Source organism: Phyllopteryx taeniolatus, chromosome 1 (genome assembly GCF_024500385.1).
Source record: "Phyllopteryx taeniolatus isolate TA_2022b chromosome 1, UOR_Ptae_1.2, whole genome shotgun sequence".
Lineage (NCBI taxonomy): Eukaryota > Metazoa > Chordata > Actinopteri > Syngnathiformes > Syngnathidae > Phyllopteryx > Phyllopteryx taeniolatus.
The window spans coordinates 47,321,409-47,450,171 of NC_084502.1; the positions used below are offsets into that span (position 1 = coordinate 47,321,409).

Here is a 128,763-nt window from a genome sequence, read left to right on the forward strand (position 1 = left end):
TTTAGAGCGAAATGTCTTACCCAGTATATGAAAATGTGGTTTGAGGTAAAGATCATGGGTCCTCTAGAAATACAAAGACCCAAAGCACACATCCATCAGCACACAGGAATTATTGAAAAGGGGAAAAAAATGGACTGTTTTAAAATGGCTTGCTATGAGTCCTGATCTCAATCCAATTGAAAATCGTTGGGGGAAGCTGAAAGCTGGAGAAAAGAACCTTGCAAATGTTCAAGAGCTTGATCAAATTGCAAAGGAAGAGTGGGAGAAAATAGCACCTGAGAGGTGCATAAAGCTTAGAGACGGATACAAGAAACATTTGGAGGCTGTCATCGCTCAAAGGGTGTGCAACCAAATATTAGGGAGGGGTGCCAATTTTGCTACACATGCTGTTTTCTTTATTTTTTTTTCTTCATTGAAATTACAAATATCTAAGTTGAAAAAAACCATTTTATTTGTTAAATTACCCCATTCATCATGCTTCTTCAGCTCTTTTGACTCAATCGCGCTCAGTTTCAGTATGAGTTTCAGCTTCAGTACTTCTCTGTAAAAATTCACTACTCGAGAAACCACCACATTTCCAACTTGTGAGGGTGGTGCTTTATAACTCCCCAAAATCTGGTTGCTTTGAAGGTCTCATATAATTGTAACTGCACAACTAAAATCCCTCATGAGTTGTCTTGTTTGTTTGCCATTCTGTTGCACTGGAAGCATGGGAGGAAGAGAAACAACTGACGATCAGAGCGAGCTGACTCACCCAACTGTCCAACGACTTGGCACACAATCACTGTCATCATCATCAACAAGAGGAGGTGGTTTTGCTGGTCTTTTACAAGTTGGCGTGAAAACGCAAACATGCACCAATATTCTAGTTTTACTGTATGCGGCCGTGAGTGGCTTTAATCAGCCACTTCCCTGGGTGGGAGGGTGTGTGCCCTCTCCACCCTACTCCGCGTACAGTTTTTTAGGCCAGTGTTGTTTGCATAAAACATGCACACACATGTTCATCACGAGGGTGCAATGCTTACTTGTGGTTACATGTGTTTGTTACCACATGTGGGGCATTCCAGTCCTCCTTCCTTTGTTGTTTGATACAACTGGAACCATAAGGCCACGTCCAAACCTAATCTAAATATTTTATGCAAAGCCACTGTGTTAAATTACCCTTTAGAGTGCTTTTGAAACCGGAACACACGTTTGATCCTCGTCATTTTGTATGTGGATGATCCAAAGTGAGTGAGGTGTTCAAGAGCGTTTGGGTGTGTCAATGGCCAACATCACACCAGTGAAAAACTGCATGAACCTTTATTACTACAGTCAATGTCTTCTAGAACCGCTTTTCTCAAACGTAAGGGTAATATGAATTAAATGCTAATATGAAGAGAGGTTATTTATTTTCAAGCACTAACAGGTCACCAATTTCTTGTGAAAAGACATTTTGATTATTGTGCTAATATGATGTGTTCATTGTCATTGGTTTATATGGCAATGCGGGGTGTACTAACTTTTAGTAAATATGGGTGGTAGGGAGGAAGGGTTTTTTTCTTAGGTTTTTTTGGGGGGGGTCTTGGGTAATTGAAAATACATTTTCATTAAAGACTCAGAGCAAACCAGTATAATACTGCTTAGTTAAATGCATCATTTTCCAAATTTTACACATTTTCAATCCATTCGTCCCTTTTTTTATATAGTGCTTGTCATCATTATGGTCACAGCCGAACTGGAACCTATCCAGGTTGAGTTTACAGAACACAGTTTTGTAATTTGGTTTATCTTATTGACTCCATAAAGTGAACGCATGACTGCATTTGGGCTTAGAAAGTCAACATCTTCTGTTGTCTTTCCTTGCAGGTGGCACCCAGCGGTGCTGAATCCCGACCTTTGCACCTGTATGAGGAATTGGACTGGCCGCCACCCACACACACTAGGTAAAAGCTCGTATTTTTTCCTCAATACAAGAGGAGAAGACAGGATTACGCCAATCTTTGTGCCCCCCTCCCACACACACACACGGCCCAGGCTAATCCTCTTTGGAGCTCATAATTAAATCTGGAGTGTTTGCCTTGGGAGTGTCTACTCATCCCTGGAATAGGACTGATCAGGTCTCCAGAGACCATGGCACCGGCAGGAAGCTTACGCATAGAACCAACCTGAGGACGCTCAGCTCTTGTCGTGCACGCGCAGCCTCTCATGTGGCTTTACTGCCGCTGTGTTCGCTCCTTGTTTGTTTAGCTGCTCTCCTGTCAAATTAGGAACGTAAATACATGTGGCTCATAAGTTCTCCGGAGAAGATTTCACATTAGTGCCACACGGCAGAGGGACGCAAGGATGCAAGGTGACTGTAGAGGGGATACCAGTAGGGAGATGAGGAGAGAGGGACATGACAAGTCATTTCACGGCTTATTGGGCCGCCTGATATAACCGAAAGCAGGGAGTGAACCGAGAGGGCACATCATGGAGCAGAAAAATGAGTAAGAATTCAAACTGAGACCTGATGGAATTGGATAGTTAAGTCCTAACTATACTTTTTAATCTAACTCTATGGGCTGACATAAAGCTAAAATCTAATCTGTTCTGTGGCACAATTGACAGATTGTTCACATTCAACAAATGTTTTTATTTGGATCACAAAACAAACTATTTGAAGGCACGGCTTTTTGGTTAGGCAGCACGGTAACTTACTGGTTAGCACTTCTGCCTCACTGTTCTGAGGTTCGGGGTTCAAATCTTGCCTCTGTGTGGAGTCAAGTCAAGTTTATTTGTATTTATTATTGTAAGTCTTAAAGGGCTTCGCAGGCCCACAGTTGGCAATGATGGACGACATCCCCTAATCTAAACCCCCCCAATCGGGCAAGGAACAATTCAAAACTTTTTTGGGGGGGGGAATATAAATAAACTTTGAAAAGGGACCGCAGATGGTGGGGATCCCCCTTCAAGGATGACCCGGCTGCAATGGATGTCGAGTGGACAACATTTATCACATAGTCCGGTGCTGTACAATGTTAATTAAGATGGCATAAAGAGTCCATTTAAAGAGAAAAGGTGGCACAGGGTAGACTCTTTCGGTGGCAACGACTCCGCGGGAAGTGGTCCACCTCAGATCTTGTCCCAGTTGGTCAGTGCAGAACCCAAACAGCAACACCCTCAGATTCGGTCAACATCACCTAGCCCTCTCTCTGAGCAGGAGATAGGACGGCATTAAAACAGGCCTTCATTTGCATTAAATAAATGCCAAAGAGTAGAAATACGTCTTAACTTGGGATTTAAACATTTCTACTACATTTCCGTGAGTAGGGCATTCCAGAGTGCTGGAGCGCGAATAGAAAATGCTCAAGAGACTGCAAACTTCTTTCTGGCTCTCCGAGTCATCAAAAGACCAGCGTTTTACGAGCATACGTTTTGGGACAGAACATACGGTACAACTAAGTCAGTGAGCTAAGAGGGTGCTAACCCGTGTAATATTTTGAGTAAGTAACAGTACCTTAAAATCGTATTTCGAGTAGACCGGGAGCCAATGCAAGTTGGCCAAAATGGGGGTAATATGATCAAACTTTCTCGTCCTCGTCAGAAGTCTTGCTGTGCGTTTTGTACTAAATGCCGACTTTTAATACTAGACGTGAAGACCAAAAAGCAGCACGTTACAATAGTCGAGGCGAGACAAAACAAATGCGTGGACTACATTCTCTGCATCACTAGCGGATAGGATGGGCCATATCTTAGATATTGCGAAGAAGAGAAAAAAAACACAGTTTTGGTAATATTCTTATGCTTTTGAAAGGAGAGCGTCCAGTCAAATATAACCAATATTTTTTGCTGACTCACTTTGTTTAATGGTGCTTTTGTCAAAACTCAGAAATGTGTCCTTAAACAAGTGTCTATGTGTAGCAGAGCCATTATTCAACAGCTCAGTTTTCTCAGGGTTGAGGAGCAAAAAGTGGCAGGACATCTACTGTGTAGTTTTAATGGCATGTATAGCTGAGTATCATCATAACAATGAGAGCTACCATAAGGCGCACCATATTAAAAGGCGCAGTCTCAGTTACAGGGTCTATTTCTATATTTAACATATACATAAGGTGCACCGTATTATTGGACGCAGGCATGGTAAAACATACGCTAGCTTAAAACATACGGTAGCATAGATGCACGCTAAAACAATGTTTTTAAAAAGGCAGCGGGAGCAAAACTGAGTTTGGTTGTACTTTATTGAAGTTTTAACAATGTACTCACGTTATTTTTTGATCAATCCGCATCCACAAATCCATCAAAGTCCTCATCTTCTGTATCCGAAATGAACAGCTGGGCAAGTTCTCAATCAAACAGGTTCGAGTCAGTCTCCTTGAGAACAGAACAGAACAAAGTTTCTAGACGTGAGAAAGAAACAAAGACAAAAGACAAAGCACTAATTGTAAACAGGATGAGTGAAGTAAATCATTACATTATCTACAACAATGAAACGTTAACTATGAGTGTTAAAACTGTGTTCGCCATCTGTCATCCACCACTTCCACGCCGCTCGCAACTTCACTTTGAACGCACTGTTTACACGGATGTCCAGCGGTTGGAGTTCCTTAGTCAAGCCTCCCGGAATGATGGCAAGCTTCCTCACTTGCTGCACATGGCAGAGTTATTGCACTCAGTCGAATGGTGACTTGAGATGCTTCTCCCGGCTGTTCTTTGCTCGTTAATCCATTGCTCGAGTTGGTCTTCCAACTCGGGCCACCTCGCCTTGTTTCCGCGTTTTTCTTTTTTTTCCGCGGAAACACAGCTTCGTCTTCTTGACTTGGCGAAGCTCGTTTTCCTGCTTCCTCCACTTGCGAACCATAGATTTCTTGATCTTGAATTCTCTCGCGGCTGCTCGATTCCCATGTTTCTCCGTGTAACTGATAGCTTGCAGTTTAAACTGTGCTTCGTAAGCGTGTCTCTTCGTGGGGGTCCTTAGCCAAACCGATGTTGTTTTGCACAATGCACACCCCGGCGCTATATACCTACTGGGGGCGTGGCTTTAGCGTCACGTCCGCATGCTGTCCTGAGCCACATCCGCTTTCCCTCTGTATAAGCAGTGTGTCGGCAGGAATTCTCCCAGTCAGTCAAGCGGTCAAAAAAAAAAAAAAAAAAAAGTCAAGCGAAGTGCTCATCACACAACATTTATAGATGTTGGAACTCGGTGCACACATAAGGCGCGCTGCATTATAAGACAAAATGTAAGACTTTTAATTGCGCCTTATGGTCGTGAAAATACGGTAATCTTATATTTGCGTGTGATATCGCCAAGCAGAACCATAATAAATACTAAACAAAAGGCCAAGTACCGATCCCCGCGGACTCGACAAGTGACATAATACTCATAGGTCACATTACCATGAATTACATGGTGCGTCCTATCCAAGAGATAAGATCTAAACCAAGAACGTGCCGGGCCTGTAATACCGATACGTGTTTCGAGGCGATCTAGTAGTATATTGTGAACAACAGTATCAAAGGCAGCGCTGAGGTTGAGTAATAATAGTATTCATGAAGTGTCGCAATCCATAGCTAGTAAAAGATCATTCATCACTTTTGCTAGGGCCGTTTTATGAGAGTGGTCTGCCCTGAATCCGGACTGAAGAAATTGAAATAGATTGCTAGAGGCCATCATTAAGATTACAATTTTTTTGTGAATTTCTGAAATAAATGGGAGAGTTGACTCTGGGCTATAATTACAAAGACTCAGGTTCTTGGTTGGGTCTTTTGAGTAAGGGTCAAATAATGGTTGTCTTGAAAGCTGTAGGTACAGCGCCGGAGCAAAGTGATAAATTTATAATATTTAGAATTGGAGGTCCTAAGATTAAAAACAGCTCTTTAACGAGTTTCCCAGGAAGCGGGTCGAGCAAGCATGTTGTTTGTTTTGCCGCACTAACGAGTTTTGTGAGTCTGTAAAGGGATGCTTCCTCAAAATAAGAGAGGATAGCCGGACGGGTATCCGCAATGGTGCCCATATTATTCTCGTTTGTGTTTTAGTAACCAATCCCCTCATGCCTGACGGAAGACCTCAAGTTTAGTCACACACCATTTTTACTCAAGTTTCCGACATGCTTGTTTTAGTTCTCTGGTTTCATTTATGAACCAAGGAGTACATTTCTTAGGACACGTTTTAAGTCTTAATGGTGCAACGGTGTCGAGAGCGTTACACAGAGCCACATTAATATTATTTGTGAAATTATCAAGAGGACCCACATAAGAAGGTAATGAGGTAATTAGTTAGGGTAATAGCTCAGCGAGTGCAGTAGTAATTGAAGAACTAATATTACAGCTGCTATAGCTTTGGTTGCAGTCAGAACAATGGTAATGGACTTCAAATTGTATTAAGTAATGGTCGGACATAGGTGTGGTATAGGGAAGTACCGCTACATTTGAGGTAGCAATGCCCCGGGTTAAAACCAAATCTAAAGTATTACCGTTGTTATGGGTCGGTTCATGTATTAATTGCATGAAACCAAAAGTACTGATTATTGTCTGAAATGCTGGACTAAGTGTTTCTGGCAGGGAATTCATATGACTATTAGTCAACCATGATTAAGATATCTGCGTGGGTCACCAAGTGAGGAATAAATTCTGAGAATTCATCTAAAAAGCCAGAGTAAGGGCCTGGGTAGTTCCTCCCTTATTAATAGGACGTGCAACAAGTGAACTCACAAAGTTTGGGGGAGACACCTCATTAAGTGGTAAAATCTCGCAAAGGCCAATCATGTTAAGATTATGGTCTCTGATAAAATCATTGATGAGCAAAGCTTTTGAGGAAAGTGATCTAATATTCATAAAACTGATTTCCATTAAAGTGGGCTTATTCATAGTATTCATAGTAGTAATATTAAGATTGCATCGTCGAGAACCATTAATATATTTCGAGTTCCTGTGGGCGCGGCGAGAGATTACTACTGCAGGAATCTGGTAGTTATTTCTCGACTTGTCAATGGTAAAACGCACCGGGGAAGAGTGCTTAAACTCGTCACACAGTACTACCACAGTTGAAAGCATAACAGGCTGTCATGCATTAGTGGGTAATGGATCAGAATGTGTAGTAGTCGCGCTCATCTGCATATAGGACTGTGTTGTTAGAGTCCAGCATAGCGCCAGTTAGCCTCTCACCTTCCTGACTCCACACCCGTTCTAACAGGCTCGCTAATCACCTGTGCCCCGGCTTGTTCTAGTGTGAACTGTCATGGAAAGCTCAAACAGTATTCTATGTTTTCTAGAAAGAGTGATGGTGCCTACCCCGTGAGGGTGAAGGCTGTCCCCCCTTATCAAGCCGGGAGTCCTCCAAAATGAAGTCCAATTAGCTACAAAGTCCAGTCCCTGTTCGCTACAGAAGCTAGCCAGCCACCGGTTAAGCGAGAATAATCTGCTAAACCTCGTATCATTCCGTCTCGCAGGCAAGGGGCCAGAAACAATTACTCGATGCTGACACATCTTTCTGGCGAGATATCCTGGCTATGTTCCACTTTGTAATCTCTGATTGCATCATCCTTGTATCATTGGAGTCGCCATATATCACTATATCTGAGTAGCTAGTGTTTTTAGCCCCACGCTGGTGTTTAGGTCCAATGCGAATCAGCTCCCTAAAGGCCTCTTTATACTCCCGTGGTCGCCCGCATGGCATCCCGTGACCGACGAATTGCCCCGCGCAGCACCTCTGCGTAGCTTGCCGCGCACCCAACAAAAATAGTTGCTGTGCGTCGAACGCCGCGGAGATCATCTCTCGTGATTGGTCCGTTTTAGTCACATGCTGTGATGACGTACCAGCGTGCCCCTTGGTTCTACATACCATCGACGTTGCTGCCTTCTCAATCGATTTTGCAGCATAATTAAACGTATCATCTGGTCATGTAGGTCCATTTGTTACGTCACGGTCGCCATTTGTTGTTGCTTGTTACTGAAAGGAAGGTAAAAAGGGCTACCAGAAATGGCAAACAAAATGCAGATGAAACTCCACCCTGTGGTGTCCTATCCAATACCAGCCGTAGCGACACCCCCGACTTGGAGGAGAACTGCAGCACACTTTCAAAACAGCGCGGGTGGGTTGCGCTCGAGTATAAAGGCAAACTACGCGAGGGACAGCCACAATGATGTCAGTGCGGTTGCCATCCACGTGAGTATAAAGAAGCCTTAAGGCTGCCTTCAATGTCGAGTGCTCTGACCCCAGGAATACACATTACAATGGCGGGGTTTTTAAGCTTGATGTTATGAGTGATGTAGTTACCTCTGACTAACGTGCTCCAGCCAGTAGACTGAGTTGGAATGGGACTAGCTAAAGGAGTGAATCTGTTATCCATCTAAACAGGCTTGCCGCGGTTAGCTAGCCACTTGGGTCTTATGCTAACAGGGCCAGTAGATCAGCTACAAGCTACAACATCAGGTGTGCCTGCCACATCTACAGTTACCAAACTATTCTGCTCTAGTTGGCAGACGTGTCCCTACAGCAGGGAAACCATCTCAAGGAGAAGTGTGAAAGTGGGGCACAAGTCCATACTCACATTTATTTGGTCGGAGTTTTGGAGGCGAAGTCTGTGGGATAGCCAAAGAGCCTCATCGGTGTCCGGCACTGGTACGGCTGAAGCTAGTAACCTCGAAAACGGGGCTACTCTGCTCTCAAAAATTCAAAATAGTCTCAAAAGGTAAAACCAAAGGTAAAAGTAAAACATAAAAATGTAAGTAGAAGAGGAAAAAGCATTAATAGTTCGTCTCTCGGAGACACACAGCGTCGTGTGACTGGAGCAGCGTCTGGAGTTTGCGTGTTCTTGTGCTTTTCTACGTTTAGAGATGTCAAAAGTACTGGTATTCAGTACTTAAGTAAATGTACTGATACTTGTGCAAAAACAACTCTGGTAAAAGTAAAATTACTGAAGCCACTCCCTTAAGTAAAAGTACACACTTATAAATGTACTTAAGTAAAAAGTCATTTTGAATTGTTTTAGGCCTTAGACCTGCTTGCATGTCATCAGTGTGATACGCATGTACAGTTTTAATTTGCCTCGAGAAGTGCAACAAAAGGCAAGAGGAGTCAGAACTGTGAAGCATGACAGCAGAAGTGACAGCGAGAGGCGCAACCAACATAAATATATTCTAAAAGTGGTATTTTATTTTGCTTCTTCTTCAAGGTGAGAAAAATCTTAGTCAGAGGAGGAAAGCAAGCAAACACAGCAGTGAACTGAATGTGTCTTTGATAGTGCAAGCTGAACTTAGTGCAAGACCCCCTTGGGGGCCACCATTATTGAAAGCCATTTCTTCTCAAAATGAGTGCGGCTCTGCCATTGGCCTGGCTCTCATTAGCATCATTTGGCCTACCTTTGCTGGCCGGGGCTGCAGCTGGAAGTATGGGAGGAAGAGAGAGTGTCCTGTGTGTACCTGTGTGTGTTTGTATAATTTACAAGCAAAGCATCTCACAGATGGGAAAGCATGGAGAGAGGGTAATCCTTAGAGGATGGGTTGAAATTGAGGTAAAGTACACCGAGTGTCAGTCTATAGGTGCAACTTTATCTCTGCAAATGAAATCAGTTCTAGGTGTGGTGATGCTTCATTTCAAGACCAAAATGTACCAGTTTTGTCTTTTCCCCATCATGTTACTCCATTGTCAGACATCATTGTTATTGTTGCAGTGTTAAATCAAACTCACCTGTTGACGCTTTGGGCTGCAGGCAAAGGAAGTGTGATCTGGGAATGGTGGCATGGCGAACCTCGCCCTAGGGAGGATAGTAGTGTTACTGAGCTTCTTGTCTGCCTCTTTCTTAGCTGAGGGGTGCAACCCAGCCGGACGCACTCAATACTGCGGGCCACATACGCACGCCGACATATGGACCACATTAACATCATTACCAATTCAAAGCAGCAGGTCAGGACGCAGTGACCCAGCCCCAGGTTATCCAATCACAGCCCCTCCCCTGAACCATTCCCTGAAGGGGATTGGATTAGAGCATAGTTGTCAAACTCAAGGCCCGGGGGCCAGATGCGGCCCGCCACATCATTTTATGTGGCCCGCGAAAGCGAATCATGCTTGTCAACTTCCGTGAGTTTTGCTAAAATCTGTACCCAAATTCCAAATTGTCATAATAATAAACAATACTGTTTAGATATTGCATTTTTCTGTTACCAAACCCTTCTTCTACAGTAACTTAAACAATACTTGAACAAACTATTATCCTTGTCTTCTGATTTCAAAACTAGTTATCCCTCAATTTGTTGTGTAATGGTAATATGATTTGGTGATTAAACATTTATATGGTTTCACTGTTCTAACCGCCCTCTGAGGGAAATCATAACTACAATGCGGCCCGAGACAAAAATGAGTTTGACGCCCCTGGATTACGGGGTCTATGATGGTGTATGGTCGCTGCTGGTGAGGCCGATGATTGGCTAATTAATGTGTAGCTAATGAGCAGAGGATGCAGGATTCTTCTGAAGATTAGGCAACGATCGTCAAATCCAGATATTAACAATGTACTGTATGTTATGGATAGCAACTGATGTTTTTGACTTCACAATGGTCACGGCGCACCAAACAATTTTAAAGCGTTCCCCCCCCCCCCATTTTTCATTTAATTGTTTCGTTTCAGTCCCCATGTACGAGTCCCCCTTTTGTTCTTCAATACTTAATTGTTATTACTGTGCTTTTTTCAACCAATTTACTATCTCTGGTATTATGATTCTTGAAAAATTGTCTTTGTGGCGAGGGGTTACATTGGCAAAACATTTTTTAAGAATACTACGTACATGTTTTCCATGTGCACTTGGTCCAATGCTGTAAGTATTCCTGTTAGCTACTCGGTCAAATTCAATATTCACATGAAATGCCAATAACGTGTGACAGTGCCTCCTGGCGCTTCTCAGACAACAAAGAGTAACCTCTTGACTGTCCTCAGTGTTGTGAAACCCCTCCACTTTGTGCCAAGTTTCCCTGAAGTACCCTCAGTGGACTTCTATCCATATTCATTGTCGTTTACACACGCACACACACACACACACACACACAGTATTTCCAGCCACTTGGGTTACTCAGCCATGTTTCAGGATGTGAACCCTTTGGCACTGGTGAAGGCGAAAATGGGAGAATAGAAGAAACTCGTGTATCTCAGCACCTGGTAATGGTGTTGCCTCCCAGTTTCTCCCAATTGTGGTCAATGTGATATTTGCACTGTGCTTGTCATCCATCTTTATAAGCAATTTTTGATTTTACAGCTTGTAAAGTAATCATCAGTTTCAGTTATCCAGCCGTTGAAGGACTCATTTTGAACTCACGCAGCTCAGTGCAACTCATTTAATTATAATAAAAAGTCCTGGAGAGGTCATAATTTTATCTCTTAATCAGCCCTCAACAGCTGCCCTTTCTGCATGCTGTATTTCAGACCGTGCACCCAACTTTAATAGTTAAATAATGAAACAATGTGCTGGGATTATGGAGTTTGAGTTCCCATCCCAGCCGTGTTTGTCCAACTAACCGCATTTGAGCTCACGGAGTCAGGAGTATAGGAAATGAAAGGTCTTTTGCTGGCTTTGTCACATGCATGGCTGAGACGCCTGTGGTTCTACCTGTTTACAATAATGCTGTGATTTTTATAAAGCCTCCCACCCGCATTTGAATTTCTCCTCTGTTTATGTCTGTCTTTCTGCATCCCTTTGCCACAAGTCCTCCCTGAGTTGGGTATGGAAAAATAGAATCATGGCGTTATAAATAAATCAAAAGGTAAACGCTTTGAGCGCTCAGTGTTCCCTGTGAGCTCAAAAAGTAATGCACAGACTGTTATGTACATTGTTCACAAATGTATAAGTATGCACAAGAAGCTCTGTCTGCAAACCCCAAAAGTCATCTTCACCCATAATAGAAGCCAGTAGAATTGTACAGACTGGCGAACTTAATATGAACTGTCAAGGCTCGAGGAAACTCGACACGAGCTGCTACAGCAACTGAGCGTTTCTGCAGTCAGGGACAAAGAAATCCATCTGTTTCCATCATTAACAGTAATGTTACAGATTTTCTTCTTTCGGCATGGCTCTATTCCACAGTCGCTCTCCTTCGTCCAAAGTATGACCTCTGACTACTTTTGCCCGCCCCCCAGATACAGAGACGACTATTGCTGCTAATGTTCCAATGAGCTTTGTGAGGAAGAGCTCACATACAAGTACAACCTGCCAGTGAAGCTATGTACAGTTTATCCGCTGTCATTGCTCGCAGTACTGTAACAGCAGCATACACAAAGGTCATTGTGGAAGGGGGCATGTGTGCCTGGTTTGAATAGGCAGGCTGCCGTGGTCGCTTCTATAGAACTAGGCCTGTTTGGTGTCAGTGGCACTCAGCTAGTGTAATTAAGTTAACTATGTGCTTGCAAGGTTTGATATGTTTGTGGCATCTGGAGAAAAGCATCATACACACTTTGCTCATTTTCTCATCTTAAATCTGTTGAATGCAAATATAAACCAACCTGTTCGCCTAAAAAATAAGCAACCTAAGATACATTTCGGTAATGCCACAGTGGCAACCATATGTGTCTATTTGACATTGAGATGTAACACATATTGCCATTAATGTCTGGCATGCAGGGAGTGTCTGTTCCTTGTCACTTGACTGGACAAGTATGTCGCTGGCAGATGTGCTCACGTATGCATCTGTAATGCATCTGCGTGTTCATCTCTGCAATTAGCACATTAATTAATTAAATATGATGAATATGAGGGGCATGGTGCACAACTGGTTATCAGATCCGCCTCACGGTTCTGAGGACTCGGGTTCAAATCCGGCCTCGCCTGTGTGGAGTTTGCATGTTCTTCCTGTGACTGCGTGGGTTTTCCCCGGGTACTCCGATTTCCTCCCACATCCCAAAAAAAAACATACAGGTAGGTTATTGAAGACTAAATTGCCCGTAGGTGTGAATGGTTGTTTGTTCCTATGTGCCCTGCGATTAGCTACAGAAAATGAATGGATGGACGATAAATATGATGTAGTTGAGTAACATGGATCAGTGGATTGGGAGTATTGTGCGTGCAGCTCCATGTCACGGCCATCTTGATGTCGTCCACATCTTCAAAACGTATCCTCTTGGCAAAGAGGAAAAAAAATCACACGGAGCCAGGTCGGGTGAGTAAGGAGGTTGCCCCAGCACGGCGATGTTCTTTTCGGCCAATAAAAGCCCAGATGCTCAGGGCATTGTGAGCAGGTGCATTGTCAAGATGAAGCAGCCACTAGTTATCCTGCCATAACTCTTAACTCTTCTCTCACCTTGAACGAAGCAAACACCGCAGGATCTCTTTCTAATCATGCTGGTTGATCGGCTGGCCTACATTAAAAGACAAAACGTGTAGTTTGTTGTTCGGGATTGAAATACTGTATATCTGTTGTGACACCAGTCCTAGAACTTCTCTGACACACCTTGTAATTGTCTTTAACTAACAAAGTTAGTTGTTTCTATATTCTTTTATTCAATAGTGAATAGAAAAATTCGGTTTTGGTACTTAGATGCGCCTGTTTGATACGTATATATGAATGCAGATTTGCTTTGTCATCATCTCACAGTTTAAAATTTAAGTTCCCATCCATCCATATTCTATTCAGTTTTTCAAACCGATAGTAGTCGTATGAAATTGTGTCCTTGTCACGAGGCCCCACCGGGCTTCGTCTGCTCTTGTGAATTAAATGTCACTGTCAACCATGGATGCTGACATGTATTCCATCAATGGACGTATATACTTCCCACAGGAATTTGGTTTACAATGGATTTGTCTTTTGTCGTGGTAATCCAATTTCTAAACGTGAAACACAGCCAGATTAAGGTGTTGAATGCATTTAAAATGTTATTTCAATTGATTTAATCTGTTAATTGTTTTTTAGTTGTGAACTGACTATGGTTGTTGGGGTTTCAAAAAGTAGTAAGGCATATATCTGGGTTCCTGCCGCAATTTATGACAATTGAACCAATCTAAATTCTGTTCCAAGATGAATCCAAACTGTACATCCTGGTGGAAACGAGTCTTAACATTCCTTAAATTGAACCACAGCAGTGCATGTGTCGTCCGTAACTCTGCCTCTGCTGACAGACAAAGCATCGCTGTTCCTTCTTGGGACCACCTATGTCCTACTCTGTTTGGGTGGTCAAAACGCACACGCACACACACACACACACACACAGCGGTCCAAATCACCGTAGTCCAGGAATATCCTGATGGGCAGGCTGAACTGCCTAATCTGTGGTGAGTGAGGCATTCTAATTGGCCAGTCAACAGGTGCTGAGCCAGACTTGGGACTGGACAGCGGGGACGCCTTGGCATGATGGCAGAACAAGGGGAGGCTCCAACGGGAGCAATTGTTTGTAGGGGAGTTAGCACTACCCAATCTCCAGCAAGCCTTGTGTGACTCAGCACATTCAGTATTTTCAATTCTACAACAGTGAGCAGCTTACACCCTCCACTTAGCTTCTCTACACCCTTCTTGTGGGGGCTTTTCATTTAGCCCCATAATCTTGTAGAGCTAGTGTGAGGCAACCGGAAACTTCCATCTGACACACACACACACACCAGTTTAAACCAGTCCAGTCCAATGTGGTCACCTCAGCTAATGGCTCTTTCATCTGTCTCTTTCAGGAGGGACCCACATGATTACCCGATCCACTCCAGATTTGGGCAAGGAGAGCCCGTTCACAACCAAGACCACTACCGTGACAAACGTCAGTCCGTCGCTCAGTCGGCAACCTCCAACCTGCATCACTACCGCTCATCTCCTCACGCCGGACAGCAGTACCGTGTGGCCATGGGTCAGGACGGACTTCCCTCCCCCACTACTGGCCGCAAAGAGCGCCACTACTATGAGTCTGTAGGAAGCAGGGGGGCCAGCCCAGGTCGTTACGCCAGCCCGGACCGCTATGGCTATAGAGATGAGAGACAGTCTGATCCAAGACGGAAGAACCCCATGATAGGTGCCGTTTAAATCAAACTCTTTGCAACTTGAACAACAAAGAACGTGAACAGCTGGGATTCTTTTCTAAACCAAGGATGGCCAAAAAGCAGACTGTGCTGTATATTTACAAGGATGTGGATGTATTTAAAATCTTGTAAAATTGTAAAATCTGGGGTATTTAAATGAATTACATATGGCAAAAACTTTGTGCTGCATTTCTGCATAGAATCATGGGTTATTTCCTCACAAACTGGGCTTCACTGGGAAGGATGTTTTTCGAGGACTCCTGACTTTCTGGAGTCAAAGGATGTCAAAATCACAATAAAGAAAAAGGAAATTGTCCTACGCAAGTATAGTTTCGTCAGACATTTACAGCATCATTTACATTTGCAAATGAAATGACTGTATAGTAATAGTTGGTAGTGTTTCTAATAAAATGTAAAAAGTTTGATCAAGTAAAGACTACGAACGACACTGTGCCTCTATCAGTTAATTTATCACCATTTTTATACCAACATTTTGCATGAAATAAATGTGAACAATTATTAAGCTGTGGTTCATTTATTCACACGCATGCATATTTCCCATATTCAGTCTAATACATCATTCGTCATCACTTTATAATCGTTCTAATTTCCCTGCACTTCTCCGATAAATGAGCTCTGTGAGATGACTGATACAAGTAGCCAGTGTGCTGATAAGGACCAAATCATCATCAGCAATTAGATCTCCTCCGGGATGATGGTTATGGCCCAATTTGCTCTGTGAAATAAAGATGGCACTGATTGGCAAAATTAGTCCTGAAAGGGGCATAATTATTGTGGAGAGAGAGGCCCCTTTTTTTTTTAAATCAGTCCTTAATTACCGTCAAAGCCAACAGAGGGCATGCCTCTGCCAGTCAGCCTCTACCTTCCTGTCTGCACATTTTAAACCAGCATCAGCAGCACATAGTCAGTCACCTTGTTCCAATTTAGTATAACTAACACACTCTAGCTAGGGCTTCTGTTGGATAGTAATTGCACTCTGATGTGTTTTGTAAACTAGGTAAAATAGAACACAGAAATCTTGCAAAGTTGAACTATTATTTATAGTGAGGGGAAAAAACATAGTGGCACTATTTGTTTGTTCAACCACATTGTGGCAAGCAGCAATTTATGTAATCGGCATGTGGAAAATTTGATAATTTACATTTAGTAAGTCACAAACTAGTACATAATCAGTTCAAAACCTGTTAATTACAGTCACTAGAAAGTCAATGTATGTATTTATGTATTTACCTGTAGCTGAGCTGATACTGTAGGCCCCTCCATAATGTAGTATAATGTGTGTATTATTTGTTTTATTGTTTTAGTACGTGTGAATATGAGTGTCAATGCTAGTTTGTCTATGTGTCCTGTGATTTATTGGCCACCAGTCTAGGGTGTATTCCCGCTTTTTGCCCCCAAGTCATCTGGGCTCAGCTCCAACTGAGCTGCAAAAAATGGATGGATTGATGGATACATTCTGCTGAGGCTACCAGAGTGGAATTATCATCACTAATACAAATGTTACACCCCTTTTCGGGGTGTAACATTTGCCTTCGGACAAGAATGAGGCAGTCGCTATGGGCTTTATTTGCAATTGTAGGTATGTGTCAAATCTCCCCTTTTAAAAAAAATAAATAAATAAAAATAATCTTGAAAAACAGTTTTATGATCACATCGCTTCTAGCAATCTATCTGAACAGTCCGGATTCAGTGCAGGCCACTCTACTGAAATGGCCCTTGCAAAAGGGACAAATGCTCTTTTACTAGCTATGGACTGTGGACCGGCGGCACGGTGGACGACTGGTTAGAGCGTCTGCCTCACAGTTCTGAGGAGTAGGGTTCAATCCCCGGCCCCGTCCCTGCGTGGGTTTTCTCCCACCTCCCAAAAACATGCGTGGTAGGTTAATTGACAACTCTAAATTGCCCGTAGGTGTGAATGTGAGTGTGAATGGTGGTTTGTTTGTATGTGCCCTGCGATTGGCTGGCAACCAGTTCAGGGTGTACCCCGCCTCCTGCCCGATGATAGCTGGGATAGGCTCCAGCACGCACGGAACCCCTAGTGAGGAGAAGCGGCTGAGAAAATGGATGGATGGATGGAAAGTTGCACTGGTGTTAATTTATAACGCAATTCTAAATATATGGTGGAACCTAGATTTAGCAAACTAATGTTGGAGGGGTCGTCCATTAAATCCGATTGTCTGTTAAATTAAAGCACTTCCTGTGTCTAGTATTAAAAACCTACAGTTAGTACAAAACTGCAGCAAGTCTTATGACAACGACAAGAAACTTTGATCATGTTACTCCCACACTCAGCAACGTAGAAGCGTGGTTCCGGTCCACTTGAGATGTGATTTTAAGGTTTTGTTACTTACTTATAAAATATTACTTGACTTAGCACTCTCCTATCTCGCTGACTTACTCGTACCCTATGTTCCATCCCAAAACCTATGTTCGCAACACGCTGGTCTTTTGGTGATTCCGAGAACCAAAAAGAAGTCCACAGATTCTAGAGCATTTTGTATTCGGGCTCCAGTACTCTGAAGAATCCCCTAACCGTGGATATTAGAGCTGCTACCTCAGTAGAAATGTTTCAATCTCGACTTAAGACTTACTGTATTTTTACACTTTGGCATTTAGTTAAAGTACACACAGGCCTCTTTTACTGCCACTCCTCCTCTCTCCTCCCCCCTCCTCTCCTGCTCTGAGAGGGGGCGATGACCGAATCTGAGGCTGTTTCTGTATGCTTTCTGCACCGACCAACTTGGACAAGATCAGAGGTGGACCAATACGCTGTAGAGGATTCTGCTCCGACCGACAGGGTCAAATCCTGAGGCATAACCCCTTTCCCGAAGGCATCTACCTGCAGTGCCGCATCTCTTTAAATGGACTCTTATGCCGTCTAAATTAACATTGTACAGCACCATACGGTGTCATATATCAGGGGTGTCAAACGTACGGCCCATGGGCCAGAATCGTCCCATCAGCTATCTTTGGGCGAGAGGCAGGGTACAACCTGAACTTGTTGCCAGCCAATCGCAGGGCACATATAAACAAACAACCATTCGCACTCACATTCACACCTACGGACAATTTAGATCTCTTCAATTAACCTACCATGCATGTTTTTGGGATGTGGGAGGAAACCGGAGTGCCCGGAGAAAACCCACGCAGGCACGGGGAGAACATGCAAACTCCACACAGGCAAGGCCGGATTTGAACCCGGGTCCTCAGAACTCTGAGGCAAATGTGCTAACCAGTTGTCCACCGTGTCGCCAGGACCTGAATTATTGCAACAACAACAACAAAATCCACATTGCTTTGTGGGAATTGCGCGACTTATAACGTATGCTTGTTTTTGATAGCATTAGTAGCTAGCTTTGGGAGCAATCAGGCAAATAGTTACACAGCGGGCCGGTCGTGCGCTGTCTGGGGTTCCTGTACATTACAGTCTGGTTTAGTCAGTGTAGTGTTCTCAAGAATAACTCATGTGCTGTATTTATTTTGTTATTCACTTTATTTACCATTCAATCAGCACACAGCTAGCAGCTCTTCAACCTACATTCTTCCTCGTGTCCTTTTCTTTGCCTCTTTTTGATGTCATATTTTTACATGGTGCCCCCTAGTGTTCTGATTGAGATACCACAGTTGGATAAAATTTTACCTTTATAACAAGATGAGAAAGCATCTTTTTTTTTTAATTAATGCCGTCTGTTTTTGATATTCACATGAAATGCCAAGTTTAACCTGAAATCTATTCACAGTATATTTCTGTTTGAAATTGCCTCTCGGGGAATGTTTGTCGACAACAAAATGCAGTTTCCGGCCAGATGCACAATGTCAATTTAAGTAAAATACTGTGGATTATCTAAAAGCGGAAACCAATTGGTCATTTTCTCTTGTGTATTCATAAATGCTCTAGAACCAAGCAAAAACATACGAGTTTATACTACATAGTATATCGTTATACTTGATTATTCCGCTAGAATTGTCAGTAGAATACTGGATTACTAATTGCAGCACTACTGGATGTAAATTCCTATTTGTGACAGGTCTGTTTAATGTCTCTTCAGAAATAAAGTAAGAAAAAGCAAGTCATAGCATAGCATTTTGGATAGGATGACTGAAAACCTACTATCAATTGGTTTTGAAAGAGCAACAAACTAAGCCCTCCCCCTTGATGATCGGCTTTGAAGGTGCAAAGGTTTTGATCAGCCCCCCTAGTTTTCTTTTGAGATGCAATGCACTTTTTAACCAAATTTGTTTTGATAAATAAATATGGATTTTAAAATATATCAAATATAATGTATAAATGCAGTGTATAATAATGCATATTAATTAAATCTAAATATTATATATTAAAATATATTTTTTGTTTGTTGATAAAATGACTGGAAAGGACTTGAAACTCAAAGTGGAGGACTTGAGACTTGACTCAGGACTTGCCTGTCTCGACTTGGGACTTGCAAAGCAATCACTTGGTCCCAATTATTCATTAAATCAAAAATCATGATTGTGGTGTAAATAGGCAGCATGTTAACAGGTAAAACCATTAATTTAAGGCACTTAAATGATCTAACCCAGTCAAGAAGACTCACCAGAACCTAATTTTCCTAAGGAAATTCTGGTGAACTTTTACTGCTGCACCATTGAGAACATGCTGACAAATTGTATCAAAGTTTAGTTTGGGAAATGCTCCGTCTCAGACCAGAAAGCATTGCAGAAGCTGGTAAAAACGGCCGATGCATCATTGGAGCCTCACTTCCTGCTATTGCAGGACATCTGCAGGAAGTGTTGTCTCAGAAGAGTAATCAACATCAGAAAATAATTCTGTTTGCACTCCGGCCCTCTGGGAGGCGCTACAACAGCTTCCGGACTAAAACCGCTTTTGAATTTTGTGCATTTTTTTTCCAACAACTGAATTCTACTCCCTCATACTCCACCCATTTTCACACAAATAAACCACACTCAGATACTCACCAACTCAGGGTTGGGTCGCCCATTCGGCGAGATTGACAAATGCTAAGGGTTCCATGGCCTTTAGGGGGCGCCCAAGCAAATCAGGTAAAAAAAAAAAAAAAAATCACCTTCAATATACAGTTATTATATTAAAATTATATCCGCTTCCGTTTTCAACACCGCCCATCCTGGTTAGGGTCGCGGGTGTATTATTATAATTAACTTTTAATTTGAAGTCAAAATATTTCCGCTTTAAGGAAAGGAAAAGGGGTAAATTGAAATTAATATAATAAAAATCAATAATGAGCCAAGAAGATCCATGATGACTTGTTTGAATTCAGCGTTCCTGTCTAGAGCATAAAAGCAACGCACCCAGCTACAGCTGGCAGCAACTTGGATGTAAACAAAGGCCGGTAGCAGCAAAGAAAGGGGCAAAGAGGCTTCGTGAAGGTACTGTTGTAACGGAACACATTGTGCAGAACTGAATCATCCACACGAGCCCCCGAGGAGGCAGCCGGCAGTAAGACTCTGTTCTAAGATCAGGAGACTCGCTAGCTGTGTTTACTGGCTGTGCTGAGCAGGCGCACTGTGCTTCATGTCCGTTGAATTTAGTCTCGTGTGTTCAGTTTGCTTGCATTGGATTTCTAAATGACAGTTGCACTTAAAATAATATATGATAAAGATAAGCCTGAAATTATTCCACGATTGAAGAATCAATTTGAATGAATCTAATTTTCTAAGATATGCGAATATTTTAATGTTAACTCAACAGCAACGGTTTTATCAATATTCATTGTGGAGAAATGTGAAACATAAGTATCTCTATGGCTGGTGCTTGATGTTATAGTACTGTAATTACAAATATGTGTTTTGTTTCTGTTACGAGCTACAATTATTTACAATAGCATATTTTGCCCAAATGTTGAAACCTGAAACCAATTCAAATGCTAATGCCAATGCATTTAATGCACCTTGGCCAGTGATGAACTGATGGAGTGCAACTATTTGATGAACTGTCAAACTAAACTATCCATCCATTTTCAACACCGCTTATCCTGGTTAGGGTCACGGGGCACTGGAACCTATCCCAGCTGACTTCAGGCTACACCCTGAACTGGTCGCAAACTAAACTACTGAATACCAAAATAAAATTTAAAAAAGCTTTGTTATCCAGTGAAAGAAATTCTGATGAAATCGTTGGTGGATGAATCCATCTTTTTAAAGTGGAGAAGTTCCACATTTACTATAATTGGACAACTAAAATGGAAAAGCTAACATAGTTTCGAAGGTAAAGCCATTCCCAATTAATATCATTACAAATCAAATTACTGGCTGTGCTCGCCCTCCCCCTCCTCCTGCTCCGATCATGATCTGTACCTTCTCTCTCTTTTTGGGAGGATTTTGAATATATTGATGTGAACCCAGAGAACTTTGTAAACATGTCAAAATGACCTAAACTGTCTAGAACACTGAAAAAGAAAAGGTGGCGAAACAGAAGAAAGTAAAGTTGCTGCAACTTTTTTGTTTGTCACATCAGGGGGTCGCCGCAATGAGTCACTCGCATGATCTGTTGGGCAGTACAACTGAAGACAATCGTAAAAAAAAACAACGTGATTCTATTTCTTTTGTCAGCATATGCAATACCCTTAGCACGCTGCATCATGGATTCAAGTACGATATACTGTATTTGTACAACTGTATATATTTACACTTATGTACATGCATGCTAGGTTAATTGAAGACTCTAAATTGCCCGTAGGTGTGAATGTGATTGCGAATGGTTGTTTGTTTGTATGTGCCCTGCGATTGGCTGGCAACCAGTTCAGGGTGTACCCCGCCTCCTGCCCGATGATAGCTGGGATAGGCTCCAGCATTCCCGCGACCCTTGTGAGGAGAAGCGGCTCAGAAGATGGATGGATGGATGGATGGATGGATGGATATTCGCAATTCTAAATATATGGTGGAACCTAGATTTAGCAAACTAATGGAGGATGGGTCGTCCATGAAATCAGATTGTCTGTTAAATTGAAGCACTTTTTTGTGGCCTAAAAACACCAGTACAGTACAGAATTATTGTTTTGTACTTTTTTTGTGGGATAGAAACACTCAGTACAGTAGAAAATTATTGTAAATAAATATTTAAAAGCTTTAAAATATTTAAAAAGATCTAAAGTGTATCTAAATTTACCTCGCTATTGCATGAAAGGGGTGATTTTGAGTTCCAACTGGACACTATTATCTGTATGTTAAATCGGGGTCCGTTAAATCGAGGTTCCACTGTACTGTGGACATGTACAGTATATTCTGTGTAAACAATCTTTTTTTCTACTCTTAGGATAATTTGCACTGTGCATTGCATAGTACACTATACATAAAGTAAGATACAGTCAGTGGTGGGCTGTGCATTTGGCACCTGGGCCTTCAGTGGGGACTTAATCCACCACTTAATACCACCACTATCCTATCATAATTATAGAAACTGTCAAAACTATACAAAAATGCAATATAATAGCATGAAACTGTGCCACAGTCATCATCTGGAGCAGTTCAGTATCAATATACCGTACTAATGTCCGGATTCAAACACTCGGAGGGAGTTGTGCTAAACAGTCGTCCACCGTGCTGCCAATAATAATAATAATAATAATAATAATAATAATAATAATGGATTGGTACATAGAGCTTTTGTAGAGAAACAGATGAACCTTTCAGATGAGCTAATCATTTAGACCAGAAACACAAAGAAACTATTCACAGCTAAAATATTAACCTTTCCATTCATATTGCCCTGATGAGAAAAGACAAATGGAGCTTGAATCGTGATTGTTTGCACCACTTTCTGCTCTATGTCAAAGTCATCTTAGTACAGATTGCTATTGTTTTTGGTTCTGAATGTTGAGATGTGATTCTGCTGCGGCTCAGTATAGTTTAACCAAATTGCTTCGCATACCTTTACCCTCACTGCCGGATTGGGTTTAGGATGTTAAATAAACTGAAGGTGAATAATGTCAAAGTGAGCCTTCGTCGTTTTGTATGTGCCCCTTGTAAGAATAAGTTTGGGCACTCCTGGATTAGGTGGGTGCTACTGGAACATTTGCAGTCTAAGGAAATCAATTCCTCTGTCTTCATTTGGGTGCAGCTTTACCCAAAAACAATAAGCTCAGCGGAGAGCTACAACAGCTTCTCTGTTAAGTGCCTGTGCATTCATTCAATCCCTGTCCCCCACACACTCGCAAGGATAATTGTGTGGTGGCAGAGACGATGTACATCAGCAACTCATCTTCCTACTCGATTAAACATCACACTCAATGTGGGCTAAACGGTGTACAGCCGTCCTGCTTCAACAGTCACGTGACACAAGCTAGTCCGACATTGCCATGTCCCTTGTTAGTTTGTGTGCACGCCTGATGTTAGATTTTATGTTAGAGGTTTTTAGCACAATTTCTTTGTTTGTGAGCAGGATTACACCAAACTACTTAACTGATTTCTCGGAAAAGGGCAGCCTATGGGGAACGTGTTAAATGTTGGTGCATAGCCTATGTTTGTTTCTCACACCTTCCTTTCCTTTTCCTTTTCCTTTTCCTTGATGACTAATGCAGAATTAAATTCTAGTTGTAATCCGAATCGCTTCCTTCTCATGTTGCAGCAGTAGCTGCATGGTTAAATAGCACACCTCAGGATGCCGAAAAAAGATAGACCAAGACGTTGTTTCCCTGGTCGCCTTGCTATGAGTTGTGGAAGAATTCTGTCCAACATGTTGCCTTGTTAGCATGTGTCAATCAAACGACATGCGCGAGGGAGGGCGGTGGAGGGCTGAACCACTTATCTCTCCCTCACACAGTTCCCAAAAAGGCAGAGCGACAGGGTGGAAGAGGGTGTCAGCAGAGTGCACGTTGGGATGACACACCCTCAAAATATACAATACAGTTCCAGGTGAGCACCCACAGTGACCTCGACCTCTTTGCTATCGCCCTTGTTCATTAAAGGGACATTCCCCCGCATCGGCCTGCCGTCCCTCTGTCCTTCACCTGCCACCACTGATTTCAATTCAGCCGTCGATAAAACGTCACAGACCCGCCGTGGCCAAAACGGGCCGAGCGGGTTTTCTCGTTTAATTATACAGTTCATTAAAAAGCCCCCTTCAGGTCCAGATGAGGCCATGGGAATATCTGGCGGCTAACGTGCTTTTTAAAGGGCCCAAATATGGAGATTGGTGCTGTTATGTATTACTCTTGCCAGCTAGCCTGCCCTTCACACACCTCATCCACTTTCATGTCTGCTGTGTTGCCTCACTCGACTTGGAGGGTGCTCCTTCAGCCACCATGTTTGTTTGATATTGTTCACCAGCTGTGAAATTGGATTTCTACAGTTGGCCTGATATTAGAAATGATTTCATATCCTGTGCAATATTCTTGCTTGGTTTCTCACCTCGCGCTTTGTTTAAAGGCTCCATTTTCACATCTTGCCAGGGTTTTTTTGATTTTGATTTTGTAGATTTACCCCTAAAAGCAATGTTGCCGGCTGGCTCTGTGTCGCCCACAAATCATCTTTTACACCATCACCATGGTAACGTGGGCCACCTCACCTGCAGCCCTTTGTGAGCTGATGGCATCGGTGTGGCAACACAAAAAAAGGTTGATTTGTGCATTGCGCTTAGGAAAATTGGTTGCTGGTGTGTGAAAAATGTCCGATTGTCCGTTGTTATGACATTTGGCATCCCTTCTTGATCGCACGTTAGCAGTGCAGTTAGTGCGTGTTGCCACTCGTCAGTGGTTAGAATCGGAGTTTCTTCTCACCAGGATGAGAGCGTGATGTTGTTTACTCCCTCCAAGTTTCATGTGTCCTTTTCTGCCTCTTCCATGCATCCAAAACTTCCAGTCCACTTCCTGTGTCTCTCCTGTAAACCTCGCGGCTTTCTTTTTGCGCCAACAATGAAAAGTGTGCACACTGAGCCTCGTGCCCTGTTCACCAAGTTGTGATGCAGGAACAGCTGAAGTCCGTGACCGCCGACCCCCTGACCTGTTCCATCAAGCTTAGAGCACCTCACACACACAGCTAGAGAAAAGAAGCATGCAACAAGGAAATGGACCAATGACACACACGGCGAAATGTACAGTTCAGCATTATGTAACGTGCAGGTGAAAGGAAATTTCTGGATTTCTGTCTGTCATGCACACACTTGTCACATTCTCTGTTGTCTTATTGAAACACATACTGTATATACACACAGGGTGGATATTTGTGGCAAGTATGTGATCGCTGTGAAATCGGTGCCCTTTTCATGCAGATGTCAGGTGTTTAGCTTGGTGGTCGGGGGGTGGAGTGGATGTCACCAGTGTTGGGTTGCTGTGGGTGTAATGTGTCCCTATTGGCCCACATATAGAGCACTGTAGAGAGGCCCAGGTGGAATTACGTGCTGCTTACTTTCCATGTCTGATATATGGTCTTCACTTTGTGACTGCCTTTGCGTTGTTGACACCACCCTCAACACTGTGCTACTTTGACATCCATCACAAACTTCCACACTCGACCTGAAGTTATCTTTGACCATTTGACTTTCAATCAGGACTCTTCGTGACTCCTAGACTTTCCAGTTTGCGTTGTCATTTATATATATATATATATATATATATATATATGGGCGGCACTGTGGTCGAATGGTCCGCACATCCGCCTCACAGTTCTGAGGACCTGGGTTTAAATCTGGCCTCGCCTGCGTGGAGTTTACATGTTCTCCCCGTGCCTGTGTGGATTTTCTCCTGGTACTTTCCTCCCATATCCCGAAAACATGCATGATAGGTTAATTGAAGACTCTAAATTTCCCGTAGGTGTGAATGTGAGTACAAATGGTTGTTTGTTTATATGTGCCCTGCGATTGGCTGGTGACCAGTTCAGGGTGTACCCCGCATCTCGCTCTGAGTCAGCTGGAATAGGCTCCAGCACGCCCGCGACCCTAGCGAGGATAAGCGGTACAGAAAACCTACCCTTTGGCCTCTCGCCCCAAAACATAGCTTGGATAGGCTCCAGCACGCCCGCGAGTGAGGATAAATGGAAAATGTATATATATATATATATATATATATATATATATATATATATTGCTTTTTGTGGATTGGACAAAATGTAGTTGCTGAAATGTGCATCCATGCAAAAAAGAAAAAGAAAAAAAAGACAGACCAGTCACTGGGATTCAGCCCTCGTGTTCATTTTGCTAAGATAGCTAGATATGGTTGAAGACAAAGTGGGGCCTCATTGGAAAGTCAACGTCGCAGCCAGCAGTGTAATCCATCCACGCATTCCTTCCAGGGTATGCCAAACAGCCTGCTGAATATGAGCCGAGCGCCCATTAGATCTCTGTGTTCTGTCTCTCAAAAGACACACACACACACACACACACACACAGCTGCCAAATTCATTAGTGCAAAATGTCCTACTTGCCATATGAGAAGCTCTCTCCAGTGACGCTGCTTCCACAACCATGCATTTTTATTTCGCACACACACGCTACCTCTATTCAGGAGGTTTTCATCTCAGTTTGCTTGTTAGCTGGATGATATTTAAAAATAACTTAAGCAGGGTACACACATATCAATAATTCCTCCGTTCTGCTCAAAGTCAGAAGGGGCCAGATTTGGGATGTCTCTGACAGATTATCCTGAGCACTGATCCTGTGGGGCGAGATGTGTTAAGGGGGAGTTTTTCTCCCCGTTCTGCTTGGAAAGCGGTTGAGGCCGACAATCGGAAATGTTAAACCTGTTCAATATTTATGATGCCGAATCCTTATGTTTGTGGTCAACACCACGGTCGGCAAATCCACGGACTCCGTGATTGTAAAGTGAAATGCAACAATAGCCAATCTGGAAGCTCTGCTGGACACAAATAGAGGAGCAAGTGGTTGTGTTGAGTGTTTTGGATAACGTGTCTCGCAATTCATTCACCACATTAAAAATGACAAGGACAAGAGTGTGCCACTGCAATGTCATCACCAGAGAAGTTAAGTTAGCCTAGCTTCTTATAGTTCTTCGTTTACTACTGCTTCTTATATTTTTCGGCAGTCTGGATGCCCTTTGGCGCCATACTGGATCTAGTTCAGTTTTGGTACTACTCTAGACAGCTGGTGTAGGGTAAGGGAATCACGTGATTGTCAGCGGATACAGTATATGGATATAGCTACGCGTATAATGTGCTGTGTTGTGTTGTGTTGTGTTGGTCATCTCCAGTATAAGAGCAGTAAGTACACAGATGCAGTTTTTTTCTCACTTCTCACTTCTCACAGTTTAAATACTAAAAATTGGTAGGCTAAGTGTATACCCCGCTGAAACTGATGTTCACAAGTAAAGAACCCATTAAATTGTGTTGTGAATCTGACTATAATCCAGAATTTCTTTTTTAAAGACCCTATAAAGGGAATTCAGAAGTTAGTTCGTTTCAAAATACATTTCATATGTTTAAAGATAATTGTTAAAAAAAAAAAAAACGAGGACAATGTAGTAATGAAATGTTGCGATATTGGACTCTATATTTTCGACAGTCTATATTTATAGACTGCGCAACATGCGCCGGAGTCGAAATGGTGCATAGCTTGGTATTTGTATGGTATTGGTATTTATTTGGTATCTGCGCGTGTTTGCCTATTCTGCACTAAGCTGGGTGTGTCCTTTGACATTTTGGTGACTGAGGACTCTATTGTCAGGGATCCATCTTTATTTTCGTGCAAGCGCAAGACTCGCTGCGTGTTGGCAGAACCATCTGCACCAAGCTGGGTGGCGTCAGGCAGCCGAGGGTGTACCCTTGGAGATGCGCTTCGAGGAGTGAGATCTTGGTGTCATCATTAATATATTTTTTTAAATAAATGTACTGGCTCGCAGACCACTATGGGGGTCAGGGTCAGAGGGGGTGGGCGGTGTAAACGAGCCATCGTTTGGATATAAATCAATGAGGTCCGCAGACACATTTAAGTCGCCAGAGATTTTTCACCAGCTCATTCTGTATTTAATAAGGGTATACGGCTAACGTTCAATGCAGTCAAGCACAGATCGCGGAGGGGACCGTCTAAAACGCTTATCGTAAAAAAGTTTAACATTACATGTTACAGCCAGCCCGTCGCTTAATGTCAGAAAACGATCATCATTCATCACCAAAATTTACTGTATGTGGACATCTTTAATCATGCCCACCCCAACCTCAGAAAATACCAGAACGATTGGCCCATTATTTTAGATTTTATGGACGAATATGACGGCCTCGCCTCGCTGTCCAATTTGCCCCCGCCTCGTTCCATGCGCCGCACGTAGGTCCACACAACAGAGCCATTTCAGGGAAAGTTAACTGCTTATTAAACACAACTATGTTATTATGTTGTTATTCAGCCTGTGGCTCACATTACAGACTTTTGAGCACATCCTGTACGAAGGAATGTACAATATTTTGAGTGAAAGGTGCAGGTCAAGGGGGCATGTTTTCAGCGCTTTCAGCGGACATGCCCACAGCGTCCGATACCTGGTAGGAGGTCTGTGTTTTTCACAATTTTTTTTATTCTTTCATATTTGAGCTCTTTGTCTTATATTTTATTTTATCGACTGTTTCTATTCATTCAGTTGGTGGGCTTGTAAACAACACTCATCTCTGTGGTGTGTCAAATTTATGAGATTTTACTTTCACTTTACTAGGACTTTAACCTTTTTAACACTGCAAGTTGAAGAATTAGGGCCATAGTCTGTGCGTAAGTCAGAAAAGGAGCACGCAGCTACACGATTTGAAATCCACTTAAATCTGTCCTTTACACACCCTGTGTGGGACCCTAAAATTTGGGCGTTCCCTGTCAAATCTGGCCCTGCATGCGTTCTCACATGAACTAGCACTTTTCCTCTTCCTCACTTCAGTGTCTGTAGTAAATCAAAAGCCCAGTGAATGTGAAACATCATGTTGTTTTGATTTAGTTCACTGCCTGCCAACGGCCTGACCGATGACTGGCTGGTGCTGACGGTGCAGGACACCCCTTACCCATAACGCTCACCTGTGCTCAGGGGCTACCCAACGGCCGTAATGTGTCCCCACCCCATTACGCTGACGGCTGAAAGTCAACATATTATATCATATTCATGCAGAATGTTTAAAATATGTAAACAGTATTTACACTTATATTTGAGACAAAGATTACAACAGTACACATATTTACTTACATCTTTAATTATAAAACCTTATACCGTAATTAACATTCATCAACATTGCCTTCTGAGAGAGGCGAAGAGGCTTGCGTTGGTGGCGGAGGAGAGGCTCTCACTTGACTCGTAGAGGCTTTAGGTTCACTTGGAGACTCTTCTGCTGGAGGCGCTGATGGTGTCGCTGGGGTTTTACCTAGAGAAAAACATGGTGATGGGTAGTTGTTGTCTTTGTTTTTTCTTTTGCTTCAAAATTCCCCTTTACAAGGACATAACCCCGTCTCTTATTACGTGGAGTTACCACACGTTTCGCTTCCTTATTGAAGCAGTTTTGCGGATGTTTGCTTCCTCTTTCTTGATGTACCGCACTGTCGATTCATTCACGCCATAATGGTGTGCCACAGATGCATAACTTCTGCCCTCTTTGATCAAAACTAAAAGTTTCACTTTTTCGCTGATGGTCATCATCTTCTTCTTCCTCTTGGGCGCCCCGGAGGAAGCTTTCGCAGGGGCGCAGCGCTTAGGCGGCATTGTAAGGGCTTGCTTAACTAATCAAAAAAATGATCGCTTAAACAAAACAAGTTATTGCGAACACAACAGCGTGGACGAGACTGGCGAGACACAACAAGGGAAGATGCTGGGTGAGGCTGCGATGATGTGCAGCCAATCAGCCCACTTGTGCTCTCATTGGTCGATGTCACGCCAGGAACCAATCACGTGCCTTGTATGAGTGCCCGTACAGTACAGTTTTCATAGTTAAAGTGTACTATATTTTTCAAATGGATTTCTAGGACGGCGGCACGGTGACCGACTGGTTAGAGCATCAGCCTCACAGTTCTGAGGACCCGGGTTCAATCCCCGGCCCCGCCTGTGTGGAGTTTGCATGTTCTCCCCGTGCCTGCGTGGGTTTTCTCCGGGCACTCCGGTTTCCTCCCACATCCCAAAAAAAACATGCATGAATTGGAGACTCTAAATTGCCCGTAGGCATGACTGTGAGTGCGAATGGTTGTTTGTTCCTATGTGCCCTGCGATTGGCTGGCAACCAGTTCAGGGTGTACCCCGCCTCCTGCCCGATGACAGCTGGGATAGGCTCCAGCACGCCCGCGACCCTAGTGAGGAGAAGCGGCTCAGAAAATGGATGGATGGATGGATGGATGGATTTCTAGGACATTCAAGTCAAGTCTCAGGGAAAATGCCACGTTCCATGATTTACAACCAGCCTCAGATTTTCGTGAGTCAAGTCCCTTGGGTGGTTGCACACAAATTCCCGGTTTACGCATGGTGTGTGTGTCAGAAGTCTGGACAGGAGAATTTGCAGAGCTCGAACATGCAAGCCAGGCAATGTAAAAAAAAGGCTTAAGCACGAACAGGAGAATATGGCCCTAAGTGAACAATGCATTCATCGAAATAACAGAACTCGGGCATATGCAGGTTAAATTAGTTCTTGATCCAAATTGGGATTGCTTGGCCTTCACGAGCAATAAGACTGGCAGTCACTTTTCATTTCCTTTTCATCCCGCCTGTTTTTCTGGACAAAACAGTCCAACAGTCCTTTGCACACACACGCACACACAAATTTCCTGTATTTCGAGAGGAAATACTGTGATGAGTCCTTAGGTCCCTCCAAAGCTGCTATAAACAATTAAGTTGATATTATTATTATTACTATTATTGGTGGAGGACAAAAAACAAAGCAGGAAAAAGTGTGTGTGCATGTGGCTGCCTTCTCACATCTTTTCCGCTCTGTGCTACCTCCCATCCATTACCCCCTGACGCCTTTTTCCATCGCCTCATTCACATTCACTGTCCCAATTCAGCAGTGCACAGATGAGCACTGATAGGTAGGAAATGAGAGCCTCTCTCTCTCTCTCTCTCTCTCTCTCTCTCTCTCACACACACACACACACACACACACACACACTCACACACACACACACACAAACACACAGCAGTCATAAGGAATGTAATATATTTACGTAGAAATGTGGGAGCTGCAACTATTCCTGACTCTGTCAACGTACTGACCTCTTCCTTTTATTAAAATTCACATTCCCTGGCAGTCACAGTGTGCAGTCACCTTGGGAGTCGCACAGCCTTTCCCTGCAGATACAAATGATGACTCATCTCTCTTCCACACACACACACACACACACACACACAGGTTGTGCTGTCTTCTTGCCCACTCACGCTGTGGACTTCCCCTGTAAACAGCAGCACTGGTGACCTGCTCACCTGACCTCCCGCTGAGCCCGTACGTTTGTGTAACTGTCCCATTTCAATCTGCACACATACACACACACACACGCACACACAATCACATATGCATCAATTTGCATGTATAACAGCATAACAGTGCTGCCGGTGTGGAATCAAGTTGTGTATGGAAGTCACATGAACTTTGTGCATTATATAACATTACGCAAGAATGGGTTTCATGGGAGAACAACAAGGAGGAAGCCCTTGTTGTCTAAAAAAAAACCATGGCTGCACATTTAAAGTTTGCTAAACAGCACTTGGATGTTCCACAGCACTACTGGCAAAATGTTCTGTTGACAGATGAAACCAAAGTTGAAATGTTTGGAAGGAACACACAATGCCATGTGTGGAGGGTAAATGGCAAAGCACACTAACATCAAAACATTATCTCAACTGTGAAGCATGGTGGAGGGATCATGGCATGGGCCTGCTTTTCTTCCTCAGGGCCTCGAGAGCTTGTTATCATCAATGGAAAATGAATTCACAAGTTCATCAAGATATTTTGCAGACACACTTGAGGCCATCTTTCCAACAGTTGAAGCTCAAAAGAGGATGGGTGTTGCAACAGGACAAGGATCCAAAACACAGAAACAAATCAACAATAGAATGGTTTCAGCGGAAGAAAATATGTGTTCTGGAGTGGCCCAGTAAAAATCCTGACCTCAACCCAATTGAGATGCTGTGGCATGACCTCAAGAGAGCTATTCAAACCAGACATCCAAGAGATCTTGCGGAACTATAGCAGTTTTGATCCAAAATTCTTCTTGATTGTTGTGCATGTCTGATCTGCAGCTACAGGAAACGTTTGGTTGAGGTTATTGCTGCCAAATGAGGGTCAAACACTTATTAAGTCCAAGGGTTCATTTACTTTTTCCTTCTTGTATTGTGTTATTTTCAATAAAAAAAATGGGAAAACATATATAGGTCATTGTTTGCGTCATGATCCATGCCCTGCAGTTCCTCTTATGGAGCTTGGGTGGCGCCGTGTGCCTTGTCTCTCCCTCTCCCCCTCTGTCTCCCCAGCAATCAGCAGCACCTGTGCAGCGCACCTGTCTTCAAGCAGCACTGATTACTACCTGCATTTAAAGCCCGTCAAGTTCTACAGCGTTCGCCTAAGTATTGACGCTTGTTTCTGACTCACCGGCCGACTCTCGTACTCCCAGGTTTTGGTGATACGGTAGGATTATCCTACAACCCGCATCTGTACTCACCCGATTGTGTTCGTCCCCATCTCCAGTGTTCCTTCCGCGCCTTCCCCGTCTCGCTGACCGCTCCAGACACACCGCCAACCCACACCACCTGCTCACATTCCCGCTTACTGTTCGCTCCTTCTTCCTGACGACCCACACCTAACCTTGGATAGCCTTACCCTGTGACAACCTACAATAAACCATTCTTAATCTTCTCCCTCCGCCTCAGTCTGCTCTTGGGTCCAATTCACATCCTACTATGCTCCGTGACAGATTGTGTGGTATTAGTTTAAGCAGAATTGGGTTTTTTTTTTTGTTCTTGTGATTTAGAATGAAGTGGTTCCAATGGTTTCACATACTTTTTCCTCACAGAGTAACACAACACAATTTGGATCAGCACCAAATGTATACACTGACAGAGATACTCAGTGATTTTTTTTTTATTGGGGCAAGTGCCCTACACTGAAAAAACCTTTAGTGAGCTAAATGAACTCAGCTGGATGAGACAGTGCCCCAAGTTGGAGATCTGCCTGGAGGCACATATTGTTGCACAGCAATTCTGCCTAGCAACAAGTGGCTGCGCAAATGTGTGTCGTGATGAGGAAAAGCAATGCAAGCAGTTCTGTTGAGCTATGTTACTACGCAAGTTTTAAAATGATTCACACTGACTGATTTTGTATGGGAAGTTCAGTACATGTGTCGTCAAGCCTCCTTAATGCATTCAAAGATCATTCATGGAAACTACATTCAGTCGTTGGCATTGTGGCTCCTTTTCCTCTTTTGCCCCACAAAGTTCCAAAAACAAACTCGTACTCTGCTATCTTTCTTTCAAAAGGTACAAATATTTATTCGATAGATGCACTTGTCGCGCATTCAGCAACGCTCTCAGCATTTCTGCTGTACATATTTTCACACAATAGTCACATTCACAACACTTTTCACTCACAGTTGATCTCTGCTGAGCGATGTGTTGCTCACAAACGCGTCACTATGTTAGCGGCTAGTGAGATAAGCTAAGCTAGCGAGCTTGAAAGACTTCAACATGCACCATGGCGAGTGCCGCGAGTCACACACGCATTCTTATTAAAAATTACACACTCGCCGCTTTTCATCTGCCATCCACCAGAAAGGCCAGCGTCTTTATCAGTAAAGACATGCTTAAGAAACACACACACATATTGTGGTGTCTCGATATAACTACTTGGGGCACTACGGAGACCAATGTCTTGATGGGATACAAGAAAGAAAAGCGACGAAGAAGAAGGTAAAGTTGTGCTAACGGCTGTGTGCTAACTGCAAAATAAAGGTAAGTAAAAGAAATTACAAGCGTGTTTCTTGGAAATACAACACATACACACCTCCATATAAAGTCTGCCGTACATATATCCAATGCATTATTTCCTAGTATCGATACAATCGATTGATTACCTTTTAAAAGGATTTAAATCAATATATTTGCATCAAGAAGGCTAACTTGCCAAGCACATATCGATCCAATTGGATTGTAGGTAAATAAATCGATACATCGATGTAATGAATGACCCGTTACACCCCTATCATTTATAGTCAAGTTTAATGACAAATTATTTCTTAAATAATTCTGCTAACAAACTAACTAACAAACAGAGATCATAATGTAACCGCCATGGTGAAAAGAACTTTTGGGAATGGTCTGCCTACCAACACGAATTTGAATGTATGTGATGCTCGAAACTTCCCATCATGCTTGTGCTCTCATCCCCCAGCAGTCCCGCCTCCACACCCTTCTCTTTTCCTCTCTGGCCGCGGCATATTGATGTGGTGCGCGGAGGTTAAGCTGCCGGTTTAGTGTCCAGGCGGCCGTGACATTCCGCCTCGCCGGGCCGTAATTGACTCGTCAGCGTGAGTATCAGTTAAACCTCAGCTCACCTGCTCCACACGTGTCCACTGGGCTTGTGATTGACAAGTTGCTCTTATAGCCCAGCTCTAGAATTTGGGCTGGCATTTCTTCCTCTCTTTTTCTTTCCATTTGGAGGATATACGTTTCTCTTCCCCTGAGCTCCTTCTCGCCATCATTTTCTCTGTTCTCATCAACCTCAGATACGATCTGGGCCTACGTCTTCTCTGTTTTGGAATGTCGCTTCATGTTAGTGGCATAAACGTTACACAACTCTGTGGAGAGCAGCTGGAGTTCTCAGTTACTCTGGAAAGTTTGCTGCTCATGCTGCAGGCATGTTGGCTTGAATTCAGACGTCTACTCCTGCACATGCATGCAGACACACACGCACACCTTCAAATTTTCCAACCCTTGTAGTGACTGGACCCTAGTAGAGAAGCATTATCCATCTAAGTCGGCTGAGAGCTTGCTCACAACACCCACAACAACACTCAAATATGAAATTTTCATCAGCTCTTTACAAGTTTCGCGTGTGTTTTCCAAGGCATCATCTACATTAGCTGGAAAAGCTGACGCCTGCTCATATAAACTAACTTCTGTCAAGAATGTGTAAAGCAGATTTAAATGTGTTATTTGTCATTTGAGACATTTTAACAGCTTCAATTTGAAAGAAAGCAGCGACGGATAAGGGCAGTCTGCACTCCTAAGTTCTGCTTCGACAGTGTTTATGACTAAATATGGAGCAAGCATGCAAGCTTGCCATTGATTTGTTGTCTCCACAATGTCTAATGTTGTCACACACTTTGGTATAATGATGTTGGGTCATTTGCTATTCTGGGCTCATGTTTTGTGTTTGTTCCTATCATGGAAGCGGCACTGTGGAATGGGAATAATGAGGCAGGCCTGTAAATAATGAATCAAACGATGCAGTGCTTCAATTAAGAGCCATTTACAGCATGGTCTTCATCTCATCTGTGCATGCGTGCGTGCGTGCGTGCGTTCGTGCGTGCCTGCATGTGTGTTATTTCGCGTGGGCTTGCCTCATATCCTTTTGAATGCACAATCAATCATGGCACCATAACATCACCTCTGATATAAGAATGAGCTGACTACAAACCACATGTCACACTAATTGCTCTTTGACAGCTACACTCACACACACACACACACACGCTCACACACACATAACATCTTGCCTCCAAAATGACTGTCAAGATGTTGTTGCAAAGATAATAGCATGGGACAGTCACACTAATATCATCTCTATTTTTAGCCACATAGCATGAAAGCAACTGGTGCGCACTGCCATAGAGTTATGTAGCTGGATACAGGTCATTAAAAGAAGGAAATCAGCTTTATTGGCCAAGTATGTTACCAGACACAAGGAATTTGTCTCCGGTAGTTGGAGCCACTCTCGTATGACAACAAAAAGCCGCTGTGACGAAATATACATCTACAACATAAAAACACGAGTGGAGGTCTTTGGAGCACAGCAAAGCAAAGTATTGCTAATGTGACTTCTTCAATCACTTGTCAATCTACAATATACAAGAATATTTATTTGTAGCTGGAGTAGAATTGAGCAATCACATTCACACTCATGTTAAATGGAAGTCGCTACACAACTGCCCCCATTTAAACTGCCTCTGATTAACCCCCGATAAATCTTAGCTGTTCTAATTGGCTTTTCCTGACATTTTTGTTGTCACATCTTACAAAACAAGCCATGGTCCAAAGAGAGCTTCTGCAGCATCAAAGGTGTCTCATTGTTCAAAGGTACTAGTCAGAACTACGGTATGAAAAAATTCCAAAGCATCAACAGCATATATCGGATCATATGTATACTTTTCCCGAGGACTCAAATAACCTGTCAGATATTAAAACACTTTGAGTGGAACTAATGACAGAATTGTATTTTATTTTTTATGTTGTTTTTTTTTAAATATTGATGAATGAAGAAAAAAAATGAGCTGCAGCAAAAAGGTCACTTTTTCAGCCAGTGCAAAAAGGACCATGTGCTTGAGCACCACTTGGGCTCTGCCCGAAAGCAACAAAATGAATGGTTTATGTATGGGCTAACAGGAGGATTCGAGGTGACATGACAACAGACACCAGCAGATTGCTACATTTACAGAAAGTGTGTGTCAGTGTGACACTGCAGCACAAACAACACAGGGACACTTGCATGTGTGATGACTGGAAAGTTGTTGTCACGAGGCAGCAATGCAACCTCATTGTTGACATTACAGCACTGCATGACTAACTGGACTCTAGCTATATTTATTCATTAAAGTCCTATAAAAAGAACTTTGAACTGCTTTCGTACGTGTGTGTGTGTGTGTGTGTGTTTGTGCGTATGTGTGCGAGTGTGCGTCTGTGTGTGTGTGTTTTCGTTATGCATGTGTCTGTCATAAAGGAGACCAGCCACTAGGAAAACTGGTGGACAATAGCAGCAATGCTGGCGTGAGCAGCAACAACATATAAAGAGTACACTTTCAGCACAATTGCTGTGGTTATGTGCAGCTTCTGACAGCATGACTTCTGTAACATCTGCGCTTCTGATAGTTTAGCCGCTAAGACTGGAAGCCTACTGACCCGAAGCTGGGCCCCACAGGGTCGGGGTTTCTAACCATTTGGCCATTATTGATAATGAGCACAACATGCGGACATCTCGTTTAGCAAAACAGGCTGGTGACCCACCCCACCAAACAATTAGAAGGTATCACCGTGACCTTTGGATGCTGGCTGCTCTGGCACCAGGACTTGGAACTAATGAGTACGGCTGCAGCCACAACATAAAATACACAATCTAGGTGCAACCCAGCGCGATCCAATACGATACAAGAGCTGTTATCGGCCTTCACAAAGTTAATGATGCTCCGCTTGTGGATGGAGAATGATGGATGATTTTCCTAATTTATTCTAAGAAACATTTGAATATTCCTTGTTAATAAACTCCACAGCAATAATTTGTGTAGCCGTCCTTAATTTTGATGGCAAGTGAGGCAGTGATAAACATGCAGTAGATTACTGGTTCCGCTTGGGAGGCGAGTCTCTTCACATAAAGACTACACCCATCTCACTTTCCTGTGCAGTTCCATTCTTCTATTATTATTCTTGCTGTATCATTCCCATATCGACTTGTATTTACCGTTTAACCATTATTTCTTTTTCTTTTTTTTTCCTTTTTTTTTTTACCTGGAATCCTCTTTTCTAAAGCAATGTCCTTAAAAACTGTTGATGTCGTGAAGCTCTGCTTTGCCCAAATCGTTCCTGTGTTCCACACTTGTCTTGTGACAGCGCAATGTTCCATTTAAATCTTCTGCAACACACCTACTAACATTTCGAAAAATAACAACTCAGAAGCGCAATTGCAGTACTGTATTTGGACACAAATAAAATAGTGCACTCTGTGCCAGGCATTGCTATGGAAACTACAATCAGTCATCCCAAAGCACCAATGATATGACAGTTCACGTTGTTTGTTTGTCTGTCATCCCTTCCTTCTCGTTACTATCTTCTTTAGCCACCTCTTTTTGTTTCCCAGCTTTGCACGCCATTGCCAGGAATGTTTGATATTGTTCTTGTTTGTTGTCCTGTCTGCCTCAGTCAGCCGCCCTCACACGTCCACATCAAAATAAAGAACACTTTTCAGTCTACTTTTCAGGCTAAACATTAGTCTGGATTTGTCTTGGGCCAGTTTTACGGTTTGTCCTTGATTTCCTATTCTATTTTGATCCCACATGGTTGCCCGCCTCCTCCATCTGTCCTTTAGAGACTTTTTTTACATGGCCATGGCGTTTTAAAGTCTTAGAATGCAAATATTTGAACAATAAAATTTAAACAATAAAGTTTATCAGTTTGAACATCAAATAGCTTGGTCTTTGTAGTGTATTCAATTAAATATAGGTTGAACATGATTTGCAAATCATTGTATTCTGTTTTTATTTACGTTTAACACAACGTCCCAACTTCATTGGAATTGGGGTTGGAATCACAGAGCTCTTCTTGTGCTGTGGAACTCCCCCACTTACTAAAGTTGCATATTCAGAAATAGAAGGCAATAATAATAAATTAAAGTGATGGATTAATTTCATTCAGCTCACTCATCTGTTGTTGCAAGCGGCTTTGCCTCCTCTTCAAGCCCAAAACACGTTTTCGGCAACTAGTCGACGTCATGCTCTAAATGTCATTGTGGAGTAGTAAAGTTAAATTCAGTAGCGCCCCATCCCCACTACAGACAGGGTTGATGGTACACAGCAAAATTTGTTTGGGTCTGTCAGACTGGCATCCTACCCCCACCATCGCATCAATTCCATCCAGCCAGGTGGTGATCAGTTGATGACCGGAAACTTAGCTCCTAGGATCATTAGGGCACACAAACACCTCCACCACAAGAAGGCGACAACTCAAGAAGGGGGGCATTAAACATTTTTGGCAAACCTGGGAGTCCACACAGTTGGTACTTTACAAAATGACATCACCAACTACTGGCCTGGCATGCATATGACCATGCTTTCTGTCACTGTGTTTGTGTGAATGGCAATCATTTGGACACTGGCGTCTGTATGTGAAACTTTCCAAAATTACAACTTTCCTGTTTTTACAAGGCAATTGTCATGTCGACCCTGAATCAACTTTTATAATTATATTATCTTGTGACGGACCTCCATTGGTGGAGGGTGTGAATACGTACATGCTTCCCCTCCCCCAGACTTCTGTGGCTAATTTTGTTAAGGACAATTTAAGGTCCATTCACATTAAAGAACCCCTTCGGACTGCCATTGTTGTTTCTGTTGAAAAGATACAAAGGTGAGGGGTGGTGACTGAGAGAAGGTAAAGTTCTGTTAGTCACTCACTTTCTTTTTCTCACACAATACATCCTATTGTAAACCGGCTCATCACATCATCAGTACACACACAGAAGCACACGGACGCACATTGGTCGAGATTTCATCTCACACGAAGCAAAGAGGAGTTGTGATGAATAATTTGCATCTTTTCACTACGAGTGTGATAATGGGCAACTGTGTGAATATGTGAGTGTGTGGATGTATTGTGTTATGTGTGTGTCGGCACAATCCTCTGCCACTAGGCACATCTGCAGGCATTTCTTTATTCAAATGTACCAATTCCATTTTTACTTCAATTATTCAAAAACTAAATTTAGGAGCCAAACTCATAAGCAGTGTTAGTAGGGAATCAAATTTCTCATTCTGGTATGATGACTGTCTGATTATTAGGTCAGCCAACCAATGCCCAGGGAGAAGCAGTAATTTGCTACTTAATTGATAATTTTTTTTAAAAAGATGTATACAATTATTTGTCTAGACTTTTGACCTAAGGGAAGAATCCCAATGTGTCAAGTTAGAGTTTATTAATCAAATTTATTTCTAACCTCATTTAGCTCTGCTGGTAGAAAATGAATGTGGAAATGTGCGCAGCCAGTGTGGTGCAAATTCTGTATTTAAATAATAATCAAAAATACTTCTTGAATTGTTACTGATGATGGTTGATACATAATTCAGAGGAAGAATTACAGAGATATCTTGGAGTTGTTTGGATATTAAAAGGGTCACATTGTGCTCATCCGGCAACAAAAGAAATTCATGGCATCAATACTTTAGAAAAACATTTACTTGTAAAAGACGCAGGTCACTTTGTTGCCTTTTAGGTTAAATTTGTAGTTCTTGAGTGATCGTATTGTCTTGAAACATGCAATGCTTGAGAGGGAAAATGAAAACACCACATCTGTCACGTGTGGGGAGTAGCTGGACCCAAGAGCAGGCGGAGGCAGATGTAAAATGATGAACAGTTTATTGAGGAAAGGTTATGGAGGTGGTCCTGGATGTGTTGGCAGGTGGCAGCGTGGACAGGTGGCAGGCAGTGGACAGAACAGGCGGCTGGCTTGGTGGCAGGAATGACGTGGGTCAGGAACAGGGGAGCACTGGGAACGAGGAGACACAAGTTAACAAGGGAGGCGAGGAACAGTATAGCTTACTTGACATAAGGTGGGCCGTGGTACCGCTAGGAGAGGCAGCAATACTTAGGAGAGGATTACCGGGAACAGGCAGGCTTACATACACCGGTGGTGATGAGGCTGATTGAAGACAGGTGCTGAAAACAGAGAGGGAAGGGGGGAGAGCGAGGACACAAAACGCCCTCCCGGCTCCAATAATGGAACTGCAGGGCGTATATTACAGTAACCCCCTCTCAACGGATGCCTCCCGGCATCCTGCCAGGCTTCCCCGGGTGAGCCACATAGAAGTCGTCCAAAAGAGTAGGATCGAGGATGAGCTTCCGTGAAATCCAAGAACGCTCCTGCAGCCCGTACCCTTCCCAGTCGACAAGGTACTGGAACCCCCTCCCACTAGGCCTCACATTGAGGATGCGTGACACCGTGAAGGCCGGATGGTTGTCAATAACCCGGGTGGGGGTAGGTTTCAGCCGGAGGGCTTAGGGTGCAGGTGGAGACAGGATCCAGCAAAGAGACATGGAATGTGGGATGAATTTTCAGAGACTGTGGAAGCTTCAATTGGACGGAAGTGGGATTGATGATCTTGGTAATGGGGAAGGGACCAATGAAACGCAGAGTGAGTCTCCGAGACTCTGTCTGAAGCGGGAGGTCATGAGAAGAAAGCCAGACAGATTGGCCCACCTTGTATTCGGGCGTCGGGGAGCGATGACGGTCCCCGAGCTGTTTATTGCATGTGGCGGACCGGGTCAACGCCGCTCGGACGTCTTTCCACACTGCCTGGATTCTCCGGAGATGATCCTTGACGGCGGGGACTGCCACTGCCTCCTCCTGTTCTTTGAATAATGGGGGTCGGTAACCATAGCAAGCCATGAATGGGGACATACCGGTAGCGGAACTGGTGAGGGAGTTGTGGGCGTACTCAATCCATGGGAGGAATGAGCTACAGGAGGGGTTGCGTGTGGCAACACAACGGAGGGCAGATTCAAGGGATTGGTTTGCCCGCTCTGTCTGGCCATTGGTCTGCGGATGATATCCTGACGACAAGCTGGATGCTGCACCCGCATACCAGGGATGAGAACTGAGGATCTCGGTCAGAGACAACATTGATGGGAATACCGTGGAGTCTAAAGACATGCTGGACAAGGAGGTTAGCAGTATCGAAGGCAGATGGTAGTTTGGGGAGGGGTACGTAATGGAAGGATTTGGAAACGCGATCGACAATAGTGAGAATGATAGAGTTACCTTCAGAAGGAGGTAGACCGGTAACAAAGTCCAGAGCGATATGGGACCAAGGGCGGCTAGGGATAGGCAATGGACGCAGCATCCCAGCTGGGGGCAGGTGTGAAGACTTCCGTCGGGCACAGGGGCTTGGACGAACTCCCCTGTGTCTTGAACAAGGCTGAGTCACCACAAATGCTGCCGGATGAACTGAATGGTGCGGGTGATGCCAGGATGACAGGTGAGTTTGGAGTTGTGACCCCACTGAAGAACGTCAGAGCGTGCGGAATTGGGTACGAACAGGCGGTTTGGAGGCCCGGTCTTGGGATCCGGGTGAGTCTTTTGGGCCTCCTGAACCACCTGTTCGATCTGCCAAGTGGCTGTGGCATGAGGAAGGAAGGATGGGTTCTGGTTCGTCAGGGCTGGAGGGGGGTGACTAAAGTCGAGACAGGGCATCTGGTTTGCTGTTTTTGGAGCCAGGATGGAACAAGAGACTGAAATTAAACCTGCTCAAGAAGAGAGCCCAGCGACCTTGTCGAGGGTTAAGGCATTTGGCGGAACGGAGGTAAGAGATTCTTGTGGTCAGTCCAAATGATGAATGGTAGTTCAGTCCCCTCCAGCCAGTTCCTCTATTCTTTCAAGGCCCATACAATGGCCAGTAGCTCTCGGTTGCCGACATCGTAGTTCCTCTCGGCAGGGGACAGACGACGGGAAAAAAAAGGCACAGGGGTGAAGTTTCTGGGTCGTGGGGTCCCGCTGCGAGAGGACAGCCCCTGCCCCCGTGTCCAAGGCGTCAACCTTGACCGCGAACTGGAGGGAGGCTGCAATACTTAAGTGAGGATTTCCGGGAACAGGCAGGCTTATATACACCGGTGGTGATGAGGCTAATTGAAGACAGGTGCTGAAAACAGAGAGGGGAGGGGGGGAGAGAGAGGACACAAAGCGCCCTCCTGGCTCCAATAATGGAACTGCAGGGAAGTATATGACAACAACAATCAAGTTGATAAACACCTAACAGTTTTGCCTGAAAGGAGGAAAACCCAGAACCATATTAACACATATTAACACTCATATTTAATGGCTTGACACTGATTGTGTGGGTCAGAACAACAGCACAGCTTGTTCATTTCAGATGAGGAACAGGTTTTTTCCTAAAACAAGATGTTTTTGTCTAAATTGGTGTGTATGCATTTTTGGACTTTATGTACTGTACTGCTAATAATTATTGGCATTGGGACCACTTATATCACTGCATGGAAAGTCAACCAATGATGGCTGAATCTTGACAGAGAGCTTACATGGAAGAGGACGCGTTGGGAAGCAGGACGTACGGTCAGCCTTTAACACTGGTCAACAACAAATTTATTGTCGAAGGTTTTTTTAGCTGATTCAGGACAATTTTGATATGCTGAAACAAAATCACATTGGTTTTGCTCAGTCAGGTCAACTTTTTTTGGAACTTTGGCCAGATGTTTTTGCTTACATGTACAGGTATTTTCGCATTAAAGGTTCAAAGAAAGGGGGGTTCATGCCCTGAATTTTGAACAATGGTGAGGTAACATTCAATTTACAGGTTCTTACTTTTATCGTTTACTATTCAATGTACAGTAAGCTAAGTTTGTAACATTTGATTAATAAACTGTTAATAACTTTAAAAAGCTGCCCTAATCAAGAGAAACAGATGTCATTTTCTGATTCAGCAATGCAAAATTGTCCTAAATCAGATGAAAAAAACAAAACAAAACAAAATTTGGAACCCACTGTAATCTATTGCTGACAATAAAGTTTTGCCCTAATAGAGAAGTGCACACGCACATTACTGCTTCAGTGGACCGGAGCTCATTAGGTCGGGTAGTGCAGGTTTTTCGAGGTGATTTTAATTAAGCAGTTAATTAGCTTTGCATTGACTCTGCTGCTGTATTTACAAGATGTGGATAGGCTCCAGGAGCCCGTGACCCTCGTGAGGATAAGCGGTAAAGAAAATGGATGGATGGATGGATGGATGGATGGACCTGCATGCAACCACTAATGTGAGTACGTGAAGCTAACTAGGTATGTGTTTTTCTATCTGGTGTGCTGTTTGCTAATGAATGCAGTTTGAACAGTGTTTGGAAGCACGTAGCAAGGTAGATACGCTGCAGTGTCAAATCATTACTGCACCGGGGTGTGGATGGTTGCACAATATGTGGCATGAAGGTGTGAGATGACCTCAACTGCTCTTCCCTGATAAACTTGTTTGTTGTGTTTGCCTTGTCACCCGTTAATCTTCATCCATCTTCATTTTGGTTACGCTCGGCTTCACCTGAGGTCACGGCAGGTTTGATAACAGGCCTCGCACAGATCTCTTTATTCCATTCCAAGTGAACCTCGTATGCATATCTAAGATAGCATGCCATTCTTCCCCAAGCCGTTGGTAGGAGCATAGCCTCGTGGAAACTGTGACAGTTTACCCACACGGAGGCTTATTGTTTGTTATTTGTTTTTCTGCCGCCATTGATTTACCATGAGGAAACTCGGGAGACTTTATTGGATTACAATTCAGCAGGATGGAGTGTCATTCTCCATCAGATTCCATGTGTCTGACATCTCTCTCTCTCTCATCAGAATATATTAGGCGCCTGGACACCATTTGATATTCTATATCCATGGCTAAATAATGATGGATCTGTGGCCCGTCTCGTTCACCTGTCTCCTTTTAGTCACGCGTCTTCAACCTCGGTGACCTCACAGTCTTGTGCCTAGATTTGTGCCACCATGTAAGGCAGACAGCATCTTTGTTTCCCCATCCTGCCTCAAGGAGACAAAGATGCACTCCATTTTCCATCCAGTGGTGCATATCAAGGTCAATCATTGGCAAAGGAGGCACACAATGAGCATGTGTGTGGGTCTGTGTGCGTGTGTGTGTGCACGAGTGCATGTGTGCCGGCAACGCACATCTAGTCACTTACTTGGCTGACACAGATGTTACCTTTGTGGTCAATAGGCTGGAAGTCGATTTGGTTCCACTAATGGAGCTAAGCGCTTAGCCGTCTCATATTGATAAGATTACCATGGTAATGTGAACACTGCCGGGTTAAACCACATTAAACCTCCTTTCTCCAAGATTCTTCTTTTTTTTTTTTTAATTGTCGTTCTAAGTGGCATCGTCTGGCGCTGGTGCGCTTCTTCCCATCTATTTTAATAGGACCTTTCTTCTTGTATGCCCTTCGCCTCGCCCTCATCTTCCTCCAAAGCAAATCTCCTCCGCTTTTTTTTTATCTTCACATCGTCCTTATCTCCCTTCTTTTAATTGGGTGATTTGAGTTTGAATAATTCCGTTGTCAGAAATCCTGCACTTTCCACATTTCACTTTGTCTCTAGTTTCTCTTTATGATGTTTCTCTTGTGCTGTAATGTAATGCACAGTCATTTTACTTTAAAGTTTTATAGGATACTCATTGAAATAGTTTTAACCCAACTTTAAACCCTGGACCACTATTACAGTACTGTATAAGTTGGTTCCTTAAAAGATGCAATTACCACTCTATGTAATTACAATGTTTTATAATTACATTTTATTGTATGTTTTTCATAAACGTAATTTTTGTCTCATTGGAGAATTCACAAGGCTCTACATCCACTTAAATGGTAAACTCTTGGGTCTGAAAGAGTTCTTGGAAAAAAATAGCCATACGATTACAATCATACATCACACAGTATATTTTACTATTTTGTACATTTTAACAAAATTTCTTCGAAAGAGGATCATAACGGTTTCTGGGAAAGTCTGTGACTAAACCATTAAAACTGATAAATGTTGAGCCACATCAAAAGAGGAAGGGGTTGAATTTCTAAAACAAACTGATTGTAAGCCTACCAATTTCTGTGGGACGAAAACTCATTTTGATACAGACACATACACATTAATAGTTGTTTTCTGGACTTAACCAGACCCCCATAGTGAGTACTAAAAATAACACGATTGGACCTTGGACGTATTTTGGGGACTTTTATATGAAAAGCAATGCACAACATGTTCAAACCCCAATTCCAATGAAGTTGGAAGGTTATATAAAATGTCAATAAAACAGAATACAATGATTTACAAATCCTTTAAAACCTATATTCTACAAATACAACCCCTATTCCAATCAAGTTGGGACGTTGTGTTAAACATAAATAAAAACAGAATAAAAATCATTTACAAATCATGTTTGACCTTATTTAATTGAATACACTACAAAGACAAAATAAACGTTTTTGTTGTTTTTTGCAAATATTCACTCATTTTCTAGGTGATACCTGCTATATGCCCCCAAAAAGCTGGAGCAGGGGTATGTACAAAAAAAATACTTTTGGGAATACTTCTCTTGCTTTTAATAATCCTCTCTCGCTCCTCCTTCTCTCTGCATCCCAATACAAGTCATAATGTTAATAACAACAGTGAGCTTCTCTCATTCCAATTCAAACAGAGGTCAGTGGTGCTGACTGAAACATTTCCCAGCCAGAAAAGACGAGTTAACGTCTACCTAACAATATAAACAGATATAGTAATATAAACAGTTAGCGATGATTAAATGCAGCAATGCACAATGTTGGTAATGACAATCGTGTGTTGGTGTTGAATTTGAGAAATATGCCACATATCCCACTTTAAAGCTTTACCGCTTGCTATCTTACTGACTTAGCGGTACCTTATGTTCCATCCCAAGCCTTACGCTCACAACATGCTGGTCTTCTGGTGACACCAAGAGCTACAAAGAAGTGAACAGGTTTTAGAGCATTCTCTGTTCGGGCTGCCTCTGTCGCAATGTTCAACTCTTTCCACGCTTTCGCATTTGGTTAAACCACACCTAGTCCACAAGTAGTCTCTCGGCCTGCCTCACCCTCAGACATCTTCTGGCCTGTCACTCATTGATTCTAGGAGGCTAAAGTGAGGCTGTTGCTGTGATTCTGCTGTGATGCTTCAAGCCACAGAGACAGGACCTGAAAAGGACCACTTCCGCGGAGGTGTCTACCTGTGATGCTGCATTTTATCAAATAGTCTCTCAATGTTTTGAAACTTAACGTGACATGTATTTATCATGTAATTAATGTTGCCAACTCGGCATCCATTACAGCCTGGACGTTCTGGAAGTGGGATCCCTCCATCTGTGATCCATTCTCAAGGTTTCTTCCTTTTTTTCCCAATTGGGTTATTTAGGAGTTTGTCCATGATGAGGTGTTTAAATCAGCGGATGTCAGACTTTCTTTTTTTTTGAATTAGGGAAAAAAAACTTGACTTGACCGTTGTGATTTCACTGTTACTATACCCCCCCCCCCCCCCCCCCCGAACGAAGCCATAACAGTGATGTGGCCAATGATGAAAGTTTGTCATCCCTAACTTAACTCTTCACAACACTTAGCAACCATTGTGCCTTGCATCGTCCCTCCCCCTCGATAAAACAATACAACTCTCTCTTTCACATTAGCATACACTTGTTCTCGAGTGCTCTGCTCTGTGCTTGAGCTCGCAGCGTGATTAAAAAAAAAAAAAAAAAGCCCCTCACAGCAAACAAGGCGTGAAGAATTGTATCTTTTCTCTTTACAGCTCACTCCAATGACAATCATGAGCAGGCCCGACAGGGACACTTTGAAATGTTGCTAACTTAAGGCTATCCTTTCCAAAAGCAAACATCTTTTTTGTGGAGGTTTAATTTGAAAACCACTCCTGTAAATTATTGGATTGCCATCTGGAAAGTATGCATCGTAAGCTCCCTCCCTTGAGTTTTCCTGCTTGCTAGAGTGAATGGATGGGGGAGTGTGTGGAGGGGTGGGTTTTGGAGGGAAACTGGTGTTGAAGGTCACTTTGATGTGCCAATAAAGACACACAGCGGGCCAGTGGAAGGAGATGAAAAGCGGTTGAGCAGACGTAAAATGGATCCTGGTGGAGAGGGTGAGGAAGAGGAGCTGCGTCCTCTCATCTCTCCCACAGCACACAGTGGTTAATGATGCTGCATCATAAACGAAAGGTGGCTGGGGAATAAAGTAGGCACCTTGCAGTTAAAGCTGGCAAACAGCAGTCTCTGACAGCAGAACAAAGCCACATCCTACCAGAGCACCAGAATCAAGCAAAATCAACAACATTGCAAATGCTGATCATCCATGTGACAGAAATGTTTCTGCAATTAAACAAAACGGAACAAAATGACAATTTGTCTCTGTTCTGCTAATGTGATGCAAATTCTCATTTTTGACTGCTATTTTGTAATTTTTTTTTCTATCTTTTGCCCAAATAAAAGTCTTCAGTCTACATTCACACCAATGGAGCGCCTGCTGCATCCTCGTGCAGTTGCCTGCCCCCGTTAGGCCCACTGGTGCATTGCAAATGAAGCAGCACGATTAGATAGACAGATAGATAGATAGATAGATAGATAGATAGATAGATAGATAGATAGATAGATAGATAGATAGATAGATAGATAGATAGATAGATAGATAGATAGATAGATAGATAGATAGATAGATAGATAGATAGATAGATAGATAGATAGATAGATAGATGGACTGATGGATAATTGATATATTTCCACCATGTCTGCTGTGCGTGTTGCTTCTCACTGCAGCATGTAGCCTTGGCGATTCAGCTGTTTGACTTTTTTTTTTTTTTTTTTTTTTTTACTGCAACCAGCATGTTCAGAGGAATGGAGGAGGCGCTGCATGACATCCAGATGTTTCCATCCAAGCTGGCCAGCCTCAGACCACAGCACATGCTGGACCAGTGTATGGTATGATAGGCGTGTGTGTGTGTGTGTGTGTGTGTGTGTGTGTTGCCTTGTGTAATTATTACCTGGGATTGACTGTTTAGTGAGAAATAGCAGGAGTTGTAAGAAGGTCCTGTCATTTTGGAGAAAATGAGTTTTTTAAGTCTATGGCTGTGCATTCACCTGCTGTTGGGCCTTTGAGATCGAGCTCAGATTACATTTTTATGATCCCATAGGGAATCTGGGTCACCGTAGGCGCCAAGCACCAAGGGAAGATTTTGCTGAATATTGCAGACTCTTCCTTCTTCATCTCATGGTGCAGTCGTATACCATAAATAAAAAGGGTTGGAAAGTTTTTCACTGTGGTCCAACAACAATGCAAAACTCCTTCTTGACCCTCCACTCTTGTTGTGCTTAGTCTTCTTAGTCCCATCCTCTGTCTCCTAAAACGCTGAGAGATTCATATCGATTTTAAGGTTCTTTTACGAGTTTTTAAATGTCTTAACGGTCTTGGGCCATCAAAACTATCTGATATGCTTTTATCATAACAGCTCTTTCCAAAAACTAGAACAAAAACCTATAGAGAGGCTGCATTCAGCCATTATGGCCCTCCCCTTAAAAACAGCCTGCCAGAGGGCATCAAGAACACAGAGATTGTTAATGCTTTTAAAAGGAGTCTCACAACTCACCTGTTTGGCTTCGCTTTTCACTGATTTTTTTTTTTATTATTATTTATTTAGCTTTTAACTGAATTACTTTATCATTTACTCATTTGCTTATTCAATTATAAATTTATTGTGTATTTATTTATTTATTATCCTATTTTATTGTTACCTCCTATTATCCTTCCATTTTTTATCCTGTCTTATTGTCTCTTATTCTTTTAAAATTTTACTCCGATGTCTCCTCAATGCTTGGGTTTTCTCCGGGCACTCCGGTTTCCTCCTACATCCCAAAAATATGCATGGTAGGTTAATTGAAGACTCTAAATTGCCCGTAAGTGTGAATGGGAGTGCAAATGGTTGTTTGTTTCTATGTGCTTTGCGAATGGCTGGTGACCAGTTCAGGTTGTACCCCGCATCTCGCTCTGAGTCAGCAGGAATAGGCTCCAGCATGCCCGCGACCCTAGCGAGGATAAGCGGTACAGAAAATGAATGAATTTTTTTTACGTATGAAAAATGCTATATAAATAAACTGTGATTGATTGAAATCAGTACTATTTGCTCAAATGTTGAATATCTGTTAATTCTCCGATGAAGAAGTATTGAGAATCACTCAAAAACACTTGAACCTTGGGTATGCTGACTGGCAAAAAGCTCTGTTGATTGTTATGGTGGGGGGGGGGGGGTAGTAGCTGAGCGAGTGAAATGTAGAGGTGGGGGTTTTATCATTCATGCTGTCAGTCTTCAAGCCATCTTTATGATAAGAGAGCCAGCATGGCAGCTTGTGTTCTCCTCTACCTCCCATGAACAAGTGCAGGTCTGCTGAGGTGTGCAGTTGCCCTGGGACAGCCATGTGAGCTCTGGCAGTTGCACTTTCACTACCCAGACAATACACTATGTATTTTTCCTCACAGGTTTCATCAAAGTAGATGGTCACTTGTCCTAATACTTTTGTCTGTAGTATTTCACTCAGCCTTTACTTACGATTTCTTCCCCTTGTGAAAGCTCTCTGAATTTAAATAAATAAATAAATAAATAAATCGTGGTCATCTCTGTTAGAGTATCAGCATTCCCTGATGGGACACACACCAACAGTAGTCCCCCTAAAAATTTGTTTGAATTCCTCCAGTGGACTGTTGCCCTCCATTAGCCAGGCATTGACCTAATGTTAGGCGGAGAGAGTATGGTGGGGGCAGAGATGTTGACAAATGGGCGAGAGGGGTATCACATGACCCCTGAGGAATGAGAACGGGGGGTAGTTGTGGTAGAACAGTGTTGCGTGGAGGTTTTATGCTGTCTTAAGGCTTCCTTATACTCACGCGGGCGGTGACCGCACTGACGTCACTGCAGCTATCCCGCGCGCAGTTTGCCTATATACTCGAGCGCAACCCACGCGCGCGGTTTTGCAAATGTACTGCAGTTCACCTCCAAGTCGGGGGTGTCGCTACGGCTGGTATTGGCTAGGATGCCACAGGGTGGAATTTCCTCTGAAATTTTTGGCCATTTCTGGTAGGCGTTTTTAATTTCCTTTCCGGAACAAGGAACAAAGCAACATCAATGGCGACCGTAGAACAGTGTCAATGGACCGGGATGACCAGATGATACGTTTAATTATACCGCAAAATCGATCAAGAAGGCGGCGGCGTAGGTGCTATGTGGAACTGAGGGGAAAGCTGAGTACCTCATCACAGCATGTGACTAAAACAGACCAATCATGAGAGATGATCTCCACGGCGTTCTATGCGCGGCAACAATTTTTGTCATGTGCGCCTCAAGTGACGCATAGGGGCCAATGCGTCGGTCACGTGATACAATGCGGGCGCTGTTGGCCGCAGTCTTCATCGCTCTATCAGTGAGAGGGGGTCACTGGTGAGGTTAAATGGAGGTCTCCCTACCCATGAACAACCACATTTTAGTTTGCATGCATGAAGCATAAGTAACAACATCAGTACAAATGATTAATTGCTTTATGCCCCCCATACACCACCGGAAAGCCCAGATTAGGCAATCAGAGTGACATTTGACAGCTCCCTTGGGCGAGAGGTGGTCTTAAAATTGAGTGACATGCTGCAAGTTAATGGCATCTAGTCACCTTAGGGTTTAGTGGGTGGTGGGGGTTAATACACACACACACACACACACACGCACACACTCATGCACAAGCAGACACAATTGTCATGCAACCTTCAGTCAAGGGCATTGGATTATTTTTATTCCTGTATGGAAGTTCTTACTTTTTATAAAGTGGGGTTCTGGAAATGTTTTCTTCAAATAAGTACAGTGGAACTTCAGAATGTCAAACTTCTGGTTCAAACACAATCCTTTCTTGGATGGATGACGTAGTCACATTTTAAAATTTGCAGCACAGTAAAGTAGTGGTTAGCACATCTGTTGGCAGCCGTACTGCTCATTTGTGAAATGTTTTCTGTTAACGCTTATACTGTGTACCAGTGGCGGGCGGTGTATTTCAGACGTGGGCCTTCGCTCTGCTCTCTGACCTATCCTCACAATGTCCAGTTTTTCTTGAAAGGTCTAACTTGAAAATTTATTTTTAATCATGTCTGCCATTCGTCCTCTCCTGCTGAGTCGCCGGCTTCACGTAATGAGTGAATACCACTCAAGTAGCTCTGATGAGGACGGAAAATGCAAGAGTTCACGCTGAGCCTTTACGAAGGCAGAGAGTGGTGAATCTGATATCTGACTGGTTCAGATTAGTTAAAAAAAGAACCAGCCATTACTACTGTGTGTATTTAACATGGGCCAGCAACTGGAATTGAAGGTCCTGGGCAGATTAAATTGATATGGCAACACATAGAAGCTAAAATCTGATTGGACAAAAAATAAATAAACAAATAAATAACCCACAAATGACAGCCAAGACACAACCTCTGAAATGAAGCCAAAAGACTGCGTAAAATAAAATAATACAGTTTCATGTACCGCATTTTCACGACCATAAGGCGCGCCGCATTAAAAGGCGCAGTCTCAGTTACAGGTTCTTTTTCTGTATTTAACACACACATAAGGCGCACCGCATTATTGGGCGCAAGCAGGGTAAAACATACGCTAGCTTAAAACATACGGTAGCATGCATGCACGCTCAAACATACGCTAGCATGCATGCTAGCATATGTTTTTAAAAAGGCAGCGGGAGCAAAACTGAGTTCAGTTGTACTGAAGTATTTAACAATGTTATTGAAGTTATTGAAGTATTTAACAATGTACTCACGTTATTTTTGATCAATCCTCATCCACAAATCCATCAAAGTCCTCATCTTCTGTATCCGAAATGAACAGCTGGGCAATTTCGCCATCAAACATTCCCTCTCGTCATTGTCGGACGGGGGCATGCCTTTAGCGTCCTTCCCCCTTTAACTTCCGCATGCTGTCCTCAATCACGTCCGCCTTTCCTCTATATAAGCACTGTGTCTGCAGGAAATGCTCCCAGTCAGTCAAGTGGAGCGCTCATCGAAGTCACACAACAACATTTACAGATTTTGGAACACATAAGGTGCGCCGCATTATAAGGCGCCCCGTCCATTTTGGAGAAAATTTAAGAGTTTTAAGTGCGCCTTATGGTCGTGAAAATACGGTAAGATGTAAGTCGGTCAATGCTTTTGGTAGTGTTTAGGCCAGCAGAGAAGGCTTTGAAGGCCCTGAGTGTGTGCAACAGGTACATACTGGTGAAGCAGTATTAAGCCTGGTTATTTGAAATGATTACTTCCCCTGTGTATCATTTACAGTACGGTAGCCAATGGATGGTTCACTGATTGACGACCAACTATCAGGTCTCTTCAAATAGGTGTATACTATGGAAGCAGAAAGTGTTTGCTTTGGACAATAAATGGGGTGATCAATATACTTTTCCAACTGCACCACATTACTCGCATATTGTAGTTTATCCAATAATTGAATTCTGCAATTATGAATGCTGCTCGGAATTCGTTTAAGATTACAATAAACAGCATTGGATTATTTTCTTAGACATCCATATGTTAGGTTCTTTGAGGTCTCGAAATTGTCTATTGGTGTGAATCTCAGTTGTTTGTCTATAAATGCCCTGCGATTGACTGGCCACCAGACCAGGTTGTACCCTGCTTCTGGCTTGAAGTCATCTGGAATGGGCTCCAGCTCACCCACAACCCTAATGAAGACAAGCGCGACGGAAAATGGATGGAAGGATTTTAACATTTTTAACTGTCATACTGGTGTGACTTAAAATAATTGTTGGACGGCGACGATTGCTTTCAACACAATTGAGTGGGAGAAGTGAGTCCCTGGGATTAAATCATACCCCTGTCCCGACTTTCCGTCATTTCCTTTCACGCCGTCGTTGTCCCAGTGTTACACCTGCGTTACTCCCTCAGAAGCTGGCAAATTTGCAGGTCGACTTGGACCCTGCATTCCAGAGCAGCACAAAGACAAAGACGAAATATTCACATTTTTCATAAGCAGTATGAAAGGGGGTTACAGTTGTAGGTGTACACAGTTGTCATATGCGTGAAAAAGAAGTCAACCGCAGCAAAACCTGAAAAGAAATGTAAAAAATAACTAGCTTAACTTTCACAGCAAGTGACGAGTTTACTCCTTTGCATTTGAGTCCGTTCACTTGACAGAACTGTATATTTATTCTTCTCCTCACTTTTGTCTTTGTTAGCACCCCTTGTCGAGGGTGGTAGTTCTATGGTAATGTCGCAAAATGTGCACAGAAAGCTACTAAAAAAGGGCAGCATATACAGCAAGTTAATATTTCAATGCTGGACTGAAGTCTTGTAAATGACAACAATTTGTGTGACATTATGCATGACAGTTTTCTGGGATGTCGATATTTTGGTTGCATTATGAATCATCATTGGTGTCGGACTTTCATGTTATGCCTTGGAGCTTTCGGCATCCACAATGGTTCACCTCTTCCCAAAGCTTCCTGTGGGTCCGGACCTTTTGAGAATGCACGTAGCCAGTTCAAATAAAGATGCCAAGGAGTCTTCGTTATTGCACCCGGTCCTTAAGTCGATCCCTTCTATTACATGGTAACCCAAGCCACGGGCAGGGCACATGGGCAGGACTTTCTCAGCAGATTATTTTGGGCTCGCTACCGTGTCATTAGACCGCCGCGCCTCTGAATTTAGTCCCGCTGATTGCAGGGCGAAGACTGGGCCGGGCTGAGGTGGGCTCCGCTTCCCCAATGACTCAAGGGCTACGACAATGATGAAGTTGTTTCATGTGTTCTGTGGTGAAAGACCACCGTGTGCCATTTGTTGTGCACCCCTCCCCTTTTATTCCTGGCTCTGTGACTGTTGTGCTCCTCCTCCCACTCTTGGGAGGTGTTTGCTTTATGGGACGCTGTGTCTTACTTATCAAGACCTTATCTGTGTGCAGGGCTTCCTATCTGTCCTCTGATCGTCTGACGTATTGTTTTTTGTGTGAGGGGAGTGGGGGCGCGTGCACGTGCAACCCCAGGCCTCTTATAGCCCGCCTTCCCTCTCTCTTTCTCTCGCCCCTAAATTCAGCAATCGCCTCGAGGGGGGCGGGACCAAGGCGCAGAAGTCCTCTCGCTCTGTCTCCCTCTCCCACATTCGCACACGCAACTGTTACGCACACGAGACGCACGCTGTGGACAGAGCAGATTCCAGATTCAGCTGCTCGTGGGGACGCACACATATTCTCCTCCGTGTGCTTCTGCCGCAGACCTTCCCACTTCACGACAGGCGACCTCCGTGTGCGTGCGCAAATAACGCGCGGACCAGAGAGGCGATCCCGGCAGCCGGACTGCACCCTCCGGGGATCCTCTTGACTCCCACGCGCCGGGAGTCAGACAGCCCTCCTCTTACCGAATTGAACATTTTTTTGCGGTTGAATGTGCTGCCGGGTCACCGACTTTGGCATGAGACAAATCAAAGACATTTTTATTTGTTTTGTGACATGTAGTTGTCACGTTGCCCAACCGACGGTGACTGAATACATGCCGTGGGATTATTGAACTCATTCCCGTTTAATCCCAAAGGGATGTGAAGCACATTTGAGTTTCTACGAGTGGAAAGATTGAAAAACTGACACCGGGTTATTGCCTCGTCCAAGATGGATTTTGTGTGCTCGCTGCTCGGATGGTTATTGGCACTGTGTCATGTGGTGCTACATGTAAGCGGAGAAGACGGTGAGTTTTACTTACTTAGCATTTTACACTCCTACTAGTCTGAGTGTATCATCAAGTATTTGGAGTGCTTGAATTTTCAAAAACTTCATTTGTTTTTTTTATTATTTGATTTTATTTAAGAAAATGAAACAACTAAACTCTGAATGAGAAAACGGTCTTTGGTGTCCCCAAAAAAAGAAAAGAGAGAGAGAAAAAGTGTGCGTAACAGCTGATCTGGTACTTGTTTTTAGGAAGGTTAACTGGCACCACTACAATCTTCATCTGGGACTAAAAGTCCGCATCCTTCATTATCGCCTCCTGTTCCTCACATGTCAGCGCGCCGACAGCTCCGTGCCCAACGCAAGCATAAACCCACCGGGACGCGGGGGGGGGGGGGGGGGGGGGACGACACTGCGAAGCAGTTGCTATAAAAGAATATTAAATTCCTCTTTTTAATTATATAAAACCGTAGGTGTTAAGTATGAAACATTGCTATTGTGAACCCTTCGGACCGTGGAATTAATAGTGACTGAAGTACTCTCGACTCTCATTAAGCAGCCAATGTAATCCCTCCAGTGGACTGTTGCCCTCCATTAGCCAGGCATTGACCTAATGTTAGGGGGAGAGAGTATGGTGGCGGCAGAGATGTTGACGTTAATGTAATTCGTCGTTATCGGAATCTGTGCTTAGATTTCCCATGATAAATGATGACAATTTCATTAATCATTAATTTCATTAATGCGTGGGGCATGTAAACTTTGTTGTAAATGTGATCATTTAACTAATCATGATCAAAATGGTAAACTTGGTAGATTTTCTGAGATCAAGTGAAGAAAGGACGCGCAAACTGTTTTAGTAAAGTGTTCTTCTAGTTGCGTCACTTATACATAATCATACAGTGTATAGGCTACGTTTAGTTTTCTTGCGGTTAGTCACCAGGAGAAGTGGTAAGTATATGATCTCATTGATGGTGGCTATTGCCTTTATAGCCTCTTCCTCTTTTTGGCTACCTGTTCCATCAGCAGTTTCTGTGGCTGTTTGTCAACGAGTGTGTGCGTGTGTGTTTTTTACCGGCTGCCTATGCGCCGCTGATGCTAGACAGATGTGGACCTCTTGGCAGTAAACGCGCCCAAGAAGCTCCATCCCCTCCCTCTGTGTCTCCCTGCCAAGAGGCTGCCTCAAGAGCCACATTACAGTCGGCGGCAGAGGAGGGAGAGGCAGGAAGGGAGCAGCCCGGAGGCCGAGCAGGCGGCCTCAGGGAGCCGTACGAGCAGGAGGGACAGAGTTTTGTGTGGAGATGTGCTGCTGCATCCGCCAAACCATAACGTGAAGGAGGCAGACTTGACGGCGAGACGCAGGGGGGTGGGCTGTTCGTGCCAGAGGGCAACATCAAAGCATGCTGGGTCACCCGCTTAAAATGGAGAGAGACAGAGCAGATCAGGGTTCAAGAAGTAAGAGTGAAGTCACAGAAAGAGGCTCTCTTGTGGTTTGATACTCCCACGCATATGAGGGCCTCTTTAAAGAGATATTTTAGAACTAATATGAGGAAAAGCCTCCAGCAACAAGCTGGTGGACACTATAGCTTGACTTTCTGACTTTCTATCGTGACCAGGGCTGGATGACCCTTGCAGGGCAGAAATGTGCTTAGATGTACACATTTTCAAGCCTGCTCGCCACTTGGGATGCAGAGGAACTTCCATTGCACACTTGTGCAAGAATCACAAGAACGTGACTCGCTGACATGTACATTAATTACCAGAACCAGCAGGATTAATATTCCCACCATTAAGCAGCTCATTTGCATGTTTATTGAATGGATAGTTGTGCAGCGCCTCCACCAATGGTATCATTTTCATTTTCTCCCAGAGTTGGCGCTCTGCTCATTTAATCATTTGTTTTTCAAATGCTCGCTTCGGGCTGACTCTCATTTTCCCCCTCCTGTTTTGTTCTGTTGGTTGTTTCTCTCACATCTTTCCCTGAGCTGCCCTGCGAATCTTTAAATCCGCCTCAGCCTCAGAGGTATCAGCTGTGAAAACAAGGTCACGTCTCAGCGTTACTTGGCCAAGTGGCCTGTTCAATATGAGTCAGGTATGCATGCATGCAACCAGCCTGCCACAAGACCTCCATAAATAGATCAGAGCTGGGTCTTTCACATGGCTTTATTTTAATGACTTCGGGGGGACAGGCTTACTAGATGAGAACACCGAGTTTGGCAGAGTATATAGGATTTATTGTTATTCAAAAGTGGGGTTAAAGAGTTAGGCTTGAGAGTGTGTGAGCCTGTAAGAAAATAAAGCATTCAGAACAGGGGTGGCAACAAATCACCAGAGTCACGGAGCAAAATATTAATTCTTCACGCTTCTCCCCTGCTGATGTCGACTCGAGGAAGCGTCTCTGGAGAAGTGCTTCACTGTTGTCGTTTGGACACTGACGCACAGGAAAGAGAGCGCCAGGGAGGCAAGGAGATATGATACTGCAGTCAGGTAGTGTTTAGGATTAGGTCCCCGCAATTACCCACCCTGCAGGCACCAGCAACCATCTGTTTACCCGATTGATCCATTGAACCATCGATCACAATGGGCAGCACTGTGCATTTAGCTGATTAGCATGGGGCACTTATCCTGTTAGGAAGGGAAGAGTAGAAAGGAAGAAGAATGGAAGCAGAAAGGGGGGTGGGGGGTAGACATGATCTCTCCTTAATGTGGCTTTTGTTAGTTCCTTAAGGGAACTAAATCCTGTTTAAGATTTAAAACAGATGAACAAAAAGTCATTCTGTAATAGTTTCTGGTGGATGAAGGGAAAGTTCTGAATAAATAACACCAGAGAAAAGGCACCCAATGTAGTGCAAACCCGAGTGGACCTCCCTTCTTCTTCACTCCTCCTCATCCTTCTCCTGACTCCAGTCTAGTGGAGGGTGTCTGAGATTAAAGCTTAGCTCTGGACTGAATGGATGAGCGCTGCTCATTCGCCCCTCTCATTCCCTCACTCTGGGTGATAGCACTTTTTAATTAAGGTGGGGTGTCGACAAGGGGGGGGGCGGTTACATTGGGAATGATGGCGGGATTTATCAGCCTCCCCTCACATTCGCTGCTCATCCCAGTGCGTTACACCACCCTTCCCAGATAAGGCAGCTAATAGAAATGAGCGCTATATGCAGACATATGCACATTTTCACAGATAATGAAGATAAAGGTGGTGGCTCCTTTGTGCAGCGATGTCTGGCTCTGTCTGGATGTGTGCATACACACGCACGGGCACACACACGCACACCAAACACTCCGCAAATGCCATAAAACGTCGCAATTAAAGCCATGAGTGCAGGAAGTTTTTTGAATATTCATTCGTGCAAAAGAGACACAACCACCCTTGTGCACCGTAAAAAGAGAAGGCCAGTTAATTGAGCACAGATTGTTCAGTGCTCAAGGTTTGCCAAATAGTGATCATTTATGGTATTATGATGCAACTCCAGGAAATGACTGTGAGTCTTTGTAATCCCCACAACTGACATAACTAAACATGGCTGTCATTTTGTAACTAACGAAGTTGATATATACACACACACACACACAATAACCTCTTGTGTGTGACTGGTTTCCATGGGGGCGGGGGGGTTAGTGTCTAGTGTCTAGTGTGCCGCTTGGTTAGCAACATTTCTTAATGAGCTCCACTTTCTCTCCTCAATGTTAGTTTTTCTCCTATGTCATCTTAAATTGCCTCCTTCCATCTTTTGACTACCTTCTGATCAATCTCCCTGCGTGTTCTGCCTCAATCCATCTTTTATCTTCAGTGCACTCTCCCTTCTTCCCTCCTCAGCCTTCCCTGTGGCTTAAATAGGTAGCCCAGTAAGAAAGTGTCAATGCTGCAGAACACTTAACACACACATACCGACAATCGGGCCACAGTTTGAGTATTTTTCCACTCTTACGATCAAAGTCAGCAAAGGTCTGACCATCAGATGTGTCTAAAAAAACTATCCTGAGTGATTATCCTGTGGTGTCAGGTGTGTTAAGAGCAATTTTTTCCCCCTCCCCTTCTGCTTGGGAAACAGTCAGCCCGACAGTAGTTATAATGATAAAACTGTTAATTATTTCTGCTCACAAATCCATGTGTGTGGTCGACATCTAGCCATGGGCTCTTTGATTGTGATGTGAAACGGCGAACTAGCCAATTACAAATCAAACTGAAGCTTGCGCTGTTGGTCGATATAAATAGAGGAGCAACTATAATGTGTCTCATGAATCATTCACCGCAATATAAATAACGGAGAGTTTATAACCGCAATGCACAGTAGTTACGAGATAAGCTAACAGTTAAACTGGCTTATTTCATTTCTTCTTCTCCTACTATTTTTTCATCTTTTTTGTATTTTCTGACAGTCTGGATGTCCTATGGCACACTGCTGCCTATTACAGGTCAGTCTTGGTACTGCAAAAGACATTGTTTCATTTGTGCTGTGCTATGCGGGTCATCTCCAGTATGCCACATCTCTTCATCGCATTTGGGGTATCTGAGATACCGTACCACACATTTTAAAAATCAATTAAGATGTTAAGAATCGATATTTGTGTAGTTTACTTTAATCTGCGGCGGGCTTTTGGTGTACCTCCAGCACACATTTGCTTTGTATGCTTCCCAACAATGAGTGTGAATGTGTGTGTGTGTCTGTGTCCATGTGTGTGCATGCACATGCATGTGTACATCTTTCAACCTTCCAATCATCATGTGACTGACAGTTACTCAGTGGGCAGCTTTCCCAAAAGGCTCAAATCTTCTGTGCCAAGAAGATGTGCACAATTGTGAGCATTTCTACATTCGGGCATCTCTCCTCAAAGGGAGTCATTGCAGCTCTTTCAAATGTCAAAGAATCTTAAGTGTGCCTTTTAAGCACAATAGGAGGCGGAAATGTCAACGCTTGAAGGGTCTATTACACTTCAAGCCTGCAGTGCACCTTTTTTCGCTTCCTTTATTGTTGTTTTCACCGTTTTTTTTTTTGTGTTGTTTTTTTTTGTTGCAAGAATATCAACCCATTTATGTCAAGTAGCTTTCTATTTGGCACCACATAGTTTTTCTTGTTCAGCCAATAAATGCCGTTCACAATATCGCTTTACATTCAAGGCCACATCATTTTCATTTCCCATTTATAGAACCTGCAGCTACACGTAGGTATAAACCAAACCTACAGCCACAGCTTGCTGTTGTCAAGGAGAAGTCCTATCAGCCTGACTCCAGTAAAAAGTAATAATGTCTGCAAATCCGTGGCAGTTCAAAATTAATAAAAGATGCATTGTACACAAAGGTTCAAGCCATCTCAGTGGAGGGTGCGCACATGTGGAATAACTATGCATGTTTCTTTTGTATGTGTATGTGTGTTGGTGTGTTTGGTGTCTTTGGGAAGATAACACAGCAAAAGAGCTGCAGAGAAATGCGACTTTGTCGTTGCATTAGTTTCTCCTTACAGAGTTGGGGTGACCAACCGCCCCCACCTCCAGAGCCCCGCTAGACAGGCCGTCTGTGTGTCACTTCCTGTCTAAGCCTGCCGAGCGATGCCATTGGCAGGCTATTGTTCCTGGGAGAGCATGATAGGATCGGAGAATGTGTTCTAATGTTTGCAGATTGACTTGCTGGCGCAACAATTATAGTAGGAGAGCACTCCCCAGGGGGAAATGGGGGAGATAAGAGCCTGGGTGTGGAAGGGGCTGAGTTAGGCTTCGTGTGCGTGCATGTGTGTGTGTGTGTGTGTGTGTGTGTGTGTGTGTACGCGCATGTGTATGTATGTGTGTGTGCATCTGCAAGAGAGAACAGCAAATGTGTCTCTGATGATGTTGTATTGTTTTATTAGCCACTTGCACTGGGAATCCACAATGGATACGTTTTTCCAATTTCCTCCAAACTGACAGCCTAAATTGCTTTCTTTGTTTTACTGTTCATCTGTTGCACCATGTCTTTATGGAGAAGAAACAAGATAATGAGTATAGCGTTTACACTACATTCATGCAAAGGACAAAGAGAAATTGCTCTCATTTACTGTAATAAAATCTTACAAATAAGCAGTTACAGGGACGTGCACAGATAGACCCCGAGTGGTGCTGAAGCACCTGTCCTTTTGCCCTGGATGAAGAAAGTGCCATTTTTTGCTGCAGCTCATTTATTCCCTCAAAATGACTGGCAAACCATTAAGACCACCCTCCTGTCGGCTAATATTTTCCCTTGAGTGGCTTTTTTTTGTTTTTGAGCGCCTGGCCTCTAAAATCTTTGTGCACATGGCTGAACAGTTAGAATTGTTTGATATCTGTTTTTCAATGTTACCCCTGTGTGGTCTTTTGGCAGCATCAGAGTGTAGGGGTATCTTCGATGCCAGCGAGGCCGGATACATCACCTCCCCCGGATACCCTCTGGAATACCCGCCTCATCAGAACTGCCAGTGGGTCATCACAGCTCCAGAGCCCTCGCAGCGCATCGTCCTCAATTTCAACCCACACTTCGAGATCGAGAGGCTGGATTGCAAGTAAGACTGGGAGGGTGGTGAATGTGTTTGCATGTGTTTTCGTGTTTATTACATAGTATTGTAATTCGCAATCAGCAGTTCTGGATGGGGTGATCCCAACATTCTGGTCAGTCGCAAAGGAAACTTCAATTGTACTTACAAGCTCTGTGTCAGATGCAGGCCATTAAGTGGATTATGGTTTTGTTATTGAGAGAACTGAGCACAAACAGCATCACACACATTTAATGGGGTGGATGAGGCCCAAGCTCAACTACAAACATCTTGACCTCTTCAACGCTTCTCCGGGGGCAATTACCGGGTAGAGTTCCTTGCTCGGGGGCATGTCAGCTGCTCATAACCGCCTTAGTTCAGCGGTTGAAACAGACGAAGAATTCAGGTCACAATATGTAAAGGCTGAATGGAAGGAACTATTCAAAATCTAGACAGAACTGATGGATGAAATGATTAAAGTTAGCTGGAGTAGGGGGGGGGGGTCACAGAGAAGGCAAGAAGGATAGGAAAAAAGGAAAAGAAACAGAGAATAAAGTCCAGCTGTTTGGATGTCATTGTTCGTCAATTTTCCCAGAGATGTGAGTATTCCAAATCCTCATTTTTTTCCCCTCAGAGAGAGCGGGAACACTTTGTTGAAACCACTTTTAAAACTCATATCCCAATATTTTCTCAACATTTCTCAAATTTAGGTCAAAACAACATGTAAGAGAAGCATGTTGGCAGTTATAGGAACTGTATTTTTAAGAACAGTGCAAAAACGGTTTATTAGCCTATTCGAAAAATATGCTGCTGCACATTAAATGTAAATTGAAAGTTTAATAAACTTTTTCTCTTGTGCAAAGAAATAGTTTACCATGTTGCAACACTAAGCCAGTTGTGTATCAACATATTACTCAGCCCGAGCCTCAATATCATAAACCCAGATGCAATTTTAAATTGCCTTTTCCTCTCGTCCCTCATTTCTGTGTAAACTGTAGTTAATAAACAAATGATGCTTTGGCGTTACGAACCACAAAAAGCAGCTATGACATACAGTTTTCATGATGTCTGATTTATTTATTTTTTTTCCTGCCTGATCTAAATCCTGGGGAGAATGCAGCACTTTGGACTTCCCAACCAACCACAGCACGGCACATTATCAAAACTATTGTTGATCCACTCAGGGTCAAGGTGCTTCTTGCTCCCTAGCACATGAGTGAGGGAGAAGGCCACGATGAAGATGAGAAACATACAATGTTCCTTCTTGACTCACCACAGAAGATTTTCTGGGGTTCTTTCCTTTACACTCGCCTAAAGGGACGGAGGCCTTGGCCTGCCCTCTGACACACACCCACTCAGTCTCCCTCCTCTCTGGATGTGTTTGCATGTGAGTGTGGGTAGCGAACGGTGCAAGCGTGTAAGTCTGCAAGCGTGTGAGTTTTAGTGAGAGGAGCTGCTTCTTCCTCATGAGAGATACCACATCATACTACCATCTACTTTTATAGAAAAATTTAAATCTCTTCTTTGAGACCCGCTATGCTCTCTACCCCTAGGTGCATGTACGCCCCCGTTAGCACCGTCACGGTTAGATTCTTCTCTTTGCCAGTGTGATTAGGCATAGCAGTGCCAGTGAGCAGAGGAGTAGATTTTTGCATGTTTTCACGCTCCTCTGGGAGGTTAAGGCGGTGGGCATCCGCTGGAGGGGTGCATAGGCTAAAGGCTCCCCGTCTCGTTGGGGCCAGAGAAATCTGCGTGACAGCTGGGATTACAGCGAGCACCATAACTGTAATTTATCTAAAAGGCGAACAGCTACGCAAGCTACATTTGAACCTCGCTACCAGTGGATGTACTTCAGAATACATGCAGATTCGTACCAAAGCCTGCTACCTGCAAGAAGTGCTTGGTCAGCCCCGGCAAGAATCTCTCTGGCTAACATCCCTGCTGGCTACTTTCCCTCAGCGGGTTCAAACTGTTGCCGCTCGGCCGACCAATCAATCTGCTGCCATATATACGCGTTCCACGTCTGAGGTGGCACTTTAATTCAGGATTTCATCTCAGAGGGAGTCCGGCCGAATGCCAAAAAGCTCTTACCTTCAGGCTGCAAGCCGATTGATATGAACTAAATGTAATAAAGGCTAGATGAAATATCAGGCCCATATCTCTAATGCAATCTGCCACCGTCGCGCCCCAGGATGTACCAGGAGCAGCGTAGGGCTGCTTCTTGCAGGCTCCTCCTCCCACTTGTTCCTTTTTTTGGGCTACTGCTCCTCGGGTTGCTGCCTCGTCCTTCTCCTCTAAGCCAGAAGAGGACCTGTTTTAGTTTTATTCACCTGAATTAAACATGGGAGCCTCCAGAATCATAATACACGCACACACGTGCGTGGGTGCTTGGGTGTGTGTGTGTGTGTGTGTGTGTGTGTGTATAGGCATGATTACACTTTCCCAATGGAGGGGCTCTTGGATCAATGTCTGTATTCTGCTTATAACGGGCAGTCGATAGATGATAGCTAACGAATGGAAGAAGCAACGCCTGTCGCGGAGGAAAACTGTTTGATAGACACAGGAGAGACACAAGACTCACCAAAGGGACTTGTTGTGGGATATCAATATCGGACTGGTGTTAAAGACAGGATTACGATACCCCGTGTTGACGTTTCCTATCTGAGACAGTCAAAGACATAATCAAATAATGCAGCATACTCAAAACAACAAAGATCAACGGGATTTGCTGATAGTCTCACACCGCAGCTTCATTTTTCCACTAAGGGTTCGAGCCGTAGCTGTGTCTGCATGATGGGCGGCGAGATCGGGAACTGAGACGTGGGGACACGGGGAGGAAGAGAGCTATTTGGTTTTGGGCAGGATTGAAGATGGCAGGCCCCCGGGATCTGCTGGGATTTTGCTCCCAGCATCTTGTTAATATTTCAGAGGCACTTATGGTTTATTAGAGGGGAGGCAGGAATGTGTGTATGTGTATTGTACACACTCCCCCTGCCCTGCTTGTTGAAGTCAGAAGCAAAAAAATGACAGCTCTCTGATTGTTAGCAGATTTTGTTCCTGTTTGTTCCGTTGTGGGAGAACAAGGGAAAGTACACAATGGAGCAGGGGCAACTCAAAAGTGTGCAAAGTTGTATGTACTGACACTCACGAGCAGCTTGAGCACCTCAAGCAGGCTCAAACTGAATAAACACGAGCAACCACAGTAAATCATGTCTTCAGGAAGAAATGTGATTTTAAAAAAAACAACAACAACAACACGGGCAGCGATTTTCAATCCCTTCCTTAGAGAAAAAATGATAAGTTGCTGCAAGCTGTGCCCTTAAAGCCACAGCTCATGACACCTGAAGACACACACGCACACACACACACACGCACACACACAGTACAGAGTAGTGAGTTGCATACTGCACAAAGAATTCTCTAGGAACCAACAAACAGCCAAAGGTGTGAAAGGCAATTAGTTGTTATGGGGGCAAGGTGGCGTTATATATGAGCGGAAAAGCCGACTAGTGCACATCGTGTACATCTACTGGTCTTCTCTGGTCTTTTAGTTGCCCTCCACCCGATCATTGCCTCCTGAGTCTAGTACAGGCTCACATATATTCTGCCTGACTGACAAAAGACTGGGATTTGGGGAGTTAATGGAGCGATACAGATGTCTTTTGGACCCGGATTGGGTCTTAGTGTATGCGCGTAAGACGAATGTGTCATGGGTCCTGGAATGTGTTCAAGTGTGTGCCGGAGACGTGTCAGACACTCATGCATGTATTCATCAGAGGCTGAGCGCATCGGTCAATAATCACGTCTGAGGAACACTCACTCACTGACGCTAATCCACAACAGGAGAGCGTGAGACAGAGGGCGGGGAAGTGCGAAAAAACATAGAGACCCACTCCAAAATCAATTAAAATCTAATTAGGCTCTTAGATTCGTCACAGGCTTTTTATCCTCACTGTTGGCAAAATGGTGCTGTGAACATGAATGCTCTCCTGCCTTTGTCTGTACGTGCATGTGTGCTTTCCTCAAGAGTGTGTTTTGCACTTAACATAAGTCTGCAACCATTCAGCCTCAATGCTACAAAATTATATGTGCTTCCTGTCTAATCTCAGGTTATGACCTTTTCATCTCAGTTCCAGTGCCTAAAAGTGGCCTCTGCCCTGAGCGTCAATTTCATCAATGACACATCGCTGACGTTTCAGGCTCAGTGTCGCGGCGTCATCACAGGAGCCCATTTCGAGATGTGGTTATGTGCGCAGAAGCAGAATTACAATGTTATTACTCATAGTTGCACCACCTCAATTACAACAGTTGTACTGTTTGGCATGGAAATTTTGAGGATTTCACTTTTGTCAACTCCTTTTTTGATCTGGCAAGGTTTATACAAAAGCAACAATTTAGGAATCAATGTGAAATGATAACTTCCAACTCGACTGTCAAGCTACAATTGGCTGGCGACCAGTGCAGGGTATACCTGGCCTCTCACTCAAAGTCAGCTGGGATAGGCTCCTGCATACCCGCGACAAGGATAAGCGCTATAGAAAGTGGATGGATGGATAGATTGTCAAGTCAAATTTCGTGGATGCATTTGGACTAGCTGATGCTGTAGCTTGGTGTTGTTGCAGTACAACAACCACACACCATTCCATTGTTTCTGTTCTTCCTCTTTCATGTGACCACATCTGGGTGGCCAAAAGGGGTAACGTCATCCATGTGCGTGCATGTGTGTGTGTGGGTGTGTGTGCATATGTGTGCGTGTGTGTGTGTGTGCGTCAATTTTTGTTAATGCAATGTTGGACGCGGGCCAAAAAGAGCTAGCTAATTTGGGATGGGCCAGTCTTTGTTTCCCTCGCACACTCTGCCCCGACACTTAGAAGAATTTGCTTTTATTGTTCAGGGTGAGCTGGCGGGTCAAAGATCACAGTGAACTGTGAGCCTGAGCACCTGAAGAGTCTTTACATTTATTTATCCTAATTTTCTCTTTGCTTAATCCCTTGTGCCGATAATGCCCCTGCCAATCTTCTCCCCAAAGCACCCCAACCACCAACCATTTAATGAATTATCCAACACTCATCGCTTCACTCAGGCTCTGTCCACAAATAAACTCGCATTTAAAAAAATATTTTTTTCCTAATGCCTGGTTAAAAAAAAATAATAATAAAAAAAGTTCACAAAAGGCCTTTGCAGGCTTTCAAGCACATGCCAAAGGTAACCCTTTACCCTAAGGCCATTTTTGCTAACAGAGTGACAAATGCCAGGTAAAAATGCGCCAATACAAAAGTCTAGTATTTTTAGTTAAGCCCAATAGTGAAGAGGAGATGCTTCTGAATATCCCAGCCTGACAAACTTTAGCATATGTTACAATTCCCCCCCCAATCAAAGTCAGTAAAGTCTCAATCTGAGTATTCCAAGAATAATTTTCCGCCACCTAAAACAGAGCTGGGAGGGTGAAAAGAGATTCCAGCCTCTTGATTTTCTCCATGGTCAATATTTTGGGGTTTTCCTGTGATGTCTGCTGTGACTTGAAGATTAAATCAAGGCAGCGGATGTGAAGCAGCTGATGCCCATTCGTTGACTAAGAGCCAAGTCTGTGGCTAATATGTTTACTTCTAGCTTGGCATGGGGGTTGCGCTCCTCAATGCTTTGCCTCCACAGTGCAAACTGTGTCCAGTGGTGAACCCCAGATGGTAAATTTCTGCATACCTTTCTGTTTTTTTTATCAGCACTGTTCATTACATAACTCCATAACTTGTTTGTTTGTCTCTAGTTAACAAAGCTCTCTTATCTCTGTGCCATCGTTATAATCCCTTCCTGCTGTGACCCTGGTCAGGGAAACTTTTAACCTCTCTTCTTTTTACCCCCCCCCCCCCCCCACCCCATATTTTTAAATTAGGTACGACTTCATTGAGATCCGAGATGGGACTTCTGAAAATGCAGACGTCTTGGGTCGGCACTGCAGCAACATCGCACCGCCGCCAATCATATCATCGGGTCCTTCCCTCCAGATACGATTTGTGTCTGACTACGCTCACCAAGGAGCCGGCTTCTCTCTGCGCTACGAAATCTTTAAAACAGGTGAGGAGTCAGCTGCCACTAATGTGATGGATCCCTTTAAAAATCTATTTCGTTTGACAGCGAGACTTCCTCCAGTTGGAGTGTTTCATATAAAATTCAAAAGAAGGAAGGTAGTTTAAGTACAGGCACAGGTGGACACATTTAGCTGCTCCTTGTTTATCGTTTGTCTCAGTGTCTGAAAGTCTTTACACTAACACTTAAGTTAATGATTTTTTGTGCTCCACTCCTCTTCTTTGCTCTGGGTTAATGGCCTAGAACCAAGGATTGGTCAACACTTTGCTCCCCAGAACTCCTCAACAATTAAAACCAAAAGAAGCAACCATGCATATGGAACACAAGAGTGAAAAGTCAGCTTTTATTCACTACTTTAAGCTGCCTAAAACTATGTAAAGAATGCTTGCTTAATTGAAGTGAAATCCATTTTCTCTAGGGTGATGAGGGGATGGGCGTCTGCAGTGGGAGGAGTCTGACCTGGTTAGGTCAAAGGTTTATGGGTAAAGGCTGAGGCAGGGAGATTGATGGGGATGACCATGAGCCAAGATGGAATTTTCTGGAGGCTGCTGAAGTGCACAAGGTGACGTGCAGTTTGAAGGTGTGGTTGTTTTGTGATTTGTGTTTGAGTGTACGTGTGAAGAGGTGAAATGGTCAGGAGGCCTTGAGGCAGCTAAAGGATTTACTGGCGTGTTCAAGTGATTTGGTTTGACTTTACAATGTTTTGAAAGGATTTAAAGAGCCAGCACAAACTTCAAAATGCAGAATTTAGTTCTTATCTCGTACAGTGTTGCCCCAGTTACCTTGAAAAAGTAGCTTAGTTACTTTACTGAATACTTGATTTCAAAACTAACTAAGTTGGAAAAAAAGTAACTTTTTAGTTACTTTCTGCAGCTGCCAAGTGGCAGGAATATCATCAGTGCAAAAAAAAAACATTAGCTTAACTGTACCCATTACTAGGTAATGTATGCCACACAAGTTACAGAATCATGTCATCAACATGAACCATCCATCCATCCATCCGTTTTCTACTGCGTATCCGCGGTTGGGTCGCAGGTAGCTTTAGCAGGGACGCCCAGACTGCCCTCTCCCCAGCCACTTCATCCAGCTCTTCCGAGGGGATCCCAAGGCGTTCCCAGGCCAGCCGAGAGACATCTCGACCATGGTCTCTCCATCATGTCCTGGGTCGTCCCCGGGGTCTCCTTCCGGTGGGACGTGCCCGGAACACCTCACCGGGGAGGCGTCCGGGGAGGGATCTGAATCCGATGCCCAAGCCACCTCATCTGGCTCTTCTCAATGTGGAGGAGCAGCGGCTCTACTCTGAGCTCCTCCCGGATGACAGAGCTTCTCATCCTATCTCTAAGGGAGAGCCCGGACACCCTGCGGAGGAAACTCATTTCGGCTGTTTGTAACCGGTAAATTGAGAGCTTCGCCTTTTGGCTTAGCTCCTCTTTACCACAACGGACCAATACAAAGTCTGCATCACTACAGACGCTGCACCGATCCACCTGTCAATCTCCCATTCCATTCTTCCCTCAAGATACTTGAACTCCTCCACTTAGGGCAGGATCTCATCCCCGACCTGGAGAGGGCACGCCACCCTTTTCCGACTGAGGACCATTGTTTCAGATTCGGAGGTGTTGATTCTCATCCCAGCCGATTCACACTCAGCTGCAAACCGTTCCAGTGAGAATTGGAGATCACGGCCTGATGAAGCCAACAGAACCACATCATCTGCAAAAAGCAGAGATGCAATTCTGAGGCCACCAAACCGGACCCCCTCTACGCCTCGCCTTTGCCTAGAAATTCTGTCCATAAAAGTTCTGAACAGAATCGGTGACAAAGGGCAGCCTTGGCGGAGTCCAACCCTCACTGGAAACGACTCCGACTTACTGCCAGATATGCGGACCAAACTCTGACTCCGGTCGTACAGGGACCGAACAGCCCGTATCAGAGGGTTCGGTACCCCATACTCCCAAAGCACCCCCCACAGGACTCCCCGAGGGACACGGTCAAAAGCCTTCTCCGAGTCCACAAAACACATGTAGACTGGTTGGGCGAACTCCCATGCACCCTCAAGGACCCTGCAGAGGGTGTAGAGCTGGTCCACTGTTCCACGGCCAGGACGAAAACTTCTTAAAAAGTGGGACCACCACCCCAGTCTGCCAATCGAGAGGCACTGTCCCCGATGTCCACGTGATGTAGCAGAGGCATCTCATCCCATCCTTGCCACCGAGGAGCTTCTTAACCACCTCGGTGACCTCAACCCCAGAGATAGAGATAGGGGAGCCCACCTCAAAGAACCCAGACTCTGCTTCCTCATAGGAAGGCGTGTGGGTGGAACTGAGGAGGTCTTCGAAGTATTCTCCCCACCGACTCACACCGTCCTGAGTTGAGGTCAGCAGCAACCCATCCCCACTATACACAGTGTTGGTGGTGCACTGCTTTCCCCTCCTGAGACGCCGGATGGTGGAACAGAATTTTTTCGAAGCCGTCCGGAAGTCTTTTTCCATGGCCTCACCGAACTGCTCCCATGCCTGAGATTTTGCTTCAGCGACCACCAAAGCTGCATTCCGCTTGGCCAGCCGGTACCCATCAGCTGCCTCAGGAGTCCCACACGTTCTGGCAGGTGGGAGTTGCAACTCCTTCTGACAGGGGATTCTGCCAGACGTTCCCAGCAGACCCTCACAATACGTTTGGGCCTGCCAGGTCGGACCGGCATCTTCCCCCACCATCGGAGCCAACTCACCACCAAGTGGTGATCCGTTGACAGCTCCGCCCCTCTCTTCACCCGAGTGTCCAAGACATGCGGCCGCAAGTCCGATGACACGAACACAAAGTCGATCATCGAACTGCGACCTAGGGTGTCCTGGTGCCAAGTGCACGTATGGACACCCATATGCTTAAACATGGTGTTCGTTATGGACAATCCGTGATGAGCACAGAAGTCCAACAACAGAACACCGCTCGGATTCTGATCCCAATCACGCCCTTCCAGGTCTCACTGTCATTGCCCACGTGAGCAATGAAGTCCCCCAACATGAACCAATAACTTCAATATTAGTGTAGTTGAAGCCACATTAAATGAGCAACTTCGTACAGACTTGACATGCCAACACAGTACAGTAAGTACCTAAAGGTAAACAACCACACCATTTTCACTACACTTCTCTAAAGACTCTTAACTGATAGATAGATGGATGCCGATTATGGTCCATGAAGGCAACTATGTGTGTCTGTGTGTGGGTGTGCGTGCGTTTGTGTGTGTGTGTACGTAAACGTGAAAGTGAGTGACACACACATACACGCACACCATTGGGGAGGTGAAAAGTAACGCATTACTTTACCCGTTACTCAAAATGGCGGTATGTTTTAAGCTTCTGAGACCAGTGTCAGTGAGCCGGATGTCTACAACCATACTGCAGTCACCAGCAGTCTTGTAATGTAACGGATTACAAATACTTTGTTACTGAACTTAAAAAATAATTTTTCCATATCTGTACTTTACTGCGTTTTTTTATAGACAATCCGGTATATGCGTGTCATCCTTCCACATTTGGCAAAACAGGTCTACGCACTTTCTCCAGGTTCGAGTAAATGGGGAAGGAAGCCAGAAAAAAAGCAACTGTAGGGACTTTCAATGTCTACAATGTCTTTTTTAAACATAGAGCCCCCAAAGATTACAATATCCGATCTATGATTCTATTTACATATATGATAACATATTTGTATAAATAAATGGTATAGGTTTTTAACTTTTGCCTACAGCAGGGGTGTCAAACTCTTTTTGTCTCGTGCCGCATTGTAGTTATGATTTCCCTCAGAGGGCCGTTAGAACATTGAAACCATATAAATGTTTAATCATCACCAAAACATCCATCCATCCATCCATTTTCTGAGCCGCTTCTCCTCACTAGGGTCGCGGGCGTGCTGGAGCCTATCCCAGCTGTCATCGGGCAGGAGGCGGGCTACACCCTGCACTGGTTGCCAGCCAATCGCAGGGCACATACAAACAAACAACCATCCGCACTCACATTCACACCTACGGGCAATTTAGAGTCTCCAATTAATGCATGTTTTTGGGATGTGGGAGGAAACCGGAGTGCCTGGAGAAAACCCACGCAGGCACGGGGAGAACATGCAAACTCCACACAGGCGGGGCCGGGGATTGAACCCGGGTCCTCAGAACTGTGAGGCTGACGCTCTAACCAGTCGCCCCACCGTGCTGCCTCACCAAAACATATTATTACCATTACACAACAAATTGAGTGATAACTAGTTTTGAAATCAGAAGACAAGGATAATAGTTCGTTCAAATATTGTTTAAGTTACTGTAGAAGAAGGTTTTGGTAACAGAAAAATGCAATATCTCAACATTATTGTTTATTATTATGACAATTTGGAATTTGGGTAAAGATTTTAGCAAAAATCACGGAAGTTGACGAGCATGATTTGCTTTCGCGGGCCACATAAAATTATGTGGCGAGCTGCATCCGGCCCCCGGCCTTGAGTTTGACACCAGCCATAAAGAAAACGAAATTTTTGCAAATTGAGCATCAAACAAGCATGTAATCAAACTGTCGACATGCTCGTTGGCGTAGCATACACAAGAAGTCAGCTATCCCGTTTTCTGGGTTTGGTCACGTGACATTTTGCATATAGCGGATTAAATCTAAATGCGGTCGATGACAGCTGTGCCGGTAATTAAATAAGCAAAATAATTGCCTACAGCCTGTGGAATAATGCTGAGGTTACCCTCATTTAATCGATCCAAGAGTCCGCCCATGGCAACTGAATGGTATGTTTAGTATTTGTATTATTTATGTATAAGTGTTTTTTTCTGTGTTGTAAGTGCTTCGTGAGGATGCTTGTGGAATTATCTGTGTGGTTTGTCAGTGTCAGCCATATGAGATACTGTATGTGGCACTTGAAATGTACATTAAAATCGTCATTGAATTAGAAATGGGCCCTTGGACCTACAGTGTAAATCCAGCCTTATACATAAACATGTGTAGGCTATGGTTTTAACAAGATTGTAACAAACATTTAAAGCCTTCAGGAGATGTGTGTCACTGTGAGCACACGTAGGCGTCTGCTTGCCGCTCGTGTGGGTGTTTCCACTCAGCATGATATATGTCTCAATGTGTAGGCGGAGTGATAAATGCACGAGAATGGAGATGGCGAGGAGTCAAAATGGCAGAGGTGGTGGGAAATGACTCGGGTGGGCAAGAGACAAATCAACAACAGGATGAATGGTGACAATGATGACGATGACGACGATGACAACGATGATGATGAAGATAATTTAGGATGTGTGTTAATTAAACACTAAAATAAAGTACTTTCATCATCATCATAGGTTTTTGGCTTCCAGCAGTGGGATGAGGCAGCAAACAGTCACACACACCCCCACAGACACACACGCACACACACACGTATCCCACTTTCCATGCTGACATGTTTATTCACCAGAGTGAAAGTAATTGCATTTAAATTCAATACCCCAAAAAAAGTGTTTGGGTTCCTTCATAATCAGTTTGAAGGCTCTTTGAAGTGCATGTGTTGTTAAAGGGCGTGTCTTGTTACAGATCAAGATCTCAGCACACCATTACATGTGTTGTGAGACGAGTGCGTGTGTGTGTGTGTGTGTGTGTGTGTGTGTGTGTATGTGTGTGTGTTGACATCTAGACAGCACAGCTCAGAGCTCAGGCCGACCCCGACACATTGTTTCAAAGGGCCAGACACTGGTCGTCTTGTTTGAGGGTTGTGTGTGTTTGTGTGTGTGCGTGTGTGTTCATCGAGCGTTGACGAACGACTGGAGGCTTCTTTATACTCGCGCGGGCGGCGACCACGCTGATGTCACTGCGTCTATCCCGCACGCAGTTTGCCTTTATACTCAAGCGCAACCCACACGCGCAGTTTTTAAAATGTACTGCAGCTCACCTCCAAGTCGGGGTGTCGCTACGGCTGGTATTGGCTAGGACACCACAGGATGGAGTTTCCTCAGCATTTTTTGGCCATTTCTGGTAGCCGTTTGTACGTTCCTTTCCCTAACAAGGAACAAAGCAACAACAATGTCGACCATGGAACAGAGTCTGCGAGAACAAATGGACCTAGATGACCAGATGATACGTTTAATTCCATCCATGAACATGAACCATCCATCCATTTTCTACCGCGTATCCGAGGTCGGGTCGCGGGGGCAGCAGGGAAGCCCAGACTTCCTTCTCCCCAGCCACTTCCTCTAGCTCTTCCGAGGGGATCCCGAGGCGTTCCCAGGCAAGCCGAGAGACGTAGTCTCTCCAGCGTATCCTGGGTCTCCTCCCGGTGGGACGTGCCCGGAACACCTCTCCAGGAAGGTGTCCTGGAGGCATCCTAAACAGATGCCCGAGCCACCTCATCTGGCTCCTCTCAATGCAGAGGAGCAGCGGCTCTGCTCTGAGCCCCTCCCGGATGACCGAGATTCTCACCTTATCTCTAAGGGAGACACCCTGCGGAGGAAACTTATTACTCACCACAACGGACCGATACAAAGTCTGCATCACTGCAGACGCTGCACCGATCCGCTGTTGATCTCCCATTCCATTCTTCCCTCACTCGTGAACAAAAACCCAAGATATTAGAACTCCTCCACTTGGGGAAGGATCTCATCCCCGACCTGGAGAGGGCACTCCACCCTTTGTCCCTAAGGACCATGGTCTCAGATTAAGAGGTCCAGATTCTCATCCCAGCCGCTTCACACCTAACCCTTGCGAACCGCTCCTGTTAGAGTTGGAGATCACGGTCTGATGAAGCCAACAGAACCACATCATCTACAAAACGCAGAGATGCAATACTGAGGCCACAAACCGGACCCCCTCTACGCCTCGGTTGCGTAAAGAAATTCTGTCCATAAAAGTTATGAGCAGAATCGGTGACAAAGGGCAGCCTTGGCGGAGTCCATCCCTCACCGGAAACGAGTCCGGCTGACTGCCGGCAAAGCGTACCAAACTCTCACAACGGTCGTACAGGGACCAAACAGCCTGTATCAGGTGGTTCGGTACCCCATACTCCCGAAGCACCCCCCACAGGACTCCACGAGGGACACGGGCAAACGCCTTTTCCATGTCCACAAAACACATGTAGACTGGTTGGGCGTACTCCCATGCACCCTCGAGGACCCTGCCGAGGGTGAAGAGCTGGTCCACTGTTACACGGCCAGGACGAAAACCATCTGAGATTCGACTTCCCGACGGACCCTCCTCTCCAGCACCACTGAATAGACCTTACCAGGGAGGCTGAGGAATGTGATCCCCCTGTAGTGGAACACACCCTCTGGTCCCCCTTCTTAAAAAGGGGGACCACCACCCCTGTCTGCCAATCCAGAGGCACTGTCCCCGATGTCCACGCGATGTTGCAGAGGCATGTCAACCAGGACAGCCCCACAACACCCAGAGCGTTGAGGAACTCCGGGCGAATCTCTTCACCCCTGGGGGGTTGCCGCCGAGGAGCTTTTTAACCACCTCGGTGACCTCAACCCCAGAGATAGGAGAGCCCTCCTCAGAGACCCCAGACTCTGCTTCCTCATGGGAAGGAGTGTTGGTGGCATTGAGGAGGTCTTCGAAGTATTCTCCCCACCAATTCACAACATCCCGAGTCGAGGTCAGCAGCGCCCCATGCCCACTATACACAGTGTAGATGGTGCACTGCTTCCCCCTCCTTTACGCCGGATGGTGGACCAGAATTTCCTCGAAGCCGTCCGGAAGTCGTTCTCCATGGCCTCACTGAACTCCTCCCACGCCCGGGTTTTTGCCTCAGCGAACACCAAAGCCGCATTCGGCCTGGCCAGCCGGTATCCATCAGCTGCCTCAGGAGTCCCACAGACCAAAAAGGCCCGATAGTACGCCTTCTTCAGCTTGACGGCATCCCTCACCGCTGGTGTCCACCAACAGGTTCGGGATTGCCGCCACGACAGGCACCGACCACCTTACGGCCACAACTCCGGTCGGCCGCCTCAGCAATGGAGGCGCGGAACATGGTCCACTCGGACTCAATGTCCCCCGCCTCCCCTGGAACATGAGCAAAGTTCTGCCGGAGGTGGGAGTTGAAACTCCTTCTGACAGGGGATTCTGCAGACGTTCCCAGCAGACCCTCTCAATACGTTTGGGCCTGCCACGTCGGATCGCCATCTTCCCCCACCATCGGCGCCAACTCACCACCAGGTGGTGATCAGTTGACAGCTCCGCGCCTCTCTTCACCTGAGTGTCCAAGATATGCGGCCGTAAGTCCGATGACACGACCATCGAACATCAAGTCGATCATCGAACGGCGACCTAGGGTGTCCTGGTGCCAAGTGCACATGTGGACACCCTTATGCTTGAACATGGTGTTTGTTATGGACAATCCGTGATGAGCACAGAAGTCCAATAACAGAACACCGCTCGGGTTCTGATCGGGGGTGTCGTTCCTCCCAATCACGCCCTTCCAGGTCTCACTGTCATTGCCCACGTGAGCATTGAATTCCCCCAGCAGAACGATGGAGTCCCCAGCGGGAGCGCTCTCCAGCACCCCCTCTAAGGACTCCAAAAAGGGTGGGTAATCTGAACTGCTGTTTGGTGCCTAGGCACAAACAACAGTCAGGACCCATCCCCCTACCTGAAGGCAGAGTGAGGGTACCCTCTCGTCCACCGGGGTGAACCCCAACGTACAGGCGTCGAGCTGGGGAGCAATAAGTATACCCACACCTGTTCGGCGCCTCTCACCATGGGCAACTCCAGAGCTGAAAAGAGTCCAACCCCTCTCAAGAGGACTCGTACCAGAGCCCAAGCCGTGCGTGGAGGTGAGCCCAACTATATCTAGTCAGAACTTCTCTACCTTACACACCAGCTCGGGCTCCTTCCCTGACGTGACATTCCACGTCCCTAGAGCCAGCTTCTGTAGCCGAGGATCGGATCGCCAAGATCCCTGCCTTCGGCCACCGACGTTAGCCTTTCGGGAAGTGCCCGGCCTGGCCCCATGGGAGCAGGGCCAGCCAACAGGCGCTCGCCTTCGAGCCCCACCTCCAGGCCTGCCTCCACAGGGGGGCCTTGGTGACCCGCGTCCGGGCAAGGAAAACCTCGATCCATATATTTTGTTCGTCATAGGGGTTTTTGGAGCCGTGCTTTGTCTGGTCCCTCACCTAGGACCTGTTTGCCATGGGTGACCCTACCAGGGACGTGAAGCCCCAGACAATTTAGCTCTGAGGATCATTGGGACACACAAACCCCTCGACCACGATAAGGTGACGGCTCAAGGAGACGTTTAATTATGCTGCAAAATCGATCAAGAAGGCGGCGTCGTAGATGGTATGTAGAACCAAGGGGCACGCTGAGTACGTCATCACAGCATGTGACTAAAACAAACCAATCACGAGAGATGGTCTCTGCGGCATTCTACGCGCAGCAACAATTTTTGCTGTGTGTCAAGTGACGCAGAGGGGCCGCCCGGGCCAATTCGGCGGTCACGTGATACAATGGGGGCGTTGTCGGGCCACGTGAGCGAGGGAGTATAAAGAGGCCTGGACTTGTTTTTGTTTGGCTCATTCAACCTTGTTACATAAGCGATGAGTGTAACTACTCCAGGGAGCATTGGATTGTTTGTGTCAACATGTGCATCCACGTATGCTGTGCGTGTGTGTGTGTGTGTGTGTGTGTGTGTGCTCTCATCATTTCCACGGAGGGAGCATCGGAGTGCACAATTGGTTCCACATCCACCGTGTAACCCACAAACTTCTCCACAACCCCTGAAAATGTGCCCCCCAAAAAAAACCACCCTCAAGCCCCTTCCTATATGGTTGTGGCCTACTTTACTCTCACTGGTGCGTGCTTAACCCTTTATTCATCCGAGACTACACCCTCCCCCAACGCCCCCATCCATTTGTCATCCATCCTCACTCAGTCACGTGCCATTGATGCTGTTACCACGGCTACTGGAGGCAGACTTACCAGTACAGCCCGCTTTTCCTGGTTCCTCAACGCCCCACTATTAGAATGGTGTGGGCCCATGTCATAGCCAATCCTGAGTTGAATGCAAGGCGGGGAGCACTTGAGGGCACTAGGTCCCCCTCTGTGAGCATTAGTGACCACTGCTGTGACATGTGTAGGGTCTCGACAGGAGCACACCCTGAAGCTGGACCCCCATCCCATTTGCCTGGGCTCCAGTCACACATTGTGTGTATGCACTGTATGAATTTCCAATGCCATCACATTGATTGGATTTCAACCTTGACGACAGTGGTGTGTGTTGCTACAGTATACAATATGCCTGACTGACTCACACTGTGTATTTCTTCATCCTCCAAGAAACAAAAAGGCACAGGTGAATTAAAGCATGAATAAACAAACAGTGTTTAAGTCTGATTAGCTCAAAAGGAATTATCCCCCAAAATGAAATAACAAGGTATTATCAGCATCTGCATAAATAAGATGTTGGCACTCCTGATTGGGACACACAGTTTGATCACAAGTCATTTTTCCTATGTTCAAGGTTGTTAAATTTATGGTGTTCTATTCCATGGGCCAAATCAAAAGCATCATCATGATGTCTGACTTTAAGGAACTGGCGTCAGACTCACACAGACCGTCTCGCTAGGCCTAAACATGTTGGCCCGTGACATGGCAAGAATGTTGTTTTTCTTTCTCGGGCTTTTTCATGTTGTTTTATTTTGTTATTGTGGATTTTGCACTCATTCACAAACCTCCCCCACCCCCATTTTGAATGCGCCTTTTGCACACATCCTGACACGGACGCCTTGGGAGAGATTTTCTTCAATGAACTCTCGTAGCTCAGGCAGGGTTACATGAGAGATGTGTGTGTCTGAGTGGTTGACGTGTCAGACACGCAGGCGGATACAATATGATACACGCAAGACACTGAGGTGAGGATGTAGGTGAATCCTCGGCAGGAGTTGTGTGCTAAGGAGGGGAGACGCCAGACAGCAGACAAGACGGAGAAAGCTCAGACTGCACATGACAGCGGCGAAAAGACAAGACAGGACGGGAGATGAATGCTGGGGCACCCATGTGCAAAACATGGGTGGGTTTTACCCAGCAACTTACCCTCTAGGCACTGGCGTACAGCGTGACCCCTCCCCTTTGCCAGTGCCAGCTCTTGACCAATGATAGCTCCCACCAAGCTGAGGGTTGCATTGGTCCTACACGTGTGGCGGAGGGAGCTTCCGAGACTTGTTTTTGGCGTGCTCACACACCGTAAACTAATGACCACTAACGAAAAGGAGAAGGCACTCATGCATATCTGACTACTTCATAAGCGTGCAAAATAAAGAAGGCACCTATCCACTCTGTGTGGCGCATGCTCAATGACCAGTTGGAGCACATTGTCTGGAAAAATGCAAACACAGTGGAGCGCTGCGCTGGGAGACATGGAGTCAAGCTGTGCTCATATTGAAGTTTTCGTGACTCCAGACTGCTGATTTGTGACCCAGTAAGAAACAAGGCTACTGTGTTACTAGGTCTCACACACACTGAGAAGCTGTCACGCACACACCTCACATGTCAGATAACAAAAAAATGCTAGCAGCAAAAGAAGAGAAAACACACAGACGATAATAAAGTAGACAACGAGCAAAGACACATAACATGGCTCACACATGAGAGAACCTCACAATCATGTGGATGCTACTTGCTCATTGTAGATATCGCTTCCTGCTTGCTGATAATTACCAGCATGCAAGGAGTGCAGTGGACTTCTGGGTAGGACATCTGTCTCACATTTCTGAGGTGCCAGGTTCAACTCTCAGCTCAGTCCTTCCTGTGTGGAGTTTTGCATGTTATTCATTCATGTGGTGATCCCCTTTATTAAGAAGGAGGGTGTGCTCTTACTACAGGGCGATCACACGCCTCAGCCTCCCTACTAAAGTGTATTCGGGGGTTCTGGAGAGGGGGGAAACATCAGATTCAAAAGGAGTAGTGTGTTTTTTTTCCTGGCTGTGGAACAGTGGACTCTGCATCGATCTGTTGGGGTGAAGAAGAAATACTGGCTGATCTACTGTACGTTCCTACCCTCACCTATGGCCACGAGCTGTGGTTAATGCCTGAAAGAACAAGATCACAGATACAAGTGGCCAAAAGGGGTTTCCTCCGCAGGGTGTCTGGGCTCTCCCTTTGATATAGGGTTAGAGGCCAAGTCATGCGGCAGGGGCTCAGCGTCGAATACACTAGGAACCGCCGGACAAAGCGGCTGGGAAGAGGGAAGTATGAGTTTCTCTGCTTCGTCTGCCACCCCGGCGAACTGACCTCAGATAAGCGGAAGAAGATGGATGGATGGCTTTTAATATTCAGTGTTTGTGCATGTGTGTGTGTGTGTGTGTGTGTGTGTGTGTGTGTGTGTGTGTGTGTGTGTTGAGACGGGTGGGGAATCCTGGCCTGGCTTAAATGTAGATGACCTTCAGGGTGTTTGGATACCGACTCATGACGTCAGGAACTGCTTGGAAAATGCAGAGGAGAAAATAGCATTTATGTTTAGGTCTGTAGTCCATCAATTACAAGGGTATACCACATTGTGCATTAAGTACAGTGGGTAACAGTGGAAAGCAGGAAATACAGTGTTTGTCTCCTGAAGTTGTTCACTTGTGCTCTGGGCTAAATGAGGTCGGTCCTCTTCCATTATCAAGTGCAGACGGGAGTAGTGGGGGAACAGCCAGCCCACCCCCACTTTTATAGGTCTGCCTGATATTAAAGACCGGTGCCTTGTAGGAATGCTGCTGCAGGAATGTGCTCTTAACGTGTCTGAGCTCCTGATGCCGGTTTTAAACATTTGGATGTGGCTATTAACTTGCTGATCTCAAGTTTAAACTTCAGAGGCAGGAACCGCTCCTCTTCTGTAATGCACAAGCTGGTAAAATGCAGTCAAGAAAATCTAAATTTCAACTTCATCACTTTAAGATACAGTTATTATTATACGGTAAGCATATAAAGAAACATAGAAAATGTAATGCAACCAAATAATCTATGTTGGTAAAAATGAATGTGAAGGTGAAAACAGCAGAGGCTTGTGGATCAATACGTTATAGGTGTACTTCTACAAACACTCAAAGGGCCGATGGGTAGATGATGGGAGTGGTGCAGCTGCAGCCGCTCAAGGTGAGAAGCCCGGGCTGCATAAATCTGCATAGGTAATTAGGAGCTGCCGCAAAGGGCTCACTTAGAGCCATTACACAAGGTCTATGGTATGTTTGACTTCATGAGAAAAAGGAAAACCTCAGAGAGAGAGAGCGAGAGAGAATAGTGAGCATTTCCGAACATTTTTTTTTGAATGGATGCCAAAGCTCAGAAGTCAGAGGTTCTACTGAGGTCCTCAAAAGCCTGATGCGTGTCAAATTACCTCATGTACAAACCACTTTGCATGGAAGCTTTGAAGGCCTGAAATGAGTAACAGATCTTTCTTCACATCTTGAAGCAATGTAATTGTTTTTTAGGACACAACAGTTGCTGAAAACAGCATGGTGCTGTGTCAAAACGCTCATGATTGGCATGTTTGGACGCCGCTCGGCGTCGGGTGGTTGTCTTCATGTCGTACGTAACATTGGACACACTGTAAGATGTCAGTGATGGACTCCATCTGCAAGTCAGATGTTTCTTCTGTTTGATCCGTTGCTCTTGTCTGATCTCTATGTTCTCTTATGACAAGATGGCTTCTTCTCCTCATCCTTGTCTCCTCTCAGGGTCAGAATTCTGCTTCCGCAATTTCACCAGCAGCTCCGGGATGATCGAGTCGCCGGGCTTCCCTGATAAATACCCACATAATCTCGAGTGCTCATACATGATCATTGCTCCAGCTCACATGGACATCAGCCTCACGTTCCTTACATTTGACCTGGAGAACGACCCCCTGTTGGTGGGAGAAGGTGACTGCAAATACGACTGGTTGGACGTGTGGGACGGCTTGCCGCTAGGTAAGTGCACGCAAAGATGCTGTTAAAGTGAACATTGGGGACGAGACACAAAATAATAATTTCCATGCTGCAAGCACATGCAGACTCACGCAGTTTCCACATTACCACATGGCCATTCTTTCAGGTAGCGCTCGCTTTGATGTGCACAATCTAGCCTTCCATTCCTTTGCGTTACATATAGGAAACATTATTTCACACTGACTTCCGAAAGTGCTTCGACACCCACAGAAGAGCAGCCCTTTCCCTTGCTCCTCTTACCCCTATAATAACACCATTCATCAGCTCCTTCCTCTCCTCAATGTGCTCACTCCTTCCGACTCCGGACGAGAGTGAGTGCCGTGATGAGACCCTGTTTGGCTCCAATGCGAGGTGCCAAATGTCAGAAAAGTGACCTTTCTGCCCAACAGGAAGTGGCAAAGCAAAAACATTTGTTATGAACAGGCGTGCACATAAGTACTGAAAATATGAAAGTGCACCGGATTCAAGTATGTCACTGTGCATTTATATACCAAGCATTTTGTATTTTCGTTTTTGGAAGAACGCAGCAGTAGAAGAGGCTAGAGTAGTGTTGTTTTGTTCCCAAATGACTCATTTAAACTTTTGAGTAGACTTACTGAATGGAATCAGCTCTGGAAGTGATTCAATCCTTTAGCTTAGCCACAAGCGTGTTCTACATGAGAGACTCCCCCGCAAACGGCGCCACTTGTGGGGTGGTGACAATTTCTGAGTGCAAAAGGGCCGCTGTTGAGGCAGTGGGCTCCGTAGGCCTCTCGGCCTGGGTGCGGAGCAGCTACGACAGTCCGTCAAAATCTCTGTCTTAATGTGAAACTGGTCCGTGGTGCAAAAAAGATTGTGGACCACTGACATAGTGTACTGGGCCAAATCAGCTGATCGCACAGTCTCATACTGTACGTCTTTAAGTTCATCCAGTGAGGTCCATGGGTTGTGGAAAAAAATAGCAATAACCTCTGGTGGTCCTTTCGGAACTAGACCATAATTGCTCTGTGCACCCCTGGTTATGAAGTGCTTTGATAGTCACCACCAAAGAGTAATTGCTGTTGTGTCACTGATGAAAACCACATTAGCGGGACCAAAAGGTGCTTTTGCACCTCACGCTTCTCCATTTCTCTTCTCTTCCCATTATTTAAAAACAAAAAAATGAGGCAGAGTACTTCTTTGCTCTAATTATTCGATTTTTGGTTTCTAAAAAGGGATCCATATGGATTTAGTTTTTCACTTACGTACAGCCTCGAATTTGGGAGCTCCAGTAGCCACAGGCATTCAAAGTAGGAGAATTAGGAGGAAATTAAAACTGTAGCCCAATTCGAATGAGGCTAGTCCTCAGGCGTGAAAGGGTCTTGGCAGACAAGGGGCAAGGGTGAAGAATTTGGCGTCTGGCGAGGGAGCACATCTCGAGACTACTGTAATCCTCACTGGCTTGGTGTGCGCGCGCATGCGGATGATCCCAGAGCAGCTTGCATTAAGGTGGGGATTCCAGTCCCCCTGCTGGGGTTCTGCTAAGACACACAGATGGAGGGAGGATGGAGAGGGGAATCAGGAGGAAGAAAGATGGCGCTGGGGGGTGTGGAGATGGTGTCAAGTCATTTGCACCAAAAAGCATCTGCAACAAAATTTAAGGTTTTGTGAAAATCAATGAATGGTCCCAACTTGCTGACTGACTTGATTTGTTTATCTGCAGTGTCGCCGCTGATCGGACGATACTGCGGTACAAAGATCCCTCCAGAGATTCAGTCGTCATCTGGCCTGCTGTCTCTTTCCTTCCACACGGACATGGCGGTGGCCAAAGATGGCTTCTCTGCTCGATACAACATGACTCGCAAAGAAGTCAGCGACTGTGAGTGCCGGATGACTTTCTATATGTGCGTGTATGTTTGTGCTCGGCAGGTTTGTTTACCTGCTCTTATTAAATCTGTATTTCTTCTGAAACTCATTTTTCTTTCGACACCTCACCTTCTGTGTGTTGTCCGCTTTGCCACTTAACGCAATTCTGAAGTTCACCCCCTTTAAAAAGCCAACCGACTCTATTTTTCTTAGAATTTAAATTAACTCCACCTCAATTAACTTCTTCTGACTCTGTTTGCCCAATCTTTCTGTGGATTTACAGTCCTGTTTTCCAGCTTTGTAATCGGCTCCGCCTTTGCCACTGTCATCCATTCCATTCAACCTTCCATGACAACTAAATTCCCATTTCTTTTCCTCTGTCAGCATTTCACTGTAGCATGGCGCTCGGCATGGAGTCGGGAAAGATCAGTGACGAGCAGATCAGCGCCTCCACAACCTTCTACGACAACCGCTGGTTGCCACGCCAGGGTCGCCTCAACAACCCCGACAACGCCTGGACGCCCTCAGAGGACAGCAACAAAGAGTACATCCAGGTCTGACATTGCACCATTTGTCATATTTTTTTTCAATGCAACTTTATTGTCCAGAATACTATGTTTTTACACGCAGTATACTTCTAGTTTCCCTAGGCCAAACAATTTTAATCAGTACGAAATTGTACATCTTTTTAGAAACTCACCTCCTGCAGATGTCATCATTTTGTATTGAAGATTCATGCATTATTCACTGAGAATTTAAGGATATTAGTTTTTGTTTAATCTTGCTTGCTCAGAAAGAAGCAAAGGCAATGAAAACACAAGCACCTCAAAAAAAAAAGACAACCACACACACAGTATAGAAATAAAGTGTGTCTTATTGATAACTATGCACCAGACAGCAGTGACGGTGAAAAAATGTGCACTGAAGGAACTGCAAACTGATGATAAGGAAGTGCTCCTGACTCTCATGCACTCGTACTGTATACAGTATATTTAGATTTATATACATGCATATGTGCAACCGAGAGCACCGTGATGGATGAAAGCGCTGCAGAGGATCACATTGAAATATTACGCCATGGATCTTAGCGCAAAGCGTTCTTCTTCATTTACACATGACAATGCCCAGATGCAGGCGCCACCCCGGTATCCTCTCCACCCTCGATCCCCAGCTGTCTGCGTGACAAATAGAAACAGGGGCTGGTGGTCTTGGTTATCTACATCACTCCTGTGCGTCATAAATCCCCACCGGACGCTGAGCGGTTTCTTCTCTCACATCTATCTTTCTCTATTAAGAAAACATTTTATATTCAATGTTCTCTTTGGCTCTTTCTTCAAGGTTGACCTCCACTTCCTGAAGGTGTTGACGGGCATTGCCACCCAGGGGGCCGTTTCCAAAGAGACACAAAAGTCTTACTACGTCACCACCTTCAAGCTGGAGGTCAGCACCAACGGGGAGGACTGGATGATCTATCGGCATGGCAAGAACCACAAGGTATATCAACACATGTACACACAGTTTACTGCTAACTGGCAATGAATTCAACAAAGAAATGGAACATGACACAGTAACTAAAGGACAAACACAGATGGCAGCCTGTATATAGTGTTCATGTGTGTTCTTTTTCCTTGTTATTTGTTTCAAACCCCTTTGTTTTAGGGGGAAACGTTCACTTTTTGTTTGTTGGTTTTCTTACCACTGAATGACCTTTGTTGCATGCATTGGTGCATCTCAATAAATTATAATATTGGGGGACTTCATTTATTTCAGTAGTTCAGTTCAAGTTAAACATATACACTTCTGTCCATTCCCAGAGCAGCATTTTTCATGATTTCATTTTTTTTATCATTTTGATGGTTATAGCATACAGCCAACAAAAACCCCAAATTTCCATCTCAAAAAGTTCATCATCAAATCAAATAATAACAATAATAATAATAATAATAATAATAATAGAAACCTGTGTTTAAAGAATAAATATCATACGAGTTTCACTTTTTGAAATGATACTAAAATACTGAATTTTTTTACGCTATTCTAATTTATTGAGCTGCACTTTTGAGTGATGAGTCTCTGCTGGATCTATCAGAAGTCTGCAATGCGTCCCGTACCACTGTGGTTGGTACCCCAACAGAATAGCACAGTATAACAGTAGTAATAGTACAAATAAAAACAATTGAACAAATTGAAAGGAAAAACAGCTTCCTACAGTGCAAAACTTAACCGTACTGCTTGGTGGAAACAGAGCTTGTCTTCAAGGGCAACACAAACATGTGTTACATTCCTAGAACTTGTATACCCGGATCATGACATTGGTCATGTGGCAAAAAATAGTTGATGGGAGGGAGGAAGAGATAGTGTGAGAGGTGGGGAAGCTGACAAACAACAATGGAGTCCTCTGTGTGCCCTTCTTCTGGGTGTGTTATCTGTAATCTTTCTCACATTGCCACAACCACACATACACAAATGTATGTATAAATGAATGTGCAGTGCGGGATGTTGTCATGGCGTATTGGTCTCCATTCCTCATATCTGGGTTGAGGTCACCATGGATTTTTAGTGGGAAAAGTGGTGAGGGGGATGGTGGCTCTGTGGAAGGGTTAATCCACAGACACGCACACGTTTACACATTTAACAGCATAGACCCCTTCTGCGCTAGTCACTGATTGGTTTGGGTGGGGCCGGTGGGGGGTATCTGATGTAGAGATTACTGAGTGAAAAGTGGATTTGACTTAAAAAGAAGCAACAACATCTGTGCAGTTTGTTAGAACCCCTCAATGCACACCGCCTTTAAATAACCTCTGACTTTTTGCCCGTCTGGAGACAGATATGTCTCGTTGTAATCTGATTCTATACTCACCTTTACAAACCTCCAAAGATGACCTAATTATTTTTATGTAAGTGTAACTTTCCAAATGAAAAATTGACTTCAACATGAATTCATGCAAAGCAAATAGCAACAAACATTGATCTGCCTAAAGGAGCATGTTTCACTCCCCTCACCAGCCAGGTTCCTCCTGCGGCCCCCTTGGGCCACAATGAAATCTACTGTGACTGCTAATCCATCGTCCATGCAGTACAAACTCCCGGTTAGCCATCCTAAGCTCCGCAAAGAGCCCTTAAGTGGTTGAAGCTCTTTTTTTCCGTCAGGGCGTCCTGTAATGACGAGGATTTTACTTCTGTAATTGTCATTTAACACAGTGCTCAAGAGTATATTGTGGCTTTGGAGGCTTGCACACGTGTATGTTTGGCTTATTTTTTTAAAGCATTGACTGGAGAAGGACACAGTCCAGTAGCGCAGTCTGCCACATTCACTCCATATGCTTATACGTGCGTGCGAGTGTGCGTGCATGTGCGTGCATGTGTGCGTGTGTGTGTGTGTGTGTGTTTGTGTGTCTTTGTGTCCGTGTGTGTCTATCAACCCGTGTTTTTATGTCTTTGATGCAACACATTGTTCAATTGGCTGTATTTTTAAACCACACAATGCACACCCATGTTCTTTGATGATATGTTAGCCAACGCATAGGTCTCTCTCATGCGCATATGTTCACATACTTGCATGCACACAACATGCACCCAGTCCATCTCAGGGCCCGTAGCAGCAAGAGGCCAGCTGGAACCAGTTCCTGCTGTCAACATCTTCATAGCAAGACGGAGGAAGGGAGAGGAACGGAGGTCATGGCTGCACAGGCTGAGAAAGAGGAAACAACTGGAGGCAGAAGAAAGCTGGGAGGGACTGTATTACGGAGAAAGATGGGGGAAATACACAAATAACTGAAAAGTCAGTCCGATAATGTGATGTGCAGAGCTCGCTCCGTCTCCCTGTGGTGTAGTCAACACCGAGGAGAGCACTGCTCAGGCTGCACAGGCCAGACGGACTGTGAGAGGAATGTTGGAATGGTAAATTCATTATGCGGTGATGTGCGTAAACCAGTGATTTTCAGAGCACTAACAACATTCTGTGAAATTTATTATACAGTATTATTACATAAACGTATTCATATATGCAAGTCAATATCAATACGTGATACTCTATAGAGTAGCAATGTCAAACTCATTTTTGTTGCGGGCCACATTGTAGTTATGATTTCCCTTAGAGGGCCATTGTCACTGTGAGAGCATATACTATAAATGTCTGATTTGCAATTTTGATACAGATTTTAGCAAGACAAATGAAGTAGGCGCTTGTGGTGGGACTAGGTGGGGGCAGTGGGCTAGTCAGTAAAAAAAAAAGACCATTACGTGAGTCATTTGCCACATTAGAATCATCTAGCCAATAAAGCTAACTCTATATCAGAGATGTGCAGGTGAGTAACTGTAATACACAGACCTATAAAAAACAATAACCTGCGATGCACTGAATCTGCAATGAGTAAACTGTGCTATAGCAAGGCATTACTGTATACACACACCTTCCAACCGTGACCTTGTTTTTCACAAAGGTCATCAATAGTTAAATACCCATGATGCCTTGTCCACACCCAGTCTGGCCGTCTCATACAGCCTTTATATGTGTGTATATTCTGAGCATTCCACAACGAGCGGAGCTTCGTTATATTTTCATGACTCTCCACGCCAGGAGACGCAACATGGCCGCTTTAATTATTCAACTCACCAAGCCTGCATGTGACACAAGCTGGAACCGCACCCCAGTCGTCAGGCAGATTAGAGTGAAACGTTTTAAACAGAAAATTGTCGTCGCCGAAGCAGCCTCATGTAAAAAGTGGCAGCGCCCTCAACAAGTTAGTCGGTGAACAACCATCTGCTTCCCAGAGGCAATGGCCTTTAACCCTTGAAGTACTGGGGTCGGGTGCTGCCACAATAGATACGAGGAAGTGGAGGAAACTGACCTGTCATTGTCTTTGTGTCTCCTCTGTCTCCGCTTCCTGTCCGATGTCTTCCCTGCTCTCACCTCATGAGAGCCGATTCGGCTTACTGGGTCATTTAGATAGCCCTTGAAAATATTTTGTTGCGGACCCAATAAGGAAGGGGAAAAAAATCCCAGATATGGTTATTTAATTATGGTGGGCATTTTGGATCCCTACCTGCTCTCGTGTCTGCTGTTCCACTTTCATTTCCGAATTATGAAATGTTTCTCATGATCCATATGAATGGAAATTCCAACTAATTTGCCATTTAACTCTCTGGTAGTTTATTTCCTGTCCTAGTGATGAAGTTGCTTATTGTGCATTGCTTCTGACTCACCCTCACCCTCCTCCATGCCCCTGTTCTTTTTTCTCATCAAGATAAGCGAGCACATACACACACATACCAATTTTTAACATCTTAATTGACTTTAAAATGTGAGCAAGGAAAGCCTCAGCATGTGTGTGCTTATTACTATAGCTGTGGTGTAGATGAGCAACACAGCACACCACACACACAGGGTGAATGACTTGTGAAACACGTTATGCAACACTCCATTTATCTGTATATACTATACTACAAACATATCCAGCGACAGCGTCAACTGGCTATCTTTCTGTCTTACATCACAATCAGGGAGTCTGTGGCTTGGCCGAAGTCGGTGTTGACTACAGACATTTGTGATCGTAAATATTCAACATGTTACGATTGTGGACCTGTCTGTTTTCCCAAGCAGATTGGGGATTAAAAATCACTCAGCACACTCCACACCCTCTTTTGGTGACATCTGATCATTTTGACGTCACCTTAAGAGTTATTGCCTCCATTCAGCCTTCTTGTGTGATCCTTTCTCTTCACTTACTTTCAATTATTATTCTCTATTGGTTTTTAGTTTTTCTTGTCTTTCCGCCCACAGCTTTATTCCAAATATCTGGGAGCGGCAAAGACGTTGCCTTTGTGTAAGCGTGTGTGGGTGTTTGCGTAACCCCCATAAGAGCTCACATCCACTGCTTGGCCTCAAAGGTAAACACGACGGCTGCCGGTCATCCATCCAGCAGCAGACACAGCACAGATAGTCCCTTTTTCTGTTCAAACAGTGACTGGATTGTATAACCACTGACAGCTCCACTTGATTAAATCAGGCCATGCCACAAATCAAATAAAACCCCATGAGTAACATTTTGAAGTCCTGTCCTGTCACTTTGAGAGGCATATGGCAGACAAGGAATATTGGAAATGGGTCACTTTCCACCAACATGTCAGAGAAGTATAATAAGGTACTTTTTCTCTTTTTACTTGGTAAAATCCATCTGAAGGGATGGATTTAGTCTTTGGATAGTCGAGATTATCTTTCCATCCTCCTCCATTGTGATGCCTGGCCAAAACACGAAAGAGTGAATGACACTTAACTGTCTTTCAGCTAATCTGCCTTGTGTGTAGTTTCAATTAGTCATGGAAAATGCACAGATAGTGAAAGAGGAGGTGCCATAGGAAAGAGGAAGTGGTCCTCTAAAAGGAAGATTTGTGTCAGTCAATGAACCCGCCATGAAATGTCCACTTCAGCATCCCAGGACTCTTTTTACCCCAAAACAAGAAGTAACCCGAGCATCCGGGTTACTTTTGCCCTCTCACCCCTGCAAGCCCACACTGCCACGACAGATCCAATGGGAGGGAGGGAATATTCCTCAAGGAGAGATGAATGTTGATGCTTTGGGATGGGATGGACACCTCATATCCTCACATCCTGCCCACCTGGACACACTTCCTGTGCTTAATGGCCAATCATGTTTGGTCATGTCAGGTCATGTCTCTCGCACAGCCCCCACAGAGAGGTGTGTGGGAGCTCGTGAGCGCTCTGTGTGTGCGTGCGTGCGTGCGTGCGTGCATGCGTGTGTATGTGAGTGAGTGAATCCTTGAGAGCATAAAACCTCATCCATTCTCTCGCTTTCCCAGCCTCCTAGAGCCAAATGTTCGACCCCAAAACACAATGACAGCTGGGCTGGTGACATCGGATCCATGTTTGGGTTGTCTCTTCTGTGTCGGACTGCCTCTGTGTGTGTGTATGTTTTGTGTGTGCAGCCAAGCGAAGCCGTTCATTGCGTGCTGAAGTGTGAGGAAATGACAGATAAGACAAACCCGCATAAGGGCTTAGCACATTCAACAGCAAGCAACCTGGTGATGATAGTCTTTGCCTCTCTTCGCAGGTTTTCCACGCCAATACAGACCCAGCCGAGGTGGTGCTCAACCGCGTACAACAGCCAGTTTTGGCGCGGTTTGTGCGTATCCGACCACAGACGTGGCGTAACGGCATCGCTCTGCGCTTTGAGCTCTATGGATGCCAGATTACAGGTGTGTAGAACAGAACGTAAGATTCTATTCTTGTCAAAAGGTGGAAAACATGTTATAACACGACACAGCATAACATAATTTAGCTTTGTTTAACGCAAGTATGACACTCCATTAATTATTTTTCACCTTCGTCAAGATTTTCACCCTGGCAAAGCTTTACCGAGTGACGTTTTATGTCAGTTACTATTTATACAGGGCGGCCTCAGTTTAGTTCCGGTCTTACAACACCGACGTAACCCGATCTTGTACATAAGTTGAAAGATTCTGTAGTCTCTATCACTAACCTGTCCTAATGCAGTAGTAAAGTCATAATTACTGTAAATATTTGCATGAAAAACAGTTCTGGGCCATAAATACAAGATAATCACATGAAGAACAGTGACAACAGATAAAGCAATTCCTAACCTATTGTCGTTTTCTTGGGTTCATGCATGAGGCTTGCAGGGATGCGACACTCGCCCGCTGTGTATATAAAATAAGACTAATTACTGACACTTAAGAGTATAGTACATTTCTTTTTCCGCACAGGTAATGCAGTGAATTTGGTCTCCACTTCTGCCTCAGGCATCACACTAAGATATTGGGGGCGTGTCGATTTTGGCAATGAAAAGGGGGTGTTCCAACAGCAATTAGTTTTTTACCATGTGTCAAAATGTATTGCTATTATTTGAAATGATGGCCAGTTTCATTTTCTTGAGCAAAAAAGACATCAAATCAACTTGTATGTGAAACAGTGAAATATGGACAATTAGCCATAGCTATTTTAATATAGGCATTTATAACTTTATCCCTTATTACACAAATTATATCACCTTTGAGGGGGCGTCACATATTCACGGAAATTCGCAAATCATGGCCTGCCTCCATCCCTATCCGCCGTGAATCCACTAAAAGTCCACTAAAAGAGAATGATGTAGTTTATTATTGTATGAAAGTTGTGCTCCAAATGATGTGTTTCACTTTGTCTTGCCTTGAAAAGAAAATGTAACTAAATATAAGCTCAATTTCAACATCAAGTGAAAAGAATTCCCTGAGCCATGAAATGCAGGACGACTTGCACACATTTAGGCTGACTCACTCCCCCTGCTATATTTTAAACACAGTATGCCGCAGGCTAATGAAAGGAAAATGTTACTCTATTCTTCCTTCCAGTCTTTATTTGTGTCATTTGGCTCTCCCACATTCTCTGTGAGCTCACACTCCCCCTCCAGACGGCACCCATCTTCCCTCTGATGGTTTTAGACTCTTTTTGATGTGTCCTCTTTGCTCCGTGAGCGCTACCCGATCGGGTAATGAGTAGCGATCAATCTTTCATGGCTGGCTCCATGTCCGTACATGGCACACTGTGATCCACTCCAGCTGCTAACCGCGGTGACTGGAGTAACTATTAGCGTCACAGCACAGGTACATCCACACGCTGATAGTTTGTCAATGTGGCGGCACACCCTTTGAAATGCATATCAAATTCCTTTGCCTTAAATCAATGATTGATTTATTCATTTTTTGCAGTGACATAACGCATGAAAGTTTGATCTGTGCTCTCTTAAACCGTCAGCACAGCTAACATCTCCCTTCCTCCGGCCCTTTCTCGCTTCCTGTATCTCCTCCTCTTGCTCCTCCCTCTTCGTTGATCGCCTCGCGCTAGCCTTTCCTCTCCTGGCACTTGTGACTGCCGTAGTCTGATCCCAGGATCCCCAAGACGTCATCTCCGTCCGTCCTCCTTCATTCTCATTTCTCCCTCGCATGCAGCAACTTTCACTGGCACTCACTTGCCAATATCTGAATGAGTTTCATTCCCACAGGTGTGTTTTATTCAATGTGTGTGTGTCTATTTGTCTGTGTCTGTGAAATGGAGATCATTGATGGGATCCTAAATAAGATTTCAAATGCAGTAAGATGTGTGCATGAATGCTGAGAAAATAAACACGTGCTTTCTTTTCCTCCCACTAATATACACTAATTATATCTTAAACACATGTAGACATTGCTTTCCTTCTCTTGCTCTCTTAGCCTTTGCTCCAGTCTCAACTCCGTAGAGCTTAGTGGCCAGTAGTGCAGTGGAGCTTAACAGCTCCCAGGTGGGAATATGCGTAACATCACGAGTGTACGTGTCGGGTCAATGACTCAGACGTGTCCATCCACCCTCCAGTGCTGAAGGTGAAGATAATATTGGCCCATTCTGCTCAATCGCTACAGATGCTCCGTGTTCCAGCCTGCAGGGCCTGCTGTCCGGTCTGCTGCCCGACAACCAGATCTCGGCCTCCTCTAGCAGGGACATGGTCTGGAACCCCAGCACAGCCCGGTTAGTGGCCAGTCGCTCTGGCTGGTTCCCCGCACCCTCACAGCCCCTTGCTGGAGAAGAGTGGCTTCAGGTACGATTAGATTTGAACTGTGTCCCGAATTGTTTCCTATTCGGGTGCATCGTCAAATACAGTGGAATCAGTACAACACATAGCGCCAAATCGTCAAATGCCTGGGTTTCATCCTTAATATTGATGCATTGATGAGTGAGAAATTATAAAAAGTGGACTTGTAATGTCAACAAAAGTGACAAATAAAATGCTAAATTCTACTTTTATCTGACTCCAAAAAATGTAATGGGTTCCTCACTGGCCAATGCCAAATCTCTCCCAAAAGGATATTTATGGATATTAGTTAAGTGGTCTTTGCTTTTGCTGTTCACTGTCAAACAAACACATGACGATGAAAGAATAATCTTCTTGGTAGGGATAATTATACAAGTTGCTGGAGAACCATGAAAGCATTTTTTTTTTCTCTTTCATCGTTGGTTGCTTCCAGGTGGACCTGGGTGTGCCCAAAACAGTGCGTGGAGTCATCACCCAGGGGGCAAGGGGGGGAGATGCAGCAAGTGGAGGAACCACAGAGAATCGGGCTTTTGTCCGGAAATACAAAGTTGCTTATAGCCTCAATGGAAAAGAATGGAATTTCGTCATGGACAGAAAGACCAGCCAGTCCAAGGTGGGTATTGAGAGCAGGATGGATGTTGTGTGTTTGTTGGTGGTTCCACTTTGTAGATTTGTTTTCTTTGTGTGTTTATTTCTTACAGATTTTTGAGGGTAACACACACTATGACACTCCAGAGCTGCGTCATTTTGAGGAGACGGTGGCTCAGTACATTAGACTGTACCCTGAGCGGTGGTCTCCAGCAGGGATTGGGATGAGAGTGGAGATACTGGGCTGTGACCTTCCAGGTAGGACATTCAGCTGCCATGACAGGGAATCATTGTATATCAGTGGTTCAACGTTTGTTAAAATTTGTATATGAAATATGTAAAACGTTTTACAATTCATGCTTATTTTTAGATTTGATTAGCTTTTATTAATATCATTGTAATGAATTAATCATTTTTCAAAATTGAAATGCTAAATGTAAAATTATTTATTTTACTGATATATTTAGAATTGTATTCTTTACAATACCTTATTTATTTAACAAACTTTATTATACTGTATATTATTATTATTACATTTATTATTATTGAACAAAATGATTACATATATTTTAATTAATGAATTTTAAGGAAAAAATAGCTAAATTATTATTGCAACAAATAATACATGATTCTTGAAATGTAAATGCTCGGAGAACGGAGCAGACTGTATGCGGCCCGCGGGCCATCTTTTTCCCACCCCTGCTTTAGCCGCTGCCTCAAATCTGAGCCTGAATTATTTGCTGTAGCGATACAAACACAGACCATTTAGAAACAAACAAAGACAGAGGCAAAGCGCTCTCGAGAATAGTGAGGCTTGCGTCAGATAAACATGGATCTGCATGGAGTCTGTCAGAGGGAGAAAGTCACACCCATTGCAGATTTGAAGAGTGTTTCAGCCTGATATGTTTTTCCCCAAAAATTTACCTGGAAAATATGACTTCTCTGCAAGCTTCCAGAAACATGTGCTATTACCAGGAGGGAGTGGACAGCGTTTGTGTTACAGGAATGCATCCCCACGGAGAACTTTCAGCATAGTCTGTTTTCCAGATGTGTGTGGCACATACACACACCGACACACATACAGTAAACTCTGATACATGCTCATACATCTACTTGCACAAGCACACATATGGACTTTCACTGTTCACCACTCCCTCTGAGCCTGTATAGGCTGACATGTCATACATACAAGTCTCACATCAAGCAAACCACTGAGAGACACTCACAAACACAGAGATATGACATCATGCCCTATTTAACTTGCTTGGGTGATAATGATGTGGTTTTGCATTCAATTGTGCTTGAAGTGTGCAGCACAGAAAGATCATCACACAACTTTCTAAGTAAGGTGGAACGTATCACAGACGTCTAATGTCGAGGGTCACACCTTGTTCCAAGCTCAGCAGGACCACTGATGACAGCTTGTAAATTCTCCACTTCCCCTCATGTATATTATTCACTTCTGCCCTCCCTTGTGCCCTCTCAGGTTTCACTTTGCATTTCATATTTTTTAACCTGACTCCTGGTTCGGTCGTTTGAAAAGTAGAAGCTGTGACAGTAGTGTAGAATAAGAAGAATAAGTAGAATCACCATCCCAACACATGGTTGCACTTCTTTCCCCCTCGAGGCCTTGTGCGTGGGTTCATGTTTTTCGTCTTTTCTCCCATCCTCTCCATCTCATCCTCTACATATCTCACTCGTGCACACACACACACACACACACATACACTCACGTCAATGCTTTTGCAAATGTACTCTGTCCAAAAAATGCAAAATGCATGAGGATTATTTCAGTCTGAGAGGAGGATTGCATTGTTCACACGTGCACATCTGCAAATTAAACATCTGGTGCCACAGCATCACAACATGCATACACAATTTGGGATGGTGCCAGAAAAAAAAACCCGTAAAAGATCATTTTAATCTCAGGACAATTTAGTAGCAAATGCTGTATGAGAATTGAAAGGGAATACTTTCAAGTGACAGAAAACAGACCTTGCACAGCATACTCGACAAACATGGCAAAATAAAATCCAAATGTTTTTTCACAAAAGCTGTATGTATTATGCAAAAGAGCAGAGTTTATGTTTGGGCGTATTACTCTATTTACTTAAAACTCACTCATTAAAACAAAGCTTTTTGTCCGTTTTGTACAAATTGTAGTCCATTATTTTTCCGACAAAATCCTACTCATGAGTACAAGCTGAGCCTTGGAGGTGTTAATGCGTGAGCATGTGCACCCATTGGTAAATCCAGCTCTAAACTTTAGTGTCTCATCTCATGCATTGTGATGGCTTGCATCATCACCTGCGGCTGTAGCGGATACTTTATGTAAAACAACACTTCATTGTGGAAGGTCATTTTCCGCACTACAAAGCGCAAATACTGTATGGCATGTGGCATGTTTCTTGTTCCCATCAAGAATGGCAGCTCAGGGAAAAGTACAATAGTCAGGGGAGTTCTCTGCATGCAAACAGCCACATGCCCACAATCACACAAGAAGTCGGTCTTATTCCCATTGCCCCTGACACTCCTGTCACCCGGGAAAGGTCAACACATTTACACTGTGACCTTTGAAAGCACTGTGCTCTCAGGAGATGGTGAGAATTTTAATGGACTGCAAGACTCTGTGTTCTGTGTGTTTTGACACACGTACGTGTGTATTTATTTACTAGCGTGCAGGTTATAATTAGGCATTTGATTCATTCCAAGGTCTTACCACAAAACCTAAGGGACCTAATAGTTACAATTGATTAAAAAGAGCAAACGAGACACAAGAGGCAAGAGGAAATTCTCGATTTTGTAAGTGTCCTGCCATAATGGCTCAGATAAGCGTCTCATTAGGTATCCAGTGATTGGCATTAAGGACGGGACATAAATGCGGCGATAATGTCAGATGCCCTTGCCAGCTGCGTCAGCGCTTTCATTTCAGCCATCCTTCCAATTGTAGGTCGGTCACAGTCCCTTTCACAGCAAGTTCCTTAAGTAGACCAATTGTGTGTCACACAGCGTTTGCTCCCCTCAGTGCCTTTTGTGGTTGTTCAAGGATGTCACAAGTCATTCAGAAAGAGGAACGTCGTCAGCAGGAGGCCTGTAATTTGTGTTAAGCAGAGAAACATTCATTAGGTACTTAACACAACACAACAGTAGGTACAACTGCAGAGAACTAGAGAAAACCACCTCGATAAACTTGCTGTTAAAGTAATACTTTTGAAATCAATGAGAATTAGTATATTCGTAAAGGCACTTTTTTTTATAAAACTGTACTGGACTTGTGCCTAATTTTGTGGCCAGTAGGTCTACTGTACAAATGCAAACATTGTTATGAACTTACTGATTATTAAGTATAAGAAGCTGAGGCTGGAAACAACTCCCGGCTTTAAGCCACATGACAATGTTTAATCATTGGCGTCACCTTAACATCCATATACACTTGTCATTTTAACTCATCTGCTCCCAATAGCACCACACTTTTTCCAACTTTACATTCTGCCCACGGCCTCCTCAGCATGTGCGCAGTACTGTGCACCCGTGGTGTATTCTAATAACGCTATTGTAGGCATATTTATGTTGTTTGCTTGGTAAAGTATGTGTGTTTGAATGGATAGGAATCAATTTAGGAGACACGGATGTTCACAAGTTAGTTTGTTGTTCATTGAGCTATAAAGTAACGGAGACACTTGTAATGTGTGCGTGTGTCTGTGTGTCCATGACAGCTAGTGAGTAATCCCAGAGTACGTTCTCCCTGCCCAAGGTCAAGGGGAGTTTGTTTTACACATCGATTCATCCATCCATCCATTCATCCATCCATCACACAACATTATGTGCCTACTTGTGTGCATGCATGCGTGCGTGTACACACTGATGCCGTATCACGCAGTAACAACATGGCGCACTCACCTTGGGTGCACTAGAGCGCTCCGTGCCGGGCTCAGTGAGATGAGAAGAGTTCTAAACTTCAACTGATGGATTTGAAGCATCTTTGCCTGCTGTCAAAGGAGCTGGTCTTCAAGGGAAAGAATATGGAAAAATTATCTGTGCTTTACATTGTAAAGAAACCCCCTACCCCCAAAAATGTTCATTTGCTATTTGTGCCAGACAAGTGCTTTGCCTGGACCAGTTGCCAGGCAACCAACACAGACCCCGAGAAGTGCCTGCTCTCAGCCAAGAAATAATTTGACACATAGCCCACTTTAATACTCTCAATTGTCATTTTCTCACTTTTTTTGTTTGTGTTGAAATTTGCACTTTATGCATGGGGTTGGGGGTTGGTGGACTTTAGCTAGTTGTTGGCATGAGAGTGGTATCTTATCATGTGTTAGTTGCCAAGAATATAAAATACCATCATCAAATGTGACACTAAAAAGTTATTTGCTAAAATGCTTACAGTATTCTGTGCTGTGTCACGGTCATCCTGGAGCCTATCTCAGCTGATTTAGGGTGACAGGTAGATTATGTACTGCCAAACTTTCAGGTTTTTGAAACTGGTCGCTTCATATGATTTTTGAAATCTAATGTCTAATGACCCTGTTGCTCCTGCAGAAATCACCACGCCGGCAGACACAACCACGCCCACAGTTCCTGCTCAGACCACCACTGCCACGGCATCCACCACAGGTAACACCAACCTGGGTTTGACCCACGAGTGCTAGCAAAAGAGGGCTCACCGCTTGCTGGCTTTCACGGTTGTTCTCCTTTTTACTCCACAGTCGCCACTCCTCCACCAGCAGATGGCATGTGTGACTTTGAGCACGGTCTGTGTGGATGGACGCACGACCCCAGTGCCCCTCTCCTCTGGTCCATGCACAGCCATGGTGAGTGTCCTCAAAGGTCTACACCTCTGCGTGCTAAGCTGTCAAGGAGTTGACGTTTTCTCCATGTCGTGAGCTTTTGATGGACAAAAGGTCTATAGGGGCATCAGTCGAAAAGATAGGGCAGCAAACACAATGTGGCTTAGCAGCTCACAGTTACAATGGGCAACCGTGAGCGCTTCCAAGGTTTCTATTTACTGCAGAGCTTTTATGTGTGTTACTTCAGGCAAAATTCCATTTCGTCACAGAAGATTGCACAAGCAGAATTGTATTAAAGTGGAGTTTATCACCGAGTATAGACACGATAGGGTTTCTTACAATTAAATTGAGTCTTTTTCCTCCTCATGCAACTTCACTGAATTCCTCTTTCAATGTGACCAAGATAATTCCTTCAATTGAAAACAGTCTAATTTAGACGTGTGTACCAGTCACGTTACTTTTGTGCCAGAAGCACACACACACACACACACACACATACGCACTTGTATGTGAGGCACCAGCAGTTGGAAAACAGAAACTCTGAAGAGGAGATTCCAAAAAGAAGCAGTCTATTATTCAAAGACCCCTTCCTGCTTATCTTCTACCTCGGGTAGAGTGATGCTACGCACACTTCCAGCCACTTAGATGTCTATTAAGAAATGATTCCCTCTCTTTCCCTCTCTTAATACATTAGTGGAATAAAAGTACAGCCCGTGGCATGATATTAAATGCTGTCGGATACGTATTTCGCTGAGTTGAAGTTGTTTTCTTTCTCTAATGCATTGCTTTTTGTAGGAATTGGAAGAGATGGTTGTCCCCGCCTTGTTTAAAAATACAGTCTCTTTGTGAAAGATTTCGTTTTTTTCCATTCGGAGAGACTTAAACATATTTTTTGTTAAATGTTCATCTGATCTCAAAGCAAAGGGGGGACATTTTGCTCCAGTGTGACCTGTTGAGCGCCGCGCTGTCTCTGACAAGAGGCTTCAAAGTGGCGTCTTTCAACGTAGCATTCAAGGGTTCTCCTTAGATTAGTCCAAGTTGGGGCTTTCGTGCACAAAGAATCATTTCCAGCCGCCCACAGGCACCACATTGCTTTTGAATTACTTGCTCGTGTCAAAGGTCCAAAATCCCAGCCACTACAGGATCATTAATTCACTATTGTCAAATAAATCACTGACGACACCTTGTTCCTCTCATGTGGTGAACATTGTTTATCGCAATGAGTATTGAACAGAACATGATAGAATAGAATAGAATAGAATAGAATAGAATAGAAAGCCTTTATTGTCATTGTAGGGTGTACGACGAAATTGCAGTTCCCCCAAGTAAACATGTATGGTTGAAATATGGAGGTCTAGTTTACTTCTTGCTCGCAGGGACCTGCTATTAAATGGATTCAAACAATGCTCAGTTGTGCTTTGCATTGCAAGGCAGCCTCGATTATGAGCTATCTGGCCAGCAAGCAGAACAATGTGGTTTGGAAAAAATAAGGGCTAAAACTTAGGAGAGATATTGTGCATTTTTACCACGATTTGAAACGGTTCCCTGGTGTCATAGTGACATGTCTGTGACATGCTTTCAACAAAATATTGCGCACACACACAGATCTATATAGCACTTCACACAGTGAGTGGTGATAACCATGTTTTAAGCTATAGAATTAATCCCACAAGCCCATTTACCAAAATCGGCATCTGACAATTGCATACACTAAGCTCAGCAATCAGGCTCTCTCAAAATGGCACATGCAATTTGCAAGCTAAACGCCCTCAATGACTGAATAAACAGAGGGGCTCCTCATTTGCCAGACTTTTCCGGAATTGGTCGTTAACCTACTCGAGAATGAAAAGCAATTGTCCCTGCGGGTTTTTGACGGGTTGCGCTCCCATGTAAGAAGGGAGGTCTCACTCGGCCTATTCTTCTGTGTGTTTACATTTATATATTGTTAGAAGGGGGGTAATGGCGATGTCGTTCCTGTAAGTAACAAATGATTATTGTCCTTTTTTGTTGCACTTGCTTGCGATTGTGTTAAGAGTAATGTCGGGTTTGTGAGGATAAGGATGAATTGCTGGGGCTTTCTTTTGCCACATGGATGATTGATGATGATTACTGTGTCACTGCAACAATCAGCGTACACAGACAGTGTGTGTGTGGATGTGCTCCATTTGGCCATATACAGTACTTTAAAAATACAGCTTTTCGCACTTAGTGTGGTGATACCAACTCTTTATGGCCTCCAGGGCTAAATGAATGAAAATGAAAAACCTTTTAATTTGTGTGTAACATCAAAGCTCACTACTTGGAACATGGATATGACTCAAACAGTTTTGTTACATTTTACAGCAATTTTCTTACTTAATTTCCTGTGACTTTATTGGCTATTACAGCTGCTGAATCGTGATGTTCGCTGCTCATGAACACACACATTGAATATTTGAATAACACAAGATCACTCATGGTGCTGCATCTTCTTCAGAGCTCAACAGTCATCTGTATATCGAAGCCAGCCCAAAGAGAGAGCAGCAGCGAGCCCGCCTCCTGAGCCCCATGGTGGCGGCTGACACCGGGCCTGTCTGCCTCCTCTTTTCCTACCAAATGTGGGGGGAGGCCCAGGGGCACCTCAGAGTCCTGCTGCGGGACGTCCACAACGAGGAAACCCTCCTGTGGACTCTGAAAGATGACCAGGGTCCGGTCTGGAAGGAGGGCCGCACTATCCTGCCTCGTTCACCTAAAGACTACCAGGTAGTGATGAATTCCCTGCACTGTAAATAGTGAGCTATAAATGAAACCTAAAAGAAGTCACACTGTCTATTTGGGTCGCATGATTGTTTAGAGCTGCATTTTTCAGAGCCATCACACTGATGTTCTCATAAAATAGTAAGTTGCTTGCAAGTGAGGGGAAAGATGATTGCAAGTATGAGTTGTTGCTTTGAAATCGCAAGCAGTCTATTAAGTTTTCATCCCGTCTCTTCCTCCTTCTTGTCCCTTGTGTCGCCTTCCGCCTTCCATTCTTCCCCTCTTTCTTCTTCTTGCTCTGTTGCTGCTGCTGCTTAGGTTGTGATGGAGGGCTCCTTTGCGCACGGCCCAAGAGGACATGTCTGGATTGACAACATCCACATGAGCTCCAGCACGCCACTGGAGGAGTGCACACGTAAGTGGCACAAGCCCACAGACATCATGAGCTGTACTTTTTTGTTCTTTATTTGACTCACCGGTCCTCTGTCACCGCCACCATCCTCCCCGCTTACACCTCTTAAAGGCATCTGTAATGCATGTGAAGTGATAAACACCCCCAACATTCCTCCACATCCAATTTTAGAGAGACGTTTTATTCCAAAACACCCACCTAGTACATAGATGAAAGAGACAAAGCGAGGGAAGGAGGGGCAGTGTATAAACTCCTCCAGAAAAAAAGAAGAATAGGAAAAGTAGGCCATAAACGCCCTGTGGGCCCCCGCGATGCTAATCTATGTTTCATTAGATTTCTATTATTCTCTTTCTCTCCTCCCTCTATCTCTTATGCGCACAAGCCGGTGGTATTTGTAAACAGAGCTTTTCCCGAGCTGTCAAAGGGAATTACTCGACAGGCTGTTTCCAAAGTAAATGGTGGAGCGGCTGGCGCGAGTCGAGAGCCAATGCAGCCTCCTTAATCTGGCTTTGGAGAGGGTCTTAAGCAGATCAGAGACCGACCTGGAGGTGCAGAGTTAGAAACCTGCCGCCGTGTTCTGCCTGACATCAATGGTGCTTTTGAGCCAGACCAGCCAGTGTGGAGCAGGCATCTTGTGTGTGCTTTTGCCTCTCTGCATTTGCATCAGTTATGGAGTGTGTACAGAGTCTAAACAGCTCAAACAGTCAAGAAAGCAGAAAATGACAGCCAAGCTTGCCTCCTTCGCCACTCCCACAGCATGCTGGGATGCTGCTTATTGCCCAAAACGGTGGAATTTTTCACAGTACGTTGGCGTTTCTGCCAAAAGGCGCCAGTTCCCAAGCCCCCGCCACCCCCTTGCCCACCCACTCCATCCCATGTACATACACGCGTCACATCTTTGTGTTTGCATTCCCTGCAATCAAAGTGAAGGTTCTGCTCTGTGGCTTCCCAAACAACCCTCTGCGGTTGAACTGGACTCGGATTCACAGCTTGAAATGCATGCTAGTCCCACCTCCCACTAACGGCATTGTCACACTGGAGCTGAGTAAAGGCCGTAATTCATGTGAGCTCTCTGAGGAATTCACTTAAATTTCCTCAGGAGGAGTTTGATAGTCTTGTGACATTTATTTGACATTTAGCTGGATTTTCCATCATAAGTAAAGTTATCTAACAGTTCTCTCTCTCTATCACCCTATCTCTCTCTGTCACCCGTATTTACGGACTGTCCTCACAGAACCCATCAACGCCTTCTCTCCAGATATGACCGGTGAGTGCATGATGTCACTTATTCTCTGGCCTTGCTGCTTCTGCTCGTTAGTATGCACCAGGGTGTGGGTTTTTGCTTGGCAGCACCAAAATGTCTCAACAACTATAAAAGCTGCACAAACTAGCCAATGGCCGACTACACTGCAAGAGTGTTTGAATGAATACATGTGCACATCTGAAGCGGCATGTAGAAAACCCCAAACAAATACTAAACACCCGATAAATGAATGCCAAACTATTTTAGTTGGCTGAAAGATTGATTATTTCAGTAATTCATTGTGTCCCAGTAGTAACAAGACGTTTGCGAAAGAGCAAATGTTGCGTGAAAGGCAAGGGAAATTAAGCATACCTCAGGCAGTCAGATATGAAAAAAATATATTTTTCATGTTCTCGGTTTCAGGCTCACAGACCCAGCCTGATGGGCTTTCAATAACTGTCTGCCTCATGAAAAATATTCAGAGCATCCTGCAGGAGTCTATGAGATTGATGTTTATGCTCTGGGATCTCATAATGTCCTCCAATATGATAAGATCTTGGTGGTTGCTGTCACTGCAAATATCATGTGTGCGCCCACCTTAGCTTTCCTGCGGCTTTGTTTCACGGCCTCGCCTACATTTCACACATTAATATGGCCATGTTTACACACAGCAAGTCCCTGTGCTCCGCAACTCACCTAATGAACGTGCACAATCTGAAGCAGCTGTAGTGGCATGCAGCAGCTCTGCATCTCTCCTCCGAGTTCACTGTTGCTCTGCAGGTCTTTTAAGTTCTCAGTCAGATTTGGATCATGCTCGTGAAATTAATTTCTTTAGTCCCTAGATTGTACAGTAGATGTCTCTGGAATCTTGGAGAAGATAATTCTTGGAAAGCGCTTAGGTTAGTTCTTACCAATAAATGGAGAAGGAGCTCAATCTAGGGGCAACCTTGTGAAACGCTTTTGGCTTATGGAGGAGAGGGCTGGCCTGGAGGCTGATGCATGAGAAGGAAGGCAAAGTGAGAAAGCTGAATAACATGAAGTATATGCTTGAAATCTATCTGCCAAGTCAAGCCAGTTAAATAACAAATCCCGCATCAGCTCAAAGTGAACTCTCGCAGCACTCGATTCCCATGTGGTGTCTGTGCGAGTCTTGCATGGGGATGTAGTTGAAGGGCCTAACAAGAAGAAAAAGCTCCCTAATTAAGTGTGTGCGGGTGCTTTTAAACTAATTATTTAAACTTGCGTTCACACCAAATCATGTCGTTGTGAGCTGTCAAGAAATGCAACAGCATTTTCAGTGATAAGTTTAACAATTGGACTGATTTAAAGTTGATGATCTTGGTGTGAAAATTTGTCGTCAACCAAACGATGCATTTATGCACACGGATGCATTTAAATATTTCTTTGGCCGTGGGTATTTCTTTTTTTTTTTTTTCACTCAGCATGCTTGTGCATGCTCAGGTGCACGCCTCAGTAAATGAAGCTCCACTCCTCTCTTTTTCCTGTCGGCCAATTATTCTGTATCTCTCCACCAGGGGGAGGTATTCCTGTGCCTCCCTTCCCCATCCACTGGTATTACATTATGGCTGTTGGGGCCACCCTCCTCGTCCTGGCTGTGGCCATCTTGGTCAGAGCTCTTTGTTGCTGCAGACGACACCTGGCCACCAAGAAGAGCCAACAATCGGTGGCCTATCACAGCTCTTCGCAATGCTTCCAGTACTCAAACTGGTCCTCCAGTATGGCCGCCCCAGGGGTGGAGCCTGTGCTGACAGTGAGGTTGGACAGCCGGGACCGACACCGCACCCTCTGCTGAAATGAGCCGCTTGGCTCAGTTGTTTTTCTGTGCAGGATGCTTACACGTGATGTTGATGTCACAAAGCCACTCAACAAATGTATCAGTTTACAGCTGCACGGGGGATGATGGAAGTCTTCAAAAACAAATGGATGTACTCTCTACTGAATGTTGCTTTGGTTGCTTGTTTTCCTCATTGTTTCGTTGAGGAATATGGTATTGACATACGTCACACTATGACCCGTTGATCCCGATGGCATGGCTGGAGTGGAGGACTTATTTATCTGAACAGCTTGTTAGGGCCCATTGAATGCTGTCTTGCCCCTCAGGCCCCAAACGTCCTCTTGGAACTCCCCCAGCATGGACTCCCACACAGACGTGTGGGCTGGGTTTTGCCAGCCAACGCTGCCAACCCACCAGCTAAAACAAGACCCCTGAGACACCAGGATGAATCTGGATGGAGAAATGAATGCTACTTTGGTTTGGACTTTGGCCTGTTGTAGTGGTGGCGGTGGGAGGGAGGGGATCCATTATCATTTCCAACCAAGCATGTGCACATATAAGAAATAACGAAACTCTGCTGAAAAGGCGTCAGTCAGTGATGGACGCAGCCATCGTCAGCACTACGTTTTTATGCTCTTATTGTCTTTCATAATAAAGCACGTCGCTCCTCTCCCATTTACGCATCGCCCCACCCACTTGCGTTGTTCTCTCCGCATCTTTAGAGCCGCACGAGCAGAATTAATTTGTGGGTGTAAATAGATACAGCTGTCTACTATCATCCCTTGCTTGATGTTTGCGCCTACAAATCCAAGAGTGTCATTAAATCAGCTGCAGTGTATTGGTGTCTACTTAAAGACTGACCAAGGCACCATGAAAACCAAGAACAGCATGAAGCATTGCTGATATTCTTCTCTTTATGGGCAGTGTTCAACGGGAAACCAGAAATTATGATTCCCACAGAAATTGTATGTGAATGCTTAGAGATGTTGTCTCCCAAAACTAATTATTACATCACAGCATATTAAAGCTTTTCCCACATACCATGAAAATATGCCCCACAGTGGTTATGAGCACTACTGTATAGGCATGAGATCACATCAATCTGAATCACTGACTAGCCTAATAAGTTTCTGTCACGGCCATATTATTGCTAGGACATTGTCTTTTTTTTGTTGTTGTTCATCCATGACTCTGTGTTTGATTCTCTTTCAGAAAACAAAAAAAAATGAATACTTCTGAACCAATTTAGTTTTTTCCCGAACCAGACACGCTTTTTGTTGGTAATCCTTGAATTTGAACCCACTGAGCTTTTGAACCGCTACTACCCACAGTTAAAGCAAGCAAAAGAATGCAAAGAAGGTTTTTATTTACAACAGTATTACTGTGAAAGCTTGTCTCTTAGCAGTCACATATAATTACTCCAAACTGAAGATACAATCTGATGCTAAGTTTCTTTTTATCTTTTTAAACTGAACAGCACATCGCATGCCACTCTGCAGGACGCATGTTGCCACTTTTAGTTGCGGCACTTTTCTCTCCCGAGTGGTTTTGGCTGATGCTGTGCTTTTAAATCATCGGCAGGAGGAGGAGGAGGGACTGGACACCTGGCTTGACACTGTTCTGCTTCAAGCCTCCAATACGCGTAATTAGTTAATGGAGAGATAACATTTATTAAGGCTGCGCAATGCACTTTTCCGTCCCTCTACTGCACTTACGCCATCCTCTAGCCTGCCAAGTTCAGTTGCCTTGGAAACATTTCTAATAACGCCATTGGTCATCGCAGCCCTTCAGATCGAGACGTGTGCCTTGCCAAGCAGTTACTCCCATTCCTGTACGCATGCCAACCGCAGCGAATGCACAACACACACACACTTTCACAAAAAGTCTTCACTCACTTAATACGCAGCTCTTAAAGGTAATAGTTTTGTTTTTAAAGTAGACTTTGTTATCTGATGACACGTTTGCATCTTTATTCACACAGAATGAACAGTCTTATAACATCATCATGCTACATCTTGACTGTGTTTTTGACAGCAATGTATCATAATGATCTTTCTCTAATTAATAAAGTCATATTTTTATACAATTTCAAGAGCTGCCCATCATTACATTTCTCTAAACACTATGTTGGTGCACTTTTTTGTTCTGCGAAACAATATTTACACTCCATATACACAAATGTCAAATTTCCATATGGAGTGTATTGCACAATGTCCCCATGATATTATAGATGGAGAAAGTGAAAATGGAAGAAAATAATATGGAGTTGTACTTCCTCACACCTATAAAAGCTTCTGATCTGCTTGGAAAACTTCCTACATGATGTTGGAGTCTGTTTGTTGTTGTTGTTGTTGTTGTTTGTTTGTTTATTTATCCAGAAGAGCATTTGTGTGGACAGAAGTCACTGATGTTGGCTCATCATCTCTGTTTTACTTGATTTAGTTGATTAGGTTCAGGTCAGGGCTCAGAAGTTCTTCCACAGCAAACACACCAAACCATCCATCCATCCATTTTCTTTAGCGCTTGTCCATATTAGGGTCTTGGTTAAAGCGAATGCTATCTAGCTGACTTTGGATGGGAGGGGGAGTACCCTGGACTGTGCTATCTTATTTTGTAATTACATTGCATTCTTCTTGTCATTTCTATTGTGGTGAATGACTTGTGAGACACATTATACAAACACACAGCACAACCAGTTGCTCCTCTATTTCTGTCTGGCAAAAGTACTCTATGTTGTTTCCTAATTAGCTATCGTCCCATTTCACGTCACGATGTTACTCAGCAGATTTGGTGTTGACACGTAAGGATTTGGACTCGCAAATGCTGAACTGGTTTAATGTTCATGATCGGCCTGACCGTTTTACTCGCAGAAGTTGGAAGGAAAATTACTATTAAAGCAACTATGAGTTAGAAATGCTCATCACTATACCATTGTGCTGCCCTATACCAAATCAAATTGTCCAAATTGTCTTAAAATGGTAAACTGAAGAATTGAGATTCAGAGGAAGCTAAAGGGATGAAGTACTTTTGTGCATGTCAAAAGATGTGCCTGGATCAGTACAAAGGCAACAAATGTCCTGTGCTTCTCTCTAGCAGCGAAGACACCTAATCAGTTTGGAGATGTGCGGCTCGTCAGTGGCAGAGAACCATTGGGTGGAGGTAAGCAAAATAAATGTCTCTTTTTTTCAAATTAAAAAAATTCCCGGCGAACTTTTTAGCACATCTGCCTCACAGTTCTGAGGACCCGGGTTCAAATCCTGCCTCGCCTGTGTGGAGTTTGCATGTTCTCCCCGTGCCTGCGTGGGTTTTCTCCAGGTACTCTGGTATCCTCCCACATCCGAAAAAAACATACATGGGAGGTTAATTGAAGACTCTAAATTGTCTGTAGGTGTGGATGTGAGTGCGAATGGTTGTTTGTTGATATGTGCCCTGCGATTGGCTGGCGACCAGTTCAGGATGCACCCCGCCTCTCGCCCAGAGTTAGCTGGGATAGGCTCCAGCACGCCAGTGACCCTAGTGAGGATAAGCGGTTTGGAAAATGGATGGATGGATGGATAGAAAATTCCCTTTTGACACACTCTGGTCCTCTCCTAGGTTTACAGTTTCCAGAGTGGAACACGGCGTCGCCATCGTTGGATTCTCCGATGACTCCGGCCTCAGAGAAGGACAACTCGTGGCTGTACACGTTGGACCCCATTCTAGTCACGATCATTGTCATGAGTTCCCTGGGTGTCCTACTGGGGGCAGTGTGTGCAGGTCTCCTCCTCTACTGTACCTGCTCCTACAGTGGCCTGTCCTCACGTTCCTCCACCACACTGGAGAACTACAATTTTGAACTGTATGACGGCCTCAAGCACAAGGTCAAACTGAACCAGCAGCGCTGCTGCACTGAGGCATGAGAAGGCAGAGAGAGGAAACGAGCACATTGGTTTTGTGAAAACCTCTCACTATCGTCTTCATTTGCTTCTAGCTTCACCTTAGTGTCAGCTGTCTTCCTCAAGGAGACAAATGTCTGGACACATGGACAAGTTGGCCACATTTTTGCTCAAGGGAGTTTTCCTTTTCCTGTTGGAAAAATGGCACAGTCAAATATTTTGTGGTGAAAGCAACAATGTGAAAAAAGACTGAGGTCAGCACGATGGATTGCTCCATTGCAAGGCCTCAGACATCTAAATATCTACACATATCAACTTTAGATCCCTGCCCCACCAAAAGTGAACAGTTTCTAAATGATCGTCATAGATTTGTAAGAGTTCTAGTTTTGAAAGTGCACATACTGAGTGAAAATATTGTGTTGGAAAGGTGGTAGGTTAGGAACATCCTTAGCAAGTCTCTTTTTTGGCTCAGACGTGAACGTTGGCCCAGAACTTAGCTCCTCTTGTCTGACCTGTTGACTTTTTGTTCCATTGTGGACTCTGCTCCTCATTGGGGTCGCCTTTGCCGTGGTATTTTTAGTCACCGACATCCCTCAACTTTGTATTTCTGCACTCACTCTCTTTCTATTTAATGTTTCTGTTCTGGCCCTTGGCCAATTAGTGATTAGCTGATATCTAGGGGAAGAGGTTAAGAAAGTGGTTGGCGTGAAGGTTGGTGAGGCGGTAGTGTTTTTTTTATGACAGGGAGAGTTATAGTCGTTGCAGAGTGTTCTTTGGAGAGAAGGTCATGTTTTCTTTGTACTTAATGGAGAAAGGTCAAGGAGTTTTGTGGGTCCACTCTATGGATTGCAGCTGAGGGCAGGGACCGACGACTGTGGAGGAAAGACAAACAAGGAGAAGCAGAGATAGGCCGTGAGTGACAGGACACCAAGCACTCCACTCGCCAATATGTTCCCGCTCTGTGCCAAAGACGAGAAGCAAATGTGCAGCCAGAAAGTTCTCGTCTCAATGGTATGACAACATGCCACTGGACACACATCAAGCCTTAAACTGGAACAATTAAGCGGACATACTGAGGAGACACCAAGGTGAGAGCGTATCCCACTTTGAACTAGAGAAGCCATATGAAGGACCTATCCCACCACCATCTTGAACATTCACTGCACAAACCTCACTCAACTGCATGGCCAATGATGGCTTACTTTATTATGTTGTTTTTTCAGATATTTTCAATTCTCATAAAGCAAGGTGATCATTCTTTGAAAACACCCTGCACACGAATGGACTAAGTGTTGAGAGGGAGAGTGGGAGAGAAAATATTGATTTTGCTGTGACGCTATATTATAAATTTCAAAACAAAAAACAGATATGATTGGCTTGTATATAATGAACAAAGGTCATTCAGACACGCATACATTCAACTTGAAACCAAGGCTGCTACAGTAAGTGCCGTTTATATTACCGCTTAGAATTTGCAGGCCTTTGTCCTCATGGGTTTGTAATTGGAACACATTTCAATTTGCGAATTCCCCCGCTTATCGCGGCAAAAATTGTCTTTGTTGAGTTTCATCCTTTTGAAGCGCTGAAAAAGCTCTGCTTTGCTGTGCTGTACAGGGGCACAGAGTTTTATTCCTATGACACCGACGTAACACAATTTTTATACAAGTTGGAACACCGTAGTGTAACACTGATGTTGTAGTAGTCATGATTACAGTAAATATTTGTATGAAAAACACTCTTGTAGGTCATAATTGTAAAACAATTAAATGGAAAAACAGAAGTACGGTGCTAAGGGAACATACCTTCTCGTATTTACGGCACAAACGTCATGAGTTGAAACAAATATTTCTTAATTATTTATGGGTGTTGCATCCCAGCCAGGGAATATCAAAGATTGACCCACCTGTACAATACAAATCATCATCGTCATCTTCATTGTCATTGTACTGCAAAGCTGATTTCTCAACAAGTTTCACTGTTAAGTACACTGTCTTGACAATGAATTACAGTAAGTACCTTCCCATATTTACGAAAAATAGCGTCTGGTATTCGGGGATTTTCACGTTTTGCTGCAGTTTTTGGCATATAAGCCCCGCAAAAACTGTAACTGAGATGCCTGAGGTGTGTATTTGAGCCTTGAGAAGGTATGTAGAAACATACCTACTACAAGGTCCACATTTTGTACACACTCAACATTTCATCCCTATCGAACACACACGCCCACACAAACTAGCCCTCTCCTCTGAAGCCCACATCTCTGGACCACATTGACTCTCTTCAAAGTGCCTTGGAGCCTCGGGGATCCAGCTTGCCTTTGGATCCAGTTCCAGACAGTCACGTGACACTGAGAGTGACCATATTAGCACCCCCTTTGACCTAGGGGGACCAAACACATTCGAAAACAAGACCTCCTCTTGCACTGCTTGGACTGCTGCTGCTGTTGTTGTTATTTTAAAGGGGTCTTTGTACAGAAATGTTTTTTTAATGATTGTTTTGATTGTTGTTATGATTATTTAATAAAGGATTTATACCATAATAAGGAACATGCGAGCATATTTTTTCTCACCAACTAACTTTCCTGTAGAATTTCAAACCAAATATTCGCAAAAAAAAAAAAAAAAAAAAAAACACAATAATTGCGCATAAACTTATGTTGTCAAATACGAAGATATTATTTTGTGTTGCCTGCCTGCGATACTGGGCCTCTAATCTCCCCATGAACTCCCATTAGTCTGGACCTCTGGTGGCCCTCATTTAGAGCTCCTACATCAAAGCTTTGAAGTCTGTGGCATCTCAGCCTCAACCGCCCCACCAGCATCCCCCCCCAACCACACACAAAAATATACGGTACCTTGCAATTACTCTGCTTCTCTTTTCTTCAGTGTACAGTCTCCCACACACGGTTCCATTTATCCACACAGTCTTTCTTCACCTAAAAGCAAAGCTTGTTAGCAAACACAGCACACACTGTCAGAGCTTCCATGCCATTTCTTAGTGGATTCCTGTAATGGAGCCGAAGATTATGCGCGGAAGGCTCATGGGAGGAGATGTGGAGTCGTGACGAACGATTAATGAGCGTGCTCAAATTAGTTCTGCATTTTTCAGCTACTTTTCACTCTTGCAATGTGTTTTTTGTTCTCTGTCAAACAGCCAGACGTCATAGCTTATTAACTTTGACAACATATAACTACTCGGAGTTAGCATGAAATAGTAGTGCAGGTTTGCCTGTCAGAGCTGTGTCAAAGCAGAAGGTGTGTGTGTTGACGCCTTGTAGCAGTGGAGGCAGTTAGCAGGCTCCAGTCCGTGACGCAGCAGAGCAGGCCAATTACCGCCTCTGAATAAAACACACTCAGCGGTCCACTGGAGGAGTGCAACGCCATCTGCTCATGAGTTTGATTGATCCCGCCAGCGCAGTCATGACCACATCACACAAATAAATGCCGACGGGACATTACCCGAGCAGCCAGATTGTCATTGTTCCATGATACAACCTCTTGTTTTCTCAAGCAAATTTAACTTAACTTTATGTTCCTGTGAGTGGTTGTGTGTAAGCCAAATTGCAGATTTTCTTGTTGTTTTTTTTATCAGAATGTAAACTGCAGGGGCTTTTGCTTTCCTTCATCGGATCAGTTCCTTGCCTCTGAAGCCTTCAAAGAAAGACCCTGGCGCCATGTAAAGCGATAGGCCAGATTGCAGAGGGAGCCTATTTCAGAGTTGCGCTCGAGGAAGTAACTGGAACGCACAGCCAATTATTTTTGAGGGATTAAGTAATCAAGATGGAGGAGCGTGCACACAGGTCATTGCACAGTCATTACAGTTGAAAGAACACTAGTACAGTATATATATGGATACAAATGAAGGGAGCACGGTGGACTCACGGTGAGCACGTCTAACAGTTGAGCGCTTCCAGGTTTGGATCTCAGCTCTGGCCCTCCTTTGTGGAATTTGATTGCTCCCCTCATGCTTGCATGGATTTTCTCCAGGGACTGCAGCACGCACTATCCAAACCCACCCCCCTCTCTACCTTACACCCACCCACCCACCACCACCACCATTCTAAAAACAAGCATGTTTGAAGACTCAAAATTGTCCATAGGGGTGAACGTGATTGTGAATGGTTGTTTGTCTGTCGGTGCCCTGCTATTGGCTTGCAACTATCCAGGGTGCATTTTGCCTCTCACCCAAAGTCAGCTGGGATAGGCTCCAGCTCACCTGCATACAAATGAAGTACTGTATTTCAAACTAGCTCCATCTACAAGAGTACAACTGTATTTGACCCTGGCATATAGCATAGATAGTCAGGCAGAATATTAATAGTACAGAGCGGCACATTTCTGGAGAAATTTCAGAGAGCATAACTCCTCAGTTTTCTCCTTCATGCGTCCTCAAAGAGAGTCTTAAGTTAGAAGAACAGAACTACCTGGAGACGATATCTTGCTGTGTCTTTCAACAGCATCCAACGCGCTGTCACAAACTGCAGCAGCAATGCATAAACACATGTAGAGACTGACACTTCTGTTCCGAAATATGTTTCACGCACATATCAGAGCACACACACGTCCCAGTGGTCTTCCTGGGAAGGGGGCCCAAATAATCTTGTTGGGTCTGCCAGTGGTTCAAAGCACCAATGTGCCAGTGGTTCAAAGCACCAATGTGGGTCAGTGTACATAGTTTGTGTGTATCCATGTGTGTGTGGGGGTGTGTGCATGTGTGTGCGTGTGTGTGTGTGTGTGTGTGTGTGTGTGTGTGTGCGTGTGTGTGTGTGAGTCAACGTGCTTGCAAATGGACATCGGACAACAATTGCAAGAGTTTTGTATGAGCACAAGGTCGACCACCACGTTCTTTCATCTGTTCCATTATCATCCGGACGCCACCAGTGGATCCTGCCTCTGAAAACAAATACATGGAGGAAATTATCAAGTTCTACTCACAGATCCAAAGTCGGCCAAACCACCACAGAGGAAAATTAACTTATGAGTAGCGAGTGTTGTCCAACATATCTGAGACCACATTCACAAGCATTTTGTCTATCTGTATTGTCCACTGGAGACTTGTAGAGTGACCACTGATCCTGCCCGATTTGTCTCAGGAAACCTGCTGACAGGATTGGTGGGGCACCTCTCACATTGCATCCAAACATCTGGAGTGTATATGGACTCATTTGTGGTGAAGCAATTCAAGTGCATGGGGTCAGTCTACTCCAGTAGTAGCTTTGTGGCAGCAATTTTGCTGTTTAGGTTAATTGCTTTCCTCATTTCCTCGTAATGTCATCACATTGCTTGTTGATTGCTTTTATTTCCGATTTTTATTCCTCATATGTGTGTCCATCGCGTCATTGTGTTAAAGAATAATGACTTCCACAACCAAAGCTGTCAATATTTAGCTCAGTGGGCACATTCACACTCAGGGTCTCCGGGGGGCCTGGCGCGGGCCATGGAGATGCAGACGGGGAACTGGATTACGGTAAAATAGTGCTGTCCCCTGATCCAGCTGCTTCACTCTTCTGCCCTGCCAGTTCCCCGTTAGACCCGTCAGTTGGGGGAAAATAGTGTCAGGGTTGGGCGAACACTAGCCCAGATGTCTTGGCCTCCCTGCCTTGCTTTGGCCTGCCCTGCCTATCCCTCACTCTTTATTTTAATGAACCATATACACTACATATTCACATCATTTTGGGAAGCTAGGTGGTTGGGGTGAGGGGAGAGGCTGAGGGTCAGCAGTGCCCCATACCCATCCCGCTTCATTCCCACCAGCCTCTCCAATTTCAATGCATGACACCACACCATGGGGAGTGATGAGGGTGACGGGCTTTGGGTGGGTGGTGGTGGTTGGCCAGGGGTGCTGGTCCCTCACCTCGGTGGAGCTGACGGGACCACCCTGGGTCCCAGAGCAAGAGATAACTAACATGCATGTGTGACAGTGTTTATTCACTACTTAAATCAAAATAGAGACATTATGTAACATTATTGTAGTCATATACCATGTTATTCTTCTATTGTTGTTACTGTTTTTTTTCTTTTCCTTTTTATATTATTTCTATTCTCTCTGTCTGTCCCCTCACAAAACCTGTTCTGTCCAGCTGCATTTTAAATAAATAGGACTATATAAACCACCACAGAGGGAGTATTTCAAAATACTGTAACTGAAAAACTGTTACAGCATAAAAAGACAGATTCACCTTTGCATGACCCTGCATCTTATCAGGACAGGTTTAATAAAGAAAATAAAAAGAACGACTGATGGTTTACACAACACAATTCTAAAAACAGCTCAAATTATCAATATGAACTCTTGAGCTTGAGAGACAAAATGGCAAAACTATTATTTGTCAATCAGATGCTGAAAGAGCTGCTGTCGACGGAGTGATCTTGTTTGAAATGCTGTCAGCGTGTGAGCACATCAGACAAGTCTCATACTCTCAATGTGAAAGAGTTGCGTCGTCACGCCTGTTATTCTCTCAACAAACTTGTCAATGTGAGGGGAAAAAAACAAGTTGGTAGAGGCAATGAGTTAACCCTGACAAGCGGGCTGTCAAGAATTCATCTGGGGCAAATTTGTGGAAGAAGCAAACAAACAGCTGTGCCCATCATTAAACCCCCATTTCTGGCATAATTGCAACGTCCTTGATATTTTCTTTAAATAAAAAGTGCAATTCCATCAGAATTTTTGCCAATGGGATTGCGAAGAGATGCTAAGGGATACATTAATTGAAGAGTATACTGTAACGCTCGTTAATACATCATCGCTCAGTATGTACAGCGGGTTGTCCAGTGACTGAAGGGTTGCTGGTTCGAATCCCAGCTCCAACTGTCCACGTGTCGGAGTGTCCTTAGGCAATACACTGAACCCTAATTATCCCCCAATGGGCCTTGCAGCGGCTTGCATGGCAGTAGCTGCCCATTGGTATATGAATGTGTGTGTGTGAATGGGTGAATGTGAGTCTTTGTAAAGCGCTTTGGGCACTGTGATGGTGTAGATAAAGCGCTATATACGTGCAGTCCATTTACCTTTTATTTACCATGGTGTTGTAGTGTGTGCACTTCGGCTTTATACCGAAACAGGTACAGTGTGTTACGTTACTTGAAGATTCTAAAGGCCCATAGCTGTGAATCTGAGTGTGAATGGTTCTTTGTCGATACGTGCCTTGCAATTGGCCGGTGACCATTCCAGGGTGTACCCCACCTTTCGCCTGAAGTCAGCTGGGATAAGCTTCAGCTCACCCACAACCCTAATGAGGATAAGCAGTGCAGAAAATGGGTGGATGGATTTCATAGCATATCGCAGCAATTCCCAGATACTAGGGATGGAACAGTTTTTGAAAACCGGCAAAATGTTTCAGCTCAACTGTTTTGGTTCGGTCCGCATGTGTTCCGTTCGGTTCATAACATGCGTGACTCTTCTTTTTGTTCCCTCATTTACCAATGAGGCGAGTGTCAATTAAGCCACAGCACAGGAGCAAGTTAGTCAAGATGGCGGCGTGGACACGTCATCTGTGTCATGTCGTCCAGATGCAGCAGCCAGTCATATTGCAGTGGGGCACGTCACCAGAGATCTTAAGTTGGAGAGAACAGATACAGACCCGGGGTAACCAGTGAGCTTCCCATGGTACAATGGTGTGTCCTTATCCCTCCAACGCAAGATCTCTGGTTCCTCGGCTTGGCTGCTCCACAGCACAACGTCCCGTCCCACTCATAGCCGTCTGTGCCGACTACCCTCCTTTCCCCGCCAACAGTTCAAGCAACAAGTTTCTCCAAGAAGTACCACGGAAGTGATATCACTATAATGTTCGTGGCTGACTGGGGTGTTTGATTAACACAGAAACTTTGCTTTACCCGAAGATACACAACTCTAGTATGTAGCGAGTTAGCCTTTAAAAAGTGGGTTTTACCTGATTTGAAGGTAAGTACACTCAAATTAAAGCTGAAAGTCTGCAGCAAACATATCTTGTGCCAAATCCATAGTGGTGGTGTTTAGAGCCAAAAAGATGACAAATGTGTTCATTTATCGACGTAACTGAAAGCATAAATCAGTACTACTCGTAACATAAAGATGAAGTTTATACAAAGTAAACTTTATGCATAAGCCGAGCTCATTCACGTATAATCAGTCGACCTTGGTTGAGCCAATGAACTGATTTTACATTTCACAAACCTAACGGTTAACCACCAAACAAAAGTATCATAAAATGTATGAATACTGAAGTCTTGTCTAGTTTAGACACAAATGTACTTTACTCTGTGTTAAATCTGGGCTTGTTTAGTTGAACACAAAGCTGATATACGTATTTGCAGGAAGCCAACTTATTTTGTTGTATGAATAGGAACAAGTAGATACACATGTTTATTGTACGACAAACCTACAGCTTATACAATATAAAGTGCTCCATAGAACACACTTTACTGAGTACACTATGCATAAAATGGGCTTCTCTCCATCTAACATATGCGCGCAATGCGCCAAAAATACCCCAGACACCTATTTTCATGCTATATGGGAATGCACACCAATTCAATCCTTTTGGTCTTCGGTTACACAAAAACTCTCTTACATTTTGAATTTCAGGATTCTACTTTTCCCAAGATTGTGCATACTTGGCGACTTAAGCATAATCGACCTCCCTAATAAATATTCACAATCATTACTTGTCGCATTAGCTACCGCTAAGAAAACAATTCTATTAAATTGGAAAAACAAACAATCAGTGGCTAAATCTCATCATAGAATATATATCGTTAGAAAAAATATTAGCAGAACTTAAAAATCAATTAAATATGTACGAAGATAGCTGATCACCTTTCCTCAACATGCAAAACCTAGACTCTTGATTCCTTTGCCTGGGTAGGGTGTCATTTGACAATAACAAGACTATCTTCATAAGTGTGTAAGTAAACTTTTGAATTTTGTATTCTTTGTTGTCGAGGTTGTTGTTGTTATTTTATTATTATTCTATTTATTTATTTATTTTTATTATCCCACACATTTTAGATCGGTTTGCCTGGTGAGAGGGAACATGCATGGAGTGGGGATCTTCTGCTCTTGTCCCTGTGTTTGCGGCTCCGGCATCTGTCGGGGCGGGACTTTCTTCACTCCTTCCTGATCTCGGGGGTGGAGGGTAACCACTTGGGTGACCCCCCGGGGAGTGCTGGTGGTGTGATGATGACCCGCCCATGTTCCGTGGGTGCTGGAGCGGTGCCAGCTGGCGCCCACCTGGGTCCCCTGCTCTGGCTACTGGTGGAGGCGGTGGGGCCCCTCTGTCGCTCCTCTGGCCTGCTTCTTCCTCTTCTCTCCATTCCTTGCATCCCGCTGCGGTCGCCTCTTCCTCTTCCCATGGGGGAGCCGAATGGTCCCCTGCGGGCTGTGGGGCCTGCTGTGGGGTTTTTGTCCCTGCCTGGTTTGGGGGCTGGGGGGTCCACCTCCCACATTTGGGGGCGGGTAGTGGGTGCTGGCGGGAGTGTGGGGGGCGTCCCGGGGTCAGTGCTGCGGGTCTGGGTGGGGTAGCCCTCTTCGTCGGTGGTTGTCCGGCCTGATGGGCCCAACGTGCAGGAGCCATGCCTCTTAATCACTCACTTAGAACCACTCACTGTATATGTTTTTCTCACTAATCACATCTGGGCACATATACATATTAAAGGGTTCCTGGGGGACTGGTATGGGGTTGGGAGAGTGTGTGTGTCGGACCTGGTTTCAGCACGTCTGTGGTGTTTCCCGGTCCGTGCGCCCTGCCCCTCCACCCTGCCTGCCCCCTGGATTTTAAATGCATCACACACACTCATCCCCACATTTTAATGCACCACATACACCCATCTTTGGGGGACGGTGGGTCGTGGGTAGGGGGGGTGGGTGCTTGGCCGGTAGGCAGCAGTGCCTGGCACCCCTGGGGGGTTGGCTGAGGGGCTGGCATTGGGTCCCTGCGGCCCGCACCGGGTGGCCAGTTGTCGGGGCCCCTCGGTGGGGCCAGCAGACCGACCTGGGTCCCTCAGTGTCTGACATGCCCTTGATTGGGTGGGGTCCTCATCCTCCGCGGTGTGGGCACAGCAATTACAGGACACTTCTGTCAGTCTTTGTGCATGTAAAACGGTGTCAATTCACTTGCATGTGTCCTCAGGCACACACCCCTAGGACTCTTTCACTGGGTGTGGGGCCACTCACTTATTGCGACAAATAACTCATGAATATGCAAACTGCTTGTGTATCCCCTCACTCATACTCTCGTCCTATAGACTTTTGGAATTTACATAGTCAATCCCACCACACTTCAGTTGTACAGCCGGGTTCACGACCCTTGTCCTGCATGCTTCTTCTCCTGTCCTTGTCCTGCTCAAGATTGTCCTGTCCTTCCCTAACAGGGTGTAGCACTACAGCCCCATGCAACACTCATATTTAATGTTTCATTGTTGAAGATAATGTAATGACTTCCTTTTCTCATCCTGTTTACAATTAGTGCTTTGTCTTTTGTCTGTGTTTTTTTGTCCCCTCTAGAAACTTTGTTCTGTTCGACTCTGATTCTCAATAAACTTCTATTGTAATACTAAGAAACCACAGCGGAAGCTTAAAAACTCCGCTGTGACACAGTAAAACTGTTCCGGTATAAAAGGGATACAGATCTTCCATTCTGCTTGACCAAACAGCCGAACGGGACAAAAAATAAATGCTGCTCGCATAGACAGACGAACAAAAATATATTTCTGATTAATAAAAATGATTTAAATAATACTAACAGAAAATATACTAAACATAATTAACTTTATTTAGACTCAGCGTATACCGAACCGAACAGAAAACCATCACCACAAAACTGAGAAACAAATCATCTCCGCTGAACACATTCGTGGTGTAGTCAATGTACATTTTGCTGGAGAAGAGTAAGGACATGATTACATGAAAATGATCTAATCAAAACATAAGCTTTTGTTTTTATAGCGATAATTCACACGGAGGATCAAAGATACCCTGTAATTTGCATACCGTACCAGTAAATATGTCTAAATGCGAATTTGTAACACTTTACGCACCATGGATTTGGTTTGAAAAAAGGTTGCCAAAAAGACTTTTTTCAGAGTTTTCAGTTAAAAGTCTATCGCATGTAAAAGTTTCTGTCTAGGCCATAGCATCCAGCACCACAGGTGGGCTTTGCTGTCCATGATAGTGACTTAACTTGTGGAAAAAAGCCAATCTTTCAAAAATAAAAGCGCAACCTTTTGCAATTTGATTTAAATCAGTTGGGAACAATTACTGCAGTTACTTGTAGTTAAAACTAAAATTTGAATACATATGTGTTTGATGCTCAATAGCATTCACACTACTGCTAGCGGCTAGCTTTGTATATCAATTGCACTTTGATAGCGTAAGCAAGGATTTTGACAACCAAGTGCACAAGTAGTATGTGCAGCAGTACAGTGGAAAAGTGTATCGATTAACTTGATGCAACTTGCTGTGATAAATTAAACACATGTGCGTGAATGTGAATGTGTGTGCAATAGGGTGACCCCGTGGCCACTATTATTATTTCCTGCTCTAAAATGATATTAACCTTGTTTTGATCCTTCCCTTTGAGCCCTTTATTCCTGGTGTGATCATAAACGCGTCGTAAACCATGAGTGCGAGTGTTATGGAGGAGAGGGAGGGGGGAGATGAGGTGTTGGCTTGTGTGGGATAAGATTCCTGATGTGCTTGGTGTGAGTGGGTTGGTGTTAATAGCACAGCTAATATTTTATGCCTGTGTATTTGTGCTGTCGTAATGTGGTGACACCCTTCCAGCTACATGTGATGGTGCCATAGCGGAGAAACTGCACCAAGGAGAAAGTGGATTTAGAGCCCCATGCTGCTGTGTTAATCTCCAGTTAAAAATCATTCAAAATGGCAATTTAACCATCTCTACACACTCACGCTCTCACGCACACACGCACACACACACACACCATTGAGTTCTTTCTGAATATTCTCACGCAGGAAATATTTGCAGTACCTGTTTTGAAAGATGTATCCCTCATTTCTCAGCATGATATCTTTTCTTTTCTCATAACTGCTGCATTCCCATAAGCTTAATGACACATAAAGTGATTCTAAGAGGAAAGGGGATAGGGAAGTGATAAAACAAATTGTATGGTAGTGAAATAGTCACTACTTATTAACAAGAACCAAAGGGCCTTGCTCATTTTGCTTATCAGTTCTTCTCAAGCTACAGTTTGCATCCCCCCCCCCCCCCCCCCCCCACCCCCCCGAGACATAACAGTAACAGGCCACTGGGGCGCACGAAGGAAGTCGTGTAAACACATCATGGTCGAGTAAGCAAGCCACACAAAAGGCCTTCCTCCCATGTCCAAGGCCACACACAAAGGCACAAAATAGGGAGAATGAAAACAAATAAATCCTCTGGCGAATATCAAATTAATATCCTGTCTTTATTTTTTTGCAACAGTTTGGACTTGGCGTCATCGTGGGATTATTTGTAAATGCAAAAAGCCTCTGGGGATGGACACAGGGGAGTGTGGGCCACCTGCCTTCCCCTTCAAACACACCTAGGGTGGGAAAACAACAAGAGTGGGTGTATGACCGTGCCACCATAGATGGATGCATGTTTGTAAATTATAGAAGGTGTGTGTGTCTCGCGTGCACGTATGAACTTGCTTGTGTGCTTGTTTTGCAGATCTGCCACCCCCGCCTATATAACATCTTCACCTTTAGTTGTTATGGAAACAAGCAGAAGCATTGGCATGTCTATTGCTTGCTAGTGTCTTAAAGAATGATGTGGTACAGATAGTCAGTGTAAAACTACAGCGTGCTGTGTAAACCTTTGTAAAATAACAAGTCCATCTGAATAATTTAGAATCTTATGGAAGACTTAATTTCAGGAGTTCAACTGAAAAAGTATAACTCAGATTCATAAAACACAGTGAAACACAACCATTTTTTTGTTTTAAGAAAAGTAACTTTCAACTAAGCCACTACTAGAGGAGATGACACAATGCTGATTAAGCCTGTCAGCTCCTCTCACATCTTGCTGTATTTCAATATTAGATTTTGTTTGTTGTTGTTGTTTTTTTTAGTGTCTACCATATACATTCCTACGCTGGCCTAGCTCGTGGCGCACCACAAATGACATAGCTGAAATGACGGCACTGAAATGACGCATTATTGGCGGAGCGCGGCTGTTAAAAAGCTTCCAAAAATATTTTGCATTTCTGTAGCATAAAATACTCATACAATAATTGCTGTTTAAATGAAAGAATAATGATAACAATTGCAGCAAACGAACAACATCAACTGTACCTCTTTTCAAGGAGCCGTTGCCTGCCAGCAGCTGTGTGGCCGGTCACATGGTCACGACCTGTCGTCATTACTGGTCTGTTTTTATTGCTTTAGTTGATCCTTATTTAATTTCTTTTAACATGTGTGTAAGTTAACTTGCTAGTGCCCGAGTCGCCGGTGACATACAGCTGAGGTCTGGAGACATGACACGAAAAGCATCATCAAGATGGGAAAAGAGGAAGAAGAGCAGGACGACAAGCGAAAAACATTTTCCACATCTGCGAAGCAATCCCCCCACCTCCGCTGCATATTGGACATGTGGATGCACATTTGATGTTGCACAAATAGTATGTTGTACTTTATCACTTTTATTAATAAACGATAAAAAGATTGATTAATAGTTGGAAGAAGCGGGTTGAGCGGGTTGGTGAGAGGCACAAACGTACGTAGGTACTGTGTACCGCCTGAGTACATTTTGGCCACAAGCTTCACTTTTTTATCCACATGTACATTATAAATATAGATCAATATTGTTGTAAATCATAACAATATGTTTACTTTATAATATACATTATTTGAATGGTTTAGGGGGAACCCGGAAATGTATGTGTGTGTCTTTACATTAACAGGTACTGTAACACTGCTGTGGTTAGAGAACGTATATATACGCTGGATATTTAACTCTTGACAGTTTCTCTCACCAGGCTCCGGGCTTCAACCTTCACCGGGCAGACCGCGTCAGTGGACCAACAAAGCAAAGCTAGAACTTCAAAGCTGTCTGGACGGCACAGACTGGAGTGTCTTTGAAAATTCAGCTGGCAGCCTGGATGAATATACAGACACTGTCACATCTATATAAGTTTCTATGAAGAAGTGTGTGTACCAACAAAATCATTTTGCATATTCAATAACAACAAACCGTGGTATACTGCCAAACCTACGAAACTTCGCCTGGCTAAAGAGAACGCATATCGAAGGGAGGTTATGTCATATGTGTGTGTGTGTGTTTTGTCTTCCCCCCTGTTTCACACACACCTGCTCCTGTGAGCATCTTCATCACCTGTGCCTCGTTCACCCTAATTACCCCTTGTATATAACCTCGTGTCTCATTTCCTCTCGTTGCCAGTTCGTTGTACCTTGTCGTCGCGTTCCAGCATTCCTTGTTTCCACGTCATAGATTCACAGTAAGACTTGACCCTGTTCCGATTATCGACCTTGTCTCTTTGCTTCATGTTTTTGGATACTGTTGCCTCTCTTGGATTGCCTGCCTGTGTACCGACCTATGCCCGTCTATTAAACCTCTCTTTTTGGAAACTGTCAATTTGTTTTGGAGTCGTGCATTTTTGGGTCCTATCCTCTGTTCCGTTCATGACAGAACGAACTGGCCAGAACATGGACCCAGCAGACTCAGACCCGGTGCGCAAAGCCCTTCAAGCGCAGGGTCAACGCCTCGCGAAGCAGGATGAGCAGATTGCCGCCCTCCACCTTCATCTCGAGGGACTGTCAAGGAATCAGGACAATATGATGAGGCAGGTGGCCTCGCAGTTTGAACTTCTTTTGAAATTTTTTCAAGAGAAGGAACCAGTGGGCACCACACCCAGTACTGCCACGGAATTTCCGTGTGAAGTAGTCACCATGCAGCCACCTGCCACCTCCGCTGCTGCTGTCTGCCCACAGCTCTCTCGACCGGAGAGGTTCTCTGGAGAATCTGGGAACATTAAGCCGTTCATCACGCAGTGTGAACTCCACTTTGAACTGCAGGCAGCCGCCTTCCCCACCGAGCGGGCAAAGATCGCATTCGTCATTTCCCACCTGACTGGTCGTGCGGAGGCGTGGGCTACTGCTGAATGGAGCCGCAATTCCGCCGCGTGTCATTCATGGGCTTTTTTCGTCAAGACTATGGAGCAAATGTTTCAATTTTCCACTCCTGATCGTGAGGCAGCTCGCTCCCTTGTCACCTTACAACAAGGCAAGCGCAGGGTGTCAGATTACGCGATTGAGTTTCACATTCTAGCAGCTGAGACTCATTGGAATAATCGGGCGCTACTCGATGCCTTTTTTCAAGGACTATCCCCCGCCGTCAAGGATCATTTAGTCCCGCTAGACCTGCCAACCGACTTGGACACTCTCATCGCTCTCGCCCTCAAGATCGACAGAAGGCTTTTGGATCGCGAGCTGGATGGAGATCGGCGGAGGGATGCATCACCGCGCACTTGGAGGACGAGCCTCGGTGACAAGCCAAACCAAGGCAGATTCCCTGCTGCCAGTCTCAATCCACTGGCTAGCGTCACCACGGATGAGCCCATGCAACTGGGCAGGTTCCGTCTCTCCCCTGAGGAACGTCAACGCCGGCTGAGGGAAGGGCGGTGCTTCTACTGCGGTCAGTTGGGTCATTCCGTGAGCAACTGTCACGTCAAAGTTGCCGGTGCCGGTAGCCAGGGCACGGGAGAGGTGAGTCTGAATTTCATTAAGGAAGACCCTACACGGGTTCTTCCTAAAGTGACACTATGCTCTCCTGATCAAGAAATTCATACACCTGTTTTAATTGACTCTGGTTCTGATGCAAACTTACTCAACTCCATCCTTGTTAGACGTATGCACCTTAGAACCTTTGGAACAAAACGCCACCGCAACACCTATGCTGCAGACGGCAGTTTTATGGGCAAGATCACTCACCGCACCCAAACACTCACATTGACATTCCCTGATTCTCACTCGGAACGTATTAGTTTTCATGTTTTTGACGCCATAAATCATGACGTTATCTTAGGGAACCCATGGTTGAAATTACATAACCCCCACATTGACTGGTCCTCTGGGCAGGTTATGTCATGGGGCAGCAATTGCGCCCGGAACTGTTTCAAGCCGCCACGTGATGTTCAGGGTCATGTTTCTAAGGACACTACACAGACCCCATCTGCGGATCCTGATTTATCTCAAGTGCCCACCTGTTATCAGGATATTAAAGATGTTTTTTCCAAGTCCAAGGGCAAATCCCTTCCACCCCACAGACCTTATGACTGTGCTATTGACTTGCTGCCTGGAACCTCACCCCCACGAGGGAGGTTGTTCTCTCTTTCAGGGCCGGAACACAAGGCCATGAAGGAATACGTAGAAGAATCACTGGCAGCCGGGATCATTCGCCCATCTTCATCCCCTGCGGGAGCAGGATTTTTCTTCGTGGACAAAAAAGACAAGACCCTGCGACCCTGTATCGATTACCGGGGTCTCAATGAGATCACGGTAAAAAACAGGTACCCTCTTCCTCTCATCTCCACCGCCTTTGAGTTCCTGGAGGGAGCCAAGATTTTCACAAAACTGGACTTAAGAAATGCATATCATCTAGTCAGGATAAGGGAGGGGGATGAATGGAAAACAGCATTCAACACACCAACGGGACATTATGAATATTTGGTAATGCCTTTTGGGCTTACTAACGCTCCAGCTGTTTTCCAGAACCTTGTCAACGATGTCCTGCGCGACATGTTGAATGTTTATGTTTTTGTTTATTTAGATGATATTCTGATATTCTCCCCGGATGAGGAGACTCACATTATTCATGTCCGCTCTGTTTTGCAGCAGTTACTGCAGAATCAACTCTATGTCAAGGCTGAGAAATGTGAGTTCCACCAGGCGTCCGTTTCTTTTCTGGGTTTCGTCCTGGCTCAAGGTGAAGTCAAGATGGACCCTTGCAAAGTCAATGCCGTTATTAATGGGCCTACTCCCACGTCACGCAAAGATGTACAAAGGTTCTTAGGGTTCGCAAACTTCTACAGGAAATTCATCAGGAATTTCAGTTCTATAGCCTCTCCTTTGCATGATCTTACCTCGCCACACAAACCTTTTGTATGGAACCCGCTTTGTCATGCAGCTTTTCAAAAACTTAAGTCAAGCTTTACCTCCGCTCCCATCCTTACTTTGCCAGATCTTAAACAGCAGTTTGTGGTAGAAGTTGATGCGTCTGATGCCGGAATAGGAGCAGTGCTCTCCCAGAAGTCTCTCAAGGATGAGAAGTTACATCCTTGTGCGTTTCTCTCCAAAAAATTGACCCCAGCTGAAAAAAATTATGACATTGGCGACCGTGAACTGTTGGCAGTCAAGGTGGCTTTGATGGAGTGGAGGCACTGGCTAGAGGGGGCACATACTCCGTTTTTAGTATGGACAGATCACAAGAACCTTGAATATATTAAAACTGCCAAAAGATTAAATGCGAGGCAGGCTAGATGGGCTCTTTTCTTCTCTAGATTTAATTTTACGTTATCATACCGACCGGGTTCTAAAAATGGTAAGCCAGATGCTGCTGCGCCAGGGACGGTCCAACAAGGCCGCTGCTGACCGTCGGAGGACACCGGCCCCGAACTACAAAGTGGGTCAGCGAGTTTGACTCTCAACCAAGCATATTCCACTCCGGGTGGAGTCCAAGAAGCTCGCTCCCAGGTTCGTTGGGCCCTTCCCCATCACAAAAAATCATTAACCCTGTCACCGTGAAGCTGAGGCTCCCAAGGTCGATACGGGTCCCCCCTGCTTTTCACGTCAGCCTACTCAAGCCAGCCCGGGAGTCTCCTCTGGTCCCGCCTTCCAGGCCCCCTCCTCCCCCCCGGTTTGTGGATGGGGGGTCCTGTCTTCTCTGTGAAGCGGCTGTTGTCGTCTCGTCGGAGGGGGAGGGGGTTTCAATATCTGGTGGACTGGGAGGGCTATGGGCCTGAGGAACGTTCATGGGTACCGTCTGCGTTTATCATGGATGATTCGCTCATTCGGGACTTCCACGTTGCGCATCCAGGGCCCCAGGGCCGTCTGGGGTCGGCCGTTAAGGGGGGGGGGGGGCGGGTACTGTCATGTGTGTGTGTGTGTGTACCCTGTTTCACACACACCTGCTCCTGTGAGCATCTTCACCACCTGTGCCTCGTTCACCCCGAATTACCCCTTGCATTTAACCTCGTGTCCTCATTCCCTCTCGTTGTTCCTTGTACTTTTTGGGTCCTATCCTCTGTGCCGTTCATGACAAAGATACACAGAATCAAAGCACAGACTCTGAATTTCTTCTTTATTTCAAAGGTTTTTACAAAATGTGCATAACCAATGAATTGCTTTTTTCAAATAAATGTTTACAATTGTAACATACAGTGGCTGAAATAAGTTTGAACACGTCACTATTTTTCTCATTAAAATATATTTCCAAAGGTGGTATGACATGAAAAGGTCACCAAATGTTGGGAACAACCCAAGTAATCCATACGTTCAAAGAAAGTAGAATAATAACCTCAGAAATTAAGTTGTGTGTAATAATGTGAAATGACACAAGGAAAAAGTATTGAACACGCCAACTGGTATTTATTTCATACTTTGTACAAAAGCCTTTGTTTGCAATGACAGCTTCAAGACACCTCCTGTATGGAGAAACTAGTCGCATGCATTGCTCTGGTGTGATTTTGGCCCATTCCTCCACACAAGCAGTATTCAATCTTGAACGTTTCGTGGGCTTCTTTTATGGACCTTGAGTTTCAGTTCTTAGATTTGCGATTGGATTCAAGTCAGGTGACTGGCTGGACCATTCTAGCATTTTTTTCCCCCCTCTGAAACCAATTGAGACTTTCCTTGGCAGTATGTTTTGGATCATTATCCTGGTGAAATGTCCACCCTCGTTTCATTTTCATCATCGTCGTTGATGGCAGCAGATTTTTGTCAAGAATGTCTCAGGACATTTGTCCATTCAACCTTCCTTCGATAATTTGAAGTTTACCAGTACCATTCAGTGAAAAGCAGCCCCACACCATCATGTTCCCAACCTCCGAACGTCCCTGTTGGTATGGTGTTTTTAGGAGTGATGTGCAGTGCCATTACTCCTCCAAACGTTGTGTGCATTATGGCATCCAAACAGTTAAATTTTGCTATCATCCGATCAGACTATGTTCTCCCAGTATTTAACTCGCTTGTCCAAATGTTGTTTATCACATTTTAAACGAGCTTTGATATGCTTTTTTTTGTCAGCAATGGGGTCTTGCGTGGTGTGAGTGTGCATACAGGCCATGGCGGCGGAGTACATTCCTCACTGTTTTCCTTGTGACAATAGTACCTGCTAATTCCAGGTCTTTTGGAAGCTCTGCACAGGTGGTCCTTGGCTCTTGGACAACGCTTTTGATTATTCTTTGCACTCCTCTGTCAGAGCACCTGATCGAGGCAAAATCTATGGTGGTATGATTGGCGTTCCACTTCTGTATTATGGCCCAACCGTGCTCACTGGAACGTTCAGAAGCTTAGATATGTGCCTGTAACCAATGCCATCGTTATGTTTGCAACAATAAGTTTGCGATGGTCTTGAGACAGCACTCTGCTCTTACCCATCATGAGATGTGTCTTGACTCACACCTTGGCAATGAGACCTTTTTGTGGGCTATCAATTACGACTGAACCAGCTGATATTCATTTGCACTGACAAGGGGCTCGATTGCTGTTTGCTTATTGATAGATTTTAGGTGTTGTCTTGGCTTTCCATGCCTTTCTGCACCTCACTTTCCTCGTGTTCAATACTTTTTCCCTGGGTCATTTCACATTTTTACACAGAGTCAAGGAATTTATTTGTCATACCAACACCAAACCAATTAGTTTGAGTCTGGTTACATGGAAATAAATGTCAAATGGCAGAACAGTATGTCTATGAAATTTTCAGAGATGACAAAACATTTTTTTTACCTGCATTTACCTCAGGTTCTGCTTGCTGAATAGCATTAGCAATCCCCTTTTATCACTTCGTAATGTGTACAAATACATCTCAATAAATTAGAAAAGTTTGTGTATCTCAGTACTGATATCTATTCATTAAACACAAGGAAAATACTTTTAAAAAGGCTAACTGCTGCACTTTTTCCATGTTAAAAATCACTGATCTCATACGAAGGTGAGTTTCTTTGATTGTTAAGTAATATTTGAATTATTGAGCTGATACATTTTGGATTTTATTTTGCTGTAAGCTATAATAATCAAAAATGTACATGTAAAAAAAAAAATCATTAAATATTTCACTTTTTTTCCAAGCTAAAATCGCTCTGACTGTTGCTTTGCACAAGTTTTGGTCACTCGTTTTGAACATTGTGGCTCTTA

General features: G+C 44.4%; 2 protein-coding genes and 3 long non-coding RNA genes across 18 annotated transcripts in view; 2 read left to right on the forward strand and 3 right to left on the reverse strand.

The window, feature by feature from the left end:
* The window catches only part of pard3ba (par-3 family cell polarity regulator beta a), a 218,780-nt gene extending 203,317 nt beyond the window's left edge, over positions 1-15,463 (forward strand). For 6 of the 8 annotated variants that reach the window (XM_061798809.1, XM_061798804.1, XM_061798806.1 and 3 more), the window contains 2 exons: positions 1,849-1,925; positions 14,602-15,463. In XM_061798809.1, the coding sequence (XP_061654793.1) occupies positions 1,849-1,925; positions 14,602-14,944 (420 nt within the window). In that variant the 3' untranslated portion in view covers positions 14,945-15,463. Of the gene's footprint in view, positions 1-708; positions 810-1,848; positions 1,926-14,601 lie in introns of all 8 variants that reach the window. The other 2 variants (XR_009791988.1, XM_061798810.1) reach the window with 2 other exon arrangements.
* On the reverse strand, positions 2,842-7,897 carry LOC133489679 (uncharacterized). Of its 2 annotated transcripts, none has more exons than XR_009791989.1 (3): positions 7,252-7,897; positions 4,228-4,335; positions 2,842-3,173 (listed from the first exon to the last, which is right to left on the reverse strand). It is a non-coding gene; the product is annotated as an uncharacterized LOC133489679 (long non-coding RNA). The 2 variants fall into 2 exon arrangements; XR_009791990.1 differs by lacking the exon at positions 7,252-7,897 and adding an exon at positions 4,990-5,102.
* A 24,716-nt stretch (positions 15,464-40,179) lies between the features above and the next one.
* On the reverse strand, positions 40,180-42,394 carry LOC133476233 (uncharacterized). 2 transcript variants are annotated; one of them, XR_009788011.1, is made up of 2 exons: positions 40,441-42,394; positions 40,180-40,326 (listed from the first exon to the last, which is right to left on the reverse strand). It is a non-coding gene; the product is annotated as an uncharacterized LOC133476233 (long non-coding RNA). The 2 variants fall into 2 exon arrangements; XR_009787994.1 differs by having other exon boundaries at positions 40,405-42,394.
* A 12,087-nt stretch (positions 42,395-54,481) lies between these two features.
* nrp2a (neuropilin 2a) lies at positions 54,482-110,959 on the forward strand. 5 transcript variants are annotated; one of them, XM_061798812.1, is made up of 18 exons: positions 54,482-55,111; positions 61,418-61,595; positions 67,456-67,637; positions 81,328-81,558; positions 83,258-83,413; positions 83,785-83,954; positions 84,739-84,894; positions 90,471-90,615; positions 92,812-92,987; positions 93,415-93,594; positions 93,683-93,827; positions 98,112-98,186; positions 98,279-98,383; positions 100,836-101,101; positions 101,414-101,510; positions 102,742-102,774; positions 107,639-107,704; positions 108,140-110,959. In XM_061798812.1, the coding sequence occupies exons 1-18, from the start codon at positions 55,036-55,038 to the stop codon at positions 108,442-108,444; spliced, it is 2,742 nt and encodes a 913-aa protein (XP_061654796.1). In that variant the 5' UTR covers positions 54,482-55,035; the 3' UTR covers positions 108,445-110,959. The 5 variants fall into 5 exon arrangements, with proteins under 5 accessions (XP_061654796.1, XP_061654798.1, XP_061654799.1 ...); XM_061798813.1 differs by having other exon boundaries at positions 54,483-55,111; positions 107,642-107,704; XM_061798814.1 differs by lacking the exon at positions 102,742-102,774 and having other exon boundaries at positions 107,642-107,704.
* LOC133489751 (uncharacterized) lies at positions 94,413-111,759 on the reverse strand. Its single transcript, XR_009791991.1, has 3 exons — positions 111,272-111,759; positions 97,470-97,575; positions 94,413-96,660 (listed from the first exon to the last, which is right to left on the reverse strand). It is a non-coding gene; the product is annotated as an uncharacterized LOC133489751 (long non-coding RNA).
* Positions 111,760-128,763: the final 17,004 nt, after the last annotated feature.

Coding starts and splice junctions, on each gene's coding strand:
- nrp2a (XM_061798812.1), top strand. CDS start 55,036: ATGGATTTTGTGTGCTCGCTGCTCGGATGGTTATTGGCACTGTGTCAT. Junction 83,414..83,784: donor TCGCAAAGAAGTCAGCGACT/GTGAGTGCCGGA, acceptor TTCCTCTGTCAG/CATTTCACTGTAGCATGGCG. Junction 101,102..101,413: donor GTTCACCTAAAGACTACCAG/GTAGTGATGAAT, acceptor GCTGCTGCTTAG/GTTGTGATGGAGGGCTCCTT.